The 144,179-nt window shown below is 35.5% G+C and overlaps 1 protein-coding gene and 1 pseudogene across 1 annotated transcript; both read right to left on the bottom strand.

The window, feature by feature from the left end:
* Positions 1-24,848: 24,848 nt before the first annotated feature.
* On the bottom strand, positions 24,849-84,024 carry SCN7A (sodium voltage-gated channel alpha subunit 7). Its single transcript, XM_028125096.2, has 24 exons — positions 83,800-84,024; positions 80,438-80,550; positions 79,994-80,083; positions 78,499-78,627; positions 76,991-77,082; positions 70,938-71,144; positions 68,032-68,101; positions 66,153-66,294; positions 61,723-61,929; positions 55,242-55,344; positions 54,260-54,498; positions 53,011-53,184; positions 51,160-51,516; positions 45,579-46,016; positions 42,442-42,544; positions 40,518-40,672; positions 37,801-37,974; positions 35,404-35,511; positions 32,786-33,064; positions 31,976-32,029; positions 31,049-31,186; positions 29,393-29,497; positions 28,614-28,884; positions 24,849-25,915 (listed from the first exon to the last, which is right to left on the bottom strand). Exons 1-24 carry the CDS (start codon positions 84,019-84,021, stop codon positions 24,849-24,851), a joined length of 5,037 nt encoding a protein of 1,678 aa, XP_027980897.1. The 5' UTR covers positions 84,022-84,024.
* Positions 84,025-140,824: 56,800 nt separating this feature from the next.
* LOC114224930 (DNA primase small subunit pseudogene) lies at positions 140,825-142,216 on the bottom strand (annotated as a pseudogene).
* Positions 142,217-144,179: the final 1,963 nt, after the last annotated feature.

Below are 144,179 nucleotides of genomic sequence, written 5' to 3'. Positions count from 1 at the left end.
GGACATCTTGGCTCTTTACACAGTTTGGCTATTGTGGACATTGCTGCTATAAACATCGGGGTGCACATACCCCTTCGGATCCCTACATTTGTAACTTTGGGGTAAATACCCAGTAGTGCAATTGCTGGCTCGTATGGTAGCTCTCTTTTCAACTTTTTGAGGAACCTCCATACTGTTTTCCAGAGTGGCTGCACAGGCTTGCATTCCCACCAAGAGTGTAGGAGGGTTGTTGGATGACTTTTATATGTGAGGCAGGGAGTGAATGAAAATGAAATCAAAGCGATAAGCAAAAATAAGTCATGGAGGGACCTGTATGACATGCAAAGGAGCTTAGACTTGATCTTGTCAGTGATTGGGTAACTAGTTAGCTGTTAACTTACAAGCGATTTGATTCATGAGTTTCTCTCTGCACAGGGTGATAAAGAATTTATAGTCTAGGGGTGCCTGGGTGGCTCAGTCAGTTAAGTGTCTGACTCTTGATTTCAGCTCAGGATGTGATCTCAGGGTCCTGAGGCCAAGCCCCGAGTCAGACTCCATGCTCAGCGTGGGTCTGCTTGAGATTCTTGAGATTCTCTCTCCCTCTCTCTCTGCTTACTCTTTCTCTCTCTCTCTCTCAAATAGATAGATGATAGATAGATAGATGATAGATAGATAGATACATACATACATACATAGATACATACATACATACATACATACATACATAAAATCTTAATAAGAAAAGAATTCATAGGCTAATTCAAACAAGCACGGGGGAACCCATGACATGGATATTTGCCTACTTAAATTTATTCCTGATTTCCTTATATCTTTCCTTCCCTTATTTTCTTTTAGCTTCATTTCCTTCTTTTCTTATTCTTAAAGCCAAACCATAGCTTCCAAACCATTCCCCTAAATGATGTGGCCCCTGCCTGTCTCCTCCCCTTCATCTTGTGCATTCTCCCATTCACTCACCATATTCAAGCTCATGAGTCTTCTTTCAGATCTTAGAATCCACTAAGTCTGTCGTGAGCTCTATTCTTTTCGTAGGGCTGCCATAACAAAGTACGGCAAACTGGTCACCTTAAAACAATGGAAATGTATTCTCTCACAGTTCAGGAGGCCAGAAGCCTAAAATCAAGGTATTGAGCAGGGTTGATTCTTCTGGAGGCTCTTGAGGGAGAATCTTGTTGCTCCATGTCTTTCTCTTGGCTTCTAGTGGTTGCTGACAACCGCTGGTGTTCCTTGGCCTATAAATGTGTCACCAAGTCTGTCTTCATGTGGCATTTTCCTTGCTTGTGTGTCTGTGTCCCTGTGTGGTATCCAAATTTCCCTCTTCTTATAAAGGCACTTCCTCTTAGAAGCCCATCCCAATCCATCATGTCATCTCAACTTGATTGCATCTACAAAGACCCTATTTCTAATAAAACCCTATTTGACTTTCACAGATACTGGGGTTTGAACATACCCTTTTGCAGGGTACAATCCAACCCACAACACCAGCCTAGAGTCATCCTTAGCCCTTCAGATCCTAGCATGGCTGTCTCCTGGTATTCCCTCAAGTACCAGCCCAAATGTCACCTTCCCAAGTCAAAAGTGATGCCACGCTGAAATGTCCCCTTTCCCTAATGCCACACTCCATGCCTCACATCTTCTATTTCTCAGTCCGTTTTGATTATACCATCCAGCCTGATTTTATTCATGCAGTTTTCACTATCTGAAAGTATTTTGTACAAATATATATTTTTTGGTCTATGTCTTTCCGTAGAATGTAATCTCTGCAAAGAGCAGGGACCCCATCTCTCTTGATTACTACTATAGCCCTAGCACCTGGAAGAGTGTCTGGAATAGAGTGAGCTCTTAAAATCTTGCTTAATGAAATTCATTCTATATTCTATCAGTTATTTGTAGCCATGATAATAATGCATAACGCATAGTCAAAAAAATCTTACTGGCATACACCAATCAGTATTCATTGCCACAGTCAGGAGCTTACTGTGGGTTGGGTAGGTAGCTCTGCTTTCTGAGTTGGGCTTACTCACATGTCTGGAGCTTGGCTGAATGTTAGTAATCTAGACTGATCGGGACTGGCCTCAGCTGGGGCACTTGGGACAGCTCAGCTCTACTGGACAGATCTGTCATCATCCAGCACCTAGCTAATCTAGACATATTTTCACAAAGAAGACAGCAAGTGGAAACATGCAAGATCTCTTGCAGCTTAGGCTCAGATCTAGTATGGAGAACATTTTGCCACATTCTAATGAACAAAGCAAGTCACACGGCCAAACTCAGATTCAAGGGTGGAGAAATGAACTTGTCTCACTCTATAGTGAGATAAACTATAATATCACAAAGCAAAGGGCATGGATAGAGGGAAGAGCAAAAAAGTGGGACCATAAATACAATCTACCACCAGAGTACTTTTGGATGTTACCTTCACTCCATTCTAGAACAAGATAGGGTACAAATAAATATCTATACAAATAGAAGCGGTTTCTTTTTTCTGTTTTAAGACACCAAATAGATTGACACTTCCCTTGTTTTTTACTCAGAAGTACTAAAGTGTAGTAGAGTCTGACTGCATAGACTTGATTCTTATCTCTACCATATAGTACCCTAAGTCATCCATAAAATGGGGACAATAACAATACCCATCCAATGGATTTTTTGTAAGGAAGTAATACAAATAAAATGCTAAACATAGTGCTTGGCTTAAAGTAAGCATTCAGTAAATGATAACCACTATTATTAGCTATTCGTTACCATTGAGGGCAGGAGTAGAATACATAGTCTTCATTACTTTCAGGACTAAAGTGCTCAGGATGGATTTATTTAAAACACTTTTTTCTTAAAATTTGCATGTAAATAATTTGGTTTATAAAAGTTTTCCCCAAGAATCAGTGGCCCCTGGCATATCTATCATTTATACTGTAGATTAAATAAAAGAAAGCCATAATCAGAATTAAGAGTAAGACTAGTGGGGCGCCTGGTTGGCACAGTTAGTTAAGCTGCTGACTCTTGGTTTCGACTCAGGTCGTGATCTCAGGGTTGTGAGATCAAGCCCTGAGTAGGGCTCCACACTCAGCAAAATGTCTGCTTGAGATTGTGTCCCCCTCTCCCTGCCCCTCCTGCTTGTACTCTCTCTCTGAAATAAATAAATCTTTTAAAAAAAGAGTAAACTAGTATGTGCTCTAATAAAGTGAGATATCCTATGATTTATTAAAATTATATATATATTATTAATCTATAATAATCTTCTGATTTGTACTATTTCATGAAATCATTAATCCTACTAGAGTCCAACTTGGGACCCATCTTGTGATTTAAAAAGCATTAGTTCAAAGGCACTCCTTCATTTGGATATATTTGATGGCTCAGCCAAAGAATATTGACTACTTCTGAAGAGAAAGTGTTCCTGAAATCATAATGTAAGTCTGTGGGAATGTGTGAGAAGTCACTAGTCAGAGCATTGTATTCCACTACCTTGGCTGAAGTTGCTCTTTTCCATTATGGGATTACATTACATAAATAAGTAGAAAGGGCGGAAAGGAAGGAAGGAGGGAGGGAGAAATGGGGAGAGCAGGAGGAATTGAGGGAAGCTAAAGGGAAAGAAGACAGTAGGAAGGACGGAAGGAAGGAAGGAAAGAAGGAAGGAAGGAGAGAGGGAAGGAAGGAGGAAGAAAGGAAGCAAGGAAGAAAATTGTGCTATTTTTTATATCTGGAAATGTAATTGGTCCTTTTATTTATTTGTTTGTTTATTATTCATAATTGTCTTTGTTATGTTTGGACAATTCCTCTTCCATGTGAATTTTAGGATCATCAGCTTGCCTGGTTCCAACAATAGCAATAATATTAAAAAGAACATTATTTGGAATTAATTTCAGGAGAATTTATATCTTTTTGATTTTGAGGCTTTTCATCAGCACACCTATCCATTTACTACTTTTTAAAAAAAATAACTTATTAGCTCTTAACAATTTCTCCAAGATGATCTTGTTCATTTTTGAAAGTGACTATTTTAATTTTGTAAAAGTTCCTGTGCTCCTGGAAAAATTGTATATTCTTTATTTGCGGGGTGCAGGTTAAACCAAACTCAATAGTGTCCTTCATATATTCTAAATCTTACTAATATTTCTTTGCATAATGTTTCTCAAAGAAATATATGAAAATATTTATTTCTATGAATATATTAAAATATTTCTTTATATGAATATATAACTTCTCATTACAATTCCGTTGCTTTTTGTATCACCTATTTTAATGCCACCTTATTAGGTTATGTTTTTTCCTTTAATCGCTAGGTAGTGTCCTTCTTCACCTCTTTTTTTTAAAAGATTTTATTAATTAATTAATTAATTTATTTATTTGAGACAGAGTGTATGTGTGAGCAGGCAGGCCGAGGGGCAGAGACACAGAGGGAGAGGGAGAGGGAGAGAATCTCAAGCCGACTCCCCACTGAATGTGGAGCCTAACATGGATCTCACGACCCTGAGATCACGACCTGAGCTGAAACCAAGAGTGGATACCTAACAGACTAAGCCACTCAGTCACCTCCCTTCTTCACCTCTTTTAATGCTTTTTATTATATATTTTATATTGTGTGAGGTTAATATTGCTTCACCCCATTTTTAAATTACATTTATGTTTCTTTTTCTCTTCTTTCAGTCGTACTCTATGATTTCCTTTTATGTGCATATCTCTTGAAGAATACGTATCTAGTACTTGTTTCTTTTATTTATATAGTCTTAAAGCTGCATTTTTTAAGGAAAAACTTTATGGAGTTATTTTTGTTCTTGTGTGTATTTTTTGTGATTTTTATTATTTTAAAAAAAGATTTGTTTTTTTTTTAAGATTTTATTTATTTATTTGACAGAGAGACACAGTGAGAGAGGAACACAAGCAGGGGGAGTGGAAGAGGGAGAAGCAGGTCTCCCGCTGAGCAGGGAGCCCGATGCGGGGCTCGATCCCAGGACCCTGGGATCATGACCTGAGCCGAAGGCAGGCACTTAACAACTGAGCCACCCAGGTGCCCCAAAAGAGATTTGTTTTTGTTTTGTTATTTAATTTTTGCCTTTTGAATTAAATACAAAACATACTAATTTGTCACATATACTCATAGAAGTATGTATACAGATTTACAATACATTTTTGAATTAAAAATTTTCTAAACAGTTTTAGATTTACAGAAAAAGGAAGGTAGTACAGAGTACTATATATCTCGCACCCAGTTTCTCTGATTATTAAAATCTTAATTTAATATGGTACATTTCTTACAATTAAAATGAACTAATATTGATAGATAATTATTAACTAAATCCATAGTTTATTCAGATTTCCTTAGTTTTTACCTAATCTGTTTCTGTTCCAAAATTCCATACAGGGTAGCACACAACATTTCCTTGTCTTGTCTCGTTAGGCTCCTCTTGACTGTGACAGTTTTTCAGGCTTTCCTTGTTTTGGACGACCTTGACAATTTTGAAGAGTACTAATCAGGGATTCCGCAGAATGCTACTCTTTTGGAATTTGTCTGATCTTTTCCCCATGATTAGACTGGGGTTATAGAATTTTTGGAGGAAAATCACAGAGATAAAGTACTTTTTGTACCATCATATCAGGGCTATATCCTATCAGCATGATCAATGACTGTTGATCATGGCCACTATCCGACTGAAGTAGTGCTCTCTTGTTCTCCGCTGTGGAGTCATCCTTTCTTCCCCTCTCCATATTGTATTCTGATGATACCTGTATCTATTTTATTTACTGTGATTACTTATGTATTTGAATTTATTTTTGGCATCTTATTTTTTCCTGTTTATTTTACTCTTGAATTTCTTCTTTTTATTCTCTTATTGCCTTCTATTTATTGATATGTTTTATTTGCTTTAATTTCTTATGACAGTTATTCTTAAATGTTGATAGCATCTTCTTACCCATGTATACATTTTTCTAAGAAAATATTTTATTCATTATATTTAACTTCTTGCCAGAAAAATAGGCTACCTGCAGATTACCATAATTAAAGCCTTAAAGTCTCTTTCCCCAGAATTTTCTTTGCATACATGTATGTCTATATAATTTAGCATAACAAATTATACATTTTTCAAATCAAGCTTATTGATACACAATTTATATCCAATTCTCTATCTTATATGTACAGTTCAATGAGTTTTGCCAAATCTATCGTTGGTTGTGTAACCACAAGCGCAAGACACTGAATTGAATATTTCCATTGCCCAGAAGCTTCTCTTTGGTCCCTTCACCCCATAGCCAGACCCAGGGAACCACTGATGTGCTTTCTAGCACTGTAGTTCTGCCTTTCCTAGAATTTGTTTTAAATGGAGTCATAGAACATGTAACTTTTTATATCTTCTTTCTTTCACTTAGCACAATCATTTTGATTATCAGTAGTTCATTTCCCTTTTTTTCTTTTTCTGAATAATATTCCTTGTATGGATATATCACAGTTTATCCATTCACCAATCAATGGAAATTTAGATTGTTCTGGTTTGAGATTATCATGAAGATACCTGCTATGAACACCCAATAAAAGTTTTATACGGACATTTGTATTCATTTCACTTTCATACACACCCAGGAGTGGTTTTTCTGGGTAACAGATCTGTGCTTTAAGAAGTAGTCAAACTATTTCCCAAAGTGCTTATATCATTTTGCATTCTCACCTGTAATATATGACAGCACCAGCACCTGCCATTGTCATTCTTTAAAACTTTATCCGTTCTAGTGGGTACACACTGGTGTCTCATTGTGGTTTTTATTTGCATTTTGCCTATGTCCAACTATGTTGGGCTTATTCGTTACTTGTATCTCTTCTATGTGTCACTTACACCTTCCTTTTATGAAGATGTGTATCCAATTTTTTTGCCATTTTTTAAATCTGGTTGTTCATTTTCTTCATATTGATATGTAAGATTTCTTTATATATTATGAATAAAATTTCTTTGTCAGGTATATGTATTAAAATATTTTTCCCAGACTATAATGGACTTACATTTTCTTTGCCGTATTTTCAATTAGCAAATGGTTTTAAATTTTATGCAGTCCTACTAATACATTCTTTTTCTGTAATAGTTTTGTTTTTATTCTTGTTTAAGAAATCTTTCATTTACCAAATATTAGAATGGTTTTCTCCTACCTTTTCCTATAGAATTTTAACAGTTTTAGCCCTTATGTGTAGATCTAAGATTTATTTCAAGGTAATTTTTGTTTAAATGGTGGGAAGTATAGCCAATAATTAATGAATTGTTTATTTATTTTTTAAGATTTTATTTATTTATTTGACAGAGAGACACACAGCGAGAGAGGGAACACAAGCAGGGGGGAGTGGGAAAGGGAGAAGCACTCTTCCCGGGGAGCAGGGAGCCCGATGCGGGGCCCGATCCCAGGAGTCTGGGATCACGACCTGAGCCGAAGGCAGACGCTTAACAACTGAGCCACCCAGGCGCCCCCTAATTAATTATTTTTATGTGAATGTGATATCTTACTGCTCTAGCACAGTTGTTGAAAACATTTTCTTTCTCCATTTTATTATCCTGGTAACTTTGTTGAAAATCAATTGATTGGATAGTTGTAGATTTATTTCTGGACTTTATTCTGTTCCAAAGATATATGTATATGCTATACTTACCTCAATACTATACTATCTTGATATAGTAGCTTTCCAAATCAGATGAGGCAACTCATCAAATTTTGTATTCTTTTTCAAAGTTGTTTTGGTTTTTCTATGATCTTTGCATTTTCATATAAATTTGGTAATTGACTTGATGACTTCTACTGTGATGTTGATTGGGATTGTGTTGACTCTACAGATTGAGGAAAAATTGACATCTTAACAATACTAAATTTTCCAGTGCATTAAAGGAGTATTTTTTCCATTCTCAGACATGTTTTACAGTAATCAGAGTATAGATTTTGCACATAGTTTGTTAAACTTATTCTTAAATACTTTACATTTTTATGATCTTGTATATAGTACTAGTTACTGACTAACATCAATATCTCAGTAATTAATTCATATTATAAACATTCTTTAATTTTGTTTAATGACCTTTCATCCTTCTAAATTCTTTGTATGTAATAGCTTTTAAAATTTTTATTAAAAAATCTGTGGGACTGGGCACCTGGGTGGCTCAGTCGTTAAGCGTCTGCCTTTGGCTCAGGTCATGATTCCAGGGTCATGGGATCGAGCCCGGCATCGGGCTCCCTGCTTGGCGGGAGGCGTGTTTCTCCCTTTCCCATTCACCCTGCTTGTTTTCCCTCTTTCGCTGTGTCTCTCTGTTAAATAAATAAATAAAATCTGAAAAAAAAAAAAATCTGTAGGATTTTCAATGTACACAATGTTTTTGTCTGCAAATAAAGATAAGTTTACCACATTCTTCCCTTTTGATTTCTTTGACCCATGGGTTATTTAGGTATGACTTTCAATTTTTTAAAAATTTAGAGGATTTTCCATATACCTTTCATTTATTGGCTTTCAGTTTAATATTGATTGGGTCAGAGAACATAATTTTACAATTTCAGTCCTTTCAAATTTGTTGGGATGTGTTTTATGTCTCAGCTTATTGTGTCTGAGTGCATAATTCATTTGTACTTGAAAAGAATGTGTATTGTGCTATTGTTGGCAGAATGTTCTAAAATGTCAATAAAGTCAGATTGGTTGTTCACACCTGCATGATTATCTCTCTATTTGTTCTATCAATTACTGAAAGAGAAGTGTTAGAATCCGAGTATACTTGTGGATTGCTTATTTTTCCTTTTAGTTTCATTAGTTTTGCTTTACATATTTTGAAATTCTGCTATTGATATTTCTTTTTGACAATTTGACTTCTTTATTACTGAGAAAACATACAACTTTATCTCTGATGCTATCTCTCTTAAATAAAGTTATTTTTCATTTTAATACAACCAGTCCAGTGTTCTTTGGATCAGTGTTTGCATGGTATATTTTATCCCATCTTTGTCCTTTGATCTATTTGTGTCTTCCCATTTAAAGGAGGGTTGGTATTTTTTAAATCCTATTTGACATCTTTGTCATTTAAGTAGAGTGTTGAGACTATTTATAATTTACCCAATTACTGATATAGTTGAGCTGAAATTTACCATCTTGCTATCTTACTATTTGTTTTCTAATTGTCTTATCTTTCTTTTTTGTTTTTTGTTTTTAAGTTTTCTTCCTTTTTAAAAATTATTTTAGTGCTTTTTTTTTAAGATTTATGTATTTGTTTTCGAGAGAGAGAGTGTGCGAGCAGGGGGAGGGGTAGAGAGAGGAGGGGAGCAGACTCCCCACTGAGTGTGGAGCATGAGACACGGGGTTCAATCATAGGACCCCAAGTTCATGACCTGAGCTGAAACCAAGAGTCAGATGCTCAACCGACTGAGCCACCCAGGTGCCCCTATTTTAGTGCTTTTTAAGATGTCACTACCTCCCCTATATTAGCTTATTAGCCTTCTCTTTGTGAGATATAATGTGCATTTATGTGCATATATCTGTGTGAGATATGTATATATATAAATATTTTTAATTGCAATATAGTTAAATACAATATTATATTAATTCCTGGTGTATCATGTAATGATTTGTCATTTATATCCATTACAAAATGCTCACCATGATAAATGTGGTTACCCTCTGTCACTATACAAAGTTACCACAGTATTGTTAACTATTTCCCTATGCTACACTTTACATACCTGTGACTTATTTATTTTACAACTAGAGGTTTGTACCTCTTGATCCCCATTACCTATTTTGCTCATCCCTCCAGCCCTTTCCCCTCTGGCAACCACCAGTTTGTTCTCTGTATTTATGAGTCTCTTTCTGTTTTGTTTTGCTTTGTTTGCTTTGTTTTCTTAGCTTCCACATATAAGTGAAATCATATGTTATTTGTCTATGTCTGCTTATTTCACTTAGCTCTATCCATGTTGTCACAAATGACAAGATTTCATTTTTTGTGGCCAAATAATATTCCATTGCATATCTTGTTCGTGGGAATATAAATTAGTGAAGCCATGATGGAAAAAGGTATGGAGGTTCCTCAAAAAATTAAAAATAGAACTACCCTATGATCCAGTAGTTGTACTTCTCCGTATTTGCCCAAAGAAAACAAACAAACAAAACTAATTTGAAAAGATATTTGCATCCCTATATTTATTGCAGCATTATTTACAATAGCCAAAATATAGAGGCAAACTTTGTGTCCATTGATAAATGTTTTATATTTTTAATGGTTATTCTACAATTTAGAATGTGCTTCTTTAATTTATCACAGTCTAACTTCAAATATTACACCACTTCAAGAACACTGTACAAAACTTTATTTCAATAGACTTCCATTTCTTCAATATTTTCCTTTGTGTTGTAGTCTTATGGAATTTTTCATATAATATATAAACACATTATAAACAATATACATTGCTATTATCTTTGCATTATATCGTTAAATTTTAAAAAAGATATTAAAATGAGAAAATATGTATTTTATATTTATTCATGTTTACAATTTCCAGTGTTCATTATTCCATGGTTTAAATCCACATTTCAATTTGATACCATTTACGTTCTACTCAAAGAACTTCCTTTGACTTTTCTTGTAGTGCAGCACTACTGTTGATACATTTTCTTATCTTTTGGTTTTCTTAAAAAGTATTTATCCTAATTTTGGAAAGATTACACATATGTAAAATTGGTAGACGTTGGCCCACAGGTCGCTGAGGCTCTCGTTTTTGTTTTTTTCCTCTCTTTGTTAAATTTGCATAGTTTTTATTCCTACGTATTCAAGTTCACAGGTCTCTTCTGCAGTTTCTAATTTGTAGCTAAACCCATCCAGTTTTTTTCTTCATTTTGGGTGATTTTATTTTAATCTCTAGAATTCTACTTCCGTTTGAATTTCTTTTATATTTCCAATTTTTCTCCTTATTAACTCATTTGTTCCTTTACATTCTTGTCCATAGTTATACTATTTGGAATAGCTATTTTACCATTATAGTCTGCTTATTTCATATTTTATATTATAACAATCTTTTTCTTATTTCTGCTTAAGAGTCATATTTGCCTGCCTCTTTCCTTGTCTGACAGTGTTGACTGGATGCTGAAAATTGTGAATTTTACATAACTGAGTGCTGCATTTTGTTATATTCCTTAAAAAATAGCACATGTTTAAATTACTTTCAGATTAGCTTAGAAATTTGAGGCTTGTATTGAAGTGTATTTAAATCAGGCCTGAAGCAGGCTGGAATACAGGGCAGGGATCCTGGACCTTAGTTGTCTCAGGACCCCTTCTGTCAGATTTCACAGTCCTGTGCGGCCTATTGCCCACTGTCTAAAAATATTTCGCTCATAGATTTTGTCAAGTTTTCTTGTGGTTTACAGTGAAATGACAATTCCCACAGCAGTTAATCTTTCATAAATGGAAGCATAATATCTTGACTTTGAAATAATCTTAAGTAAATCCCTCTTCTCCAGTGTTTGCAACTCACACTAATGACAGCTTAAACTTTTATTTTTTTCTCTTCCATATCAACATATTTACTTTTCATGCATTAAACCAACAAAGATAAGCAGGAATAACTAAGATATAGAGAACATAGCTACAACAGAGTAATGATGCAAATAAGGCTTCCTATAGACAATCAGCAACAGAGAATCTCCAGGCCTAAATAAATAGCTCTACTTTATAATCTCAGAGAGAAGTTATTCAGATACAGTTAATATTTTATAGGACTTATTGATAACATCATAGCCACTGAGCTGAAACAATATAAAATGAAACAAAACGTACAAAATCATTGTAATCATTGTAATGCTGTCTTACAAATGCCCATAAACGCTTATGATCATAATAATTCATCATACAGTTAGGAGAGTGTACCACATTCCAATCCTTGTTAAAGAACATTTGTGTAAGTCAAGAGGCTGGTATCTGTCATCTATAACTTGGCCATGGGGGCCATCTACCCGCTCCCCACCCACCACAGCAGCAATTAAATTTAGCCAATTGTGTTGATAATTCTGGCTGAGGTGGAATGCCCCAAAACTGCTATATTGTAGGTTTAACACGTAGTCTGTGACTGGGGAGGAGAAGTGCCACCATTTTTTTTTCATCTAAAATAATAAAAAGGTGATGTGGTCATATTGGAGATTAATGGTGGCTGTTCCAGGAAGGTGTTTGGAGCCTCCTGACATTTCTTGTCACTGGTGGTAAGAAAATGGACGAGAGTGGATTCATACTTTATCAGCTGTTCCTTGGGTAGCACATCAGCACTTGACACCGCCTCACAAGCACTTAACCTAATTATAAGGTGGCCTCCTGATAAACTGCTTCTTCCTCTTACCTACTCTGCAGTGGAAGAATGGCTCTGTATTTTCATACTTGTGGCTTTAAAATATTTTATATTTCTCTTTAGCATTGCGATTCTGGTTATTGCTACAATTTACGTGGGTTTTCAGTAGAAAATAAATGCAAGTCAATGCAAGCTAATGCACATGCAGTCAATGCCTTGCAAAGCTTTTAATCACACTTTCTTCCTGTACAGATCAATTGCTAATGAAGGTATCCAATTACTTTCCTCAGAGTGTGTTTGGGAATAGCATTAAGTGAAGAGATCTTGATATGGTCACCTGTTTATAACTGTGCATTATTCATGAGACCTTTCCTGTGTGCCTCAAATGCTGTAGCAGCAGAGATCCCCAACAAACTGTGGCTGGTTTGGCTTGGGTTACACTGCAGTGGAGAATCTTTGTGTCCAACGGAAGAATACAGTGTCTTCTGCAAAAAGCAATGTGAGGACATAGCAATATGTTTAATAATATAAGGTCCAGGAGAAAAGCAGAGAGAGATAATTCTTAGTAACTTTCTGTGATATGAAAGAAAATATATCAACACGTCTACTTTAATCAAACTGATTACACCATTGCCGAGTCTCGCTTGACCTAAATGTGTCCGTGCTTCACCTTGATCTAAAGAAATTTCATTTAGTTGAGAGAACAGATACTTTTCTTCACCAGAACTATTAAGCATGATTGATGGAGCAATTAAACAGAAATACGTATTTAGCAAACAAAGATAGCTCTTTCACAAGCTGAAACAGCATGACGCACCCAGTGATCAAAAAGGCACTCCTACTTCACTGTGCACTATTTTATGAATTTAGAATAGTTTCCTTCCAATTCAGTTGTTGTTTAAGATCTTGGAGAGATTTGTACTGAGCAAAAGTGAGTCATTGCAGAGTTGGAAACTACTGGTCATAATATCCATACAGCTAACAAAGAGTCAGTTATAATGGGATATCATATTAGATTGCTCTTGTCTCGACTGCACTGCAGCCTAACAATTTTTCTAGGCCTAAATGCTAGAGAATGTGGTCTTGCTATAATGACGTGGATTTTTTTTTTTTTTTTTTTTTAAGATCTGGACCTTTGCCTAGAAATGTAAGGAAGAAGTTTGGGACATCACTTCAGTGTGACACATAGGTTCTTTTTTTTTTTTCCTAGTTAAAGGAGACAAAATGTGATCTGACTAATTGATACTACTTTATGCTTATCTGAACCAGGCACTTCTATCTTCTTGCTTATCATTCATTGGTTATTGGCCTTACTTGTTTCGTTACAGATGGCCCATATCTTTACCCAGATTCCAATCGGTGGAAAGAAATTTAAAAGAATAGAATTTAGGGGCACCTGGGTGGCTCAGTCACTAGGCGTCTGCCTTCAGCTCAGTTCATGATCCCAGGGTCCTGGAATCAAGTCCAGCATCTGGCTCCCTGCTCCACGGGAAGCCTGCTTCTCCCTCTCCCACTCCTCCCTGCTTGTGTTCCCTCTCTCGCTGTGTCTCTGTCAAGTAAATAAATAAAATCTAAAAAAAAAAAAAAAGAATAGAAGTTAGTTACATGGCCAACTTTCACTGGAAAAAGAGGTTGTAAAAGCTACTATTCATTCCAGAAGGCTGTGTTTAGCTAATAATTAAGAATGCTATTATCATAGAAGAAGGGGAGAGTAAATTTGGAGGGACTAACTGTCATTTTTTTACATACTTAGAGTCCTCTTAACAGTGAGAAAAGAAACCTTTATCTCATCAAAAGCTTACACTTAGGAATAGTTTATTGAACAGTTTTCATTGAGATGCCTTGAGCTGTCTGCAGTTTGGGGAGGTCACTATCTCTGTTTCAGCTGGATAGTCTGGAAGCTTTGAGAGCAGTAAGATTCAAAATTCTTGGTGATGGATTTCCAAGTGCTCAGGCTGGGTTGTGGCAGCAAAAAGTGATTTTCTGAGCAGGGGATTCAAACAATTGGGACTTGAAGCAAGAGAGGAAGAACTGGGCTGCAACTAGTGAAAGTGTTTGTTTTAATCATGTGCAGACTGTTAGTGTGTGGTGAAAGGCTGGACCAAGTCCTGTGATCATATTTTAGTACCTGTGGTAAATTTACCTACTAATAATTTGAGTTGTAGCATATAATACTTTTAATTATTTTACGTCTTTTTTCGTGGTCTCTTGGGCTAGATTATAATTTTTAGAGGCAAGAGAGTCTATTTTATTTTGTTTTTCTACCTAAGCACACAACCTGGTAACCTGGCTTTTGGCATATATAAGACAGGCTATGATATAAGAATTTTAACACAAAAAGAAAATGAGACTCTATTTTGCATATTTTAAGATATTATTTGATATTAATTCAGATTTTTTACCCTGTATTTTAACCTTTTCCTGCAACTAATAAAACACTGTATGTTAATTATACTTGAACATAAATAAATAAATAATAATAAAACACAAGTATAGCATATAATAAGATTTCTCTCTCTTCCTTCCTTCCTTCCTTCCTTCTTTCCTACCTTCCTTCCTTCCTTCCTTCCCTCCCTCCGTCCCTCCTTCCTTCCTTCTCTTGCTCTCTCTCTTTTCTCTTTTTCTCTTGGCGTAATGAAGAGAAATGAGATGTAAGCTTTCTCTGGTGGAAATTATTATAGGAGATAGGATTTGAATTCTTTCAGTCTCCAAATCTACAAAAGACCAAAAGTTTGGTTGGTATATGGATCAGGGATAAGCTTATTACGGAAAAAAAATCATAGTACAAGGAATAATTTGTGGAGAGTTTAGAAAATGGGCTTATAAAAGGTGTGGGCAAGGTGTAAGGAGAAATCAAGGAATTCTGCTTCTAGGCCTGAAGGGGGTGGTGTAGGCATCATAGTTACTGGAAATTTCTAGAGAATAGATATTAACTGCAAGGAAGGGTCCTTCACAGAAGGTGTGGTCACAGGCAAAGAATGGAAACAAACCTAGTAATCTGCGAAGGAGAAAGCACTTTTTTCTGGTGCTTTTTATTGGCCAATCCCAACCAGAAGCCAGAGGACAAGAGAACCCACTGAAGCAGCTGTTGTGAGTGAGTGTTTAAGAGGAGAGCAAGGAGAAAGAAGGAGAGTGGTTTTGGTGGAACACAGGGTAGATATCCAGGACAGCTGACGGCTCATGGTTACAAATACATGAATTTTTTAAAAGATATATTTATTTGTTTGAGCAGGGGAAGGGCAGAGGGAGAGAGAGAGAGAGAGAATCTTAAGCAGGATCCACGCCTAGTGTGAGCTCCATCTCACGAACCCGAGATCATGACCTGAGCCTAAATCAAGAGTCAGACGCTTAACTGACTGAGCCACGCAGGCACCTCCGAGGAACACATTTTGAGAACCACCGTTCTAAATGAAGATTTATCCATGTAAAAATTGATCATAATTTTTGATGGCCTGATTACATTTTTATTACTATTATTCTTTGTGTTAAACACTGATGCTTGTTAATAACGATAATTCTAAGCAGCGTGATTACTGGCAATATAATTTTACACTACTTCTAATGTTTAGTATTCAGTACTAATTTCATAGTATTTTAGTTATTTTTAGTATTTAGACTAATACTATATTTATATAATTGTCCAATTAAAGTGATGCCTCATTTATGTGATATTGGAAAATGAAATATTCTACATTAATTAACTTTTCCTTTAACAGGTTTGTTTGTTTGTTTGTTTGTTTTTGACGGAGAGAGACACAGCGAGAGAGGGAACACAAGCAGGGGGAGTGGAAGAGGGAGAAGCAGGCTTCCCACCGAGTAGGGAGCCCGATGTGGGGCTGGAGCCCGATGTGGGGCTTGATCCCAGGACCCTGGGATCATGACCTGGGCCGAAGGCAGACGCTTAACAACTGAGCCACCCAGGCGCCCCTCCTTTAACAGTTTTAACAGACCTTTAAAAAATATGTTATGAGACTTTTGGTTGAGACAAGATGTCATAGACCATATTTTCTCTGGTCTTTTCTGCTAAATACAACAGTGCACAAAACTCCACCAAAGAAGGACCCTGGAGGTAGTAAAAAGAAGGCAAGCTGATTTGAGACCCCACAACTGGAGACATAGTGCAGTGAAAGGCATCTTGCATCCTAACACCCCAAAGCAGAAGTCCACCCACCCTTGATCTAAAAACAGAAGGTAGTCCAAGTGGGCTTATTCTTCCCCTGAATCTAAAGAGAGTCCCTCTGGCAACATTAGACAAGCCTGAACTACTGACAAGAATTTCTTGAGGGCCCTACCAAAAATAAGGTGACTGGGGAAGAATTCTCCTTTTCTGCTGTGCCTGAGATGTCCCTTTTCTAGCGAAGCAGGTGGATGGAACTGGCCAAAAGAGACCAATCTGCAAAAGGTGGCCTGATCCAGAAAGTCTCTCTTTGATCCAGAGGCCTGCATGAGACTCTCCTTCCTTGTCCAGAGACACTATAATGGGTGGGTGAGCCAGCAAGGAGGATGTAGCCACAAGTAGCCCACTTCAGAGAGCTTCCTTTTCTCATGAGCTACAAGTAGAGGGATTCACCTCTTTTCCCCCACCATCACTGAGAAAAACCATATTGCCTGACCTGTGGAAACTTCTTCCAGTCCCTTAGGCAGCACCAACAGAAACCAGTTGGGAGTCCAAGCTGAACCAGATAAACCAAGAAGACCAAAATAGCACGACAAAGCCTCTGAAAAATTAAGCCACCAGAGAACCACAGCTCACAAAAATAGATCAAGACCTATGTGCTAAACCTAAATAGTGTGACTACCTGCTAAAATGAAAGACTTAAATAGGATCCAGTATTTCCCACCATGGTAGAAAAATTCCCTGAGTATGATGAAAAAAAAAAATCATTCAGCATACTAAAAACTAAGAAAATCACACCTTGAAGGAGAAAAGACAATTAGCTGACACAATACTGAGATGAATCAGATGTCAGACTTACCTGAAAAGTATTTTAAGGCATCCATTATAACAATGCTTCAACAATCAATTATAAAGTCTCTTGAAACAAATTAAAAAAACAGAAAATCTCTGAAGAAATAGATTTTAGAAGAAAAAACAAATGGATTACTGAACTGGAAATACAATAACATAAATAAAAAACTGAATAGATGGCTTAATAGAATAGAGTGAAGATGACAGGAGAAAATCAGTGAACTTGATATAGAACAATAGAATTCACCCAATCCGAACAATAGAGAGGGAAAAAAATTGACTGGAAAAAAAATGAACAGAGCCTCAGGGACCTATGAGACACTAACAAAAGAGCCATCATTCATGCAACACAATCCCAGAAGGAAAGTAGAAAAGAATAGAAAAGTTATTTGAAGAAGTATTGGCTGAAAAATATCCTAAATTTGGTAAAAGACACAAGCCTGTAATTCCAAGAAGCTGAGTAAACACTAAGCAAGATAAACACAAAGAAATCCAGGCCAAAGATACACCACAGTTAAAATTTTGAAAAATAAACACAAAGAAAAAGTCTTGAAAGCAACTAGAGAGAAATGAGTATTACCTGCAGGGGAATACCAATTCAAACGATAATGGATTTCAAATCTGAAGTCATAGAAACCAGAAGAAAATGGTACCATATTTTTCAAGTGCTGAAATAAAAGAACTGTCAGCCACAAATTCTATATTCTGTGAATCCATACTTGAGGAATGAAAGAGATTTAAAAATATGTTCAGAAAAAGAAAAGCTAAAAGAATTTATTACTAGCAGACATATTCTTTTTTAAAGTTTAGTAATATATTTTGTTTAACCCAAAAATGTACATCAAAATGTATATCAAGAATATTATCATTTCAACACGTAAGTGTAAAAATATTAAAGAGAGATAAAATATCTTATTCTTAAAGATTGGCTAAACAAAATTCTTCAAACAGAAAGGAATTGATAAAATAAAGAATGCTGGAGCATCAGGAAGGAAGAAGGAATAGGCAAAGAGCAGAAATTGGTTACATTCAAAGAACCAGTCATTTCCTCATGAGTTTTAAAACCATATTTGATGATTGGAACAAAAATTATAGCATCATGGTCATCTAGGTGGTTAAGCATCCGACTCTTGATTTCAGCTCAGGTCATGACCTAAGGGTCATGAGATCGATTGAGCCCCATGACAGGCTCCATGCTCAGCATGGAGTCTGCTTGAGATTCTCTCTCTCTCCCTCTGCCACTCCCTCAACTCATGCATGATCTAAATAAATAAATAAATAAATAAATAAAATCTTTATAAAAAAATTATAGCATCATCTGATTCCCATGACAATGATACTTAAAAATAAGGAAGACAAAGGGATATAAATAAGAATGAGGTTTCCACACTTCACTCAAAGTGGTAAAATGTTGACGTTAGTGAATGGTATAATTCATACATAGAGGGACAGATCAGTAATACTCAGAATGACTACTATATACGCATATATATATATATACATATATATACCAAAGATATACAAGAGATACATTCAAAAACAAAATCAAGATGGAATTCTAAAACATATTTGAGCTTTGTGTGGGCAGGCCAGAAAAGAGAAACAGAGAAATCAGAAATAGAGAAATGAGACCAGAAGAAACAAATAGAAAACAAAAAATAAATGGAAACCTTAAGTGCTAACATATTAATAATTACCTTGAATGTGAATGGTCTAAATACATCAATAAAACATGGATTAAAAAATGTGACCCAGCTATATACTGCTTACAAGAAACTCGTTTCAAATCCAATGACATCTGTCTGTTAAAAGTAAGAGGATGAAAAAAAAGAAGACTGTCCTCACCAATGTGGGCAAGCATCATCCGATTCACTGGGGGCCTGAATGGAACAAAAAGATGGAGGGAAAGGTAAGTTCTCTCTCTCTGTCCTTGAGCTAGGACATTCATCTTCTGCCCTTGGACATTGGAGTTCCTGGTTCTTGGGTCTTAAGATTAATTCTAGGTCTTGTGCCCCTCCCCACATTCTTTGGCCCCTGCCTTGGACTAAGAACTATACCATGACTCCCCTTGTTCTCAGGCCTTAGGATCTGGATTGAATTATACCACTGACTTTCCTGATTCTCCAGCTTGCACATGGTATATTGCCACATATCTCAGCTTCTTTAATCCCGTGAAACATTTCCCATAATAATAAATATCCTCTTATAAATCTACAAAAAGGTATCCCTCACTTTTCAAAAACTTGGGTTGCACCACTTTGCTTTTTACAAAAGAGCTACATTAGTACCAGTTATCGCTTACCAAAAGAAATCCAAAGAGGATTTTCACTTTTATGAAAAGAAAAAAGAAAAGAAAAAAATTAAAGGAAAAGTGAAAATAGCGTGTTTTTTTTGTTTGTTTGTTTTTGTTTTTGCCGTAAGCTGTTATACAGGCAGTGAGAGCGGCCCTACCAAGCTCCTTCCCTGGACCTACACTCAGCATCTCAGCATCAAACTGCCACACTTTTTTTTTTTTAATTTTATTATGTTATGTTAATTACCATATATTACCTCATTAGTTTTTGATGTAATGTTCCATGATTCATTGTTTGCGTATAACACCCAGTGTTCCATTCAGTACGTGCCCTCTTTAATACCCATCACCAGGCTAACCCATCCCCCCACCCCCCCTCCCCTCTAGAACCCTCAGTTTGTTTCTCAGAGTCCATAGTCTCTCATGGCTCCTCTCCCCCTCCAATTCCCCGCCTTCATTTTTCTCTTCCTACTATCTTCTTCTTCTTTTTTTTTTTTAACATAAAATGTATTATTTGTTTCAGAGGTACAGGTCTGTGATTCAACAGTCTTACACAATTCACAGTGCTCACCATAGCACAGACCCTCCCCAATGTCTATCACCCAGCCACTCCATGCCTCCCACCCCCCACCACTCCAGCAACCCTCACTTTGTTTCCTGAGATTAAGAATTCCTCCTATCAGTGAGATCATATGATACATGTCTTTCTCTGATTGACTTATTTCACTCAGCATAATACCCTCCAGTTCTATCCATGTCGTTGCAAATGGCAATATTTCATTCCTTTTGATGGTTGTATAATATTCCATTGTGTGTGTATGTAGGTGTATATATATATATATACACCACATCTTTATCCATTCATCTGTCGATGGACATCTTGGCTCTTTCCATAGTTTGGCTATTGTGGACATTGCTGCTATAAACATCAGGGTGCACGTACCCCTTTGGATCCCAACATTTGTATCTTTGGGGTACATACCCAGTAGTTTTACAAATGACATATCAGATAAAGGACTAGTATCCAAAATCTATGAAGAACTTATCAAACTCAACACCCAAAGAACAAATAATCCAATCAAGAAATGGGCAGAAGACATGAACAGACATTTTTCCAAAGAAGACATCCAAATGGCCAACAGACATTCTATGGCTAACATGAAAAAGTGCTCAAACTGCCACACCTTTGAACTGTGTTTGTGAGCATCCGTACTTCATCTTGATATATTTTGTGTATCCATTAGCAAGTTGTTTCCTAAGGTATCAGAAAAGCCTAAGAGGTTTTTTTGGGTTTAGGAATGATAAAATTTTTTTCATGTAAATTCGTAGTAATTACTTCTTCACTTTACGTCATTTCAGCTTATAAAAGGTTTTATAGGAACACTCTGCTATTGGATAGTGGGGGAAACCTGTGTGTTCTATTAGTTTTGTTTCTCTGGAAAACCCTGACTCCTACCTTTTTAAGGATAAAGACAAGCTTATTTATCTCTAAATTGTTGTGTCTAATAGCTAGGAGGTGTTGAACAGAATCTTAGGAAAAGAAAAATGGGAGAGAGAAAGGGAAGATTAATGATGAGATTTTATATGATTGGGAATTCTGAACTTATGGATCATTTCAAGAAGTTACTCTTATGTGATGTAGACTTAGAATCCAGGACTAGGGGTGTTGTGCCTCCTGGATGGTTCATAAACTAACTAGCTGGAATTGAGAGAAAAATCCTTTGAGCTCACAAGTGTTTTTGAAGTCAATGAAGGTAAGAGGTTCACTTACAGACGAGGAGATGAGTAAGTGTCTGACCCTGACAGTGTTAGGTTCTCTAACATCAAAGATGAAAGTCCCCACCTGGAGAGTGAAGACTCAGTCACTCACTGGAGTTCTATATTGACTGTTAGAATTGAGAATGTAGACCTGGAATCTCTGGAAAGAACAGTTAAAGAAGGAGAGGGTTCAAGAACAAAAGGACAAAATAAAGCATGTCTGCGAAAGGATCAGGGTGCTCACAGTAATTCTGCTCTAATTTTCCACCCAATCTCTGGAGTTCATGTTTTTATCTCATCTTTAATTCCCCTTTCTCTTTATAGTGTAGCCGGAAGAACCAAAAGCTCAGAACCTTAAGTATCATCTCTGTATGGACTCCTTTTCTTAAAAATGTCTCTGTGTTGATTACAGTTACCTTCTCTAATTGATAAAATCTTTCTTTTTCTTCCAGGGTCCACTTTACTAACTTCACCTATAATTTTCAAAGCAGACCCATCATTCTTCCCTGAATACATATTGGGATTTACACCAATAGTATAAAAATTACCGTATATTATAATTAGCTGTTTTCCCTCAGTAGTCAGCAAGTTCTCTAGTCTCAGATTTATCTTTGTATTTATGTATTATGTATGAATATCTATACAGGCTCTGGGTTTATATCTAGTATCTAGAATACAATAAATATTGAATGAAAAAACTTCTACAGTTTTATTCCTTGTGTCTTTCCTTTTTCCAGGGGTTGTCTTACTTTTAAAATTCCCTCCACCGAAGGAGAGATTGAGAAAGAGAGAGGGGGAGGGAGAGAGAGAGAGAAAGAGAGGGAACTTATCTCTCTTCAACAACTTAACTCATCTTAAACTTCTTCTGCCTCTAGCTAGGTCATTTATTACTAGACAGTTATACATAGGGGTTAAATATTAAGGCTCTAAAACTAGACCTGGTTTGAGGTTCTGGCCTCATTGCTTACAAGTTCTGTGCTATATAGAAAGAAGCTCTTATAACCCTTCTAAGTTTATTTTGTTCATCTATAAAATGAAAATTATCATTACTTCATGAGTTGTTGTGAATGCTTCGTCCATGCATGACAAATACTTAGAACAAGGCTGGGCATAATAGTCTGTTCAATAAATGGTAGTTATTTCCAGTATCTTTAAAACCATTTTAAAGTATATTCATTATATCTATTAAAGGAGCAGAAAGAAAATTTTTAAAGAAGCAGACTGACAAATCATAGCACACCAATCAGTTTAATTTCAGCATTATCCTCCATAAAGCAAATTCTAATTAATACTGAGATATACCTAATAAACTTATGACTTTGATAGGAGGAGTACTTTGTAAATTTTGTCAACGTGTAAGGGTCTCTGTTAAGCTTACTAAAATTTGTTTTACAATTTTTTAACCCAAAGGAAGCACAGTTTTGCCAGTTTTGAATTTTGAGCCTGAATGAATAAGCTTTAATGTAATTAGGCTCATTTGAAAAAGTTTTTATCATACAAAGTAGGCGACCTGGCTTATCAAAGAAAAAAACCCAAAGCTTACTGTGGTTAACAGGTTGTATTTATTATTTTCTATAGTTTCTAAAAAGTGGAATATATTGTAAGACTCTGTTAAAAATAATTCTTTACACAGTTTTTGGAAGGTTAGTGGCAAATATGGTTTACAAGTAAAAGATAAAATTTTCAAACTAAAATCAATTAATGGTCTTGAATTTACAGAGGCAAGTTAAGGTTAAGTTTAAATATCTGAAGCTGTTTCTACATTAAAACATGTCTAAGAAATAGAAAACTAAGAAATTTAGATAAAGCACCAGTTGTCACCATGTTACCAGAGTTAACACTAGTTCCTCACTGGTCCCCATCACATGATGACGAATGGGAGGAGAAAGGGAAGGAACACTTATAGAAAGAAAGAGAACCCTGAAATTACATTTACTTAAGGGTTTCCCCCAAAGGCATCTTGGTCAAGTTAATACATTTCTGAGGAGCAGAAATAGGTTATACTAGTTAAGGCTCAAGATCATGCATTCATAATAAAATACAGTTACTGACATTTAAGTGATATTGAATGTCATACAACATATTTAAAGTTTGCCATTTAAGTCAACAGTATACATATTTTCTTTCTGAATCCTTTAGGATCTTGTAGGCACATTGAAATCAATCTTCGTACAAAGGGAACAAATATCAGAATCTTGTATTACATGGATGAAAGGGGCTGCATTTTTATGATTATGTCAAAAAACAACTAGTTGTACCTGTCTTTTAAAGATAATTTTAATAGTGAAAATTAATATTTAGGATTTTCAAGTTTTTCAAACACAAAACATTTTACAGAGTGTGTGTGTGATTAGAATAAAAACAGCAAAAAAAAAAACACTTAGAAAGATAACTGAGTAAGTGAAAACTAATTTGTATACACTAATATTACATAACATTACCAACAACAAACTTACATTTTGATCTCCTACTCAGTGTCCTCACAATTTCAGTGGTCATTTTCTTTCTCTAAGTTACAGAGAACCATAAAGAATAGTGAAAAGTATTTCAAAGTGGACACAGTTTCCCAAGTAAGGATCAAGACTCTAAAAATCCCTAGACATAATGGCAACCCTTGACTCTTCTAATTCATATTATGACTTCCATTTGCCAGACCTCAAATGTTCCATTATGGATAAATGGTAAAATATATACCAGTCTTATGATAAGATAATACATGAGTCTACTAACAGTTTCTATATCATTTTAGTAAATGTATACTTTAAAAAAGTATAAATGAGGAAAATAGAGGCCATAATTCTAGTTCTCTCTGTGCTCCTTATTCTCTGAACCCATTCTGTTGAAGAGCTAGAGCTTAGGTAGAACTAGCCAAAGAGATGAAAAACCAGGAATCCAAAACCAATCAAATTATATTAATTCTCAGTAAAAAAATAAAAGAAAACCAAAACCAAAACCAAGGCTCCAGTCAACCAAACATGGTTTGGATCAGCCCAAGAGGATCTGTGGTTGATCTCAAAGGAACTTTCTAAGAACTGCCCTTTTCTCTTCTCCCAGTTGGCATCTGTCTAGGCAAGTTAATGATTTAATGGCCTGTAGCACTGTATTTTTTAACACTATCCCACCTTAAGAAAGTACTTATTGTACTCGCTTATGTGTAACTAAGTCCTATTAATGGTGACTGGAATCCCATAAAGTAGACATAAAATATACGAGGAAGCCCCTTTTGCTACTAATCTCTATTATCACCTCCCCGATCCTTTAGAAGAAACACACCCCATAAAAGCCAGATAGAGAAAACAAGCCATTTGGATTATCAAATGGCAATTTTAAGCCATTTTAACTCACAAAAGTGATTTTAAGGGGTTGCCTTGGTTAGACTGAATATACAACGGTAAAAAGCAAACTTGACATGGAGTCTTGTGAACACAAGCTTAACTTCCATGGATTGTAGACAACTGGTGAGTAAGTAAAATCTTTACTTCTTTGATCTTTGTTTTTGTTTCTGATTCAAACTTCTAACATTTTTAGAAGGTGAAAAGGTGGTGAGTGGGATTAGATTTGGCCTTGAATAGTTGACTTTTCCTCAGCTTTGTCAAAATAGGCATTTCCTGCAGTAGCTTGAACTTCCTTGTCATCATCTATCATACGAATATCTGATGCATTTTTGTCATTTTGCCTCAAGCGGTAACTTTTATAAGCACGTTGAATTATGGTTGCTGAGACTGCCTCTTGTTTTCGTTTCAGGGTAGTTGTGATTGGCTCATATGTGATCCTAAAAGGATTGGCTGATACAAACCCTGATTCCATCTCTGAAACCATTTTCTCCACCCTCAGATCTTTACCCATAACTCGCTTTGTTAAAGCAAGTAAGATGTCAAGGCAATGAATTCTGTCCCCAGCAGCCATGGGAAGATCCATGGCAACAAGCTGGCCCTTGTTCGGTTTTGCCATAAAAAGAGGAGGGTCAAGAGCAGCTGCCAAATCTGAAAGCTTGCTAGAGTCTATATACTGCGTCCTATCAGGATCAAACCGCTTCCATACCTGAAAAAATTTCCTAAAATCATCTTCACTTACTGTCTTGGCATTTTTTTTAGAAGCAATATTTAAAAATTCCATGACAACAACAATGTACATATTTACTATGATCAGCCATGACATGAGTATGTAACTGACAAAATAAATAATTCCAACAAAGGGGTTACCACAGTCTCCTCTAACCTGAGTCCCAGGGTTAATTTTATCAGGATCACAGTCAGACCATTTACTGTTGAAAATGGCATTGAGCATCCCATCCCAGCCAGCAAATATTGTAACTTGGAAAAGACAGAGCATACTGCTGCCAAACGTTTCAAAGTTGGACACATCATTAATTCCAGCTTCCTTTTTAACATAGGCAAAATTGTACATTCCAAAGATGGCATAGATGAACATGACCAGGAAGATGAGAAGACTGATGTTCAATAATGCTGGGAGAGACAACATCAAAGGGAGCAGTAGATCACGGAATACCTTTGGTCCTTTCCCAGGACGCAGGATGTGGATAATCCGTGAGAGTCGTATCAGTTCCATAATGGAAGGTGGCACAAGGTAGTATCCTACCGTCATAGGTAGAAATAGTTCTTGGTGTGGGAGAAGATAAAACAGGCAATAAAATCATTTAAATATGATTGTATTTAGAGGAATATAAATTATTTTAGTTCATTTATTATTTCAATCACTTATTTATTTCAGCTATTTATTTATTGTTTCAAGTATTATTATATCATTTTTTCTATATGTTAAGATCATTTTATTAATCCTTCCCATACAACAGAACATATTGAAAGTGGGGATTAGCCAAATATTAACTGTGGCAATTTTCAGGGTCTCTAGCAAAATTTGGAAGAGAATTACATGTATCATCATCTTAAGAGTACTATTGGTCAAGTACTTCTGGAATCACAGATGGTATAGTTGTATAAAGAAATTTAGTTCAGTCCAGCCTTTATTGGATATCTAATAAAGGTGTCATGCAAATATGCAAAGGTGAATGACCTGACTTTTGTCCCCAAAGACCTTATAATCTAGAGAGTAAAGGTAGATATTTAAAGTAATTATAATGCAAGGTGGGAAGACCTAGTTGATAAAGATAATTACAAAAACGCCTGACATTCGGTGATTCACAGATTATAATTTAATTTAATTAATTTATTTCATAAACAGTATTTGGGCCCTTAGCAGCTTTAAATCGAATTAAGTAAATGAGCCTTGGCCTAGAACATTTTTTGTAGCAGTTGTGGGTAGATGAGGGGACTATGGGAGTGAGAGATATAACTATAGAACAAGGTAAAATTACAGTTACCCTAAAAGTATAGGGCATGTCCTCTGGAAATACTGGAGAAAGTGAGGTTCATTTTGAGTTGAGAAGGTGGGGAGGAAAGAATCCCATGAAGCTTCTAAATGAGATGGTATGTTTGTTGAATCTGGAAGGATCATGTGTCCTATTTCCATTCACTTTGGTCCTTGTCGATGATGACATTCTCTCTGACATTCTATCTTACGTATATCTTCATCGCCACACTGTTTTAGTGAATCTTCTGCTCTCACTCAAATTTTCATTTGTCCTCACAATCTTCCAAATTCCTCCATTATGCCAGAGGTATCCCTATTTAATTGTAGACAATTTTTTCTACAACCTCATCACTACATTTTCTTCACCTCCTTTCTGATCTAAAATCTGACTTTATCTTGAGGACACTATTTCCCTTGGAACATTGTCAACACAGACAGCTCTTTCTTCCTGCTCTGTATTTCTTGAGGTAGAAAAATGGGATGACCAAGCATCTTTCATTCTTTACAATGTGATTTCCAGACACTTTAAGTCAATTTTATAAAGAAAAAAAAAGAATTTTCTGTCCTGACACATCCACACATTGTGGATCATGCCATTGAACTATACTATTTCCTACCATTTCTTGGCTCTATGATCTATTTATTCCTCCTCATTTACACTCATTGGAGACTTAGTACCTGGCTCACTGTGGCTCTTTCCACCCCAGTACCTACCATCAACAGCTCATTGAAAGGCCAGTCTTTATTTCTTTGACTTTCTTAACTGTAATAATCTCCATCATTTGACTTTAGTCATATGCAGCTATGGCCACATTCTGGACCCGGGATTCTTCAACTTCTGAGATTTCAAATTCAAACAGCTTTCTGTCTGACCGTGATTTGCTCTCCTTCGAGATCTCTGATTCAGTAACTCTCACTTTCATCCCAAAGGGCTTTTTAATTCCATATTCCTCTATTTTCTTCCTATCAGCCCCTTCCTGCCTTTATGTACTTTTCTTTCAAGCTTCTTGTGCTCGTCTATCAATAGTTGGACTGCTTCTACTACCAAATGAATAGGTTGAATTTTCTGGACGCACAAGTGGGCAGATAGTTTGCCCACATTTTCACTACTGACTATATAGAATAGTGTCTGGCACAATAAACATTTAAACACTGTCTCTCATGGAGCTTACATTCTAGTATGTGTCTTATGCGGAGGCAGGCAATAAACACACTTCTCCCTGCCTAAAACATTTTTATCCTAGATTCTTTACTTGGCTACCCCCTTATCCAATATGTCTCTATTTAGATTTTCTTCATCCATGCAGTTTCCTCTGACCTCTACTTACTGTTATGTTCCCCTCACTCTTTTGTGCCACTGTAATACCCTGTGCTTCTTCCCTTATCACAACGTTAATAGCACAACATTAAATATGTACTATTTAATCATCTGTATCCCTTACTAGATTGTAAACTATGTGCATACAGGGATTATGCCTACCTTGTTTATTATTGGATTCTTTGCATATAGCATAATGTCTATTCACAAAGGGGATAATCAAATATATTTGTTAAATAAAAGACGGAGATCCCCGGGTAAGAGAAAACTGGTGATAAATTTATTAAAGCCTAACACTCTAGTGTTGTGAAAGTTGTAAACAGTTTGAGAGATTAGAGAAAAAATAATAGGAACCGTGAAAGGTTATATCAGGCTAAGACATAAAAAGCTCCTTCTAGAGCCGTCCTAGAAAATACTGTATGTGCTACACTGAAGGGGTGACCTCTGAAGTAAAGTGTATGTATTAATTCAACAAGTATTTTTGAGTACCTTATAGCTGTGGGGTAAGTGTACATGTATGAATGCAAAAATATAAGCCATTCCAATCGGAATAAGAAGGATCCCTTCTCTGTTTTGCCTATCAAGAGACTATATCTCAGGACACTTTTAGTATAAGAACTTGCCTGAATTCGTATTACTGTAAAAGAAAATCTGGCTAAAAATCTTACCTGTAACAGAGAAAATGACCACCATAAAATCAAAAATGTTCCATCCCATGGTGAAATAGTTACAATGGAAAGCGATGAGCTTCAGTACACATTCTCCAGTGTATAGTATAATAAGAATTAGGTTAATCCAGCAGACAGCAATGTCCATATTTTGACTCTGTTCATCACTTTGTATCATAATGGTTATTGCTTGAAAACAGATAAGAGCTATAATGATGGCATTAAAAACTTCATTTGTTACCAAGTCAAAGATGAATCCTTGGAATTTATTCTGTGGATGAAAAAAAGAAAGGTATAATAGCCTTGTTAATAGGTTATATACACACACATATTGTCTGTATATTTATAATTTCCCTCCTAGCATAAACAGGAAAATACATGAGGGCCTAAGTTTTTACAAAACTATAATTATATTGTATATAGTCAAAACAAACAAAAGACCATCCAAACTTTGTTAAGGAACATATTTTTAAATTTTGTCAAAAGCATTTGTGAAGAATTTCAAAAACACATTTTATTTATTTATTTGACAGAGAGAGACACAGCGAGAGAGGGAACACAAGCAGGGGGAGTGGGAGAGGGAGAAGCAGGCTTCCGGCGGAGCAGGGAGCCCGATGTGGGGCTCGATCCCAGGACCCTGAGATCGTGACCAGAGCCGAAGGCAGTCGCTTAACGACTGAGCTACTCAGGCGTCCCAACACATTTTCATTTTTAAAAGAGAATGTACAAAAGAATTTTTTTTTCTGAAGCTTAAAAAACAAATCGAGATGTTTTCTTACTCCCGGGCGACGGATTGTTTTTTGATAGTCCTCACACAACAGCCTCCTCAGTGCACGGGATTGTTTCTTCTGTTTGACTGTTATAAAGATATTTGAGCCTCCCTGGTAAAGAAATGAAAGAAAAAGATTTCAAATCACATTGAATCTAAATTTTACCTTTCCATTAATAGACATTTTGGAAAGCCTGGTAATTACTGATTTGATCTTTTACAAAGGGCATAAAGGCAATGATCTCAATCACATTTAACCACGTCTTACTTTGTGCACACAAATCCACACTAAACACATGTAGAATATATAGTAATGACTGATATCAATTATCTTTTGGTGCACTTCCTTGTGGGCAGTCGACTCTTTTTTTAACTTTTCAGGCTCTTGAGGCCTACCTCATGTTAAACAGAGATAAAGGAGAAACAGTGGGGGATAAATGGAAAAGTTTACTAAGAAAGTTGAATTTAAAAGCCAAAGGTAAAATTGGTTTGTACCTTCTAATAAGCGAGAAAAAATAGAATTGGTCATTTATGTGTTTTTATAAGTTCATATATTACTTAATTTTCCAAATAATACTTACCAGAAGATATTTTTATACTATTATGCCAACAGCACCTTGTGCTTACATCTTCAAAGCACCTTCTAGAGCTTATTTATCTTTGTGTTCCTAGTGCTAATTTCAATATCTTATACAAAATATATAAAGTGAATAGAGGTAAACAGTTAATGTTTTGTTAATCTAGAAATTAAGAATTATTACTGCCCCAAGTCAGGACTTAGTCACTTAAATTTGACAAGTCACCAATTTGAAGTCCAGAAGCAGATCCTAGGATGTTATCCCATTGGGTTGAAGTCCCAAGAAGCTGAAGCATCCAATCAAATGCATATTTGAACACTGTTCTCCTAATCCCATTTGATTAGCAGAGACTGAGAGTGGTTTGTTTACCAGATTCTGTACATGGCTGAACTTTGATGACATGGCTGAAGATAGAATTTCAAAACACACTATTTTTTTCTTTAATTTTTTAGAAGGCTTTCCTACACCTCTAGAAAAGAGGCCTCTGTGGTTAAAATAAGCAGGCTTAAAGGACTTTTGAGGCCTTTGCATTTGTAGAAGCCCTGAAGGAAATCTTTGGGTGGATATGGCGCCAAATGTTTGGTTCTTTCTCTGAATTGTCTCCTACTTGTTTCAAGCACTCCTATTTAGGCCATATATTTAGGATTTAGGGTTCTCTCTACTTCTAGCTAGAAAGGCTACTATGCTGACAAAGATGTCTATGTTGGTTATGACTCTGAAGCTTTGAACATATCAGAGAGGAAAATGTGAAGCTTATTTTTCTTGAACTTCTTCACATATTTGTGCAGATGTACCACAATATTATTTGTTTGTCAGCATGTCATTTTTTACAAACATATATATAGAAACACTTGTGACTTTTAACCTTTAAACTTGCCCATTTACATTTGAATACAGAAAACAATGTAAAGATGAACATTTTATCAATATTTCTCAATATGCAGGAATATCAACCTATTTTTTTTTAGCTAAGTACTAAATAAAAATGACATTAAGCTGAATCCCAAACCAATTATTTGAAGCAGGACATTTTTATAAATGTGCTTGATTTTCTCAGGCATTAGTGAACAAAGAATATTTGTACTTATCTTTATTTTATGCTTGTTGAAATTAGCAATAATAACACCAATCAGCATACTCAAAGGAAGAAATGATCCGATAATAATAAAGTTGATAAAGTAACAATACATGTAGATGTTGTCTTCGAAATTAGGTTGCCTATTTACCTAAAAGTTAAATTAAAAAATAAGCAAAATAAGATAGGGCATAGCAGATTTTCAGGGCAGATTTCAGGGCAACTATATTGTAATGATAGTTATATGTCATTACACATTTGTCCAACCCATACAATGTACAATACCAAGTGAGCCCTAAGGTAAACTATGGACTTTGGGTGATTATGATGTGTCAGTGTAGATTCATCCTTGGTAAAAGTGTGCCCCATTCTAGTGAGTGGTGTTGATAATAGGCCATGCATGTGTGGGAACAGTAGGTATATGGGAAATCTCTATACCTCCCCCCCACTTTTGTTGTAAACCTAAAACTGCTCTAAAAAGCAAAATCTTTAAAAATAAAAATCAATTAAAAAGTGAAAAAATAAGCAAAATACTGATACACCAACTTTTTAAAACATAAGATTCATAAAACAATTTACAATAGGAAAAACTAACAGTTCTACATGAGGTAATGTTTCCTCTTTGTTTTTGGTGAAGTGATATCATTGCTTTGTTTATGTGGATTTTAAAGTTTACTGCATTGGTTTAAACACTGTTATGAAGTCTGATAATCCTTCAAATGGGCCTACTGGGCTTCAACCACCGTACATAATCCTGGAAGGATTTCATTTTCATTTCATTTGTGAAATATGCAATCTGAAATGTATTTAACTTCTGTCTAGCATAAACATTTACTTTTATCATGTTATTTATCCTGTTATTGTTGGTACCCTGTTCTTGAATTGCGAAAATAACTTTGCTTGAACCTTAACAATGGCTCTAAGATGATATTGTACTTACACCAATAGAATCAACTGCTGAATTCATAATAGTGATCCATCCATTAAATGTTGCCTGTAAAAATGGCATGTATTTAATTCTTATGGAAATCTTAAGCTTCATGGCAAATAAAATGTAAAACTCAATTTGTGATTAATATAGTAAAACATGATTAGTAAAGCTGACCACATTTCAATATGCCATGTAATTGAGACCTTTATCATTTTCATTACTGCATTTATATTGTCTATTAACAAGTATTTAAAATCACTTAGCTTCATTGTAGTAGCTTAACTGTAGTTGATAACAAAATATTGTAAGATAGTATAAATAGAGAGAGAGAGGTAGATAGATAAATGGTAAACAAATACATGCTGCCCAAGTGTCATTTTTACTTTTAACTGCTATATTTGTGCTTTTCTATGGGGGAGGTAAGACAAGAATGAATGATTTATCGCCTCATTTCTGGGTGACTGAGGAGCCAAAGCACTAAGTAGAAACAAAACAGTAGTACCCTGAGCTGGACCAAAAATTGTGACCCTATTATCTCATCAATGATGGTTGAAATAGGTTTCCAGTACCTGCCATCTCCCCTGTCAATCCTACCTTCATCTGTACTTAGAAACTTCTCCTAGCAGAGCAGGGTCTGTGTTTCACTTTTGTCTTTCCAAATAAGCCTAGTGTAGCATGTCCCACAACATGTATCTACTAATAATTGCTAAAATATGTTATAACCAACTCTAGTAATCATCCACATTTTGTCCTTTATGTCCACCTATAATATGAATGAACATATAAAAACATTGACTAAAAAATCAGAAGTGACCTTACCACTTGAAGCAATGAAAGGAACCCATTTCCAACATTATCAAAGTTCAGTTTTGCATTCTCCCATGGCATGGATTCATTAAACATAAGGCTTTCACACTGACTCTTATTCATGACTTCAGATATAGGAAACCTTTCTCCATTTGTTGGGTCAATGCATTCATAGAACTTGCCAGCAAATAAGTGTACTCCCATGATGCTAAAAGCCAGCCAAATCATAAAGCAGACCAGAAACACATTCAAAGCAGGTAAAGTTGTTTTTATCAAAGCTCTCACAACCACCTGGCATTTAAAAAACAAACATGTAAACTTTAGGTAAGAAATGTGAATTCACTTTACTTGGAAATACTAAATGTAATGTCATATAGAAATAACGAAAAAAAGGCCATCACTAAAGATTTAATGGTTCACATGTCACTATTTGAATAACCTAAATAATAAATCTCAATGAAAAAATACACATTAAAAATCCAGATATTCTCAAAATTTTTGTACTAAAATAATCACTAAGAGGCAACAGAGTTGATTAGCAAAATAATTATTTCACTGATTTAACGTGTGTATCAAACTTCCTGTATTGTGCCAGAAACGGGGAAGACATCTGAACATGTATGAATATACATGTACGTATTATCTGGAAAGTATATAAAATGAAAAAGAAATAGGCCTACATCTAAGTCTTGGTGATTCTAACTTTTGGGAGGATTAGCCTACAAAGCAGACACTGAAGTGCAGGGGAAATAAGAGGAAGACCAAGAGATCGTAGATCAATGAAGTCAAGGCAAGAGGCTATGTCAAGAAACACTGAACAGCTGGAGCCTGCAAAATCACAAACCTCCTCACTTCACCACTCTATGTCACAGGTGAGCCACTCCAGAGCAGGAAGTGTGGGGAGGAAGTCTACATCCTCGACTTGAATAACAGTAATAGTCTAGAATCACTGTCTCCATTTCCTCAAATCCCTTCTTTCTTGAATATTATAATCAGAATTTTATTCTCATCACTCCACTATAGCTGTTATGGTAAATGTAAACCAGTTCCTATAGCCAAGAGAAATTTTCACTCTGCTATTTGTCTTTCCCTTAGCATTTACACTTTTGATTCCTTTCCTCCAGCCTCATTTCTTTCTCTTTTTTCTGTGAGGCACCATCGATTCTCTTTGCTACCATTCTATCCTTCCTTCCCTCAGCCATTAGTGGATACATATTCTTTTTGCTGTATTTCCTTGCTGAGATTCCTTAGTTTTCTGGCTTTGAATAAATATTTTAACTCTTAGTTGTGCTTTCAGTAACACTTCATTTTATTTCTAAAACTAAGTCGCAGATTCTTTGTTGGCACTTAAGGTATTTTGAGAGGCTCACTGATACCTCTAAAGAAAAAATGCTATGCTTATCAGAAAATATACGTATGGAAGAATAAAAGAAGTAGATACAGTTGACACAAATATTTCAGTCATCAGATCACCCAAGACTGGAGCTTATTAAATATATAAAGCATTAATTTTGTAATCATGTGACTCCTTATATATTCAATGATATATTTTCAGAAATCATTCAACTACAGAACTTCCAGAGGTTGAGATGAAGCTTAAGATCTGAATCTGTAATAGAACAGAACAGAGAACCCAGAAATAAACGCACGCTTATATGGTCAATTAATCTATGACAAAGGAGGCAAGAATATACAATGTGAAAAGACAGTCTCTTCAATAATGGTGCTGGGAAAAACGAGCAGCCACATGCAGAAGAATGAAATTGGACCCTTTCTTATACCATTAAACAGATAATTTTCTTATTGGATCCTGTCTATATTGACTATGTGGCATTCTGTAATATTAAGCAAATAGGCAGGTTAATGATAATCTATGTAAATGAAAAATGCAAGAAAACATTGATGTGTGATTATGAAATGAAAGGTAAAATTAGATTTTTTCTGCCATTTCTGCACATAGTTGATCACTGTATATTACATAATTATACTGTGTGTGGTGGTCATCAACTCTGTTTTCTTAATTAGGTCAAGCCATAGGGAGCAGATTTCTATTTTAGGCCCAAAAGATTGAACATTAGTTGTTTTATGTGGCTCAACCTATTAGTTTTTCTCACATTGTTCAGAAGAGGTTTTAACATGTTGGTGAGGGAGAAAGGACAAGAATCCATAATTTGTGATGTTTGACTTAAAAAAAACTAATTTATTTTAAAATTCACTTTTATTCAGTATAATTACTTAGTGTGTACAATATTCCTATAATTTTAAACAACTAGGTGATCAAAGTTTCATTTTCTGTCGGTTGTATTTTTACCATTGAGATAATTTTATTAATACTCATAGATATCCATGTGGGCTAGAATGGTATTAGTTTTTGAAACTTTATATTTTCTCCCAACTATTAGGGGTTTTCTTCTTATTCTTATGATTTTTCATATCTTACGAGTAATAAAGACCTAATATCTTAGTAAGTATAACTAATATACCTTTCTTCTATATATTAAAATAGTAGAATATAAGTTTTTTGCATTAATATTAAGGATGCAAATGAGAAGACTATGAAGATTTAATTTGTAGAAATTTAGAAATCTTAAATAAAAATCTACACATTAGCTTAGAAACTTTTTTCTTACCTTCATTCTTTCAAATTGAGATAGAACTCTGAGTGCCCGAATGAATTTAATGGAAATAAGTGGTTTTAATTCCTCCCGAGATTTGCCGATTAAGCTAAGACAAAACACCTAAATATATTTAAGGAAAAAAGAGTTAATAGGGTTTAATTTTAACTTATCAAAAAATCTGCAAAATAAACTTTGTATTTATTACAAAAAAGATAAAAAGTCAAACCTTACCAAGAAATATGCAAAAGATTTAATGTATACTTCCATATATCTTAACAATGACATATAGAAATGTATAAGATAATAACATTGTTTTAAAATTACTTTAAGAAGATAAAACAAATATTTTCTGGTAGTGGGAATATATATTATTGAGATAAACAAAAATTTGTATATTTGACATACTTTATGATCAAGGGTTAATATTTATATCAATTTTTAGTTTGAAATTAGATTAAGAATCAGTTTCATGATTTTTTGCAATCTAGTAATAGTATACTAAGTATTCATAAAAGCAAAATTTGAAATATATTTACATATGAATTCATACATAAATATGGTTAAGTTAATAGAATAGGATTTCAGAGAAGAGGATCAAGGAGGATATGAATATTTTTAAGTCCAAGTACAAATTACAAAAATGTATACAAAGATACGAAGGTGAATGAGACTCAATCTCAGGAAACAAACTGAGGGTTGCTGGAGTAAAGGGAGGTTGGAGGGATGGGTTGGCTGAGTGATGGACATTGGGGAGAGTATGTGCTATGGTGAGCGCTGTGAATTGTGTAAGACTGATGAATCACAGACCTGTACCCCTGAAACAAACAATGCATTATATGTAAATAAATAAATAAATAAATAAATAAAATAAAAATAAAATACTAGAGACTTAAAAAAAAAAGATGCTAAGGTGATTTTTTTTAAAGTACGCATATGCATAAAAATCATTCGGGGTTGGGGCGCCTGGGTGGCTCAGTGGGTAAGCGCCTGGGTGGCTCAGTGGGTAAGTGTTCGACTCTTGGTTTCAGCTCATGTCATTATTTTGGGGTCATGAGGTTGAGCCCCATGTCTTGGGCTCCATGCTCAGTGCATTGTCTGACTGGGCTTCTCTCTTTCCCTCTCCCTCTGCCCCTCCCCCTGCTCTCTCTCTCTCTCTCTCTAAAATAAATAAATAAATAAATAAATAAATAAATAAATAAATAAATAAATCTTAAAAAATCAAACAGGATTAATAAATGTTAATGGAAATTGAGCAAGATGGTAGAGCTATGATTAACTTTTATAATATCTTCATATATTCTGTAATTTCATTGCTTATAGGATAGGAGCCATTTGTTCATTGAACAAAAATTACTGAGTACCTATTATGATACATGAATTGTTCTAGGCACTGGGGATAAGAAGAGAACCATATTGGGAAAACAATTCTTCCCTAAAGGAGCTAACCTTTCAGTGGGGGAAGACAAAGAATCATAATGAATAAACAATGAATATCAATTAATATATAATATTAATAGGTGTTATGGAGATGAAGAAAGCAGAGAAAGGAAAAGGGAGCATTGTAGTGGATGCAGTTTTACATACAGTAGTGCAGAAAGACCTAACTTCAGCATTTTTATTTGAGCAGACGTAAGTGAGGTAAGCCAGCCAAAGTTCCAGGTGGAAGGAAAAATAAGTGCAAAGGCACTAAGATGGAAGTCATCTTGGCATACCTGAAGAACTTCAGGAAGGCCAGTGTCAGTGGAGCAGTGTGTTGACTGGGATGGGGGAAACGGACAGTAGTAGGAGATAAGATTGGATCATGTAGAGACTTAAAGGCGTTGATTGCAGAGAATGTAGCTTTTTACTCTGAGTGAAATGAGGTGTTTATTGGAGGGTTTCAAGAAGAAAAGAGACTTGAGCTGCTTCTATTTTACAAGAGTAGAATGCATGTGGTTGCTCTGTGGAAAACAGAATGAAGGTGTACAGGTGGAAGCTGGGATCTCAGGTTGAAATCTGTTTCAGTGATCCAAATGAGAATTTTTGGCACTTGGATCAGTGTGGCGAGGGTGAAGGTTATGGTAAGTAGTCTAATTTTGAACATATGATTTAAAAATTGAGTCAACAGAATTTAAATATTTGAGGATATTGACGTGCAATAAGCCTGTTCTGTTAGTACTGGGTTCACAGGTGAACTGGGTTCACAGGTGATTGTTAGAATAATCCAGGAATGAAATGTTGAATTTTTAAAATATTAGGATGAGAAGAAAAGGACAATTGTTAAGCATTACATATGAAGATACAGGGGATTTTGGTACCTGAAAATGTACAGAGAGAGGAAGATATAAGTAAATGCAAGAATTAAGTAAGAATCAGAGTAAAGAAGAAAATCAAATAATAAACTTTTAAATTTTTCTTTAAAATACGTACAATAACAACCATGAAGTCTAGCTTGTACCAGCCATTAGTGAAATAGGCTTTAAAACCATATGCCATCCACTTTAGAAGCATTTCCAGAATGAAGATGTAAGTGAAGATCATGTCAGCGTAGTCTAATAAGATTTTAATAGTCTTTCTCTGGTCAATATATATATCCTCAAAAGCCTGTGGATAAAAAATTTAAGGATTAGTATAAATGTAATTTCTAAAAAATCTTTGGCGTAGAGAGGAATGAAATGCCCTCCCTAGTAAGCACTTGGTGAGCAAAGTCATAGGTTATAGTTTAAAGGTTGGTTCAATTTGTTTGGATTTGTTCACATAATCCGTAAGTATCATTTTCTGATCCCATGCCCGTAGCAGACATTATTAATTGGTCCCAGAACTTCTTCTTATACAGACTGAATTTGGCACCACAGTGGTCCAAAAAACTTCTCTCAAATCAGTTAATCACACTAAATATACGAGGTGAAACCTTTACTCACATCTGACTGGTTCTTATCTCTAATTCCATGTTGCCAACTCGCAGATATATGCTAGTTGCTAATAGAGAAGTAGAGATTTTTTCTAAAATGTGTCTTCAGATATCCACACTGCTGTTAAAAGAAAAGTCACAAAGGCTGCTCTGCTGCAGAAATAATCAGGTAAACCAGTGGAAGCACATGACTATGAAATAAAACTATAATCATTTCTCCAAAGCTTCTTAGATTTAATAGGTTAACCTTAATTTTACTGTGGAGGATGCAAAGTCTGACAATGTCATTTAAAGCAATTTTGTGTTTTTATTTTGGCACTGAAAAAAGGCAATAAAGTACCAATAACATCAGGCAGACTTGTATCAAAGTGCATTAAAGGTCAAAAAGTAATCAAGGATTAATATAAGTGCATGCAAATAATGGCGTGATTCTTACAAGTCTAATGCTAAATAAAAGTAAATATAACATGACAGTAAAGTTACTGACTTTCGGTTGAACCAATTATGGAGTAAAAGTGTCTATATAACCAAATCATAAATATCTAAAATGATTATAAAGGACTTTATTACATGTATTTGTTTATTAAATAGTATAGAATGCAAAATAATATAAAAAGATACACAAAAGTCTTCAATTAAAAAAAACATATAAAATGGGCAAAACTAATCTATGGCAGTTGAAGTCCACATACCAGCTACCCATGTGGAATGTGGAAGTAATTGTTAGGGGTCAGAGTATGTGGTTCTGGAGTCCATGTAATGTTCTATTCCTCAAGCTAAGTGACAGTTACACAGGTGCATTCACTTTGTGAAAATTCTTTAGCCTATACACTTAGAATTTCCATGGTTTTCAGTATGTGTGCTAAATATCAATATAAAGTTTATTTAAAAAATGTATGCAGTACAGGGCGCCTGGGTGGCTCAGTTGGTTAAGCGACTGCCTTTGGCTCAGGTCATGATCCTGGAGTCCCGGGATCGAGTCCCACCCACATCGGGCTCCCTGCTCAGCAGGGAGTCTGCTTCTCCCTCTGACCCTCTTCTCTCTCGTGCTCTCTATCTCTCATTCTCTCTCTCTCAAATAAATAAATAAAATCTTCAAAAAAAATCATTAAAAAAAAATGTATGCAGTACAAAGTCTGGTTCCCAGCTGTGACTCCATTTTCTCTGCTCTGTGCATTTCACAATTAACTATTTCTTGTGTATCCTCCTCTGATCTTCAACCAAATATAAGAAAATAATATACATTTTATTTTTCGTTACTTCCTATGTAAAATGTAGCATGCCTCATTCAATATTAAATAAATAAAACAATTTCAAAATACATGAGACTGTGGGAAACATGAATGTTAATAGATATCTAACAGATACACTTTATTCTAGATCTTCCTTTTTTCATTTATCACTACGTCTTGCAATATCAGCACGCATACAGCTTTTGTATTTTTTTTAAAAATCCATTTACTTATTTTGGAGAGAGAGAGTGAGAGAGCAGGGGTAGAGAATCCTGAAGCAGGGTCTCTGCTGAACATGGCGCCTGACCTGGGGCTGGATCCCAGGACCCTGAGATCATGACCTGAGCCAAAACCGAGTTGGCGGCTTAACCCATGGAGCCACCCAGGCACCCCAGCTTTTATATTTTTAAAATAGCTGCACAGTATCCCACTGGGTGATTGCACCATAGTATATTTAAACAATCACTTATTATGGACTGTTTTTGCTTTTCAATCTTTTTCTATTACAAAGAATTCTTCAGTGAATAGCCTTGTAAATGCCTTTAATACATGCTCAGATATTTGTAGGATAAATTTCCTGGAATTAGGGTTGCTGGGTCAATGAGTGAATACATTTTTGGTTCAAAGATTGTTTAAAAGTATAGACAGCACTTCTCTTTCCTGATTGAATTGGTACCAAAGTACTAGCACAGTACAACAGTATGTGTGTGCATATTATTAAACTTTGTCTCATACATAAAACTTTATTAAAGTAAGAATTAGGTATCTAACATTCATTTTTCCTACTGTCATTCATATATTTCAAAATTGTTTTACTTATTTAATATTGGAAGAGGCATATACAGAATTTAAGAAACTGTAATGTATGTCTTCCAAAGGTAAAATCACAGGATATGAACTTCGCTGCTATAAAAAGTTTTCCGGGGAAAACTAACATGATGACTTCAAGTAACAGACTTCAGGTACATTTTTTTTTCCCATAAATGCCTCACATACTTACTTACCAGAGCACCTGTGCTGAGCAGAGTGACAAGGCCAATGAAACACTTAAAACAACCGTTTTCCACTATCTTGCAGCAGGTTTTCCTTATGTTCTGCCAAATTTTTCCTTTCTTGGATGCTCTACTAAGTTGGCCAGGTGAAGATCTTTGTCTATAATCTGTCAAGAATGAAACTGCTAAGAAGAAGAATCTTAAAAATCATGAAAAAGTAAACATCTCAAACTTTCTACCATATTTACGGAATCTAATACAGGTGCTCTCTGACTTATAAACATTTGATTTTTACCTCTGCTGCTGTGACCACTGCAGTCATTGAGGTAAGAAAAGAAAAACTTAACTTGTGAGTAGTTTGGGAACAGTACAAGGAAAGAAATTGTGAAAGGCAGAGATAACTTAGAACATCCCCTACCCTTGTGGGACAGAGTCTGAGAATAGAATTTATCCCCCACCCTTCAAAACAAACAAACAAACAAACAAACACAACATCTTCTACATATCACATTTTGGTATAATGTCTGGAAGTTCATTCTCTGAAGATTCACATGGCATAATAAGCAGTCTCATTTAAGTACACAGATATTTATGAAACATTAAGAAGTATAATATTAGTTAAGTCAGTTAAATTGATGTTAGGTCCTAGGTGGCATGAGAATGGGATTCTGACTGAGACTATCTGAGGAGCTCCCCTGGGTTACAGAGTACTTTGTGGGTAGGATGCATGTGCAAGGGTTGAACTCTACCTTCTGGTTAAGAAAGTTAGCTTATAACACCCCAGACTTGAGAAGACAGTGCTTAACAGGTGAGAAAACGAAGAAACAGGGGTGGGTGGAGTTTAAAGTCAACACATTTCATTTTCGAATTTTACCTACTGTCACTTTATACATCTTTGGTAAAAAAATATATATATATAGGAAATGTTTCCCCCTTTGTGTTGAATGATACAAGTCCTAGAAGTTGAGCTACTGAGAGCAAGTTCTTATTTTGAATAGAGGAATTTGAGCATCTAGCAGTTATCATTCTGATTTCCAATGTCCAGAACCTGTAATTATTTGTTAATCTTGCTAGGAAACTAATTTGCATTATAAGTCATCAAGAGATGTATGTTACATATCTTGTAAGTCAATCAATTGACTGAAGCCTTATACATTTCTTCATATTCATGTGAGATATAAAAATAAATCACCATTACATGATTTGTTTTCCTATGAAAGACAAAGGATGTTTTCATATGAGTATTTTGAATATCGACTGTATCCCATGAAGCATAAAAATACACAATACATGCACACATGCGTGCACATACATGCACATACACTTATTTAATCTTTTTGCCAATCCTGTGAGGTAAGTTTTATTATTATCCTCAGTTTACATATTAGGAAATGAGCCTGAGAGAGGTAAGTAAAAGCTAGTCGATGGTGGGCTAGGATTTGAACTCTGGCTATCTGATTCCAGAACCAATGCTCTTAACAACTGTATTAAACTTCCTAGGAAATAGGCCCTCTCCCTCTTATCCAAATGTTGACTTTTTTATTTACATTCCCTATAAATTTTATCAGGATTCATATGGGCATGTGTGCATGCACCATATATTTGTGTGTGTGTTCCTTAACCAAATTAATAAACCCTCTAAAATTAAAATATATCCAATAGCATTAGTTAGGTTAAGAGAAATTTAGTCTAATTTCAATATAATGATCAAAGGAACTTATTTTTTAAAATATTTTATTTATTTATTTGACAGAGAGACACAGCGAGAGCAGGAACACAAGCAGCGGGAGTGGGAGAGGGAGAAGCAGGCTTCCCACCGAGCAGGGAGCCCGATGTGGGGCTCGATCCCAGGACCCTGGGACCATGACCTGAGCCGAAGGTAGACGCTTAACGACTGAGCCACCCAGGCACCCCGAAGGAACTTATTTATTCTTACCGTTTTTCAGTTGCTTTGGCGTCTCACATTCACAAACCATTTCTTCTTCTTCAGAGATAATGTCAACTGTACTGCATTCAGATGAGCTAGATTGCTTTACCTTCTGAAAAGTAAAGTCCCACCAAAAAAGCTGTGATTAAAGCTTCACTGGAGTTCATTTTATTTTCAGAAATAAGAAAAATTGTGTACAGAAAGACTTTTATCAGATTTAAAGACTTTTCTGGCTAATTTCAGGATTGACTTTAAAATGCATACATATTTCTCTGAGTTGAAGTTTTAAAAATTAATTAAAAATTCATTTAAGCTAAAATATTTAACATTCAGTTCATAAAACCATTCTCCTTAAAGATGTATAGAATACTGCATCTCCAGTACCCAAAAGGATTTGAGTTTCAAAGCTCTCTTGAAGTTATTCACAAGGGTTCCATATATGCCATTTCAGCTAGATGAGCAGTATCAGAATATTACCCCTTGATGTTAAAGATGGGTAGACAAGAGTGCACTTAGTTTGTGTTGTACAATCCAGTCCAGACATGCTTGTGTTTACCATCATAGGATAGGACTGATGTGAAGTTATCCTGAGGTGAAATGAAGAAATGGCACAAGGAATAAGGGTCAGGAATAGACCTGGGAAAGTGGTACCAGCCCTATGGAGAGAGGCTATTTGCAGGGATTGACATTCTTTCTCACTCTGCTCTTGACTGAAGTTCAAGTCTGTATAGGATAAGATAGCCATGATTTTGTATATGTAGTAATAATGCATGTGACATGCATGGCTTTTATTTGAAATGATTTTCTCACAATGCTTTATTTTACTTCATTTTAAAATAAATATACAACATATCATCCTTTAAAACGCCCAAGATCCTAAAGTTAATAAGGAAGATTATTTTATAATTAAAGAGTAAGATAAATGTACTAAAACATGTGGGAAAAAAGTCTTATTTCTTAAAGATTAAGGAAAGATCTAAGTAAAGTATATCAAAAGGAAAATTATAAGGATTGTGTCCTACCAATTGGTCTTATCCACAATAAATGTGAAGGAAATCTAATTAGGAAGTTCTTCTTGCCTTAGACCTTACATGGTCAATTGTCAGTAAGACATTTGGTGTTCAATTAAATAAATATATCCATCAGGAGTTTACTCTTAAACAAATTGCTTTTATTATTTCAATTCCTCATATTTTCTTTATTTCTGATGAGATAAAGTCTCTAGCAAGGTACTGATTTGAAAGTAAACAATAAATAAATGAATATTATATAGCACTTGGACATTCAATAATTGAAAATCATACACCTTATATTTATGTTATTTTAGAATTCTTACATCGACTATTTGATGTCATTTTTCCAAATGTTTTTTAGTATGTATTATTCTAAATTTAAAAATAAATCAATTGGGATTCAAAATTATAAATAATTTTATTAGAAGACTACTTAATAGCATGAGAAAGTGACCATGCTATACTGTTACATTATCAAAAGTTATAAAATCCAGTGTAAAGTTCAATGTTATTTTTATGACTATATAAATTTAGTTATGTTGCAACTAAAAAATGGCTGAAAGTTTAAACACCAAAGGAAGAAGAGAGTGTATCTCAGAATTATCAAATCACATGCGACTTTATATTCTTTGGTTTTTAGTAGATCAGCATCCTAAAGTACTCATGAGTTGTACAATCTTTAAAGTGTCTAAATTAAATATGTAACTAAATATACAGATAACTGAATAAACCTATGAGTAGCTAATCAATAAACAGGAGCATTGATTTGTTGCTGCAGATTATGCAGCATAAATTACAACTCCTGAAACCTCACCATTTACAATTATATTTAGTGTCATCCTTTCTATATATGTGCATATCCCAGACTTCCTAATGAGATTGGCAAGAAGTTTCCCGGAGCATTTCCACATGATGTGCTGTGATAAATAGCAATTTTACCCAGAAATAGATGGTAGTCAAAGTTGTAAGTGAAGATATGTAAGTGTAGCTGGAGAAGAGTTTTCCCTGTTTTCTAGAAATGATATTAATTAAGGGAAAATGAACCTAAAAATATTGGGCATGCTAAGGAGTGAAAGTGTTTCTCTAACACAAAGATAGATGCCTTCACTAGGAGCTGGAAGGATTTTGAATAATTGCAATTCAACTCCTGTTAGGCCAGTTTGAGAAGTTATTGCAGAGCAGCTGCCAATTGGAAGAGATCTGGGCGACAAGACAGTGCCGGAGACTTTTCTGGGGATGTGGAAAGAGACATTGTCTTCCCCCCCCTCAGTGCCTGTGAGTGATCTGAGATGGTTCCCTACTGAGGTACAATGCAAGAAGCTCACAGAGCAGTTGTGATCTCTGTAGATGTAGCTTTCTATTAAATTACACCTCCTACTGAGATATCTTAGTGCTTGCAAATGAAGACACTAAGGTTGATTCCAGTAGGGTGTACATTTTAGAAGCTAAGTTAACAGCCGTATCTATACTTCTTTGGATGTGTTGGGTTTTTTGTTGTTGCTGCTGCTTTGTTTTGTTTTGTCCTGGAATTGATAAAGCTACACACTGCTCAAAATTCAAGCTAGTGGGTTTTCTTTATTCTTTTAGTCCAAGTCAATTATATACGTTATAGTAAATGTTGCAGAAATAAAGTGACAAGAATCCTAGAATTTTAGCAAGTAAGAAAGTATTTTAGCTTTCCTGTAGTCCAGTTTCACATTTCAAAAATGATAATGCCCAGGAGAGTTTAATGATTTCTCTGATAATACACATTGATTTTGAAAACTTAGGTTTCTTCAATATGTTTTCATCATCCCATATTGCCTGCTTATTAATTTACCGAATTTTGCAATTATATTATCTAATTTTACTAAGTGTTTACTATAGACTGGACATTGTTCTATGCACTATGGAACTATTTTTCTCAGTCCTATCCTCCCTAAGAAATAGATTCAATTTTATCGGAATTTATAGAGAAGGAACCTGAAGCTTAGACAGGTAAATTAACCTGATCAGGAGCATACAATCAGGAGCAAGGAGTGCTATAGCTAGGATCGAATGGGTTCTCTAACTCTGCCACTTCAACACTAATTCACTTTCTTACCGATAATGCCTCAAAACAACAATAGCAATCAGAATATTCAAACATCTTACCTCTTTGCTGCTCCCATCACCTGACTTGCTTTGAACCTCCTTATTATCCAGATTTTCTATATCAGATTCTCCTGACGCAATTGGTACAGTTTCTGAGGCACTAGGACTGGGGATAAGTGATTGACTCTCATTTTCAGTCATTGTGTTTTTCTCTGTGCCACTGCTTTTTTCCTTATCCTTGAGGAAATCTTGAGTGTTGCTTAATTCAGAAAGGGTATGGTCAGAAATAGTCTCTTTAACATACATAGCGTTTACATTGTCCATTGTGTCCTTTGAGACATTTTGGTTTTTGCATAATATTTTAGAAAGCACATAGTTTACTCCTCTCTGAATCTTTGCTACTGCACGCTGGAGATTTTTTGCTTCATCGTCCTCTTCAGTTGTTTTAGCCTCGTATGAACTAAATGAGCTCACCAATGCCAGGAACAGGTAAATTATCTAAATGAGGAAGTAGACGAGGTTAAGTTTATCTCACTTTTTGTTTCCTTCTAAACAATAAAACATCTTTTTTAAAAAGCTGATCTGAGATTTGCAAACAGAATTCGAACTACAATGCTATTTAAACTCTACTGTTCTTACAGTGCGTCAGGTGCTGTGCTAAGAGTTTGTACGGCCAGAACTCATCTTAGGTTCACAACATTCTATGACATATCATTTGTTTCTCTTTTATATATGAAAAAGGCAAGGCTTACAGGGGTCAAATATATCAAAGCTCACATAGATTGGACTCAAGTCTGTCTCATTCCAAAGCTTGTTTTTCTTCACTGAGCCAGGCTACCTCTTCCAAGATGAGAAAACAAACTGCCTCTTCAGGTGGCTGACCACTTCAGCACTATCCCGGGAAGACATACAATGACATCTTCACGAGTTCTGCAAACCCACAAGGAATATCACGGGGAGAAAGCTATTCCTGGTTCTGAAGCCTGCATCTAAATTTTCTCACAACGTGTTCGCACAGGGACTGGGTAGGTTAATTCATTCTGTGTAGTAATAAATTTGGTTAGATAAGAAAGAGATGAGTGATGGAAGAATCATTCCTAATAGTTGTAAGTTATTTGAACTCAAGGACAGTGTATATTTTCACCTTTATTATCACTGAAAGATATGATCAAGCCACATTTCGTTTCCAGAGAATCATATTTTATCTTGTTTGTGATTGTAAGACATAGATAATATTCTTGGAGTTTAGAGTTGGAGATTCATATTGATAATTCTTTTAGACTTAAAAAAACAATTTGAGCATCTTGCTTGTTATGGAAGTTTTCTGCCTCCCTTTGGATATCTGAGCTTTTTATGATTTAATTTCTTTTATGTTTTACATATTGTTTTTAACGGGCAAAGTTCAAATGACATGAATTATGTTTAAGAATATATATATAAATAATATGTATATATGCTAAGATAAAATTTACTTACAGATAATATGGGCAGGGGCTCTACGGCCCTTGTACGAATTACATTATTAGCATTTCTATCATTCTTAAGAGGGCAACACCAAATATAATTTTAGGTTGTTGGTTGTTTCTTTTCCTTCCTTTGGTTATTAGGCATGGTGAGAAATAAGGGAAGGATGTTAGGTAAGAATTTCATGACTATAAGCTTCATGTGAGCAAGAATCAAGTTTTCTCTTAAGTAGGCAACTAACACAGTGCTAGGCACAAAATAAGTGATAAATACATATTTGTTGAAAAAATTAATTATAGAATGAATGAAAGAATAGATTTTGTGATAGGATTTGGACCGTAAAAATACGGTCGTATTTTTAAGAGCTTACAATCTAAGATTTCTTATATCTTAGGCACACATACCCCACACACAATACCTGCAGATTTACGTATACAGTAAAAATGTTAAAAGGCTGACAATGAAATTCAAAATCTCTGAACTATGGCATAAAGAAAAATCTTGCAATACTACAAGATGCTACTGTATTGTTCAAGTGTGCACTGAATTAAAAGTAGTCTGTTAAAGGAATAAAAAGGAAAAGAAGAATGTGTAAATCACCAAAACTAAAGAGGACTGACTACTTCTTCTTTGAGCATTAATAATGAAGGAAGGGGGAAACACAAAGATTATATTACATAAGTTTAGAGTAACTCTGTTCTAGTCATAGTGTTTTTATAAAGAGAGTCAAAACATTTTTTTGTTTTTGTGTTAAAAGATAAAAGATAAAATAATGTTTATAAAACAAAACATTTAAATGTCTCCCCTGAAATCTGCCCTCCCCTTTACCTCAAAGATATCTATCTGTTAGGTGAGAATTGAGCAACTCTTATCAAAATAAAGTAGTAGGGAAGAGAAAGAAGATTTAAGACTTATTTAAGTAATTATTTTTCAAGTACTTTTCACGTATTTTGCAAGCATTTTTCAAGTATTTTTAAAGTACAAGTAATAATTCGATTAGTAATCAAGGAGTTTAACATACATGAAGATTCTATTTTAATATTGTTCAAATTATACCTTAACATACATTTAATTTGGGAATATGTAAATATGTTGAGTAACATACGTATTTATCATCAATTTTTTATTTTTAAAAAGCTACTGCATTTTATATTGCTTTCTATTTCTTTTCTTTCTGTGTTTCTATCCCTCAACCAGAAACCACAATTCACTTGGTGGCAACTACTTAAATTGCAGGTAAAAACACTTGGAGGGTTTGCATAACTGAAACTTCTAAATAATGTTTAATTAACAAAATTCTATAGATGTAGGAGTTGTAATTTTCTAGAGTTTAAAGAAAGTGAAACAAACATTTATGAATATTTATAGAGTGCTAGCTATGTTATTTAAGTTACAATAACCATATAAAGCATATATTATTGTTATGTTCATTCTCCTACTAGAGATTGTCAGGCTTAAAGAGGCTAAGTAATATGCACAAAGCCATTTAATTAGTAAATGATAGAACTGGAATTTGAACCCATATTTTCTTCGATCTGAACTCTGTTATTTTCTACAACTTAATACTGCATATAACTATTTCAAAAAGCACTTAAATATTTGCTTTTGTATATGATCATGTTTTAAGGTTTCCACTTAAGGCTGAATCATTGTTGGAATTTTGTTGGGCAAATAAAATAAAGTTAAATCTAAAAAATGCAAAATACCTTCTTTTTACACCAATATTGAGTTTTAGTGTGAAATTACAATGCTATAATGAAATGAGTTGGAAGTAGGGGAAAAGATCTACAGCCTTACAGATTCTCTCCTTGCATTTTTTTTCCCTTGTATTTACTCTAGTGTTATTATCATGATGTTCCATAAGTGGATGCCTGTTGAGGGGAATAAAGTTTAAAAGATTCAGTAAGCCAAGCAATATAATGTCCAATCAATTGGAAATGGAGGCTCGTGTAACTCCATTTTACCCTGAAATCCCTCTGCCTATTGACATCAAGTTTCTGATCAGTAGGAAAGAGAAGAATAAGAAACAGAGTGGAGTTCAAAAACAAAGAAACAGAAGTACAATTATATAACTGCCTCAGCATTTTTGCTTCTTTGTGAAGTGTGTGTGTGTGTGTGTGTGTGTGTGTGTGTGTGTTATTTATGCCAATAGCCATCAACAATGGCCCTTCCTTTTCAGAACAGAAACTTATATTTAATTTGGGAAATCACCCTTATCTCATTATTAGTTGTATGATTTGGGTTTGGGACGATACCAACTCCAGCTCCAGGACAGGGTTCTGAGTAGCTTAACATAATAATATATTAATATATTCTACACTCTGCACAATAAGTAATAAATGTATTCCACACCCTGAGCAATAGAGGTTGGTTTAGAAATAGACATGTGACTCAGAGCTAATAAGATAAGAGGAGAAATTTGCTGTGACTTCTAGGAAAGAAACAAGAATTTCTCTTTTATTAGACTTGCATGATATGAACACATGAAGCTTTACACTGCAGCAGCCATCTTGATAAAACAGAGGCCACTAGGGGCACCTGGGTGGCTCAGTCGTTAAGTGTCTGCCTTCGGCTCAGGTCATGATCTCAGGGTCCTGGGACCGAGCCCCGCATCGCGCTCCTTGCTCTGTGGGAAGTCTGCTTCTCTCTCCCCCTCTCCCCCTACTTGTGTTCCCTCTCTGGCTGTCTCTCTCTGTGAAATAAATAAAATCTTAAAAAAAACATACACACACACACACAAAACCAGAGGCCACTAGCCAGCAAAGGGCATACAGAAGACAAATCTGTGATATGCAAAGATCTGTCTCTAACAACCTTGTTTGAACATATGTGTCATACCACAACTGAAGTGAAATCTATCTCTGACATTTTGAGTTATGCATGCTGATATATATATGTTGATTTTTGTTTCAGCCAGTAAGAATAGGGTTATGTCAGTGGGACTTGAAAGTGTACTGACAGCTACAGAGGCAGAGGTCATTGAAATATTTTTACATGTTGGGCTCTCTTCTAGGCTTGCATGATATAGAGAATAGTCTTGATCCTTTCCTTTGTGGAGCTTAGTTTAATAAGGAAGGTGAGATAAGTACATTAACAATTAAACATAATGTCAGCAGTGCTAAGTGGACAGGGGTTATAACCAAGGTGAAACAGAAGCCACGAGGAAGGGCACCAATAGATACAATGGAGTCTAACCTGTGATTTTTTTTTTCAGTCTTTTGGAAAATGTATTTGATCTCTATGACTTTATGAATACAAACCAAATGTTGAATCCTTTTTTTTCCTGTAAGAGCAGTTTTCTTTTATAAGCCATTCCCTTTTCTTGGAAGAAGTGAAAGCTACTTACTCAATCCATGTAACACCAGTTCAATTACTGGGAATTTAAAAGTGATAGCTTCCTCTTTTAGTTAATGCACAATAGTTTTATAAACCAATGATTTTCAAACTTTGCTGCACAATCTAATCAAGTGAAAACTTTTAAAAAATCCTGATGACCACACTATGTCCACAAAACAATAAAATCAGAATCTCTGGGAATGGATCCAGGGCATTACTATAGTTTTATTAATTCCCCAGGTTATTCCAATGTGCAGCCAAGTTTGACAACCAGTGTTACATTTAAGTGCTTCTTAAAATTTTAATGTGCATACAAATAACCTGGGGTTATTGTTAAAATGTGGCTTCTACTTCTGTAGGTCTGGGATGGGGTCTAAGAGTCTGCATTAATAACTATCTCCCACGTGATGTCAATGCTACTTGAGTAGCAAGGTTATAGAACAGTGCTATCCAACAGAAATATGATGCATGTCACATATGCAACTTTCTAGTAGCCACATTAAGAGCATAAATAAAAACAGGTGAAATAAATTTTACTAACACATTTTCTTTAACTAAATATATCAAAAATGTCATCATTTTAAATTTCATTCAATATAAAAATTACTAATAAAATAATTTACACTCTTTTAGACTCAAATCCAGTGGGTATTTCCACTTGTAGCACATCTCAAATTGAACCACTCATATTTCAAGTGACCAACAGCCGCATGGGCCTAGAGGCCACCATATTGGACAACACAGTTAATAGACCACTGGATCCCATAAATCCACATCATGAAAACACCAGACTACATTGCATCAATTTTTTAAGGAAAATTTAAAAGCATGGATTACTTACCAATAAGTTTCCAATTAAAATGACCATCATGTAAAAAGGAATACAACCAAATTGGCCTGCTACCTTAAAGCAATCCCATAAAGTCTCTATCCACTCTCCACAGAGAATCCGAAACACATTCAGGTAGGAGTGGAAGAAGTCATGCATGTGCCAGCGTGGGAGTCGACAGTCTTTGTCTATGTTGCAGACACATACTTCATAACTCATACCAAACAGCGTCAGGCCAAGAACAGCAGAAAAGAATGTGAAGATGAACAACAGCAGGATCAAGTCTTTCAGGGCCACCAAGGAGTTATTAAGAATCTGCATCAGAATCTTAAATGTCAGCCAGTATTTTGCCAACTTGAAAATTCTCAACTAATAGAGCAATGCCAGAAACAACAAAAATAAGAAAAAAACAACAAAAAACCTGGTCACTATTTATTATGATGTACATTTAAAATTTTTATCAGCATTATGCACATACACATACAGTCTTTAGTGTAATACTCAGTTTTAAGTATTATTAATACTAACCACTGAAAATTAATTTTTATACAATTCTTAATACATCATACATATTCTGTATTTTTTACACTAGATCCATACATATCTTCTTCTGTTGATCTGTCAATTTCCATTCAATATTATCTGATTATAACTACTTTAGTTTTATGTTTTAATATCTGGTAGGCCAACTATCCATTCTTTGTTTTGCTTTTCACAACACATATAAATGATATTGAAAAGAGTCTGTTAAGTCCTATTAAATTCCGTTGAAGGTTCTATTATGTATTTTCCTTTAAAGTAACATATCAAAAACCAAACTCAGCAGTCTAGGTTTAGTCTGAATATTTCTCTTCTTTTCACCAGATTTTTTATTTCTATTGATACAGGATAGGATTACCTTAAAATTCTAGTCACCATATTACAGTGAACTTAATCATCTAAAACTGAAACATCATTTTTATATATGTTATACCTTCCCCAACTTTTTCTAGTATATAGTTGGCTTTCTGGACTCAAGAGTAGGGCTTCACATTTATCCATGTAAAACTGAATCATTTGTATTCAGTCCATACTAGCCTTTCAGATACTTTGATACTATCTTTTATCATATATATATATATATATATATATATATATATATATATATATAGGTATTTACCAGTCTTGTTTCATCCATAAATTTGATAGGTACATCTCATATATGTTTATCTTACTGATTAGAAAAGTCTACAGGTGAGGACTTAAGACAGTGTTCTGAAGAATTATTTGGATGAGATCAAATCTACTTAATTGTACTTGACTCCTGCTACATTCCTTCACTTCTTACCAGAATATATTACTTATCAAGTACTTAACATTTCCATACACACTCTTCTAATAACATTATTTCCTTGGCTAGTTTTCTAATTCTTACTACCACTCTACATTACAAACATATACTAATTCTTAATAATTTTCATAATAATATTCCCCTGGTCTGACTGGTTTTTTATAAAGTTTTCTAACTCTACATTTAGAAATACCTGATTCCAGTTCCTTAGTTATACACTGGCATTCAGCTTCTGGGACTCCACATTATCCTGTTCCAGGGACAGAGCTGACGGTAACCCTGGTCCTGCTTCCTAAAACTAGACCGTGAATTTGCTACATATGTGAATTATTTCCTTTGAGGCTTTGGTCAAATGATAGCATTGGAAAATGCTTATTCTTCCTGGCACTTTCTAAGCTCTTTACATAAAAATTATTTCATTTATTACTCCAAATGTCCCAATGGGATAGGCATTACTATTTTCCCCATGTTGTGTCTGAGGAAGTGGAGATAAATTTTCATAAAATAAAATTTAGATCTTGGATTCTACTTACCACCCTGAATGTTCGAAAAAGAGCCATTCCATGAATATTTGCTAGATAAAGCTCTGCTAAACCATGGAACACAATCAGGCTATCAAAAATGTTCCAACCCACTTGAAAATACCCGTATGGATGCATTGCAATTATTTTCAAAATCATTTCTGTTGTGAAAATTCCAATAAAAACCTAAACAAAAACAAAACACAGATGAGAATATGCTTCCAATTACACTCTCAGAAACCTCATACACAAAAGCTATAACTTTTCACTGACACATTCTTCACAGTTCCTCTGTCCAAGATCTGGTTAGTTTTGGATTCTGTATTATAAGGATAGACTCAAACATTTTTAATTTAACAATCTAACATCAAACATTGTATACAAAATCCTTAATTATTAAATAAAAACTATCCTGAAAGACAACAAAAGAATATTTAAAGAAGAAAATCTTTTCATTTCCTTTCGGGATATGAAATACATGATAAGATATTTAATGTTTTAAAGTGTAAAAGAATTTAAAAAGTACATATGTGAACCAGGAAAAAAAAACAAAGTAAGCCTATGAACACTGTCTCTTGAAAACTATACTGGCAGAAATGACTAAATTGTTGTATTAGTACCAAGTAAATGTATAATTCAAAACGGGTAACAGTTTGGCAATTTATACTAATACCAAGCAACAAACAACAACCACCATAAAAGCAAAGAAAATTAAACATTGTATATTTTCTTGAATGTGACTTATTTTTAAACTCACAGAAATCTGTTTTGCTTTTTGCATTGTATTGATAAAAAAAGGATAAGTTCCCATCTAAGGCAAAGATAGGTGGCTAGAGCAGACAGGGCAGGTACGGTTGTAGTCAGGATTCGGAATTTAGGTGTCAGTGAGGAACTTGTATTTGTTATTTCACCTCTGCCTTGCTCTGATCTATGGAGCTATGGTACCAAGAGAGGATATGTTTGGGAAGGGACAGGAAATAAATAATATTTCCACTTAACCTAACCGCCAAGCAACTGACTAGAATCTCAGACTTAAATGGCAGAATTTTAAACTTTAGCTACAAACCTATCCGATGATAAGAACACCTACAAACAAAGCAGAGCTGGGGGTGGTTGGTTGTGGAAGTATGAACATAATACTTCATCTGATATGCATATAATGCATTTGTAACATACTTGAGTTATAAAATATAATAATGGGGATTATGATTACTGAAGAAAAGTTGAAATCGCAAATGAAAATAGTGTACAAGAGCCTTACCAGGTTTCCAATGCTGAGAATGTTGTTGGTTTCTTCACTCATTGGATAACATTCCAAGGTCAAAAAACCTATGTTTAGAATTATGCATACAGTAAGGGCAAGATCAGTAAATGGGTCCATTATAATCATATGGATGAGCTCTTTCAATTTTAACCAACAGGGAGAACAATTCCAGATCAAGAAAGTTTTAGCAAATCTATACCAACACAATGGGCATCTCTTCCTGGATTTTTCAGGTTCTGAAATGAAGGAATAAAAAAGTTAAATATTAGCAAATTGTTTAAGTTCTAACTGATAAAATATTTGGCTTTTGCATGCAAAGAAATGTTTAAAACTAGACTTCTGATTTGGAATTAGCAAATAGAAATATTTTGTACTAATAAAAATCAGAGCAAAGCAAATTTCCTCTATTTTGTTCATGCTTGCTGAGTTAGGCAAATGAAATAAGACAAACCGTGTATTAGAAGCAAAACATAGGAGTTTCTCTCAAGAAAACAAATATGGAATAAAGTTGAGAGTATTATGATTTATAATTTCCAGATTTTTATGCTTTACAAAGTAATACCTTTTAATATTGCCCATGATAATGAGTTACTGGTTACATATAAAAAAGCAGACAGTACAGAAAGGATCTTAATGTATTACTGTTATATTATCCAACCTCTATTTTTAGTTATAAGTTAATACTTCTTTGTTGCTTTCAATGTTAAAGAAAATTTCTTAGCACTCTTTGGTGAGTGCTAAGAATGTCTAAAATACCAATGTCTAAAATACCATATGTATGGAATTACTCATTTTAATATTCCTTTCTTTCCTTTCCAATGTCTAAAATATCATGTGTATGGAATTGCTCATTTTAATATTCTTATGTTAGTCCTTAAATTTTTGTTATCATCTAAAATTCTAAAGAAATTGCAGGATTCCTTTAAAGTGAATCTTATGAATAGTACCTTTCATAGTGTCTAAAATTTTTTTACTTTACCTTCCTCATGTCTGATAGCAGCAGTGGCATCATCCAACATATTCAAAGAAGAGATCATAGAAGTTGGTGATCTTTTCTTCATTTCTATTTGTGTGGTCTTGGTCTAAAAAGAAATTAGATGAGTCCAGTGCTGGCTTCTTCCCTTTGTAGATACAAGACTAGAACTATAAGAAGGTTTATAACCTTCTTTAAAATGCTGATTCTTTAGCTCCAGAAATCTTTTTGGGTTTCATCTTTTGCTACTCTTTACACTATAGGCAGTATTAAACTGATATAGGATCATTTGTGTAATGAATGTGTATAACTTGCAACTCAACAAAATCATTTCATACTATGAGGTCAACTATAAAAGGAGGAAATCAGAAAATATTGGTTTTATTACTCATATTTGACAAACCATTCAATGTATACTTTAGGATTATTGCAAAATATCCAGTTGGCAAACATGCTACTGAATAATAGTATTTCTCAAACACCTTAAATTTTTCCTTGAGGGTATTTTATAACTTCGAAAAAAACTATCTTGATAAAATCAAAATTATTTGGTTTTGTGATAATGAAATAATCCTGAATAGTATGTAAAAGAATGGATTTAAAGGAGTTGTTATGTAAGATAATTCCATAAAGGAATTACTTCTTTCTGTCATGTCTCTTGAGTAATGGTTTTAAGATATTCTGTTTTGCAGATATGGTTACACAGAGTTCCAAAGAAGTCCTGCATTAGAAACACATTCTTAGGGTTTGATGTAGATATTACAACTTCTATACCATCATAGTTATCACAAATTGAGTTCAGATGTTTCTAGTGACCAAGTATAAAATTTATATTTGAATTTAAACTCTAAGAAACTGACAATAGTGGGACACCTGGGTGGCTCAGTCAGTTAAGTGTCCAACTCTTGATTTTGGCTCAAGTCATGATCTCAGGGTCATTAGATCGAGCCCTGTATTGGGCTCTGCACTGGGTGTGGAGCCTGCTTAAGATTCTCTCTATCCCTCTCCCTCTGCCCCTCCCCCCTCCATGTGTGCGTATGTGTGAGTGTGTGTGCGCATGCGAAAGAAAAAAACTGACAATGGGTAGATAATATTACACCACAGGGTTTCCAACAGATTTTACATTTGGCATACAAGAGAATGATATTTGTATGTTTGTTAACTTGGTAAATAGGTGTGGCTAAATAGGTGAAATAAATAGTAAATAAATTTGAATAGGCAAGGCTGCTCTGGAACAGAGATAAATGGCATGGGGGTGCTGCTTCACCAACACTAAAGGGATTAGTGGTCGAGGCTCAATGATAACTGATACCCAGCACACCCTGGTTGGCAGGTTCTGCTGTGGTCTTTCTGAAGTGGCATAATAGATATCAAGGAATCATCATATTTATCTCATTCAGTATCTGTCAAGTTCCCTCTAACGTCATAAATACTAAAGTCAGAGGAGGTAAAAAACCAACTCTATTCTATACTGATTCCATCATGAAAATGACAGATTCTTCAGGTGTACAGATCTCTGTTCTCTAATTATTATTTTTTTTTATTGAAAAAGTAAGCTAAAAACTCAGGATGTGAGGTTAATTTATTTACCTTAACTAAACTTACTCCAGAAAGTATTTTTTAACTGACTTACAACGTTACCTAAAATATGTTATAATTTATACAATTTCAAATTTCCATGAGTCAAAAACCAACAGAAGCATAATTGTTCTGTTATTAAGGTCTAACAGGGATTTCCCAGGTGTATCTTCATAAAGATGATACTTGGTGATATACTGAATAATACCCTCTACTAGTCCTAATATAAAGGAATTGCCTCTCCTAGAGATGTTTCTAATAATGACAATGTCTGATGGAATCATCCCAAGAAGGAATTTAGTAAAGATGATCATCTGTGTGGAGTGGGTAGAGTGAGGAGAGTGACAATGTTATTGTTGATGTAGTCACATTTAATTCTCTACTTATTTGGCTTGAACTGTGGATATATTTTAGAATATAAAATGAATAAATTACATACCAGTCTAGTAATATAGTTACCTAAATGGAGCTCTTAAAAATATTGAATGAATGCCCACAAGTTGGCCAACTACTAAGGAAAGGACCATTTTATAATGCAAATTAAGAAGATCGTGACTCAGTAATCTCCTGTTTGGAAGTTTAAGAGCTAATAAGGGCATATCCAAAGTTAAAATTAGACTGGAAAAAGGACCTAGGATTCTTGTTCTCACAACTGGTTTAAATTTTCTGTAGAGAGGAGGTATAAATAAGAAAGAATCCAGTCATATTTCTAGCATTTAGCAATGAGTACCTGAAGTATTCATCCTGGACTCAGATTTGTTCTTTCTACTGCAGCTACACTGGCCTTTTTAATCCTGATTCACTCTGTTCCTTCCCCCTACTTGGCATGGACTCATTATTTAGATCTCAGTTCAAGCGTCAGTTTCTCAGAAAACCCTTTTATTACTCAGGAAAATCCTTTATTATAGGCTCTCAAAACATCATGTTTCTCACTTTTATAGCACTTGCCATGGTTTCATTTATTTATTTATTTTTTTAGTAGAGAATAATACAGTGAATCACCAAGTACCCAATATCCAGGCTTAAAAATTAATAACATTATACCCTTCATTTCTCATGTATTACTCACCCTACTTTATTTAAAATATTTCAGGAAAAATATTTCAAATATCATATTATTCTCAGAATAAACTTTGTAAGACACATAATCACAGTAATAGGATCACAATCAGAAAATCAGTAATTCCTTAATATTATCCAATACTCAGACCATGCTCCATTTTCTTTCATTGCTCAGAAACTTTCTATTTTATTTTATTTGCTCCAATCGAATACAAAAAAGATCCCCATACTGTATTTTGTTCACAGGTCTACTGATTATCTTGTGACTTTATTTCTTCTATATGATTTATTTGTTGATGATAATGGATCACTTATAACTGTAGAATTTTCCACATTCTTGATTTGGCAAATTGTGTCCTTTTAGTGTAATTTAATGTGTTCTTCTTTTTCTTATAGCCTCTAGAAAAAGACAGATCTAGAGGCTTACTAGAATTAGCGCAGATTATGGCAAGAATATATTGTATGTGGTGTTTTATGTCTCCTGTTTCATAACATCAGGAAACACATAATGTCTGGTAGTCGGAGAGGTACAATTTTGTGTTTATGATAATTTTATGCTCTATCTCTACATTAGGCCATTAGCTTCATGAAAATAGATACTATATTTGTATTTATTAACATTTTAAAATCTCCAATGCTTAGTATAATGCCTATCATAGAGTATATTGTCAATAACATCTTATTTAATTAGGTAGATGAGCCATAAGGATGCCATTTTAGATGGGCCAATACTTTTGAAAATACTTATATTCCTACAATTGTATAGATATGATTCTCTTCTCGAGGTTTGGACAGCGACTGGCAATTTTTAAGAAAGTTTCATCTGCCACCTGTGTATTTGATGGAATAAAATAGTGAAAAAAGAAATAAAGTGTTGAGAAATCAGATACCAATAATTACAAGTCAAACTTTGCAACTGGAACTCCTCAATAAAGACAAAATTTGAGGATTCATGAAGATGCTTATCATATGTGTGGAACATAGTCGACACTCAATAAATATTATACACTATTATTACTATTATCATTATTATTATTTTAATTGCCCCTAAAAGGGCGATTTAGTCAAAGACCTAAGAGTTTTATGTTGATGGAGTAGTCTCCATTATGTACTGCTGTGCCTTCTTGTGTTTCCTATAATTAGCCATTTACATTTTTTTCAGTTGCTCAGTATACTCTAAGCACTGCCAAATGCTTTACAAGAATTTATTTCACTTGGGGCACCTGGGTGGCTCAGTTGTTAAGCGTCTGCCTTCGGCTCAGGTCATGATCCCAGGGTCCTGGGATCGAGCCCCGCATTGGACTCCCTGCTGCGTGGGAAGCCTGCTTCTCCCTCTCCCACTCCCCCTGCTTGTGTTCCCTCTCTCACTGTGTTTCTCTCTCTGTCAAATAAATAAATAAATAATCTTTAAAAAAAGAATTTATTTCATTTGAATCTCACATCAACCTATGAGACAGATTCTACAATTATATACATCTTGCGGATAAAGAAGACGAAGTTCAGAAAGGTTAACAGACTTGGCAAATATCATACATCTATCAAGTGGCTAAAATAGACTGAAATCTATATTTATCTGACTGCAAAACTGTGCTTTTAGCCAATATGATCTACTGCTTTGCTACAATGTGAGAATATGAAGCATCTAAGTAATCTCTCAGTAATTCCAACATCAGAATTAGAATCTGATTAGTCTTAAATCAGATAAGTCACCTAAAGGGTCCTCAATATGTGCCATTATAAATTCTTCTCTTTCCCGTATTTTCTTAAGTATAAATAAAAAATGGAAAAAAAGTAAATCTTGTGAAATGACCTTCACTCTTACTTCCCCAAAAAAGGTTTTCATGACAAAATATTCTAGTACTCTTCCAGGAAAAGAAATCCTTTACAATTGAAAGATTTTAATTAAAACCAGAAAGTCTTCATGTGATCCAAAGCAGCCAAATGAATGGAGATATTAATAAATTGGGAAAAAATTCAAGTTCTTCCTAAGCAGAGTTAATAGGGCATCTCATCTTGGGATAAGAGAAGTATTGTGTTCTTGGATATATTTGTGTGTAGCCCTTGACATTTGAAATACCACTTCAAAATAAATTACACATTCAACATATCATTCAGACCATAATCATTCCATCAGAAGGACCCCACACTCATTTCTAGAGACAGAAATCTTTTGTAATTTTTTCTGTGACTTACTCATGGGTGGTATAATGGCTATATTCAATAGCTTTTTTTATACATGTTTTCTTCATACTGTCTATAATTGCTTCTTGTTTCAATGGTATGCATGTTATGAACCATGTAGATACAGCATCTATCAACAGATACTAGATGATTGGTATAATCCTACGTCATGTTATTCAGTTCCCACGTTTTTAGTAGAATTACTTTTCTAGAGCTTCTTCATTGATGATGACTTAAAAAAGTTTTATATGTAGGGAAGTTAACTTTTTCCCCCTTTTGACCCAGAAGTTACCTTTGATATTAATGAACATCTTAGCCAGCCTTACTATGCGTTCCACTTAGTGCCTGAGTGTATCTTGGCTCTTTACCTTCCCCATCTCTTTTTATCCTCTTCCATATGACAGGGTCTCAGTATAGCTTCTTTCTATCCTTTGTCTGCTCCCTTAGTCTGTCATTTTTCCATCGAGTTTGCTTCTTTTTTCCAGTGTAAACAATCTTTATGAGCAGGTGTTGAAAATGCAAAATAGTAACAAATCTAGAGTGGAATGGAAAAGGAGGCAGGGCATGGCTCCCTCTCCCAAGTGAAGTCCTGTAACTAGGCCACTCCAGTCAAGGAACACTCAACTTGACTGTGGCCACTTTGGGCCCAGCACCCTCCAAAGACCAAGATCCTAGGCAAGAGGGTTCTTTACAACACAGGGGAAGGGAGCAACACCTGGAACAGGCAGGGGCTGTAACCTACCCTAGGCCACTTGGCTCCTGCCCACCATACACCTCTACAGCTCCAGGTAGGGGTATTAGGAGACTGGGCTAAACCTATTCCTCCCCCAGCTAAGAAGGAAGTATGAGATTGCCAGGTCCTACTGAATATAAGAAAGCTACTTCTGGTTGCTTTCCTGGGTCCTCTTCCTTAATACACTTATGGCACAATTTTGATTTTTTAAAAATAATTTCTACAACTTCTTTAATGTTACTTCTATCAATACTTTTAAGATTCATAGATTGAATCTTTTGCTATGAGGGTAAAAACCTGAAAATAAACTCAAAAAACAACACTAAAATAATTGAAAATTAGAGTAAAACTTTACTAAGTTTTACTAATCATGGATTTAATTATTGCATGGATAAATAATTCCTTACATAAAGATGCATAGTGCATTTCTTCTCGAAAGAGCTAGAAAGACAGTAAGTGCATTTGTTTGCTCTTTTTACAACTTCAGTATTATACTTTAAATCCATGCTTTCAGTACTTCACGATTTCTAAATTATGGAAGGCATTATCACTTTTGAGTTGAATACTGAAATTTTTCAGTTAATTCTGATGTACTATCTGAAGCAAGTTTGGGAATTAATAAACTAAACCTGCATTAAAAGAAGTCAAGTTTGGGAAAACTAGTATATCCATCATTTATCATCAGTAGTAATACACACTTTGGAACAAAAAATTGTCTGTCTTAAAGAAATATTTAAAGATGTTGATCACTCTTAACAGTGCACTGAGGAAATAATGTTGAGTAGCAAAAGTGAGCCCACTTATCAAGATCCCCGTTGATCTTCTTACCATGTACAACACAGATACTGAGCACCAAGTAGAAAGCAATATACTCCGAAGAGAGAAAATAACTCAAATGCTGTGATTCTGTGAAGTACTAAGAAAAATTTATACCTCAGCTGCTTCGTCTCCTTCTTGAAGTGCTTTTAAAGTCTGCTGAAATTTTAGCTCAATCTTCTTAGCTTTTTCGGCAGCTTTCTGCTTTTCTTCTTCATAGGACATAGCAAGTATGCCCAAGAACAAACTTGCTATGTAAAAAGCAAACCAAAAGCTTATCACAACAAAAAATATCATGTAGACCTTCCCAGAAGCATAAAGGATCTAAGGAGAGTTGGAAAACAAGACAAAAGAGGAAAACATTATTTTTCTTCCTGTAATCTCCTATTTTAAAATGAAAAAAATGAACTTTTATTATTAAAATAATTTAGTTGTAAGTGGAATGTAATCACAGGACAGTTTTACTGGCTCTACCTGAAGAAATAAGAGGAAAGTTCTTCAATTTTAGATATATATGTAAGGTACAAAATGCATGATACAAAACCAAAGAAAGAATTCAGTTAGGCATCTGGCTTTTAGGTCTTCACTAACAGAGAAAACATATTGAAAGGAAAACATTGTCATTTCTCAATTAAGAAAGCTGGACAGTCCAAAGTAAAGACTATTTCCTTTAGGGGTGCCTGGGTGGCTCAGTCGTTAAGCGTCTGCCTTCGGCTCAGGTCATGGTCCCAGGATCCTGGGATCGAGCCCCACATCGGGCTCCCTGCTCCGCGGGAAGCCTGCTTCTCCCTCTCCCACTCCCCCTGCCTGTGTTCCCTCTCTCGCTGTGTCTCTCTCTGTCAAATAAATAAAATCTTAAAAAATAAAAATAAAAAAGAGTATTTCCTTTACAGTAAAATCTTTAAATATATGAAGCTTAGCAAAAGTCAGAGAACGAATATTTAGAGATTAGTTTCTTCTTATTATTACTTTATGAAAACATCATAACAAGGTACAAAATTAGATCTATTCAAAGAGGTGGGAAACAGGAAAATTTTTCTGTCAGAATACCTGCTTTGGTGAAGGATATTTAGACAAATCACATGGGAAAGTCATATAATTCACTTATTGCAGTCATTTATGGATAGAAAAAAAACCAAGATTTTAGATTTCAAAACTGAGCACGGACTAGCTTTTATTTCATAATAATTACCTAAGATAGATGAGAGAATTTAAAAATTTTAAAAATTCTAAGTAATTTATACAATCCACTATATAAGTAATATTGGCCACTGATTTATCATTAATTAAAAGTATATAAACAAGGGCGCCTGGGTGGCTCAGATGGTAAGCGTCTGCCTTCAGCTCAGGTCATGATCCCAGGGTCCTGGGATCGAGTCCTGCATCGGGCTCCCTGCCCCTTGGGAGCCTGCTTCTCCCTCTGCCTCTCTCTCTCTCTCTCTCTGTCTCTGTCTCTCATTAATAAATAAATAAAATCTTTAAAAAAATAAATAAAAGTATATAAACAAAATCTAAAAAATACAGATGAGACTAGTGTTAATTTTTAAGTATCCACTTGAATCAATAGATAAGTATTATTTACAGAAAATATTATATTGATACAACAAAGTTAAAAATGTTTACAGATTAGTAAGTTCTAACATTCAATCAAAAATAATTTCTTATTAATATATGTATACTTATCTTGAAAAGTATTTTTAATAAACCTTATTTCCCCAAAGAGTCACCTATTTAGGATCTGGTTAACTATTTTTCCCACTGAACTAGCTATCATCTACAGTAGTACATTCAAGAGTTAGTAATAGATATTATGGGATATACTGCCCGCCATGCACATTAATAAATACTTTGCTTATTATTTCATTAATTCTGGCAGAACATTTATGTGGTATTTACTATTATTTCTTATATGCAGAAGAAAGATGAAAATTAGGCAAAATGACATGTCGAAGATCTCACAACTATGGAGAAAGGCCTGAATCCAAAACTTTTGCTTTTCCTACTATATGAAGCTGGTGGAGGATAAAAGAATACACTTTTATGATGATGGAAAAGTATACACATTCTGGTTCTAGTATATTTTAGTTTAAAATTGGGGTAATTATGGCATCAAAGCCTAGGTTTGTTATGAAAATCAAGTGAAGCAGTGCATGTGAAGATGCACTTAATCTATGGCAAATGCAGTTAAGGCTAACTATTATTAAACATAACATTGTGTTTATGTCCATGAGGACTGGCACTTTGTTTTGTTCATTTCTGTACCCATGGTGTATCAAAGAGTATTTGGATCAAATAAATATTTGATGAATGAGTAGAGAATTGTATTCTCTAAAACATAAGCTACATTCTTTGGGAATAATTGCTGACTTTCCCTAGCCATAGTCAGTTCAGTGTGGGGCAATGCTGAGAGCACAAATCCAATCCAAATCAAAGCAGACCTTCTCTACACTGGTCAATAACAAGAGTACAATACTGATGAAAGTCCTATGTGGACTCCACCAGGGTACTCCCATACTGATTTTTCATTTCACTACTAGTGGGAAAGGATTTCCTTTAGACCAATTCTAACAAGAAAATTAGCTAACATACTTTGAGGGCTGTAACCAAAAAACAAAACATTACATAAAGTGATACAATTTATAAATATTCACTTATATTTTGTTTATTAAAATTTCATTAAGAATTTCTATGTGTTTGATGCTGAGAACTCAAAAATTAAAATGAGATAAAAAAACTTCTTCTCAGGTAGCATATCTCCAGTGGGAGAAATTACTGAACAAGAAATTAAAATAACCACACTTAGGGACGCCTGGGTGGCTCAGTCAGTTAGGCGTCTGACTCTTGATTTCAGCTCAGGTCATGACCTCAGGCTTGTGGGTTCAAGTCTTGTGTGAGCTTCCATGCTGGGCATGGTGCCTCCTCAGGATTCTCTCTCTCACTGTCCTTCCCCTTCTCCTCCCGTGTGCATGCGTGAGTGCATGCTCTCACTTTCTCTCTCTCTCTCTCTTTCAAAAATAAACCAATAAAATAAAATAACTACAATTAGAGACAATTATACAGTGCCATGGTATTCTGGTGTAGGACTTGCCTAGCCATGAAAGGAGCGTTTGGGGAAAAGCTCAAGATTTCTTCTGGGTTTGAGGTATGAATTTGAGGTATGAGACTGAAGATAGAAACTTGAATTTAGGGGACAACATACATTGAAACAAAAAATTATGGGAAAAAGCTCACTTAGGAAACCGCAAAGTTTTTCTATACTTAAATAACGCAGAGAGTGAGTATATATTGGAATATCATTAGAAAATACATCTGGAGAACTATGCAGAAACTAGATCTTAAAGGGCACTATAAACCATGCATTTGGACTTTGAACTTCATCCCATAGGAATGCAGAAACCTCTGAAGGATTTTTAGAAGTAGGATAACATGATAAGATTATTTTAGAAATAAGTCCCTAGTGTTGCGGAGGAGGCATTGATACTTGTCAAAGTTTGCAAAATAACCATATAAATAAATACTCGCCTTATAAAATTAGAAAAATATAGTTTGCATTTTAAAAAGTCATTTTAATATTTTCATGTATTTCTTTTATTAGAAATATAATTGTACTGCATGTCTGTGTAGTTTACTTGATTTTCACTTAATAACATGCCATGAACCTTTGTGCTAAAAGTCCTATCATTATTAATGGCCTGTACAAGTCATTACACACACACACACACACACACACACACACACACACCATGATTTATCTATCTAGTCATAAAAAGTATAGAGCGTTCTCCTTCAACTGTACATACTTTGGAAACTTAAGGTAATTTATTTTATCTAATATACTTTGATATTAACTATGCTGCTAAACTAACATTGCATATTCCACCGTGATGAAACTTCTCTCAGAAAAACCAAATCACCATTCTAATGTGTATTATATCTTTCTGAGAAACTATGGCACATAAATCATCAGTTATGAAGAGAGACTCTCAGAATTTGATTTCAAATCTCACAACGGCAAACTTTCTGTTATAATCAGAGCGTGATTAAATATTACAGGGGAATGAGAAGAAATAGAAGAGTTGAAGTGAAATACACATTGTAGGCATTGAATAAACAATTTCTTAATACATGGTAATCTCACAGGTTCAAATTTTTTGACAGAAGAATTAGTACTTGCCAATGCTCTTTCCTTAGTTAATATCAAATGTGTGATAGCATAGAGCCCGGCAGTGATCTCTAGAAGATACATGTGTTGTAACTTGGGAGAGTTTACCCAACCTCTCTGATCTTAGTGTCTTCACATAAAAAGCATATATAGTTTGGTCTTGCAGGATTGTTTCAAAGATTAAATGAGATATACATCAGGGCACAGACTTGGGCCCAGTGTTAGCATACAGTTTGACATTCAGTAATTCTGATTCCCTTTTCTTCTGTCCTCAAATTCTTCTCCCCATAGAAATTTAATAAACCATGTTACATTCGACCATTATTTTAGAAGGGAGGAGCGTGGCACCATTTTTATGTGCACTGCAGATTCTCTCCGTTCTTACCTGATGATAAAGTGCTTCAGGGTAATCCTGTGTCATTAACCGAAACAGGGCAAGTAAGGCCCAGCCAAAAGTGTCAAAATTTGTGAAGCCATAATCAGGATTTGTGCCAGCTTTCACACACACATATCCTTCAGGACACTGACTAAAGAAAACAAAGGAAAGAAAACCTGCTTACTCTTAGGTAACTTTCAGATTATGGCCAAATCATAAATACAGAATACCCACCCTTTTGAATAGTAAAGAGCTCTTTCTTCCACAGGAATTAGTCTAAACAAAGCCCAGTGAAAAAGCAGCCAATGAGGTAGATTTTAAGTTAATATAAGTGAACAGTGGTAACTAATCTAGAAGGAAAAAGGGCCTCACAAATGGTTTTTTGCCAAGCCTTGTTAAAGATTTCTTTGCTACACAGTATCCAAGTGAAAGCATACGTGATGGGAAATAACAGTCATAAAATGAAGCTGCAGTCCTGGAGAGTTTAATTTTCAAATGCTCTCACCTCAAGCCCTTGGATCCCATTTTTTAAGGGTGAGAAAACACTTATCACATTGATAATTTATAAGCAGCACTTGCACTTTGGTAGAAAGATCAGATTAAAGATTTATCTCATTTCCTTTCGTGGACTCTTCATACTTTTATCTTCTGGGGGCTTGAGTATTGTGATTGGTTATTACAGTGGTGGCCAAATAAATCATGCTTCCCTCTATCCACACTCTTGTGTAGTTTCTGCCAATGTTATTCTGGCCATGTGACTTGTTTTGGACTTTTGTTAATAGTTAACAAACGTGATGCAAAGAGAGGTTTCAAATGTCCTTGTGCATTGAGGCTTGTGAAATTGCTGACCCACAGAATCTGAACAAATACATTTTCTTCCTGTCTTAAGGCACTAACTTTTGGGATTGTTTACCATGCAGCAAGGTATGATGCCTACAGGTGAAACATTGCATGACTTTCTCTTTTGATCTTTGAAATACATCCCTGTGATTCTGATTATCCACGATCAGATAATTCCAACAAACATCTCAGGTCATATTTGAGTTTCGGATGTCCATGAAAAGGGTTAGCTGGAGTGTGATGTGGCAGACACAGTGAGATGGGTTCACAATAACGACTTGAGAACAGAATGGAAGCCCACTGCCGGGCAGCGTAGAACAAGAGACAAAATGTCTAAATCAAATGAATATATAAACTACATTAACTCACGCTCCTCTACCCCCATATGACTTTTGTTAATTTGGGTCCCAGAGCCTAAGAAGGAGCGGAGTCTATAGTGGGCATCAAATCATTTCCATCTGAGGAAAGTCACATAAAGCATTACGGGAATGCTAGTACGGCTGAGAAGCACTGTATTTCTACTTTCTTTTCTCTTCATTTGAAATTATAGGACAGTAAGACTTGAGAGTTTTGTCATACCACTGAAGAATTATTTATAAGTACAATTTTAAGAGCAATAAAAGTTTTATTAATGTAAATTATAGTCATAAAAGATATATAAGCTATAAAAATAAGTGAAATAACAGCGTATCTTTCCTATTTCTTCTCTTCAAAGGCTTCTGGGCCAAGAAAAGTTTATATTATCTTTCTTGATAATTCCCACTAGCTCTGGGGTGCACAGAAAACAAAAAATCAGACCTTTATTAAGTCCCAGCCTTGCCATTTGCTAACCTCATGACCTTGAATAAGTCATGTAAGTAGTCAGTTTATTGCTTTTTCCTATAAAATCAGGGTAATAGTATTCCATGGTGTATGCTTCTCAGCATGGTTTTAATGATAAAATGAGATAATGTAATCAAATGAGAAACATCAGCCAAAGCAATAATCTTTCAATAAATACTATGGATCCATGATACTAGCTTGATACAAGAACACTAACCCCACTTACCCAGCATCTGTTCTGTTACCACAAAGAAGAGCATATCTTTCTCCTTCCAAATAATAAAAGTTTTCTGTTTCTGAAAAAAGGAAAGAAATTATATTCTATTATCTAATTCTGAGTGAAGAGCATATCTGATATCCATTTAGATCTGCATAGAAAATGAACATCTCTCTCGATAGTGAAAAGGGAGGAACATACAGCTCACCCCCTTTTTTTTTTTTATCTACAAGATTATCCCAGCATGTGATGCACAGGCCAAAAGATGTCTGGCAATCCACCTACTTCACTGCCCCAAAAGTGACAAACCCCAGCATAAAAAGAGGAGAATCACTTTCAAAATTAGAGTTCTGGAAAATGAATACTAACCAGCCAGGTATGACCAGAACCCTGAAGGAAAAATTCCCAAGACTAAAGTGTTTGAAAGCTGAGGACCTTTTCTCTTTATTTTGTTTTTTAAGATTATTTATTTATTTATTTATTTGACAGAGAGATAAAGAGAGAGCACAAGTAGTCACAGCGGCAGGCAGAGGGAGAGGGAGAAGCAGGCTCACGGAGCAGGGAGCCCGATGCAAGGCTCGATCCAAGGAGCCTGGGATCATGACCTGAGCCGAAGGCAGACGATTAACCGACTGAGCCACCCAGGCGCCCTGAGGACCTTTTCTTCCAAGGGTTTATTCCTAATGATCTTCCTTAACAGAAGACCATTTTTCTGTCTCTAGGTTTAAATGCCATCCTCCTATTTTCGAAGCTTATTTTTCTCCATTGAGCATCCAGTGCCAGTTACTCACCCTGATGTCACCTAATTCCCACCACAATCCCAACTAATCTGAATCATAGCCCATAGAATTTATTCGGGTATCCTTATCTGCTGTCATTCAAAATGTAAATTGTGTATTTACAGATATGAGCTACCAGGGTTGGGAACATGCATGCTTAGGAGCATTGATTTTAGGTTCTGAATTCAAATCACAGAGATCCAACACATGAGATCAGTCCTGAATGTGTGTGTGTATGTATAAAATTGTATACATATACATATGTACATACACACACACAAAACTGAATTACTCTAGTCTCAAATAATGTCACTTTAACTTGTTACAGAAAATAATTTTAGAAGAAGTTTTAAATTATAGTTAGGAACAATTGATCAGATCTTTTAAGTGGCAGTCAAAACTAAATGAAATTTGACATTACTAGAAGAGGGCACTCCCAAATACTCTTCTAAATTTAAGGACTCTGACATGGCAATTCGGTTAAATAATATTTTACAAATATAATATTTTCAGCAGGTCCTAACAGATTTTAAGAGGAAATGGAATGACTAGAATTGAACAAATTTTAAAGTGGTAATCTTTAAAAAGTGATTTCTTTATAATATAAATTATGCTTTAACTAAGATGAAAAGAACCTGGACTTTGTTTAGCAATACAATGAAGTAGTAAAAATTGTTTATTTTTTATATAATTTGTATATTTTTGTTATAACCAAAGAAACCAAAGAGTATTTCAACTGGAATCTAAGATTTAACGTCTATTTTCTGTTGCCCTCACCACTAGAATCAAGAACATGAAATAGACACATATAATAAGGAAACATTTCACATACTCACATACCAAAAATTTGTATTATTTGCATCATAATGATATTAAGGGGTAAACTAAAGAGTAAAATTCATTAAGATTTGTTTTGGAACTTATTATATCCAAATACAAGTAAAATTAATGTAAGGGGACTACATAAGATTTATCAACAATTTAAATTATTCGTTTAAAATATACTTTTATATTTTTCTAAATACTGTCAGAGGACCTGATAGTAGTATGCTAGAACATTTACTGAATTTCTCTGAACGTCCATTTTTCTGTTTGTAACAGGGGTCATTCACTTCTCTGCAGGATTGTGGTGAAGATATATGATCAGGCATGTGTATTACTTATATATAGATTACTTATATATAGGAGCTAAGCAATATTTATTCTGGCATTATTACTATTTGCCTAAAGTATGTTTATTATTTACCAAAGGATAACTCAAAACATTTAAAATGAACAGCAGTAACTGAACTCCAACAACAGTAGGAATTTCTATAATGTAGTCTATTTTTTATTTATAAGGTCATTTTAAAATTTCTAATGAAAATGCAAATAAGACTTTGGTCATATTTTAAAGGATGAAATTTGCGAAATTTAGCAATTTCAAACTTAGGTTTCCCTTACTGAACTGTCTGAAGATTGGAATTTTGCAATTCTGATAAATGAAACTGATCCAAATCAGCACAGGTTTCCCCCACTATCAGAAAGTAGAGCCTTCCTAATGAAAACTTTTGTGAACGGAAATGGCCTAAAGCAAAGAAGCAATTACCATTAGCTTATAGGGAAAAATTTGTGCGCATCCCCAGGACCCAAACATAACCTCTCTTCAGCTTTTTTGATACGTTAGGACACATCTTGCTAACAGATGCACAAAATAAATTGAGATAAAGCATAGGTGCTCACAGACACAATTCAAAGCTATGGCAGCTTGATGCTGGGAGGCTGGGTGTGGTTCCAGGGGAAGGAGCTTTGGTCCTGCCGCTCTCCCTAATGCTACCTTTATGCATGCTACCTTTATGATGGCTTGCTGCAAAACAAAAGCTGAATGCTATTTTTACTTCTAGCCTTTATCATAAAAGTGAAAATCATCTTCAGATTTCCTTTGGTTAGAGAAAACAGGTACTCCTGTAGGTCTTTAGTAAAAGCTAAGTGGTAACATGTGAAATTTCAAAAAGCAGGGGCTATGTGTACTTGAGTACAGGTACAGCATTTACAAGAAGTTCATTCTGAAGTTGAGTGTTCAACACTTCTGTGAAGGCTGCTTGGTCGCTAAGAAAAATTTTAACTTTTTTGACATAGATGGCAAGTGAGTCTTACCTCGGATATAATATGGATTTTCAGTTCTGTTGTGCAGGGTTGCAGTTTCATTTTCCTGTGGCCATCGCAAACACTTATGCTTCAGGTTGCCCATGAAGAGCCCCATCCCAATTAGAGAAAATACACTCAGAAAAAACAGAGTTAGGGAAATGACACCAGTAAGTTTCTTCAAGCAGTGGATGAGGATCCCTACGAAAGACTTCACACCTAAAAAGAGAAAGGTTTGTTTTTGATAAAGTAAGATATCGTAGTAAAGCAGCTGTTAGCACAATTCCTCCATGGAAATGCATACTGCATTGAGATCAACAGCTTTGTATTTCATAATCTAAATCATCCATTATCTAGATCTAATAAGTAAAATGAGTAAAAAATTAAATAAATAAAAATCTGAACTTTAAGGTTTCTATATTATTGCTAGCTTATTACATCTGTGAAAATAATTCAGGCACAAATTTTAAAATTAATTATTTGTTTTTCTTTACTATAAAGAACAAGGCTTTTTTCTTGGTTACTGCTTTTCATACCAACCACCACTGTTTATAAACATAAGTGTAGAGTTATAAAATAGGTTGCAAATGTTGTTGAACCAAGAAATGGTTTGAAATAACAGTATTCTATACTATTCTTTCATTAACTTTTTAAGAATTCAACTTTTGGAGCTAATTAAATAAAACATGAACAAATTTGAATTAAGAATGAGAATAACACACCATTGTGATATCTATAGACTGTATTTACATTAGAACACTTACTAATTGAGAAATTCAGCCTTAAAACTGGCTTTATTTAAGGAACTCATTTTTCTATTTATTAAATAAAACCTGTTCAAGAAACCCTTATGTACTGCTGGTGGGAATGTAAATTGGTGCAGCCATTGTAGAAAACAGGATAGAGGTTCCTCAAAAAATTAAAAATAGAACTACTATAAAATCCAGTAATTACACTGCTGGGTATTTATCCAAAGAAAGGACGAATCCAGAAATATATATGCACCCCTGTGTTAGTTGCAGCATTATTTACAACAGCCAAGATATGGAAGCAACTTATGTGTCCACTCATAGATGAATGGATAAAGAGATGTCATTTACATATATAATGGGATATGATTCAGCCATAAAAAAGAATAAGATTTTGCCATTTGTGACAACGTGGATGGATCTAGAGTATATTGTGCTAAGTGAAATAAGTCAGACAGAAAGAAAATGCCATAGGGGCGCCTGGGTGGCTCAGTTGTTAAGCGTCTGCCTTCAGCTCAGGTCATGGTCCCAGGGTCCCGGGATCGAGCCCCGCATCGGACTCCGTGCTCCGCAGGAAGCCTGCTTCTCCCTTTCCCATTCCCCCTGCTTGTGTTCCCTCTCTCGCTGTGTCTCTCTCTGTCAAATAAATAAATAAAATCTTCAAAAAAAAAAAGAAAGAAAATGCCATATAATTTCACTTTATATGTGGAATCTAAAAAAATAAACCAAATGAACAAATAAGAAGAGCATAAACGGAGTCATATATACAAAGAACAGACGGGTGGTTGTCAAAGGGGAGGCGGTGGGGGACATGGACAAAATGGGTGAAGGGGAGTGGGAGGTACAGACTTCCAGTTATGGAATGACTAAGTCACGGGATGAAAGGCACAGCATGGGGGGTGCAGTCAGTGGTGTTGTAAGAGCCTTTTATAGTGAGAGTGGTAGCTACACTTGAGGTGAGCGTGGCATAACAGACTGGTAGAATTACCACACTGTACACCTAAAATTAATGTAACATTGTGTGTCAACTGCACTTCAATTTTTTTCAAAAGCTCAATTCTGTAAACAAAGAAACAAAAAACAAAAATAATGTAATTGTACTTCATAGATAAAACCAGTATTAACCTTCCTTCCTCCCTCCCTCCCTCTGTTCCTTACTTTCTCCCTTCCTTTCTTCTCTTGTTTCCTTTGCTCTCTTGTTATTTGTTGGTCTGTTTATATTTAGGATCCTAATAACTGTTCAGCTTAACAATGGATAAGAATGTACTAGCTCTGTGATATTATCAATATTACTATGCTTCTGTTTTATCTTTAAAATGTGGCTAATAATACCTGTTTCATATATTATTGTGAGAACTGGAAGTCTATTTTTTTTTTTTTTTGAGTTTTTAACTTTGTAGGGCCCAAACTCACAATCATGAGATCAAGAACTGTGGTGAGATCAAGAGTCAGAGGTTTAACTGACTGAGCCACCCAGGTGCCCTGAAAATCTATTTTTTAGTGACCTCTTCAGATGATTGGATTTCTTGAGTGTATTAGGATAAGGTAGAAATAAAGTTATTCCTGTGGTTAAAGAAATGTGATATCTAGATTAAATATACAATTTTAATTGCTACCATACGGAAATACTTGTTTATAGCTTATTTTTGCCACTTAGAGTTGTACTATTAATTTTATTTTGCTATATGCAAGCCTTTTTTTAAAGTGTTATATTAGAAATAGAATTTCTGATCATAATATATGTAAGTATTAATACATTTATGTTCAATTTGTTTTTAAGAGATGTTGAACCAATGTATAAACCAAATATATAAATACATAGTCAAGCCTTCACTAAAACTGGGGTGTTTAAAAAAATCTTTGCCAATTTATTAAAAGAAAAATGGGATCACTTTGCTTTAATGTAATTTCTGTGATTACTATAACGAACTTGCCAAAATATGTATTTTTAAAATTTTTTAAATTTTATTATGTTATGTTAATCACCATATATTACATCATTAGTTTTTGATGTAGTGTTCCACGATTCATTGTTTGCATATAACACCCAGTGCTCCATTCAGTACGTGCCCTCTTTAATACCCATCAAAATATGTATATTTTATATGTATTTTTCATTTGGCAACTGTCATGAGGTCTTTGTATATTTTCTTTTTTTAATTGAATTAACATACAGTGTTTATATTAGTTTATTATAATTGTTCAATTTGTGTATTTTGCATTACATATTATTTTTCATGATTTACAGGAAAGGTAACATTCAAATCCTTATCATGGCTTGTCAGGAAACATAAATTCATGCAAAAGGGGAGCAGAGGTGACTTGGATGAATATGCCTGATTTATTTTCATTTTATTTTTAAAGATTTTATTTATTTATTTGACAGAGAGGGAGACAGCGAGAGAGGGAACACAAGCATGGGGAGCTGGAGAGGGAGAAGCAGGTTCCCCGCTGAGCAGGGAGCCTGATGTGGGGCTTGATCCCAGGATGGTGGGATCATGACCTGAGCTGAAGGCAGATGCTGAATTCATCCAAATTAATTTAGGTTTTAATGTTAAAAATCACTAGATTTTTACAATTTTGGCATCTATTTCAAAGTTTTCTGAAACACAAAATATGTTTCTATTTAGGCATGTCTGTTATTACTTCGGATTTATAATATTCGCATTCTGTTTTACACATCACTAACAACAGTTAATTTGAAATTCATTCTGTGTTGAAATGATTTCAGAGTTCACTGTGATTACTTCTGGTATTAAATCTTCCCATTGTTGAATATTTTGTTTTCATACCAGTTATTCAGGAAAGATACATATATAAAATTTCAGAACTCTTGCATGACTGAGAATATCTTCCTATCAGCTTCACATATGGATGACAGACAGGTATAGAATACTGGTGTCATAACCTTCCTGTTTACACTTCCTCCAAACTCTGAAACTACACTGCCTATTCATGTTCAATATTATCAAGAGGTCTAAAAATAACTTTTCCATAGGCAATTTTTCATTGCTTTTTTGCTTATAGGATTTTTATAATACTTTTATTTTTTAGAAGTTTAAAATTAAAAAATGTTATAATGTCTAAGTATATCTTTTAATTTTTTTGTCTACTATAAAAATGAACCTTTTCCATTTGTGAGAAAAATCTCAAGTTAAAATTTTTTTTTAAATTTTTTAGTGTATTTTTGAATAATTTGTCTTTTACATTTATTCTGGTCTCATTTTTAGGGTCACCAACTATCCATAAAATAGAACTTAGGTTTCTTTTTCATTAACCCATCCATTTTTGGTTCTGCTGTATTGATATAGAATTTCCCTCATTTTTCTTTACACAAGTGGTTTTGTTTTACCATACCATAATACTGTACAGATAATACCATATTTTAATGCTTCTATTACCATCAAATAGTCACCAAGGGTATTCTAATTTTTAAAAAGATTTATGTACTTATTTTCGAAAGAAAAAGAGAGAGCAGGAGTGGGAGGGGCAGAGGGAGAGAGAGAATCTCAAATAGACTTCCCGCTGAGTACAGAAACCATGACCCACAGCTCACGACCTGAGCCGAAGCCAAGAGTAGGACTCTTAACTGACTGTGCCACCTAGGTGCCCTGGGTATTATAATTTTTATCACCTTTTTGTCTGATAGGTGTTTTTGTCTATTTTATTATATCATTTTCATCTTTCGCTTGAGTCTAGGTTTTCCTCTGAAGGCACTACAAAAGGGGCGCCTGGGTGGCTCAATCAGTCAAGCATGGACTCTTGGTTTCTGCTCAGGTCATGATCTCAGGGTTGTGGGATCAAGCCCCGTGTGGAGCTCGGTGCAGAGTCTGCATGAGATTCTTTTCCCCTCTGCTCCTCCCTGCCTGTGTCGTCTCTTTAAATAAATAAATAAATAAATAAATAAATTAAATAAATAAATAAATAAAAATCTTGAAGGCACTACAGAAAAGATGACTTCTTATGCTTGCCCCTATTCCTTAGGGCATATTTTTTAAAGAAAGAAGAGGATTATTTTTATTTTCTTTAATAGTATGTTTCCCTTTTGGTACTGCAAAGTACTTTCATATGCTCTAAATTGCTGGTATGTCCATTGATTATTTTCTCCCTTGAGAAAAGAGCAATTTCTATCAGGCTGTGTGTTTCCAACTCCACTAAGACATGTTCTTCTTGTATTAACTTGGATTCACCTGATTTGTTCTATAATCTTCACATCTGAGCCTAAGATAAAGACACAGGTGATACAATTTTATCTTCTAGTAATTTGTGGAGAGTAGTAAGGGAGGTAGAACTGTGGGAATTCCTACCACCGCAACTCTTCCCACTGGCGCTTTCTTCACTGGGTTTGGTGAAGCTGCCATACACAGACCATTGTTGTTATACAGCTTTATTGAGCTATAATTCATAAATCATACAATTCACACATTTAATGTGTACAATTCAGTGCTTTAATATATCCACAGGGCTATGTACCATCCTTCATCCAATCTTTTTACTGTTTTGCCTAGGCTAGACTCCAAGTACATAGTATGTATATATCTGGCCTTCTTCATGGTGTTGTAGTGGACAAAAATTTCCTGTAGATCTCATTTCTGGAATTATCACATTTACCTCTGGGTTTACTGGCCCACCTATTTCATGCTTCTGACTCAGCATCCAAAACACTGAGTGTAGTGCTTTCATATCGGATTGTTTTTAATCCATTCTTAACACAAATTAGAAGATGTTCGTGGGCTTCTCTAGGATACCTTCAGGAATGGGAACTGTAAATTAGTCTTCAGCATCTTCTAGCAGTGTGGTCACAACTCTACCTTATTCAGCAGAACCTCCTTTAACTCTGTGGCATGTGGAATGCACCCTATCCAAGCACTCAGAGCAAAATGGAATTTCTCTTATTTTATATTACTTTGTTCATTTCAACTGGTTTTTAGATGCAGTGAAGAAAAGAAGGTATATTAGGTATCTGTCTAGATTGCTATCTCTCTCAGAAGTCTAAGAACAATTTTATAAGTTCATATTTAAGATGGAAGGATAAATAAGAAAAAATAGAATATAATATATTTTGATTAATCTCTATATTTTATGATTAAGTATTGAACCCATCTCAAATAAATAACAGTCAAATGTGATTATTATTTTTTTTTTTTTGCTTTCCTGGAGTGACTGAAATAAACTTATAGATCAGATAATTCACTGACTTCAAAGATGAAACATTGTTCAATTTAGTATTTCTCCAAGCAGTTACAGGGGAGTTCAAGAGAATACAGGGTAGTACATAAATCAAAATGAAGACAAGAGCTAAATGCCATTTCTTACCTTGGTTTAGGGGAATAATTTTCAAAATTCTCAAATTTCTTGAAATTCTAAATATTGTAATGGAGTCGAGAGCTAAGTATCTTGTTATATGCCTGTGGAATTAAATTAAGAGTTATTTAGAAGTCATACTGAGCCTATGCTACTTATCACTGACTTTTTATACTATTTAAACTTATTTTTAAAACCACATATCCAAACTTTTCCCTTGCTCTCATTGTTCCATTTTGCAAATACTTGCCTTATTGATTGGAAGACAAAGATTTTTACAGGGCAAGGTAGCCAGGTAAATATTAATCCACAAATCATGACAGTTTATAAAAGCTTGACACTGTGATTAGTCATAATTCCATACCAGGTACCCCATATTACGTTCATAAATATTTTGTTCTTTAATCACTGAAGAGGTAGTTAAAATAGGAAAAGTCTATAGTTTTTTAAGGAATGAGATTTAAGTACTTAAGCTTCTGATGATGATCATGATGAGTATGATCATGATGGTAATGACGACGGTGATGATAGCCAAAGGCAGTGTGTATAGTGGTTAAGGGCACAGCCTGTAGCCAGAGTGCTTATGTAGAAATCCAGGCTCCCAAGTTACTAGCAGTGTGACATGGAAAAATTACTGATTCTTCTTGCCTCAGTTTCTTCAAAATTAAAGTGGGGATAATAATTCCTAATTCTGAGGCTTTTGTGGGGATTAAACAAGCTCATACATGTAAAGTGCATAGCTTAGCACCTGGCACACGGGGCTAGTCGTAGCTGTGTTAGCTAAGTATTATCTACCAGCACTGGCAACAGCAAAATAATGGTAGGAATCAAAGTAGTAGTGATAATAATTTCAATGATATTAGCTACTATTTTTTATTGCTTACAACATGGCAGACACTGATTATGTGCTTTATGAAGTCTATTTGTTGTTTTAAAAAATCAACCCCAAACTTAAAAATGAATATCATTTTAAATTATATTCAACAGGAGTTTGGTGCCAGTGATCATTTCCTTAGCCATAAAACTGAGCACACTAAATAGAATCATTGAAAAAATACCCATGTAAATCATGAGAATTTAATGTAACACTCTCGAAAATGTGTGTGGGTGTGTTTAAGATATTTTGTTCTGATATCTAGTGTTTACTGGTCTTAAGCAATGTAGCTAAATAAAATGTAGGTTGGAGACGAAATCAAACATGTTAGGATCTTCTTGTAAGTCTCCAAGAGATTTTCTATGCACTGAAAATAATCACTTACAATCCCAAAATTCAACCTCTGTTGTTTTGCTTTACATAGAAAACAGATAATATCCCATTCCTTTCATTTTTATTGCATATTCTGAGAGCTAGTTCAGTTGGAGCTGCCTGAGAGTCATTATGGCTATGGCTATGATTTATGAAATATTTTTTGTTCACAGAATTTTTGCAAGTAGAAAACTTTGTAAATCTTGATGTTTCTTTATGAAAAGTATTTACTTAGCAAGGTATTAAGCTGTTTGTAATTTGAAGAAATACTCACTCAAACAAAGTTACACTGAAATCGAGCCAGTTCCATGGATCACCAAAGAAATAAAATGGTTCTACCCAGATGCCTCTTGCAATTAGTTTTATAAGTATTTCAAATGTGTAAATTCCAAGCAAAGTATTCCTGCAGAAAATTTTTCATATAAATGTTAAAAATGAGAATAATGTATTGTCAGCTCCGAAATAATAGGTCTATGGTAACCGTTTGGCAACCAACCAACCAACCAACCAATCCACCAACCAACTAGACAACAAAAAGTCTATGCTCCTTGAACCACAGGCTAAGGCTTTTAGGGTGGGCTATGTCTTACAGCATCAACCATGAAATTTGACTATCAATTTTTTTCAACAAGCCCTAGCTAGAGTTATAATCTTTACATATGTATTTTGGTAAATAATGAAAATACAAAATACCAAATTTATTCCACATTAGAAATCACACAATAATTAACTGAATTACAAGAGTATGAAAGAACTAATTTTCTTATATGGATATATAAGAATTTTGTGGTGAATCAGTTTTATATTTACCTTCCAAAATTAACTAGTTTTAAGAATTGAATAAAAGCTTAGGAGGTAGCATCAAGAAAGGCTTCTTCTTGGGGCACCTGGGTGGCTCAGTCGGTTAAGGATCTGTCTTTGGCTCAGGTCAAGATCCTAGGGTCCTGGAATGGAGCCCCACGTCGGGCTCCCTGCTCAGCAGGAAAGTCTACTTCTCCACTTCTCCACTTCTCTGCCCCCAACCCCCGCTCATGCTCACCCTCTCTCTCAAATAAATAAATTAAATTAAAAAAAAAAGAGAAAGGCTTCTTCTCTAGAACTTTTAATGGGCCTTTCCCTCATTGCGTTCTAATGCAAGCCAAACTATTCACATCACTCAAGAAAGAAAAGAGAAATAGAACAGAAAGGAAGCAATAGAAATAACTTTCTTAGAATGGAAAGGAATAAATGTTATTTGAGTTTAAAGCAAATCAGGTGTGGAATGGCAATAGTAAAGAAAATCTGTAAATAGTAAAGAAAATCTTTTTTTTTTGTCAGTGTTCTAACAAAGCTATTTGCCACTCTCCAGGCACTGAAATAATATATTAATCATTACTAATTAACTTTACAATAAAACCTCATTTGTATGATAGATAGACATAAACATATAGCTAAGTGTTCAAACACTTATATCATGTTGACTTAACATGTTGGGAAATAGCAGCATTTAAAGTCCAACTAAGAATAATGAAAGGGCAGAAAAACATTAAAATTTATTAACTGATATATGTGTGTATTTGGTTTTACTTGGAAAATTCATTAGTTGTGCTATATGTATAAAGATTATATTATGCACAATGAGTTTACATTACAATGAATATTATATATTAAAGATAAATAGTAAATTGTAAAATGTTAAATATGTAGTATATAATGTACTATAATGCAGTATGTTAAATATAAGATATAATCATATATGAGATAATGTATAATAAAATTATTTGGCTTACTGTAATATTGGGCCCCATTTTGGCATCTCAGTCACGGACATAAATATGCAGTCAATCAGGACACTAATTAAAATGAATAGTCGGAAAAAGGTAGGTTACAGTCAAGGAATAATGGATAAAAATAATATTGGAAATATGTGTTTCTATAACGTGTTTATATGTATATACATGAGATAAAATAGCTTTTTAAATGTCAAAAAGAATACTATTCATATTCAAAATCAAGGAGGATTAAGATTTGTTAATATTTACTACTGTTGTGTGTACTTGAAAATAATTTTTAAATGTATTTTCAAATATGGAACACTTGGTGCTGTTATAATCCAGTTTCCAATATGACCTAAAATGAGATATCAATTCAAAAGAGAAAAAGACTGCAGCAATATTTGAATAGAATAGTTGCATTCATTATTAGTACAGTCTAAAGCCAATAGAAAAGGATATGGATGTAGCAAAATCTTAATAGCTGTTCTTCTAGTTGAATTGAAAGGAGAAAATGTACACCACGTAGCACTGAATCTGAAGATTGTTCTGCTTTTATTTAATACCATGAAAGTCTGTAAAATGAAAAAAGAACATCAAGTAAAATTACAAGTAGGAACTATAATCTCATCCATTATGCAACATATTGCCAATGATCATTTCAGTTGTGAATTCTAACAGTTACACTTTTCTTATATTTTGATATTGTTTTACAGACTAAGTCAGATGGAAAGATTTCTTCTTTTAAACATTTTCACTGATATTTAGGATTACCTGCCACTTTTTTTTTTTGTCAGTGTTTTAACAAAGCTATTTGCCACTCTCCAGTCCTCAAGTCTTCCTGCAGAACCAATGTAATAGGAAGAAATCATTATCGTAAAGGCTCATGAAGATGCATTTAAAGAAACTCAAATTTAATGAATATAAAAAAAGGTTAATTTATTTCAAAGCAAATAGGGCATGCAATTACAATAGTAAAAATGACCCAATTCACTAAGATATTTTATTAATCACTAGTAAGTATCTATGGTATAAAACCCCACTTGTATGTTATCATTGACATAAACATACCTAAAGCAGAGAGTTACATCATGTAAAACTAATATACTGGGATATAGAAGCATTAAATCCAGAAATAATGAAAGATCAGAAATATCCTAAAACTGAGTTATATATGTCTATGTGTGCATATATATGTGTGTGTATCTATTATAGATACACGTGAAAGTGTCTACATATGTGTGTATGTCTTTGTGTGTGTGTGCATATATATCACATATACACTTTTACTATATATACATATCCATTTGGAAAATTCATTTATGATGGAGTGAGTAAAAATACATTATACATAATTATATTATACCCATATAATATAGTATATAATATATAGTATACAATGTAATATGATACAATATAATATACCAAATGATATATATAAATATAATCTATTACATACTTAAGTATCATATTGTATGTTATATATAATTATATATTAGAGGTATCTATGGTGACTGTATATTGGCATTTATATTTGTGCCTATATATATAAATATATTGGTGAAGACAAATATATATGCATTGATATTTTATGAATACATGTTCTAAATGGAAACCAACTGTGTTATAATTCTCCTCAATAAAACACTTTCCAATATACAATCTGTGGACATTTTGGCATGTATTGTAGTTATTTTCCCTCTTTCAGTTTCAAAAGCAAAGACAAAATAAAAGGGCCCCCCAAAATCTGATTATTTAAAATGTGCTTTCTGTTATTTTCCAGAACAATCTCAAAATTCATACAAGAGGTAATATATGTGTGGGGCACTGGGGTGGTGCAGTTGGTTAAGCATCTGACTCTTGATCTTGGCTCAGGTCCTGATCTCAGGGTTGTGAGATTAAGCCCAGGGTCAGGCTCTGCACTCAGCATGGAGTCTGCTTAAGACTCTCTCTGCTCCTCCCCCACACACTCTTGCACTGTCTCTCTCTCTCTCTGTCTCTCTCTCTCTCTCTCTCTCTCTCTGAAATAAATAAATAAATAATAAAAAAAGAGGTAATATATGTGCAATCAACTAGCTTATGTTGTTGTGAAGGAATGAGTAATTCCAGACACAACAATTTTCCAATTAATGTTTAAGTGCTGAAACTATTTAATTTTAGGATTATTTATTGGTATACCATCCTTAACAGAATAAACTGAATGTAATTCACATTTTTAATACTTTGTGTCATTATTAATAATAACACTTTTTATACAAACTATCCTTATAATTTTTGGCTTGTTTTATTTTTCAAAATCCTTAGTTTTATCTTCAGTAACAAACTTAGATCTGCCTACCATATCTATATACACTAAAAAGAACTTAGAACTCTGCCAGAGTAGAGTTACTTCTAAGGTTATTATGTTAAGTCAACTGTTAGGACTTAAGCATAGCAAAAGTGAAAGCAGAGATAATTGAGATGAAGTTACATTTTCACTAAAATGTTCTGAAGATTTTACAGATGTTTTATAGCTAATGTTACATAATGCCCATGGAAGCTATGAGAGATACTGGAGTCTTTGTTAATATATACATTTACAATGTCAATATTCTTCCACCATGCAAAATATTTGAAAGAGTTGTGTTTATGCAAAATCATCACTTTGCCTTCCATCCAGAGACTTTGGTTCAATTCCATTTTGCCCATTTAGTAATATCACTGAATGCTTTACAAGAATATCAAATTACATTTGTCCACAACAGAACTAATCCTCCTATCCCCCAAGCTTAATCTTTTTTAGAATTATTTCAGTTTTTTTAAGTAGCAAGTACCATTATTCCAGGCTGGAAATTTTGGCATTATTAGTCTGTCTTCAAATCCTGTTGTTTCTTCTCAGGTTTGTTACATTTTTCCCTCCTCTGAAACCTTCCTATAATCCAGGCCTCTTGACTTCAGGCTTGGATTACCCTATTTCCTATATCATCTTTCTGACCCTATTTCTGTTATGTAATATTAATTTAGAAGTCTTCAGATTAAACTTACTTAAACATTGCATTCATCACATCAGTTCTTAGGCCATCACATTAAATCCATGTTGACATCTTCATTTCCTCATTCCTTTATTTCCCACAACTTGCAATAGGGGTTGAGTTCTATCATCACCCTGTTTCTTCCCTATTCCAATTAATATCACGATCTTCCCTTTGCACTGTTAAAATGTGATGTGCTCTCCAAGCTGTAATTCAAATTCTTTTTCTTAAGGAGGACTCTTCCAGCTTTGTCAGCCCACACAGATCTTTGCCTTTATTAAGCATGATTATTCTTATTTTTATCATTTTTGTGCTTGTTTTTGGATTGTTCAAATATTTAGTTGGCTCCTCAAGTCATTCCAGGGATAAGACAGGATGTGAATATATGAATTAGTAAAAATGGTAAATAAAATATAGATTGGTTTTATTTTCCCAACTACTGAACAAGCTTATTCAGTTGAACATTTAAAATTGTTGTACATATTACAAAAATTTTATATTATAGTTATTTTAAAATCAATAACCTTAAGTAGCCAATCATCATGCTCCCATAAAACAAGTTATTTACATTAGGGCATAACAGTATAACCTATTAAAAGTAGAGTAACTCCAAACAAACTAACCCACCAGGCAAGCAATCAGTTTTGATAAAAATCCCAAGTATTTGAGAAATTTCTTATCCAGTTTTCTATAACTTAAAATAACTCTTTGACTTATTCTTCATTCTTTTTAAATCCTATATAAATTACACTTTTTTGCACATCTGAAAAAAATAATGAAAATATAGTCACAATAAGTTCAATTAATCCTTACATTTTTATTCTTATAGTATGGGTCCGCATCTTCCAAGGGCTCCAACAGCATTCCTCGAGGGAGATTCCCATAAACAAATGGAAGCTCTTTTCCAACTTCCAAGTCAGTGTTTGGCTTTAAATCTCTTTGTTTCTCACTGTGCTTTTTAGCAATGTGCTGTTTCATAAGTTCAAGAGACTCTCTGGTGAAGGGGACAAGGCCCTTTGGTTCTGGGGAAGCCATTTCCAATTTTGTACCTGCAAGAAATGTATTTTCTTCAGTTCTATATAAAATTTGGGTATATAAAGATAAATTTTAAATTGCAAATGTTTAGGATATAATTAAAAGAGAACAGCAAACTGAATACATGTATTCAAAGAAAATTCCTCAGTTTTTTAGATATACGAGTTGTTAAACTAGGTTTTGTTGTACTTGATATTATACTTGTTTGTTAAGTTCATGAGTGACCAATCCCACTTCATTTACTCATCCACTGAATTCTCTTTGTTTTACTGAAATCTTCTTTTCAGTTTCTCCCTCATAATAAAAGAGTTCTAAAGCTCTAGAGATTTTGGGGGACCAATCCTAATTATTTCTCTCTCAGCTATATTTAACCATTAACTAAACTTTTCTTCTTTAAACTCATTTTCATTGGCTTTAGGCCCATTCTTCTGTGTCTCCTCTTACAGCTCTGATCACTTCCTTCACTCAGTTCTTTCTCCCCAATTTTAATTTTGATATCCTTTAAAATTCTGCCTTTCTTTTCTGTTATATCCATGTTTTTGGTGAATACATAGGCAAACACTGAATTTCAATTCTGTACATGGATATTTACCAAGTCCATTTCCCAAAACACTCTCTTCCCCTCAATTATCCATGTGACCAATTACACCAATAATAGCAATTTAACAAGTAAAAACAAAATTCATTGTTTTCCTGAATGACTAGAATTGTTCTTTAACCTTTTAGCCATAGTAAAAACAAACACAAATACACAAACTTAATATCTTGAAAATTATTCGTGACATTTTTGTTTGTCATCAATTCCTCTGCACAAAGTAATTTTCTTACAATTATTTCAATTATATATTTAAATATTATCCATTGTTTACATATCTATGTCAAGGTAGACATCTTTATAATTCTATATCTGGATTGTGCTAGTAGTCTCTACAAGTTTCTCTCAGTTCTAAGTCTTTACCTATTTCAAGTCATCCTAAAGGCCAATGAAGTTAGTTTTCATTAAATATAATTTCATGCATCAATTCCCCAGTCATGAACTTTATTTTATTCTCTCACATAAAAATATGTTCTTTTGCTGATTTTCTCCATCCTATTTCCTGTTGAACACACCTCACATATCACACTTTATTGAGGGAAGTCAAAATGCTTTGAATCAATACAATTTATAAATATAAGCTACAGATAACTGATGTTTGCTCTTACATAGAAAATCTTCCTTTAAAACACTTAATAAGCCTTCAAAATTGTATTCCTTACATGGAATTCCTTAAATACATATTAAATAGTTTCTTAATGACTCATGGTTATAGACTAATATAAACAAAAAAAAAATCTTGAACTTTGGAATCAAATAGACCTACATTCAAATCCTAAATTCTGTCATTAATGTACTTAGTGCTCTCAGTAAAATTACTTAATGTTCTTGAACCTGTCAGGCATAAAATTGGGATTCCTTCTCAGGCTAAAGAAAGATAAAATAGAATAATATGGGTGAAAATGCCTCGTACAGTGATTGGCACACAATAGGTGGGAAGTAAATATGAATTTTCAATTCTGGTAACATTTTGTATCTTAGAATAACGGGCCAAAACTAATAGAATAAGATATAGCAGGAATACATGTGAGGTTTTGAAATTTGAACCAAAATAACCTATCTGTACAAGTGCAATAGATAAGTTTTTGCAGAGAAAACTGCCAAGGGATTTTACTTAATAATAATTGCAATATAAATCAATACCGGTTTGTGTCTGTCAAAAAAACCTAATATAACTTTTGTCTGTTTTGAAGGAAGATGGAGGAGGCAGTCTTTATTGTGCTGCATTCCATAACCACACCCAAGAGGCCTGTATGTAAACTGAAGGGTCTTCAAATGGGATCAGAATGTTGATTAAACTCAAATCACACCATCTATAGACCAGTTAAAAGAATGAAGGCTATGTTTGTTGAAAGCAGAAAAGACTCAAGTGGAACATTATTGATTCCAAGTATCTCAATGATTCTCACATAGGAGAGAAATTAGATTCAAGTATTATTAAAAAAAAAGAAAAGATAAACTAGGATCATTGAGCTGAAGCAGAATACATTTGGCTTAAAATAATAAACTATTTTTTAAATAGCTGTCAAGACATAGAATAGGACGATTTGGACATTAATCCTTCCCGGTAACTAGCAATATGAAAGCATGCACTTCTTGACAGTTGGGTAGAATAATTTAAATGGGTCCAAATATTGATTGGTTGCAACCTTATAATTTTAGAACTTTCCGACCTTAAAATCTTTGGAATGAATTTTCAGAGTATCACATGACCTAAAAGTCTGGGCTAACTATTAGCTAAATTGAACCTATGCAGCACTGAATTAACAAAATCAAAAGCATCTTTTTTCTTTTCGGATTACAATAAAAGTGCTTCTTATTTCTTATATTTTTAGGATCCACTGTAACTGCTAACAAATATTATTAAGCTTGTATATGTAAAGGATATTGTCCCTAAAAGTAGATACAAAGGGAGGTTCAAATTTATTGCAAAGACACTGTTATTAATGAAAATATTTTCGAACACTTTCCATTGAAACCTCAAAATTAAATTTGCAAGCCAGCCTTTTTTTTAAGCTTTTTTATTAAAGTAATCTCTATGCCCAACATTGGGCTTGAACTCACAACCCCAAGATCAAGAGCTGCACACTCCACTGACTGAGCCAGCCAGGTGCCCCTGCAAGCCAGTCTTCTTATTCCATTGTACCGATATAATCTTTTTTTTTCCAGTTATCACCTCATACATAGCAAAATAATCTTTGATTCCTTATTCTGTCATCTACTAGCTATGAGACCTTGATAACGTAGCCTGTCATACTTTCTTCATATGTAAACTTTGGGATCCCTTATGTATCTCACAAGGTCATAAATATTAAACCAGACCGTATACAGAAAGCCTGGGCCACAGTACTGACTTTGCCAATGTTAATTCTCTCTCCCAACTCAGTCAGTTATCCCAGAAGCCATCTCTAGTAATGATTTTAAGGTTGAGTGAAACCTGGGGTTTCATTCTGGGTTGTTGGCTAGGTGAATGAATGGACAGTGGGCATTCTCTTCTATGGTATGACAAAGAAAGGCAAGCATTTATCAAATGGAACTGGCTTGCATCCGACTTTTAGATGGCTAAGTGCAGACTTTAAATTATTGATCATTACATCATAATTCAGTGAAAGCATTTCTGTGGGGAATTTATAAAATATGGTCAGGCACTATGCTTTCCAGTGAGTGATCTTAATATAATGCTAAAGCCTGAAAAATATAGGAAGATTAATAGTTAATCTGTCCATTAGAGTGTCTTTCTAAAAAACTGAATAGCTAAAGTAAGCTTTTGGCAAAAATTGTATCAAAGTCAACTCAGACTTGGCTTCTAACAAGTTCCAGTTGTACTGATATTTTATATTGTTGATTAAAAAGCAAGCCAATTCTCTTGGACATCAGTTCAAAGTAGCCCATCCAGCATCAATATGGGGAAAAGAGATGCATTCTTTTGAAAAATATCCTCCTTAAAACAAATTTCAAACATATGAAGATAAGTTAATATTTGTCATAATAATAATGGCAATTTCACTTATAGTTACAATTACTGAGTGACTACCATTTGAGAGGCACTGAACTAGATGTTTTTAGTTCTATGATCTCATAGTCTCACATATCCTTGTGGTCACCATTCTACCAGTGAGGGAGCAGAGATTGATGAGTTTCATGATTTCTCCATCACTGTATAGTTAGTTAGGTGCCAAAGGGAGATGCTAACTCAGGTATGTCTAAATCTAAATTTGGGTATCTTTAAACTATACCACAAAAGTGCTTATAAGCTATAAATTTTCAGACAAGGGTAAACAATGGATACCTCAGTATAGCTACCTTAGAGATATCCAAAAACCAATGGGCTTACTGGGATAATTTGTTTCACTGAGTAACTGACCAGTTGATGTCATGTGAGACTGTCTGGAAATTTTCTTTTTTGTAAATGTTAAAGTCAAATATTTTGTAAAATTTTGTAAAATTGAAGGTGAGCTAGCATAGTGGATGTTAATTTGGAAGGGAGGAGGTGCTGCCTAGCATGGTGATCTTCTACATAGATTTAGGAAATTTGTTACTGTACGAATTATGGTGGGAGACCTCCTACAACAGAAGTGGAAAGAACCAGATAATGTAGATAATGACTTTTCCAGGGTCTCACAGATCTAAGGAATGACGACATGACCTTGCCAAGTCAATCAAATGCATCAGCTCAAGATTTCTAATTTTGATTTAATGACACAAAATAAAAGAGGCAGTAGAGAATCCTTTTTTTGTAAGAGAGGCAGAAATTTCAGCAGAAACTTTCAGCAGTCTTGGGGGTGAGAGTAGCAAAAGAGGCAGTAGCAGTGACCAGTGCTATATTTTTGGTTGTCTGAGCAGAGGCATTCCAATGCCCACTGGCCTGGTTCGACCTTATGATGTTGGCTGTGATCTTGGCTATGATTTAGTATACTCTGCCTATGCCCCCTCCCCCTATTTTCTTTTGTAGATACCCAGATTTAGTATTACTGAGATTAAGTTTTAATCTATCATGTGAATTTATTTTCCCCAGACTAATTTTGTTATTGTCATTAAGCATAATTTGAAATATTAGTATAATATAGAATCTACATAAAGACTAAATAGTTTGCTTCAAACAAGAATGGAAAAATAGAGGTTATTAAATAACTGATACAAGGAAGTTCATGGAAAATGTTTTTTCCCCCATTATTTTCACAATTAGGGTGAGGATTCTCTTTCTGTTAGTTATTTTAAATCAAATTTAGAACTTACTTTCCATAAAGCTTCTGGAGCATGAAAGAGTATGCAAATGAATTTGGTTTTCTTTACAGGCATTTTGAAGTTCAGGCATTCTCTTCCTTCTAGTTATGCTGATGGTGTGGGTTTTGTGTAGTTTGTTTTTCTTTTATCCTGTATTATTTGTGGAGTATATAAGTGGAAATTCAGAATTGGGCAGTGTTCATTATCCTTGTTCCATATACTTCCTATAGCCAAATAAAACTTAGATGGTTCAGTGATTTAAATGAAAAATAAATTAAAAAAAATCTAACCAATGAGGGGTGCCTGGGTGTCTTAAGGGTCTGCCTTTGGCTCAGGTCATGGTCCCAGGGTCTTGGGATCAAGCCCCACATCGGGCTCCCTGCTCGGCAGAGAGCCTGCTTCTCCCTCTCCCACTCCCCCTGCTTGTGTTCCCTCTTTAGCTGTGTCTCTATCTGTCAAATAAATAAATAAAATCTTCAAAAAATCTAAACAACGAAGGTTATAAAAGAAAACTTAAGTGAACATATTTATAATAATTTAAAAAAGGAAGTCCTAATTTAATGAAGAAAACTACGGGCTAGGATTTGAGGAAATAGCACTCTAATAAGCTTTTTTTGGTAGTGTTAATAGTACAACTTTTCTAGAAGGAAATCTGGAGCTAGTTATCTAAATTAAAATGTATATACCTTATCTTAGCAATTTGAGTAATAGAAATTCATTTCATTGGGGGATGGCTGGGTGGCGTAGTCAGTTAAATATCTGCCTTCGGCTCAGGTCATGATCCCAGGGTCCTGGGAAGGAGTCCTGTATCAGGCTCCTTGCTCAGTGGGGAGCCTGCTTCTCTCTCTGCCTGCCCTTCCCCCTGCCTGTGCTCTCTCTCTCTCTGACAAATAAATAAATAAAATCTTTAAACATAAATAAATAAAGCAGTATTCTCTAGAGAACATATTTTAAAAAAAGCAATTTACTTCATTGGTAGACCTCAAACCAATTTCTATGAATAAGATTGCTCAGAGTAGTATTTTGATAGCTAAGAATAAAGCAGTCAACGTAATCTCAGGTGCAGCTACTAAAATATATTTACACACACACACACACATATATATGTCTGGATCATATGACTTACTCTCATACCATATAAGGTATATGGAATATGGAAGAAGTACCAGTTTAGATTAGGGATAGGAGAGGTAATGTTTTGTATTTTTGGGGTTTGATGTGTATCTGAAATATCCAAAATCAAGAATTCAGATATTAATTAGAAATTTGGATCTGGAGCTTAATAAAGACAAAATGTATATGTGTGTGTATATATTCTATGTACACACATAAGTATATGTGTATATATTAGTATACATATACATATATATATACCAAATATGGTCATATAGTTATATAGATACAGAAATAGTTGAAGTCAAAAGAGTACAATAGATTATGTATACTTGCAAATGTGAAATTCTTTATAGAATGAAATTAAAAACAGCCCATTGAAAAGCATCTACCTATCATTTAACATTTGTGATTTTAAAAAGTTTATAAAGCAAGTGATTATATGTATCACTACTAATAAGTGTTTTAAATCAAATGGGTAAAAAATAAGAGATATCATAGTCGAAATATTGAAAGCACTTAAAGAAAAGTGGCACCCATTAGGAAACAATAATAAGATGATTACTGGCTTCTCATCACAAAAATACAGAAACCAGAAGACTGTGTAATAATGTTTTTAAAGTGTTGAAAGAAAAAAAGGTAAGTCTAGAATTCCACATAAAGCAAAAGTATCTTCCAGTAATGAAGACAAAGATATTCTTAGATGTTTCAGATGGAAATTTAGACCTTCAAGAAGAAATGAATAGCAAGAGAATTGGTAAACATGTGGGAAAATATAAAAAATATAAAGCATAATTATATTCAAGAGCATAGACAGAAAAATAAAAACTGTGGCATTTTATATAATAGAACACAGCCCCAGCAATAAAAACAAATGAAGTAATGATAGACATACAGATGAGTAAGTGCCAAACACTACACTGAGTGAAAGAAGGCTTCCAGCAAGTATCACAAACTACATGATCCACTTTATATGAAGTGCTAGAACAGACAAAACTAATCTCTAGGTTTAGAACAGGAATTGAGTGGGAGGGATGATAGAACTTTCTGGGGTGATAATAACGTTCAACAGCCTATTAGGACTTCAGAGCACACAGGTGTATATGTTTGTGATATATATCACAATCTTGGTGCTTGTTACCAAGGTTGGTAAACCTTGGTAACAAGGATTACCAAGGATTGGTAATCCTTGGTATGCCCTTAAAGTTTGTGCATTTTCCTTTGTTTTACCTTTAAAAAGCCCATAAACAGGGGCGCCTGGATGGCTCAGTCAGTTAAGCATCCAACTCTTGATTTCAACTCAGATTGTGATCTCAGGGTTGTGAGAGGGAGCCCTGCATCAGGCTCTGGGATGGGCCTGGAGCCTGCTTAAGATTCTCTCTGTTTCCCCCTGCCCCCTCCCAAATGAATAAATAAGTAAAAATAAGAAAATAAAAAGCCTGTAAACAAATACTGAATTCTAGTTAAATATATGAATTATGAAGTGTTTATGGTGAAGTCTTCTGGTATTTGCAACCTATTTTGAAAAGCAATAAGGAAATATGAAGAACTGAGAGATGGTTTGAGGAATGCATAGATAGATAAATGATAAACTAAATATTATAAAATGACAATTGAAGACTCTAGGTTCTGAATGTATGGGTGTTCATTACACAGTTCTGTCAATTTTTTTTTATGTTTAAAATATTTTTAGAATAAAAATTTGGAAAAAATGTTTGGTTCTGGAGCTAGATTATCTGGATTCAAACCTGGGCTTTAGCATTTTCTAACTATGACCTTGAGCAAAGTACTTAACCTCTCCATTCCTCAGTTTCTTAAACCATAAATGTGAATGGGAAGTGCTTACCTCACAGGGGAATGTGAGCATTGAGAGAGTTAACAAGTAAGTATAAAGCACCTAGAACAGTGTCTGCTGGTTACTACACAATAAATAGTAGCTATTACTATTTTTAATCCTTTAAAGCATGGTAATTTTATTTTTAGCCATCTTTTTAATTGCAATTATGATATTTCATGGAATTTATAAAAATAATAGGCAGAATGTTATTTAATTTCTTTTTTTAAAAAATTTAATTATCTTAGCGGGTAAGGCAGAGAGAGTCTCAAATTGACTCCATGCTGAGCGTGGAGCCTAATGCAGGGCTCGATCTCACGACCCTGAGATCATGACCTGAGCTAAAACCAAGAGTTGCTTAACTGACTGTGCCACTCAGGTGCCCCTTATTTAATTTCTTACTGATAAATCAAAGTAATAATAATATTCAATTATAATAATTCCAACACTATGACATCCTTAAATAATTTTTAAAACTCAAAGAGTTCTGCTTTTTACATTTTCTTCTGCTTTACTTACTTATATCTCTTTTATCATCAGACTTCTAGATTTTATTCCTGCTGCTTACAAGTTACTTGCTTCTATCTGCTTCCTCTTCTAACGATTGCCTCCAGCTTATTAGGTGTAAACATCATTATAATAAGCTAGAGATGGCAACCAACCAAACTTTACAGTTCTGGTTCTTCATAAAACTTCTCCCTCCACCCTATCCCTAAGTGTCATTATTTTCTTATCCTGAGAGATAGCTGGAAGGGTTGAGACTGATGCAGGCTGACTCTTGGATAAATAAGGCAGAACACACATCTCTTAAGATTCCTAGATTCCACTCAGCTTTAGGAGAAGCTGATGCTATTTTTTTTTATCGTAAGTATAATCTAAATCATGTCACAACTATTACCCAATGACTTAATGTCCCAAGGGTATAACTATTTCTATGTAGGTGGACAGGTTGGAAGGCAGCTGGCCGGACAGACTTAATGTAACATAAATAGCCTTCTAGTCCTGTAAGCAGACAAGCTCCAGTCTCCAAAACTGGCTCAGGCTTCATTCCATTTATTGCATAGCTAATTTATGTTTCTGGATTCTTTGTGTATTTGCATCTCTTCACTCCAGTTGGTGATCACTTTGTTTTATCCCAACTATTTTTCTTGCCCCTGGAATTGTTTGCTCTTTCCTGACTTAGATGACTTTTGATTTATAGCTCTGACCTTTACATTCTCTGTAATTGTGTTCTGCCCAGAGTTTAGTCAATTTCGGCTAAGACTCCTCAGTAATGTGTGTCTGACCTAGTACTGACCTACTTTGGGTCCCAGTTCTGGGCTTTTGGGGTTTTGGTGGTTTCAGATTTCATGATTGCTCACTTCTATCCTTCCCTAGTTCCCCTGTCGTAACCCCTCTCAGACCCCTTGGAGCACATTATTGGAATATGTAATCTTGCAGAAAGAACTGTGCTGTTCTTATTTTCATTTATAGTTCTATCTTTTACCCTTTTAATTTCAGATATATTTAAAAATTGAGCTTCGATTTTTCTTTAAAAATTGTTTTTGCATTTTGATATGTCATTTATGGCAGTAAGTTTAACCATGGTGTTTACTTTTGACATAATTTATTTAGCAATCATTTGTGGAATATATACTCATTAGGTGTCAAGCACTGTGCCAGACAGCAGTGCTGGAAATATTAATAAAATATAGTTGTTGAATTTAAGGACAATGGGAGACAGACTTGTAAACAAAGAAGAACCAAGTCATCTTGGTTATATCTGAAAACTAAGCTTGAAGAGCAACAAAGACTGAAATTAAAATCATCTCCAACATGTCAAAATTTCCAATGATCTCAGAAATAATGTCTCTCTTCTTGAGAGAGGAGCAGTCTAATACATTAAGCTTCAGAATGACACAGTCAATATACACAATAGAATTAGAAGTCCATAACCAGGGTCAGATAACAAAGTCTCTCTTTTTGCATCTGATTGCAAATTTAGGAAGAAGAATGAAAAGAAGGAAAACTTAGTGGTAGTTGAAACACCAGGAATGGATGCAGTTGGCTAGGAATAGGATCTCAGTGAGGGTCTCCTGCCTCACCAAGGAATGCCACTATCTATAAAAGTGATAAAGACAGTAGAAAGTGAGGTTGCCAGGAGCACAAAAATAAAGTAAAGTTGATTCTGCCTTAAATATTCCTACTCGAATCTCCTAAGACAACCAAGGTTTTGATCCCTACCAATCAGTCTGTGAAAGGGGTCTAAGCCAACATTCCAAACCACTCAATGTCCCAAATTTCTCCAGATGTTCTCAAAACTTCTACTGCTTTGAGAAATTGACCTCTAGAATTTCTGAATTATCCCTTGTTACTCCAACAAAATGGGCAAGTTGTAAAGGAGCCAGGATCTTCCTAGAATTGTATTCATAGTGAACCCAATCTGTCAGATCCTTGACCAAAAATTTCTGACCAGAGGCCACGTTAGGGCTCAAAAATTGAGAGAAAAGTACCCTTTGTTACTTCCCAGAGGAATGCAAAGGGGTTCTGTCATGCAACCAGATTCTATGACTTGCCTTCAATCCTCAAGTACTTGATGCAACCAGCTCCAAGACCTGACCCTGGTTTCTGTTTAAAAAAATCCAAATTGGCACTCTCCCTGGAGCCTTTGGGGACATTCAGAACTAGCTGAGTTCCATGAGCAACCTCTTAATCTGCGGTGAAACTGCTCGATTTCCTTGAACCTTCATCGTTGCCCACCTTTTGAGGGGTAGAACTAAGCTCAGAGATCCATGAACTATGGCAAAATCTGTGACCAGATGGAAGAGTTCAAAACCAGTTGTCATGGAAGGCCAACCACAGAACTATGGCACCTAGTTTGGCTCTGGGTTAGCTGGAGATGGGCACAGGACCTTGAACAATGTAGCAGACAGGACAGCTGACTAGCTGTGGATTCTGGGGCCTCTGAGAGGACAGAGAAGGTGAGAGGTGAGAGTTGTATGGAAAGAAAATCCTCTTAATGCAGCTGACTTGAATTATACCAGCTGTTGACTGCATATTAGAAATCTCCTGGTGCTGACATTGAAAATCTAGGAAGCAGCAGCCCAACCGAGACAGACAATATGAGAGTATCTCGAGCTTGGTCCCCTTGAGATGAATCTAATGCAGCTTGCCAGACAGAAAGATTCTTTTGGCTGATAGCCAGACTTCATCCACCCACCTTTATAAAGCAAGCAGAGACATCATTACATTTTGGGGGACTGTTTTTTTCTTGTCTGAGCTCCTAACTATGAGAGATGAAGCTATACCAGAATTGCTAAGGCAAATACCTGCTTTAGAACATAACTTCTCCAGAAGATCCACATGTTTTTCACCTCTTTGGGTAGTTTTTTTTTTTTTTTTTTCCCCTCACCTCTAAAACAGTCCTCATTCTCTGGGTGTTTCTTTGACAATGATCTTACCAGATGTTGCCATTTTGCCACAGAGGTCCTGAGGCAAAGCAGCTCTAATGTTTGAAATCAAAGAAATGCAACTGGGACATCTATTTTAGCCTATCGCTTCTAGTTCCATCCAAGATAATGAATCTATCTTTTTGCTTCTATTCGTCCTCTTGTTTCCAATACATCTAATCTCATATTCAAGTAGCATGGCCAAAAGTCACAGTTTTGGAGGACAGTTTGGATTTATGCCTATTGTTGAGAACTATTAATAACATTCTTTTTCTTTTTCAAAATAATCTTTAGCGGGATGATGTACGACGCAGCCATGCACGCAGTGAGCCGATGTTCAGCCTCTTTAGCTGAGGTCCCAGGGAAGAGGCTGTGTGGATAGAGTTCTGTATCGGCAACGGCAGCCGCATCTTCTGAGAGATAATGAAGGACAGGGAAGAAAGAGGATTCCGGAAGTCAATGTTTTTCCTCTCTCCTTAGGTCATTCCCTCTTGCTTCCACATCCCTTAGTTTGATTCCCAAGGTAGAGCCTGCCAATAATGCAGTCAGGCTGGGGAGACAGATTCCACACCTGTAGGAAATGACTGCCCAGGGCAGGCACAGCTCCCTTACTTTTTTCCCACCTCAGGGAATGGGAAACACTGCATCTAAATAATCAAACGTCATGCTTTCTGGGAAGCTGGAGTTGATCCTAGGCTGAGCTAGAGTAGCTCTGCCAAAGAGAATCCTGAGATGTTCCACTGTATACCAGATAATATATATTTATTCTCCTAATGTATTTTCTAAAAGGATTTATAGTAGCTTACAAGGGTGTAGATCGGATAGCAAGACAATATAAATTAAGAAAAATGAAGCAAAAAATAAAAAATAAGGCAGTGGACCCACAGAATAAGGATAATATCTCAAATGCCAATTTCACTCTGACATGGAGCAGGTGGTAAGAGCAAACCGCTCCTCACTTAGTGTCCGAAGTATTTTCTCTATCAGACATGGACAAGGCATCAAGCCTATTGCACCAATGACTTCCAGATAACTTGGAAAAAAAAAAAAAAGCAATGATAGTAATGACAAGGCTGATAAACAAATTAACTAGGGACTGGAAGGTACCGCCTGCATAAGTGAAGGAGACAGAGTTGATGTGATCATCAAACTGAATCCGTGGTGTTGAGAGTGTAGGAAACATACCAGCCTTAGTGAAGTGACCAATTTAGATTGACATCTTTGTTCACTCATACCACTTAAATGTACTTCCCATATATATTAGGCTTATACTTCATCTTTCCCACATTCTGTGATGACTCAAAGCTAAATTTCTCTGGGATAGAGCCTTTTCCCTTAGAGCTCTCTCTCCCCTTTTTTTCTCCAGGGTTTAGAGCTCAAATGATAATGAGAGGCATTGATTTTTTTCTTATGGAGGATACAAAAATAATATGATTGTCTTTTAGGAAGCAGAAAGCTATAAGGCAAGACGACCGAAGCTCATGAAATTCTGAGAGATATGGATAAGATTAAAACAGTCAATCATTTTTACAGTAAAGCTCTAGAAGATATCATTGAAACTCTTCTCAATGGATGCAACCTTGATATGGAAGCAACAGGCATCCTTACACAGTTCTTCTAGGAGTGTAAATAAGCACATTATGTTCTCTGTTTGGCAACAGTTTCTAAAATAAAGTTGCATGTACTCATGGGCCCAGCAATTAACTGGTCCTATGAATATTCTTGTTGAAGTTTGAGAAAGTATGTTTGCAAAGATGTTAATCACACTATACTTTTAGTTTCAAAGACTAGAAACAACCAAATAGTCTATCCTAAGGAACTGATACCATAAATTTCAAAATGTTGCTATCACGGAATGCTATTTAGTAATAATGAAAAATGAGACACCTACGTCTGTGCTTAGACGGCAAGATTCCCAAAATAAATTAGTGAAAAACCTAATGTTGAAACTGGCTGGCATTGTTCACCTTTGACTGAAGTATTTTATAAGAATTACATACATAGTGTTATATCTGCTAGTGAATGCTTAATGATCCCCCCTCTGGAAGGAAGGAAGTTGCTACATCTATGGAGAGGGGTTGAAAAGGTGTCAGGGGGATTTTGTCACCTTCTGGCTAATATTTCTATACTACTTGAACATAATTTACCCTGTATATGTATTACCAAAATCCAAAAATGGAGAGTTTACACACTGAAGGCTTGGGAATAAAGAACAGATTGACCAGAGTGGCACCAATCCACCTGGAATTTTGTAGCTGCCTCTTCCTCTTGACTTGAACTGACTTGGTTTTCTGCTTTTTGATTATTTTTCCACTTTAGCTGCTTGCTTCTTACTTAGTCTTGATGATCTTGTTCCTACTTTTTACCTCTCCTGAGCATACAGTCTATCTTTTTTTAACTTTTATTTATTTATTTATTTTTAATTTTATTTTTTATTGTTATGTTAATCACCATACATTACATCATTAGTTTTTGATGAAGTCTTCCATGATTCATTGTTTGTGCATAACACCCAGTGCTCCATGCAGAACGTGCCCCCTTGAATACCCATCACCAGGCTAACCCATCCCCCCACCCTCCTCCCCTCTAGAACCCTCAGTTTGTTTTTCAGAGTCTATCTTGCCCGAGTTTCTCCTTTGTCTTTGGACCTGGATTCTTCCTGTAGCCCTGTTCTGTTCCCAGGTCAGTCTATTTTGGCTTCAATATACCCACTTAATTCTGGACTCAACTCCCTCTGACAATTTTAGCCAAGTATTCCTAGAATATATCATCCTGCAGAGGAAAACTATAAAGAAGTAACTTTCAAAAACATACATATGCATTGCCACTTTGTTTTGATTAGAGTCCCTAAAAATTATAAGCCAGGAATTCTTCTGGATTCAAAAACTAGGAAAACACCCTTGTAAATAAATGAGTACCACCAAAAATCCCAACAGACATGTCCCAACTGTCCCTCAAATATAAAGATCTCTTTTGAGGACTGAATTCCCCCCCAAAACTTAGTAATCTTGGATTCTAGTAATGGTTCATTAAAATAATCAGGAGCTGAGGTCTTCACAAGTACTTTCTTGCCAGGGAGGAGGAGTGCAGGTCATATACATTCAGAGTGGTACAATTTATACTGAAGAGAAGAAATCTGGACAAAAGTATCATGTGACAAAATCTCAGCCTCTGGTCTCAAATTCACTTACCAGAATTAGCCCAAAGAAAGCTCAGTGGACATTTGAAAACCCTGAGTGGGTACAGGACAGTAAGTCACTGTGTAAAATGGAGTCTCACCAGGGTGAGCCATTATGACTAGCAATGGAGGCAGGGAAGGCTTCCAGGAACATGAAGGAAAGCTGCCTCGGTTTTAACTAAGCCCACTTGAACTTCCCTATGGCAGCCTCATGGTTCACTAGCATGGTTCACTTATTTCTATGGATACGAAAACAACTTCCAAGCTGTGCCTGTCCAGCCCACCAAAACAAGAATACTGGGGAGAGGCCAGAATCTTTACAGAACTAACTGTTCTTGTGACCGTAGTCAGTCAGACCCTTGATCAGAAGAAACTGGCCAGAGTCCATTTAAGAGCTCAGGAAGGAGGAATGAATTCTTGCCCCTGCTAGAGTAATACAAAGGAGAGATTGTTATACATGTAACTTCTATACCCATCGGCAATTCTGAGGCCTTTTTGCCTATGGTTTTAGATGCAATTAGATCTATGGAATACAAAATTTAAAAAAAGAATTCCAAAAATGTCGCATTTACTGGAACCCTGGAGGTCTCTTAGAACTGGCTACTTACCTCTACTTCTGATCATTCTGAAAGAGTTGGTATGCTTTTCCAGGATCTACTCCCATCTCAAAACTACTCTAGCTTTTCAAATGTAGAACCAAACACATAGATATTCAACTTCTTCTCAAATTGAAGAGCGACTTTGAAACGTATTAGGGTGAGACTGGATATGGACCAGAGCCAAAGTTGTAACCTATAATCAGGTGCTTGGACCCTGCAACCTCTGGGAGAACTCAGAGAATTAAAGACTGGTGGATCAGTTGCCTCACTCTGGCATTTGAAGTAGAAGGCAAGAAATATTCTACTCAGCACCATATATTCAACCAGGTACCATGGCCCCCAAGTCAGCATCTTTCGGTTCTAGTTTAAAACCAAATTCTCCGTCCTAATCTTGGACTTTTAAAGTCATAATTTCTCTGGCCCGGGTTGAGGGGGTGTTGATGAGGGGTGCTAGCTTCAGCATTTTGGTCAACCTTTTGTTTGATGTTGATACAGTCAGTCTGGCGCCTGCCTGCCACCACAATGATTGTGGTGTCCACAGCTGTCCACAGAGTGGTTACCTGCAGCTAGCAATAGGCTGAGTCAATCCAGTCAGGAATACTCTGTATATAACAGGGACAACTCTTTGCAAGGCAAAGGAGGGATCTCCCACTGGCATGGAGTACAACTAGAATAAGCCTGATTTATAAATAGCAATGAATGAACAAATCCATGGAAATCATGATCCCAGATGGGCCAAGAGATACAGACCAGCTGAAAAACATCCCTAGAAGCCCTCAGGTGAAAACTTACTCTTCAGCCTTAAAGGTTTCCTCCTTCAGCATTGCAGAGGTGATGACTTAACTTGCCTGGCCTTGGTCAACCCACACTAATAGAAGAGAAAGGGGCTAACTCAGGGAAAAATGAGATCTGTACAAGTTCATATGATGGTGGATGGCTACATTGTTAATAGCTAGTCAGTGTGGGCGAGACTTACAGATATCCTCTCACAGCTGACCAAACTGATACTGGTTAGTAAAAATAGTGGGACCAGAGTCCCAGAAATCAAGAACATCGCTTTTATACTAATGCCCCCACCATAAGCTTTTAAGAGAGGGTCTATGATGCTAGCTATAGGGTTGTCGGTCAGTCTTTGAGTAGCCCCATTGTGGTACAGATCCTATCATGATGAGAGATCGAGGACTGAGACATATTAGCATACTTCTTCCCTAAGTAAGATATTGAGCAAAATATTGCTGTTTCATTCCCAGAGTGCTTTAAAGCTGTATTCATCCTACCTGGGCAAAATTAGTGGAAGTGTATATCAACTACCCTACCAGAGCCTCTCCCACAGGAGGCTGTGAAACAGAATGCCTGGATGTTTGGCTCTACCTTCTGCTCCTTAGTGGAGACTGATAAACTGCAGCAGGTCATGGGGACTGCCTATGTCAGCGGGGGTCTATAGGTCCCTTTTCTTGAGCCTACATCCAATTTCAGGTTTTTCTCCTCTTGTTTTCAAACACATCGATTGGAAAGAAGGGGCTCACAATACCTCTTCCCTGAGTCCAGGATTACAATGAATCCCAGCAGTTAAGAGTAGAATATTGTATAACTAACTTTCTTTTCTCCTACATTAATTAATGGGCCAAATAAATTTAGCAATATCCAATATACTTATGTCCCAAGAAGTAAGACCACATATCTAAAATAAAATTTAAAGCTAAAAAGAGGAAGAGGGTAGAGCTTATTTTGAGAATATTCAGAAGTATTTAAATATGAATTATTAACCATGGCACACAATGTTGTGAAGATGGAGTCTCACAGGTTAGAATATACTTTAAACTGTACAGGTGCCAAGAGATCAGAACCTGGATTTGAATTTCTTTTCCTTTAGTGCACTGTAGTGAGGCTGTCAAAGCCCCTTTCCTTTTTATATAAACATAAAATGAGAGCTAGAATAATGAAGTGGATAAAAACACAAAACAATTCCTTATACAAGCAACAGTTACACATGATATTACATTCACAAAACCTTTCATGTAATCTGTGTTGTTCAGTCCTTACCAGGATATGTAAGCTTTTGATGTGTCATTTACAAATAAGAAGAATAAAATTTAATCAAAAGTTAAATAACTCGTTTCACTTTTGAAAAATGAAAATCAATTTTTATAATTCTAAATCTCAAAGTCTTTATTGAACTTCAGCTCAGTATTGATTAGCCAACCAATCTCAACAAATTACCTATGGGTCTTATCTTCTTGATTTGTAAAACTGGTGGCTGGATTTTAGGAACTTTAATTAGAGCTGGAAAATAGCAGGTATGGTGCGCAAGACTCTGTTTACTACAGGGCCCAGATTCCTTCTATTTTGCCATAAACTACTCTCCTGAGCAATAGCCAGGAAGAAAAGTATCCACAAAAATACCACCCAAACTTCTCATTTCAAGAGAATTTTCTGACCAATATCCAAATTTGACTCCATCATTTCCATTAATAAAGGGAGCAAAACAGTGTGTCATTCCACATATTTTTATCATTTGTCCTGCTTTGACCAATATCCTAAGTATTGGAGGCAACCTATAACAAGAGTCACAATGAATACATCATCACTTCTAGAAGAAAACTTCCAGAAGGTATTCAGTTTACAGGCTAGCCAAGACAAAAACAAAAACAAACCTGTTGATCCAAACAATACCAAAATGCCCAGCCATTTAAACTGGGCACACCATTTCCCATCACATCTATGCCTCTGTTTGTTTGTTTGTTTGTTTTAAATTTTTTAATCTATGCCTCTAATTTTATACTGTTGATTGTCATATGAAAAGCACCAATTTTAAAATCACTAAGTTATTTAAAATAAGAGACAAGATCCCTTCAAAGTATACTCCATCCTGAGTAAGCTTTAATTCCCTCTATTCTATCATTGTGCCATGTAATCGAAACGTCATTGCCATATGGGGTTTCTAGAAATTAGAAACTCTTAATTTCTGCTCTGTTAGTGTAAAGCATCTTGGCTTCAGAAGCTTACCTGGTGGGATGAGAAAACTGACCAGGGACACAGTGCAGAGTAAACATCCGCACACCAATGCTGCCTTTGAAGTAGCTCTCTTAATTCAGGTCCAGAATCTTAAATCTACTGCTCAAGACTTTAAGGGTGTGTATGGGGTGGGGCCGGCTGGGGGTGGGTGGGAAAGGGTGGCAGCAGATGGCGGCTCTCACCATCCTGGGGCTGGGCACACAGCAAGAAAAGGCACTTACTTGCTACCATGTGATGGGTCTCGAACAGCAACTGAGGGAACCCTGAGAAGCAGAGCTCCCTGGAGCCCTTTTCTCCTCCTGGGCTTCTTTTTCTTCTCGGATCTCTCTGGCTTTCCCAGTTCTGGTTGCTTAGGAGGTGTTGCTAGGCTGGCGTCTGCCCTCACCAGCTGATGCTACAGGTCACGACGGCTCGGCGGTGAATGGGCCCCACGGGATTCCCAGCTAGAAACCGGGTCCCTGGGCTGGCTGCCCAGCCACTGGTCCAGAGACCCCTCCTGGCCAGATGCGCAGTGGAGCCGCGCCTGCCACCTTGATGCTGTTTGTGTCTTTCCCACTCCTCCCTCCCAACTCCTGGCCACGCCACCCTCTCCCCCGCCCTCATCCCCAGGGTGGTGAGCGACTTGGCCATCCAGACCGGGCGTGGGCGGGGTGATGGAGACCGAGACCGGCAGCCGCCACCGCTTAGGCCTGACCGGCAGCTGCTCCGCTCGGGTCTCCTCCACAGCTGCTGGAGAAGGGAGGGGGCGCGAGGAGGGGATCCGTGAGGAGGAGGAGCTGATGCAAGAGCCTGAAAAGCTGGAGAGGATAGGAAGAGGGGGTATGCAGCTAAGGGTTTTGGAGAGGTGGGAATAAGAGAGAGAGGAGGGGAGAGGGAGAGAGGAAGGCAGCAAACTCAGGTCTTCACCTCCATTTGCTTTCTCTCTCCCCTTGCCTAGCTGTCCCAGTAGAGCTTGTCTGGGGCAATTGTCAGCCTGCAGCATTCAGATCTGAACATTGCTTAGGGGTGTGTGTGTGTGGGGGGGGTGTTTAGGAACGAATGGGTTGGAGCTATTACAACCTCACTCTGGATTTCTTTCCCACTCTGGTGACTTGAGATACAAAGGGCAGAGGAAAAATCATGCATATTTGGAAAAACTGTGTGCAACAATCAAGTTTGGGGGTGAAGGGAAGAGCTGTTGGACCTTCTTTCCCAAAGGGAGTTTGGAAACTTTGCTACACCACAGAACGCTCATTTTATAATCTTATCTTGTTTGAAAATGGTGAACTAATGAATCATTGAACATTACATCAAAAACTAATGATGTACTATATGTTGGCTAACTGAACATAGTAATAAAAAAAAAGTAAAAACAATTTCTACAACACACCAAGAAAAAATAACAAAAATGAGGAAGAGGAAAAAGAAATTGTGTATATTTGTAAGAGGCTCTAAGTGTATATTCCAAGGCGTGAGACAGAAAGGTAAAGTGGAATGAAACTAACACTGGTTCTGTGCAAACTGTGCCAGGGACCTCATGTTTCATCCATGACTCACAGAAAAGGCCTTGTTACATGTATTTTGTTTGTTTAAATTACACACTTGTTATGAAAGATTTCAAACATATACGAAAATACAAAGAAAGTATAACAAACTCCTTTGTACTCATCACTCCGCCTCAATCACACTGCCTCAACTATTATCAACACATAGCCAATCTTGTTTTATCTATACTTGCCCCCTCACCTTGGATTAGCTTAAAGGTAGTCCAGACATCATAATATTTTATCCAAATTATATTAACATAAGACTCTGAATAAGTTCTTTAAAAATACAACCCCTTCAATACAACCCAATACAATTATCATAACTAAAAATTAACAATTACTTCATAGTGTCAAACATCCACTTGATTTCTTTTTAATAAACTATACAGTGACAAACTGAACATAATAAAAAAATGTATAGATTATCATGTTCTCTTTCCCACACTTCGTGATGGCAGTACAAGTGAATGTTCTAGTGCATAGAAATTTCTTCTGGGGCAATCCAATTTATGCATCCCTTTTCACCCAGGAAAATCTATGCATCTTGCAGTACATTAAAACATAAGAAACATTTAATGAATTTAATATTAAATATTTTAAAGCTTAAATAATATACTTGACATAAACTGCTTTGTATAATGTGTAATGCTGTGCAAGATGCTGTGCAAACCAATAATAGAAACAAGAGACAAATAGAAGGGAAACCAATGATGTTGGATTTATCTTCTGATCTGGGCAATCATTTTTTTGTTTTTCTGGAACAATATGTTGCTAATGTGGGAAACAAAGGCAGAAGAAAATTATTAAACTTCCTTACTACTTGCAGCGCATTGACAAGTCCTTGAAACAGGCAGAGTGACATTCCTCAGGAACTCGGCTGCCTCAATATTAATACTTTGCTATGGGCAAAAGAAAACCCTAGCCTGACTCCCAGGATCCTGTAACTTTAACATATAAAAATTCCTTTGGAAACTTCCTTTATCTTATGTTGGCAATCATCCCCCAAGCATATGACTCTCCAGTATATATCTGAAGGGTCTCATGTCTCAAGTTTTATTAGACAGTAACAAATGACTTTTCCCCAACAACAGGTAGCCCCATCAATGTCCTAGAAACCTTGTTTCCAAAGTTCCTTAGAGACTTACGCTATCCCTAACCCCCTCCCAACTTGAAAGTATATCATGGGCCGCTCCTCATGACCCCAGTGCAGCTCTTCCTGCCCACGGGTCCTGTCCCCATGCTTTCACAAAACCACCTTTTTGTACCAAAGATGTCTCAAGAATTCTTTCTTGGCCATCAGTTTCGAACACTAACATTTTTCCCACATCATCGCCACCACTGTTAGATAATATTACTAAGTTAATCTGACAAATTTTGGCAATCATTATGCTCCTAATAATGAGTTGATGAGATTCTTTTGAATTGCTCAGTAGAGGGAAGCTCTTTGTTTTCCACACTTCTGCCTTAAGAACCTTATAATCATGTTTTCTAAGCTGTGTTTCTTAAGTACATATTCAGAAGGTGGAAACTCTAGACCTGCATGTCCTACCTCATCAAGAAAAAACTGATTTTGGAGAGGATATGGAGAAAGGGGAGCCCTCTTACACTGCTGGTGGGAATGCAAGCTGGTGTAACCACTCTGGAAAACAGTATGGACGTTCCTCAAAAAGTTAAAAATAGAGCCACCCTATGACCCAGCAATTGCACTACTAGGTATTTACTCCAAAGTTATAAATGTAGTGATCTGAAGGGACACTTGCACCCCCATATTTATAGCAGCAATGTCCACAATGGCAAAACTATGGAAAGAGCCCAGATATCCATTGACAGACGAATGGATAAATATATAAATATAAATACACACAACACACACACACACACACACACACACACACACACACACACAATGGAATATTACACAGCCATCAAAAAATGAAATCTTGCCATTTGCAATGACATGGATGGAACTAGAGGGTATTATGCTAAGTGAAACAAGTCAGTCAGAGAAAGACAATTACATGATCTCACTCATATGTGGAATTTAAGAAACAAAACAGAGGATCATAGGGAATGGGAGGGAAAAATAAAATAAGACAAAATCAGAGAGGGAGACAAACCATAAGAAACTCTTAACTATAAGAAACAAAGGGTTGTTGGAAGGGATGAGGGGTGGGGGATGGGGTAATTGGATGATGGGTATTAAGGAGGAGGGCATGTGATGTAATGAGCACTGGGTGTTATATGCAACTGATGAATCACTGAACTCTACCTCTGAGACTAATAATATACTGTATGTTAACTAATTGAATTTAAATAAAACAAAATAAATTTAAAAAAAAAACCCTGCTTCGTCACACTACACTCAAATCTGATAGGCGCCTAGGGGAATTATTTTCCTTGCAGCCTGCTTAAGTGGGGGCTGTTTATTCTAACCTCAAAGATGTCAGCATCAGGAGTGTGGATGGGACTCTTGTTTTTATTCTCACTCCATTTCACCATGTCCAGGTTTGGTAAAACCTTAAACAGTTCTCCCAAAATGCAAACAAATCAAAACTCTTTTTTTGAAGATATGTGTGTCTAGCTGTGTCATCTTTTTCTTCTTCTAGTCCAGCATTCATCTTTTAACTTTATAGGTATTCTTATTTATTAAGGATTTACTTTCTGGTTGACAGTCTTCTCCTCTACCCAGACTCTTTCTATTATTAATAACTTTCCCATCCATTTGTATACCAACAACATTTGGATGAAACATCTAATAGCTTAGCTTCTGATTTCCTCCCTGATAGAGGATCTCTTTCTCCACTCCACCTCAGCTATAATTCCCACACTTTAAATCTTGTCATAGCTAGCAACTGCTTTGTTTTTCTCCATAACACTTATCTAACATGCTAAATATCAATTGCTTATTTGTTTATTTTATGTTTTGTTCTACCAGAATGAAGGCTGCATGACAATTCTTGTTTATCCCCTGCTATGAGGTAGCACTTAGAACACAGGTTGTAATATAGTTGGTACCCAGTAAATTTGCTAAGGGAATGAACACCAAGCATGCCCCTAACCCACTCTGTGCCTCCCAGAAAAATGTAGTGATTCACCATAGAAATAGATCACAGAGCACACGTAATATGAAGAACATGAGAATTGTTGATCTGCTTTCATTCTGCCTAATCTCTGGTACTTATATACTTTAATGCTTTTGTAATATATAGGTGGTAAAATTTCCCCTGGTTGCAGAATTTTGATATGAAGCACAGGCCTCTCTGAAAAGAAAGGGTAAAAACAAGAAAGTCCAATGATATCTATGGGGAATGCCAAGGCACTCAAGGAACTAAAGCACTCAGCATCAAAGAGGAACTTCCCCTACCCCTATTCTAGTATAATAAGGAATAGATGTGGTTTGGGTTTGTTGTCAAAATCCAGGCTTAGATATCGTTCAGAGTGAATACAATATAAATCATATTGCAGAAAATCATTTGAATGATTTCAATCATTTGAATTTTAAAGTTCTTAAGACTTCATATTTTTTTCTTTTTAGCTAATGCTAGTTAGCTTTCCATATGTCATGTGCAATATCATAGGAAAATACCAAAAATCCATTTTGTCTTAGTCAGTTAAGGGTGCTATAACAAAATACTACACACTTGGTGGTTTCTAAACAATAGAAATTGATTTCTCACAGTTTGGGGTGTTGGAAGTCTGAGATGAGAGATCCAGCATAGTCAGGTTCCAGTGAGAACCCTCTTCTAGGGTGCAGACTATTGGTTTCTACTTGTATCTTCACATGGTGAAGAGCTGAGAGAAGAAGCAAGCTCTCTCATGATTCTCATAAGGCCACTAAACCCATTCATAAGGGCTCCACTCTTTGATCTCGTCTAATCCTACTCACTTCCCAAAGGCCCCATCTCCTGTTACCATCACACCGAGGAGTAGAGTGTCAACTTATTAATTTGGGCCCATGCAGGGGAGGGGGCTACAAACAGTTCATCCATAATACTTGCTTGTTTTCTTAAGACTTTATTTTTTAAAATAATCTCTACATCCAACATGGGACTCGAACTTACAACACCAACATGGGACTCAAACTTACAACCCTTACAAGACTCACATGCTCTACTGACTGAAACAGCCAGGCACCCCTATTGTTTCACTCTTTGTCATCCTCACATACCTACCTAAAGATAGTACTGCAAAGCCAGAATCAGTTCCTTTACCACTATTTTTAAATGTATAACATTCTACTTACGATTCTATTTGTATGTTTGAGTTCTTTAAAATTGTTCTAAGAAAACCTCGCCATAGTCTTCCATGCTATCCCAGGTTCCAGAACTGTAAGAATCTGGACAGTGAATAAAATTATAGAGAGTTATTTAACAGTGTCAGAGGAACACAATAAAGGACTTGCTTATTAGGGATTCTCAGAAATGAAAGAATAGACCATTGATGGTTAAAGCTATTTGTCCTCCTCTACAAAACAGTGGAGAATAACATTTTATCAGTTGATACTTTCTAAACTGATTTCAATTTCTTAGCTCCCTGGATGTATATACATACACACCTGGATTACATATGTTTTACATATATAAAAATATACATACATACATATATATGTAATACACATACATATATACATATATATGTAATATGCATACATATGTACACACACACACATATATATAAACTCATAGCCCCAATGTGACTCCTTCCAAAAATCTTCCAAAGATAGGCACAGTTAATAAAAAATATCGGGGCACCTGGGTGGCTCAGTCATTAAGCGTCTGCCTTCGGCTCAGGTCCTAATCCCAGGGTCCTGAGACTGAGCCCTGCGTTGGGCTCCCTGCTCAGTGGGAAGCCTGCTTCTCCCTCCCTTCTAAGTCCCTGCTTTTGTTCCCTCTCTTGCTGTCTCTCTGTCAAATAAATAAATAAAATCTTTAAAAAAATGAAAATAAAGAATATCAGCAAAAATCCATATTAATATTGGAAATCAGGGGCTCCTGGGTGGCTCAGTGGGTTAAGCCTCTGCCTTCGGCTCAGGTCATGATCTCAGGGTCCTGGAATTGAGCCCCTCCTCCAGGAAGACTGCTTCTCCCTCTCCCTCTGCCCCTCCCCCCCATTTGTGCTCTCTCTCTCTCTCTCTCTGTCAAATAAATAAATAAAATCTTTAAAAGTAAACAAATAAATAAATATTGGAAATCAGCAGCGAAAACTGTCAAATATCTCATATGGAAAACATATACTCATATAGTATATGGTGAGTCATTTTGTACCTATACTTTATAGTTTGTCTCGGTCCTAAGAATCAGATTACAAAGATCACAGATATATCTGACGTTTCTGTTCAAAATGTTCCTGATCACAATGCATTCCATTTTGCAATTTTGTATCCAATAATCATGTATCAACTAATTCCTAACCAGGCTTGGCAGAAGCCCAGAATATTTTCAAATGAAAAAATAAAATAGAAAGTAAAGATAATTACAAATTTGTAATTTGTTGTCATTTATCTAGAAATCCCATTATAATTTATGTGCATATATGTGAAATAGTTGAGTATATACATGTCATATGTAAAAGTCAGATTTGACTGCTGTAACAGAAACTTAAAATAACTGTGGCTTAAGCTTGGCAGAAGTTTCTTTCTCTCAAACCTAATAATCCAAGTATAAGCAGTCCAAAATATCCCCAAATGAGGCTCTTTCAATTTTGTTGATTTGCTATCTCTAGTGTATTAAACCCCCATTCACATAATTCAAGATGGCTCACCAATACATCTGTACTCCAGGCAGTAGAAAAAGGGAATAGAAGAAATGGAATTCATGCCCATTCCACTAAATATTACAATCTAGAAGTTTTATTTTACACATTCTTGGGTTCATATCATATTAGCCAGAACTTAACCCCATGGACACAATTATTGGATAGCAAGGAAGGTTAAGGAATGTGATATTCATTCTGGTTTCTATTCAGTGAGTCAAAAGTTGAGGTTTCTATTAATACAGAGAAAGGTAAGAATAAATATTGTGGGATGACCAGCAACTTCTGCCATGCCGTGTCTGTATCTGCAACTGGCATTCTATTCAGACTTCATGTCCCTGCCAAACAGCAAATTAGAAAAAAATGTTATGACTTCTAAAGATTAAAGAACGTACAAATGCATAGCCAAATTCATCAATAAACATTTCTCCCCACCTAAACTACAATTGTTAGGCAAGAAATTCAGATTGAAGGACTAATCGAACAGTTATAGAGTCTAGTTTGTTTCCTCAAATGCATTAGGTTTCACAGTTTTTTTTACATTATTTATTTCTAACACTTTGTTTTTGGTTTGATAAAATGCCAGCTCAAAAACTCTTCTTACAACTTTTCCTTTCCCAGATATTTCAAAACAGGGAGTACAAAAACCAGAAATTGCTAACAGGATCTCCAATGAAACGATGAAACATTTATTTTATTTTTTTTTATTTTTTTTTATTTTTTTATTGTTATGTTAATCACCATATATTACATCATTAGTTTTTGGTGCAGTGTTCCATGATTCATTGTCTGTTCACAACACCCAGTGCTCCATGCAGAACGTGCCCTCCTCAATACCCATCACCAGGCTAACCCATCCCCCTACCCCCCTCCCCTCTAGAACCCTCAGTTTGTTTTTCAGAGTCCATCATCTCTCATGGTTCGTCTCCCCCTCTGACATACTCCCCTTTTCTTCCTCTCCTGTTATCTTCTTCTTTTTCTTTTTTCTTAAAATATGTTGCGTTATTTGTTTCAGAAGTACAGATCTGTGATTCAACAGTCTTGCACAATTCACAGCGCTCACCGTAGCACATACCCTCCCCAATGTCTATCACCCAGCCACCCCATCCCTCCCACCCCCAACCACTCCAGTAACACTCAGTTTCTTTCCTGAGATTAAGAATTCCTCATATCAGTGAGGTCATGTGATACATGTCTTTCTCTGATTGACTTATTTCACTCAGCATAACACCCTCCAGTTCCATCCACGTCGTTGCAAATGGCAAGATCTCATTCCTTTTGATGGCTGCATAATATTCCATTGTGTATATATACCACATCTTCTTTATCCAAACGATGAAACATTTATAACATCAAAATACAACATATGAAGTGAAATGCAGATGGAAAAATTAAATGATTTAGTAAAGCGAAACAAAGAAAGTCTAATCTAGCTGCCTATAAAGAGTGATCCTGGTGAGAGAAACTAATCCTTTCTGCACACAGCTAGAAAATCTCAGGAATTGAAGAGACCTCGTTATCATACAAATGGGCAAGTTTGGGTGCTATAAACAGGAAGTTATTTGAAAATCTTTAGGCCACCAGAGGTCCAACTCTAGCCCACTCTGCTAACTGCCCTCTTCCTCCATCATGGTAGGAGATATGTTCTCAAGGAAATTTGGATTGCAGTGGCTTGAAATCTGGGATACAAAGACACAGAGGAGAATGAAGAGAGGTGCTGGACTGAAAAGAAGAACATGAATAAAAATTTATATTCTCAATGATAAGACTCTCCCCTCTGCTCCTGGTTCTTTCTCTTAACCTATACCCAGAATCCTAGTAGTTCCATTTTATATTTCAGAAGAGACATTCTAAGATCTTCCACTAGAAAACCTGATCTATCCCACAGGATAGACCCATGGATTCTGGCATTTTGGTATCTTCAAGAAAAAAGTTGGCTGATTACTGAATCATCCTAGAATAAAGCCTTCTATTCCACAGGATTTATTCCTTTAACCCTCAAACACATACATAAATGTATAGAGTACCCATTTGGTTACTTAGGGATCACTAAACAAGAATCATTGAACATTTGAGGAATGTCTTTAGCACGGCAGAGAGGAACTGAAACAAATCTACTGAAAGAAGTAATTCTGTGGACTTAGAGACAGAGCAAAGCATAGAAGAAAATTCAAAGACAATATAATTAACATGAGAAATAAGAGTGGCATATCCATGGAACAAGAATAGGGTGCCAAAAATAAAAGAAAGAATAGGATGCCCTACTTTAAAGGAGCAATATGTAAATGACCTCCTGGAATCTTTACCTAGGACAGATGACGATGATGATGATGATGACGGTCATGTAGAAAGAGCTTGAATAATAAAATTGTGGAAGCCACCAAGAATATACAAAGAGATGGAGAGCAGTATAGTTAAGATAAAATTAGAAAAAAAATTCCAAAGGTTCAACCTTCAGCTGAAAGGAATTCCAGAAGAGAGCAGAGAGAATAAGTGAGAGCAAATTGTTAAATAAATAATACAAGCCAATTTCTTTGAATGGAAGGGCCTAAGTCTCCCAAGTGAATGGACCAACAGAAAGCCAATCAGTTGAAATGAAAATAGTTCCTCAATGAAAGAAAATTATCATGAAATATTATAATCTTTGGATAAAGAAATGATTTTAAAACTCCTAGACAGAAAAAAGTGAGTTAAGAGCAAGGGATGGTCAGTAGATCTACTGCCCAAATCTTGAGTGCCATATCATTGTCCAATAGAATTAACCAGGACTCCCTTGAGAAATGGCTGTTTCTAGGACTAGGGCAGGAAATATACAAGATGAATCTGGTGCATCTTGTAGCACCAGAAAATAAAGAAATGCTAAAAACAAACAAACAAACAAAAAACCCACCTCACATTAACGGGGGTGTGTCAAAGCAAAGGGACTTGGAAGCCAACCAAAAGAACTACTAATGACCAAAGCTAGAACAATTTGAGCAACAAAATAAAAAGGCAGTGTTAAATTATAACTCAAAGTATAAAATATCCATGAGTCCATACTGATATAAATAAATGATCGAATAACTTAATAAATGTGGGAGAAGAAACAAATCTCCCATGCAAAAGAATTCTAAATAATTTATGTAGGTAAACCACATTAAAGGAGAGGGAGAATAACTCCTCACTCCTTAAGTGTGGGCTGGGCATAGTGACTTCCTTCCAAAGTGTAAAGTATGAAAACAGGGGAAAAGAGTAACTTTAAAGTGTAGAAACCTAACAAGTATTACCTTGGCCAGGTGATCAAGGTCAACATCAACAGTCATAAATCATGTTGACAGTAGGCACTCTTGATATGACTTGATGAAAATGGCACTTCATATCTGTCATCTTCCTCCCAAAACACATATCCCCGGACTAAGAGAAAAACATCAGGTAAAGTCCAATAGAGGAACAACCTACAATATACCTGACCAGTACTACTTAAAACTGTTAAGAATATCAAAAGAAGGAAGTCTCTGAAATTGCTATATCCAAAAGAAGATTAGGATATGACAACTACATGTAAATATGGTAAGCTGGATGGGATATCAAAACAGAAAAAAAATGACATTATGTTAAAAAACAAAAGAAATCCGAATTATGGACTTTAGTTAATAATTATGTATCAATATTAGTTCATTAATTGTAACAAATGTATCATGCTAAATTAAGATGCAAATAAAAGGGGAAACTGTGTGGAGAGTAGGGGCAGTGGTATGTGGGGACTCTGTATTTTCTTCTCAAAAATGTTCCTTAGTAAATCTAAAACTGCTGTAAATAACAAAGTATTATTTAGGCTGAAAGTATGATGAGCAATGATATTCCCATAATCTCAAAGAACCTAGTCAGAAAATAGGTATTAGTTACAAAGGGAAAAATAGCAACTTTGCAGTGGAGTATCCTGACAGAGGCCAACATAGTGAATTGATCAAAATTAACATCACCAGTTATAAGACATGCTAACATCATGTTCGTTCGGATAAAATGCACTGAGAAGACATCAATACCACTTCTGTGGTGTTTTGTCAAATATGCATAAACTCAATTTAATCAGGAGAACACACAAGACAACCCAAATTGAGGGACAGTTTTACAAAATAACTGGTCGGTACTCTTCAAAGTTGTCAAAGTCACTAAAGGCAAAGAAAGACCAAGGAAATGTCATAGTTTATAGGGACTAAGGAGACACAACAAGTAGATACAATGTGGAATTCTGGATTACATCCTGTAGCAGTAAAATAACATTGGTGGGAAAACTAGAGAAGTTCTAATAGATTCTATAGATTAAGAACAACAATGAGGGATTGGGCTATAAATAGGTTTATTAGTAGCAGCTTTGGAATCTAGAAGGCAGTGGAGTGGTAAATTCAAATTTCTAGAGTAAAATGATCTCCAATCTAGTACTTTACACACAAACCATCAGTTAATAATATAAGAGAAGAATGTAAATGGTTTTCAGGCATTGGACTTCTCAAAATTTATTTTCCATGCCTTTTTTCATCTATGCATTCTTCCTTAAGAAATTATGAGAAATGTGATCTCTCCAAGAAGGAAACAATATAAAAATGCTCCCAGGACCCAAAAAACAGGTTTCAAAACAAAGGGGCATTTCCCAATGATGAGAAGGAATGTGCCAGGGTGAGAGATGCACTGCACGTCCCAGGAGCACCCAGTCCAGATTAGATGAAAAGGTACATTGAAGTACATGGAGGCATTTTGCAGAGATTTTGAAGGGTGTGAAAAACTTAACCAATGGCTAAAATTTTTTTAAAAGTTACTCAAATATTAACTCTGCAAAAAACAAAAGTGCACATATGTAAGGACATACAATTATAGTACTCTCCTTGACCTAGCAGAACCATATTATGAAAGCAACCAATGTGGGCTTAATCAGTGTGATACAGCTACATTGGCAGGATGTTTGCATGGAAAGGGGATGAAAGAGAGGGAAAATGCTAATTTTTCCATAGTAGAAATGTGATACATAATATTTAAAGTTGATTAAACAAAAGAGAGCAGTATCTATATAGTATGTATAAATTTGGTAGAAGATTATATGTGAAAATAGTAGCAGGCTGCCTCAGTCAGTTAAGCATCCAGCTCTTGATTTCGGCTCAGGTCATGATCTCATGGATGGTGAGATGGAGCCCTGCAGTAGGCTTCACGCTCAGCAGGGAGTTTATTTGAAGATTCTCTCCCTCTGCCCGTCCTCCCCTCTCTCAAAAATAAATAAATAAATCTTAAAAAAAAAATACAGCTAAAATGATTTAAAGGGTTACCTACTGGGAAGAAAAGTTAAGATGGGTGGGTTTTGTTTTGGGTCTTTTAAGACTGTTTAACTTTTTACACTATGTTTATGTTTTATATTAATAAAACAAAATTAACTGAAAATAAGTTGATACATAATTTCCAAAGAAGTTATGATAGTATCATGAAGATATAAACAATATCCTTTCTCTCTGCCCATTGCTGTTTTATTTCTTTACCCTATAAACCAACAGACTTGAAATGAGAGATTTCACAAAACAACTATTCATGAGATGAATTTCCGAAAAGATGGCACCTCCATTTTCTCATCTGGGAAAATGAGAGGAACTTTCAAAAAACTACCAATTCTTAATTTGGCTCTTCTCTTGTTATATGAATATTGCATTTAAAGCTATAGCCTGAGAAATTCACCTATACTTTTGTTCAAACTCCACCCCCACATTCAGTGGAGCCTGTCTGCAGACTCCATGTTCTAACCTCCCCTCTGTTGGCAACTCTCTTCCAGAAATAATTGCATCCCTTGCAGAAACAGAATGTAATTGTCTTTCAGGACCCCTGCTCCCCACCCCTGCCCCCAAAATTACGGCTGATAGATAGAACAAATCTTGAATGAACCGTCAACTTGCAATGAAATATTTTAGGAAGGTTCATATCCTGCCAACACTGTCTCAGTTTGTGCAACAAACACCAGCTAAGGTAAATAGTGAATCATCCGAATCCAGCATTCTGAAATGTTTATAAATGGTGAAGAAATCAGTTTTTTTTCCCCCTCAGCATGTTATTCAAAACAGAAAGAATTAACTATCATTTCATTCTGAGTCAGCTTCTGCCCCAACAGTATCTCAAACCATTTTGCCTCTTGCTTTATTTTCCCTTCAGCTGTTTATTCTTCATTTTTTAAATCTTTAAGGAACACTTTGTTGCCTCTTACTGGATAGAGATAGCTACCCCAGCTATAGGCTTTCATATTACTTATTGTAATTAGGTTATTAGTTGTGTCACTCTTTGTTCAATTGTATCTTCTTCCTAGATATATCTACATGTATGTATCTACATTTCCAGAATGTAACACCCGAGGAATCAGAGAAGATACTGTGCTTACCACTGTGGCTCAGTATGACTTTGGAGATTTAAGAATTGTTGCATGTGTTACTGTAAAACAAGATAATAATATATCTATGTCTAAAATCATTAGGACGATTAAACAATGCAATGAATATAAGGCTCTTGACATAGTAATTGCTTAATAAATGTTATATTTTATTGTTATTAAACTTTGTACTACGGATTATTAAGGGACAATTAGAACAATAGTAGAACAATGCAATTTCCAAACATCTCCTTTAGAGTAAAATAAATATAGACAGGTTAAAGGAATAGTGTCATACTGCAATCAAATAGCATTCCTAGTAATTGTGACTACTTAATGCAAAGTGCAATGACGATTTGGACAGGTTGGCCGAAAACAAATTGTGCACAATTAGTAGGAAAGAAAAGATTCCCAAATGTACTAAATGTATTAAAATTATTTGCTATTGCCAGTGATATTTATACTACCTTTTTATGGCTTTTTGTGGGTTTATTTTTTAAAAGATTTTGTTTACTTATTTGAGAGGGTAGGAGGGGCAGAGGGAGAGGGAGAAGCAAACTCCCCACTGAGCAGGGAGCCTGATGAGGGGCTTGATCCCAAGACCCTGAGATCCTGACCTGAGCCAAAAGCAGACACCCAACTGACTGAGCCACCCAGGAGCCCCTACCTTTTTATGCTTTTATTACATTAATTGGCATTCTTTTACTTCCACTCAAAGAACTCCCTTTAACATTTCTTGTGAGGCAAGTATGGGGTGATTAATTCTCTCAGCTTTTCTTTGTTTGGAAAAATCTCTATCCCTCCTTTATTTCTGAAGGAGAGCTTTGATGGTTGTAGAAGTCTCGGTTGACAGTTATTTTCTTTCAACATTTTGGATACGTTATCCTCTCTTCTGTCCTATAAAGCTTCTGTTGAAGAATCTATCAGTAGTCTTATGGGGGTTCCCTTGTATGTAACTTGTCTTTTCTCTTGCTGTTCTTAAAATTTTTTCTTTACTTTTCACTTTTGACAATTTAATTATAATGTGTTTTGGTGTTACCCTATTTGGGTTTAGCCTATTTGGGTTTTGGGGGGCCTAATGGATATGGATGCCCATTTCTCTCCCCAAATTTAAGAAGTTCTCAGCCACAGTTGCTTTAAATATACTTTCTGCCCCATCTCTTTCTTTTGTCATTCTGGAATTCCCATTATGTGAATATTGTTTCTTTCCATTATATGCCATAATTCCTGTAGGCTTTCTTCACTCTTTCTCATTCTTTTTTCTTTTTGTTCCTCTGACTGGGTAAGTTCCAGTGTCCTGTCCTGCAGGTAACTGGTTCTTCTGCATGGTTGATTCCACTTTTAAAACACTCTATTGAATTCTTCAGTTTAGCTATTGCATTTTTAATCTGAGGATTTCTTTTCTTTTCTTTTCTTTTGTGGTTGCTGTTTCCTTGTCAAACTTTTCTTTTGTTCATGCACTGCTTTCTTAATTTCATTTAGTTGTCTGTCTGTGTTTTCTTGTAGCTTACTAAATTTCCTTAAGAGGATTAATCTGAATTCTTTGATACTTCATAGATCTCTTTCTTTAGCGTTGATTATAGCAGCTCATTTGTTTGGTGGTGCTATATTTACCCGATTTTCTGTGATTCTTAATTCCTTATGTTGGTATCTGCACATTTGAGTAATTGGATTCCTCTTCTAAAATTATTAAAGTTATACTTATTAAAGTTTTATACCTATAAAGTTAGGTGTTTCTTTGCATATTTCTGGTCTTGGTACAAGTAGATATTATGTAAGAATATTAAAACATAGTACTGAGCATAATTGGCTTATGTTAACTGCTTAATTAATACCTGATGCTAAATTAGTTTATAATCACTGTTCTTACACATTTTCTATAAAATGTAATATATTGTATAACAGAAAAATTTTTCTACATAGAAGTCATATTTAGCAAAAATGTTTGGGGAAAGCCTGGGTGAAACCAAGAAGTTTGAAGCAGCATTACAGGACTTTTTAATATGACTATTCAAGACTGTCTCTCTCCCTATCTAGGCTTTCTTCTCTATTATGACCAAAATTGAGGTCTTTACTCCTTCCTAAGATGTACTTCTCTTCTTTCTTCCTGATTCTTTTTCTTACCTGCTTACTGGGACCTTGATCAATCACTTTTTATCTTTTTCTCCCATCTTCAAATTCTCCCATTAGAGTAACCTATAGATATGCTACACATTTCACCTACAAAAAAAGACACAAATGCACAAACCTAACACGTTTTGCAATTAGGGGTATCTGGCTGGCTTGGTCAATAGAACATGAGGCTCTTCATCCCAGGGTCATGACTTTGAGCCCAATGTTGGGCATAGAGATTACTTAAATAAATAAACTTAAAGGGCACCTAGGTGTCCAGTTCTTGAAATTGGCTCAGGTCAAGATCTTGGGGTCATAAAATCTAGCCCTGCATCAGGCTCCACACTGAGCATGGAGACTATTTGTGATTCTCTCTCTTCTTCTCCCTCTGCTCCTCCCCGCTCATGCTATCTCTTTCTCTCTAAACAAATAAACAAAGAAACTCAAAAAAAAGTTTTACAGTTAGTTTCATAAGATTTGTGAACCAGTTTGAAGCTCATTTATTAATGGAAAGTAAGCAAACTCCTGGTCGTCTATAGGCTACCATTCTCTTTTCTCTGCCACCTTCTCAAAAGAACAGTTTATACTTGAGGTTTTTGCTTTGTCTCCACTCATTCTTTCATTCTACTCTGGAATTTGGTTTTAGGCTCTTTCTCCCACTTGCTCTTGCCATGGTCACTCAATAAGAGCCGTTTGCTCTTGCCATGGTCACTCAATAAGAGCCTCTTATAGGAATGAAATACCTTGCTCTTGCCATGATCACTCAATAAGAGCCTCTTATATGAATAAAATACCTTGTAGAAGACACACAGGTAGTGGTTAGTGTCTCCATAAATTGCCATATTAGTTTATCTTTCCTTTAATTTATATTTTCACAAATATTTTTCAAAGTTCACACTACAAAAGTTAAAATTGTACATGTTTTAATGCCAATTAACTGATATTGTGTATTATCATGTCTTATAATTCAGTAATTTCATTTTGTTACAATTTTTTCCCTCTCTGGAAAATCATGGTGTTATATTAGGTACTGGAAGTGGGAAAGTACCATATACAATTATAAGAAAAATCACTAAATGCCAGAATCAGTGAACACTTTTCAGTTTCTATTTGGCTAACACCTCTTTTGCATTATTATTTCCTTCTTGAAACTGTAATTTTCCTTGTGCTTGCTGACACCACACTTTTCTGGTTCAATTTCTCTCATTCATCATCTCAAGAGATCTGTTTTTATTCCAGCTCTTTTTCTAATCCAGTGCTATCCAAAGGAAACTTTCTGCAGTGGTGAAAATGTTTTATATCTGCCTGTCTAAAAAAATTGTCATTGGTCCTATGCAGCTATTATTTGAAATACAGCTAGTGAAATTGAGAAACCACATTGTAAAATTTTATTTTATTGCAATAGATTTAAATTCAAGTAGTGACGTGTGGCTAGTGGCTACCATAGTGGACAGTGCAGTGCTAGCAAACAGTGTGATCTTCGAGAAGATATTTTTTTCTCAGTCACTTCATTTGCAAAAATAAAGGGGTCAGAACAATTGGTTTCAATGATACTTTCTACCTCTAAAATTTTTCTTGTGTTTTTTTCTCATAGAAAATGATTTCCTAAAAACATCAATCCCAAAGATTTTCCTTTTCATGCCTTGAAGCAGCTTAAATACGGTTAGTTATTGGCATTTATTCAGACAGCATTTGCACAAAGGAAATGGAAAGCCACAAATTATAGTTTAGTTGCTAAGAGAGATTTTAAAAGTTTTCATCAAGAAAACAAATTGTAACTGTGTGGTGAGGGATGTTAACTAGACTTATTGTAATTATTTCTCAATATATACATATATTGAATAATTATGTTATACACCTAAAACAAATATGTAACGTGTCAATTGTATCTCAATTAAAAGAAATTATAGAAATTATAGTTTGCTGTTGTAAGAGGCATATATATTAGCTGTCTGTTTTAATTGAACTAGTAAGCATTGACTTAAATAAGATAACATAGGAATGATGTTTAATAATTATTCCATTTTAAATAGTTATGAATTAGTACATATTTCTTAAGGAATTTTCCTCAATATATTTTTTCAAAGATCTGCATACGGTGGGCATTTGAGTAAATGTGACTGATTAAAAAAAGTTTCTTATTAAGTTTTTCCTTTAAATACATTATATTTTAAATAAGAAAATGCCCTAGTGCCCCCTGCTGTTCAAATTAAGCCTTATATGCTACACAGTCGACATCCCTCCACCCTATAGCCCCATGGTTTTATTAAGCTTTTTCTTATAGGAAGTACACTGTTGTGCAAAATTTTGGTTCGGATAGATCTATTTTATTGCAACTGTGACTTTGGTGAAATTAATAATTATACATGATATGTTTGAGTTGATTCAGTTGGTGTATCTGAAATAATTCCTGTCTAAAATCAAATTTCAGAGTCTGTGTTGGCTCTCTTTATCTCACTATTTTTCTCTTCCTTTCCCCTACTCCTTTTCTATTCTCTCTCTCTCATTACTCAGTTTATATATACATTTCCACACATTTGTAGTGATGCCCACCTTCATTTAGCTTTCCTTTTTTCTTGTTCAGATTAATTGTAAAGAACAGCAAAAATCAGATGTTATTAGATATTCAGAGCTGACAATGATCTCTAGACAGCATCTAGTTCAACTCTCTCATTGTAGAATTTAAGATATATTTCATAAAGGACATTGAAGATAACAGATGTCAATGATAGAGTGCTAGATGTCCTGCCCACTCAGGCCTTTTCATTCTTAATTCCTCAAAGGCAAGCAGAGGTAGTTTTCATTGTTAATTTTACACACAGACATTTGTAGGATACATACTATGTGCCAGATACTGTGTTAGCCACAAGGCAGACCCCTTTTTTCCCTCATGAAAAATATAGTTTTATAGAGGATACAGATAAATAAATAGAACTTACAGTACAATGTGATAAGTGCATTAAAAGAACAAATAGAAGGTATTATATGGGGGATCAAAAAAAAAAAAACTGTTCCAGATCTAGATGACAAAGATCAAAAACACTTCTCGTCAAAAGTGATGGCTAAGCTTTGACCAATGCAGCAGTTTTGACAACCCCTTAAAGGTCAGTTTGGTTGTAACTACAAGAAATTTGGCCATGAGGTATAAGAGCAAAGAATTTATATTTCTACAGACCGTATTTGTTTAGAAGTAGGGATTGATGTGTAAAGAGAAAAGAAAAATAAAGAACCCACTTATTAAATAATTGAGCCTCCCCTAAACCCAAGCACAGGAAAAAGCAAGGAAAGAAGAGAAACAGATAAGGTGGCAGGAAGGACATAAGAAGGCTTTTAAATCACTTCAGTAAAAAAAAAAAAAAAAATAGCACTACAGTGCTTCAGAGAAAGAATCACATTTGAAATTCCAGACAGAGAATAAGGAATTCATATAAAATCAGTGCTCAAACTTTATTTTAACAAAATAAAGAATACAAGGAAACTTTTAATATATTTTGGCGAAGGATAATTGCAAAAAAGTGACCATTTATATTGGGATCTAGAAAAGAACATTGTAGGGCAGAATTAGTTACAAGATCCAGATCTTGTTTAAGAGAAAAACACTTGTTTTAGAAAATTATATTTTGTATTTTAATGATAATTGAGAATTTGTCTCCTGAGACATGTACAACTGCAGATTTGGAAACTTATACAAATGCTGTAATTGTGACTAAAAGAATTTTCTGCAGATAATCAATTGCAATTGCTTTTTGGCTTCCCCCCTTATAGTCATTAGGAATAAATGTCAGTATTTGTAATGGCACAAAAATTAGTCTTGCTGCACTTGTAATGATTTTCAATAGTCCAAGAGCAAGGAAGAAAAACTAAAAATGCATTTAGAGAGTGAAGATAACGTAAGAAATATATTACTGCTTAGGCAATTCTGTGAGTTTTGGGGACTTTGAGACTAAGAAGATTATGATTATCTGAGAACTCACAATTACATACGAAACATAATATCTTCATTTTACTTAAATGAGTTATTTAAAAATATATACAGTTGAAAATTTTATTGATAATATATATAATACATTCTTAGCTCAATCTCAAACTTATAATATTCATTTCATGGGGGTTAATTATTTATTGAAGTCAGAGGCATAATGGAGTATGTGAATAATGCAGTATATTGTACTTTCCAACAATTTGTTTGAAAATAGCCTAGATTCTCTTTTTAGTGGGGCTCCTCACTCCTCACCCAGTTCCTTCATTTCCTGTCCAACTAAGATCTGGTTATACTTTACTCATTTTGAAACTTCAAAGAATCCTAAATTTCTTACTTGGGTCTCAGTTATTTGGGGGGCAATTCAGCATACGTTCCTCTGACATTTAACATGGTTGAACGACAATGCCTGTACTTAGGTAACTCTAGGCTTCCCGCGTGTAGTCAAGTAACTAGACCATAAATAAATAGGTCCCTGACTCCAGAAGAATGCAGAATACCATTTTTTTAAATTAAAAACATTCCCAATTCTGCAGGTTTGAAGTCCAGTTAAAATGATCATTTAGAGTATTCTTAAAGGTAAAATGAATTTATTAAAAGGCAGCACACAAGGAACAAAGGCATTGAAAATACGGAGCTTTGCCTCGATGATAGTTAGGACAGCCAAGATTCATGGACCCCAAATTATATGCTGAGCTAAAGGCTCTTAAGGGAAGTAAGATTATCATCTGAACATAAGTAGTGAGTCCAGGTAGACTTATACCAGGGTCCATGTTCTTTTTTATTTATTTATTTATTTATTTATTTATTTATTTATTTGACAGAGACAGCAAGAGAGTGAACACAAGAAAGAGGAGTGGGAGAGGGAGAAGCAGGCCCCCCATTGAGCAGGGACCCTGATGCAGGGCTCGATCCCAGGACCCTGGGACCATGACCTGAGCCGAAGGCAGACGCTTAACGACTGAGCCACCCAGGCGCCCCTACCACGCATGGTCCATGTTCTTAATCCCTAGTGGATAATCTCTTAACCCTTAGATTCTAAGCCAATTTATAGTTCTCCAACTTAGGTTTGCATAAAAAATAGCTTATAAAGAACTTACTGCAAAACTAGGAGATGTGGATGGAGTTCAGGGATTTATGTTTTAACATAATTAAAACATATCACAGATCACAAGATTTGATGTACTAAAGTACTGTGCTGTACTGGTTTGGCAGTGATCGTGAATATAATAATGGAGTCATTTTGTACACATGAGTATCAGTCATTTGTTTCCTTTTTTTTTACTTTATTTTTTTATTTTATTATTTTTTTATTATGTTATGTTAATCACCATACATTACATCATTAGTTTTTGATGTAGTGTTCCATGATTCATTGTTTGCGTATAACACCCAGTGCTCCATGCAGAACGTGCCCTCCCCAATACCCATCACCAGGCTAACCCATCCCCCCACCCCCCTCCCCTCTAGAACCCTCAGTTTGTTTCTCAGAGTCCATAGTCTCTCATGGTTCGTCTCCCCCACTGATTTCCCCGCCTTCATTTCTCCCTTACTATCTTCTCTCTTTTTTTTTTTTTTAACATATAATGTATTATTTGTTTCAGAGGTACAGGTCTGTGATTCAACAGTCTCACACAATTCACAGCGCTCAGACATTGGGGAGGGTATGTGCTATGGTGAGTCATTTGTTTTCTATCAGTTGGAGGAGGTAGCTTCTCCACTCAGTACCCTGCCTCTCCTAAGAGCTGCCTCCACACATCACTGCCCAGCACCAGCCAAACTCCTTCCTAGGGATGCTCTGTTTTCTCCCAAATATTCACTTTTCCTAATGTAACTGCTTTGACTAAGCATTGGCATCTTCTTAGAATATTATGCCAAGAGTTGAAAGAACATAATACTCCTCACAGGCCCACTGGGACTGCTGAGGAGAAAGTGTTGAAAAGCAACTCTTTCCAAGCTTTTTACTAAAAGCCAGAAGTGACAAGTTAAATTCTAATCCATCTTCTAAACACGATTAAATGGAGATGCTAAAAGGAATGGAAAGAAGGGAGCAGTCATCTTTTATGGTAATAACATCATTTCCAGTTTCATCATAACTTGGATATAAAAGAAATGTTAGGGTGCCTGGGTGGCTCAGTCGTTAAGCGTCTGCCTTCGGCTCAGGTCATGATCCCAGGGTCCTGGGATCGAGCCCCGCATCAGGTTCTCTGCTCGGCAGGAAGCCTGCTTCTCCCTCTTCCACTCCCCCTGTTTGTGTTCCCTCTCTCGCTGTCTCTGTCAAATAAATAAATAAAATCTTTAAAAAAAATAAATAAAGGAGAAATGTTAAACAACTTGTAAAACTAATGAGCATATTGGTCATTTTTATTCCTTACTTTTAATCACCCGTTCCCTACTTTCGTTCTTTTCTAAATGTATTTCTTTTGTTTATAATGTCTGACAAATACAGAGTGGATGCAAGAGATGTTAACACAACTGATGAAATGCTCTAAGAAGTGTTATGAAAATATGAGACAAATATATACCTAGGTAAAATTATTGGTATTGTTAAAGCTTGCTAGTAACATTGGTCTTATTAATATATTCTGAATTTCAATGTACAGTTTATTTTTCTAATGATAACTTACTTGGGGTTATTAACCTGGTATGCTCTGGTAGGATGTGTGTCCCACGTCTTGAAAATGTGGTAGCTCGGAATTTGCAAAAGCTCAGAGATTCAATCTAACAGTGTTCTTGAGTATCAAACTGAAAACTAGCAAATAATTTTATTCATTAAAAAGGCAACAGTGGAAGTATGGAATATATTTCTAGTGTTCAACAGGCAGACTCAGGTAATATGAGCGTGTCTGGCACCACTCACTTATTGCTACCACAGCTTCTCAAACTCATTTATGTTCCCTAGACCAATTCTTTGGTCCCAGTTGCTGGAGATCTAATAATTTTATGTGGACTTTGTCCCAACTGTTGTAGTACAACCTAATACTAAATTTTGTGAGGCTTGCTCCTCCTACCCCTTCTGACACAAAGAAATTTCCATGCAGCAGGTGGAGGGATTTACCTTTCTGATGGGAGCTGACCCAGCCGGGTGAAACACCTGGAAGTGAAGGCAAAGTAATACTCCATGAGGAAAACTTTGATGAGGTGATAGAGGTCCAGAGAGAACCAGAATAAACTCCCCCTGAACTTCCTCCTGGCTTGGACTATTTGAGATGAGGTAGTTCCAATCTGCTTCTCTGAAAACATCCAGCGCGACACAGCAAGAGCTCATCCTTGTTACAGAGCTTGTGCCTGCCTCAGTAAAGCACTCCTGTATATCTGTTCTCCCTTTTATAGAAATCAGAACCTGAAGCAAAAGCTATTGTCTTATGCCCTGTTGGTGACTGTAGTACCTCAGAACTCAGCTCCCATGGTACTTCAATCACCAATAAAAATCAGGTAAACAAGATTTTACTTCACATTCTATTTTTATGTGATCTTATCTAAGACAATGTGGCTGGCTGAGCAATATTTAATAACACAGTTTTAGTCCTAATGCAAGTTTCAATGGGTAAAGGAGTTTATTCAGTTCCCATTGGAGGAAGGTATGGAAAGCCATATGAAATCTACTTCACCAGGGAAGCCTGAGTTAGGGAATCCAGAAATTCTCCAATATGGAGAGTTGTATCCCCAACACTGTATGCCCAACTCAAGGCTGTCTGAATATTTCTAGAAGGAGATTTGGAAGTGTGGTTGACAGGCACCCCATTTTAAGACTACAAAGACTTCTGAAAGGCAAGGGAAAGGAAAACATAATATAAAAAACTGAAGTTGGGAAAATAAAGAAGCAAAGAGGCAAATGGTTCAGAATTCAGCTAAGAGAAGAAACCCTGGCTTGGAAAAGAGTTTGGAATAAACTGCTTTACTAATGTCATACTACCTTTACATCCTTGCAGATATAATTTGATAACAGCCTATTATCCTTTTTATGTATTATTAGATTCGATTTGCTAATATTTTATTTAGAGATTTTGCATCTATGATTTTGAGAGACATTGGCATATAATTTATCTTTCTTACAATAACCTCATCAGATATTAGATCTGTGGTTATGTTGACCTCATAAAAGTATTCAAGTAGTTTTTCTATTTTCTGAAGGAGTTTATGTATATGTCTAAAAAGTTCACATGTGAAACCATGGCTTTAATGCCATAATCAAGTTCTCAAATAGGTACTGAACTATTCACATTTTCCATTTCTTCCCATACCAAATTTGGAAAATTACTAATTTTAAGAAATTAGTCCATTTCATTTAAATGTTTAACTTATTGGAATAGACTTGTCCATTATACTCTCTCTTACCTTTGTATACCTGCAAGATATGTAACAATATCTCATTTTTAAATTCTTTATTTGATAATTTCCTTTGTTCTTAGTCTTGTTATTTATTTTTTCTAATTTTTAAGTTTTTTGAAAAACTAAATTTGGTTTTATTGACTTCTCTCATTCATTTATTTTCTATTGTTTGTGCACATTATTATTTATTTTCTTTTCTTTTATTTTAGTTTGATTTGTTGATATTTTCCTAGCTTCTTTAGATGGATTCTCCAATGATTAATATTTAAGGTTTCTTCTTTTCCACAATATGCATTTATTTCTATACATTTTACTTAACACTGCTTTAGCTGCATTCTATAAGTTTCTGTTTGCTTTTTTCATTTTCATTTAGCTCAAAATATTACTGATAATTTGTTCAATGGGCTATTTAGAAGTATGTTATTTAATTGCTAAAGAGTTTGGTCAGATAAATATTCTGTATGACTTTTAAACCTTGAACTTTATGGTCCAAGACCCTGAGCTATTTTCTTAAATGTTCCATGTGCTCTTGGGGTAAAATGTATTCTGTTGTTAATGGGTAGAATGTTTTATATGTCAGTTACTTTTGTTAATAATGCTGTTCAAATATTTTATATGTTTCCCAATTTTTTGTTGCCTTCTTTTATGAGTCACTGAAAGAGATTTGGAAAAATATCCTACAATGAGTGTGGATGTGTGTATTTTTCATAGAATTTTCTCAGTATTTGCTAATTTTAAAGATTTTGTTTATTTATTTGGGAGAGAGAGCACATGCTTACAAGCAGGGGGAGGGCCAGAGGCCAGGGAGAAGCAGGTTCCCCACTGAGCAGGGATGATGTGGGGTTCCTTCAATCCCAGGATCCTGGGATCATGACCCGAGCTAAAGGAAGATGCTCAACTGACTGAGCCACCCAGGTGCCTCTGCTCTTTAATTTTAAAGCTAGATTTTGGATATACAAAGATATAATATGGTGATATCTTCCCAGTAGGCTCAACCTTTTCTCATTATGAAATACCATCTTATTTCTACTGAGGCTTCTTGTTTTAAAGTATTTTTGGTTGATTTTAGTAAAGTTACATATTCTTTCTTTTGGTGAATATTGCATGGTATATCTTTTTGTATCCTTTTACTTTCAATGTTTCTTTTTTATTTTTAAGATTTAATTAATTAATTTATTTGAGAGAGAGAGAGTATGAGCTGGGGGAGGAGCAGAGGAGAGGGACAAGCAGACTCCAAGCTGAGTGCGGAGCCCCACATGGGGCTCAATCCCAGGACACTGAGATCATGACCTGAGCCAAAATCAAGAGGCAGACATTTAACTGACTGAGCCATCCAGGCACCCCTTTGTATTTTTCTTATATTTAAGGTATGTTTATTGTAATTAGAAAATAGCTAATTCTATTTTCATCCAGACTGAAAATCTTCATCTCTTAATGTTATCACTGGTATATTTGAATCTCTATCTATTAGCTTATGTTTTTTTTCCCAGTTTTTCTTTCTGTTTGTTTCCTTTTTCTTCTTTCTTGACTTAATAAGAATTAATCAAATACATATTTTAATATTTCTATTTTCCCTTATATTAACTTCCCTATAGATTGTGTTACTATTTTGGAAGGAGGAGGGATGAATTTTCCAGAGATTACACAATGGATCCTTGATTTATTGAGTCTATCTTAAATTAATATTTTACTCTTTTGGGATAGTACAAATGGATGTATAAATTATGGTATATCCAAATTAGTGCTACATAACAATAATCTGGATGAACCTCAGAGTCATAATATTCAGCCAAAAAAGATATATAGAAAAGAAGCACATGTTTTAGAATTCTATTTCTATAAAGTACTACTCCAATCAGAAAAAGTAATTTATGGTGATAAAAATCAGGATAGTGGCACACAATCAGGCAACTGCTCCCGGAGTAGGAGCCCAGAAAGCAGCAGGGCTGCGGTGAGACCCCCCCTCCCCGCCCACCTCCCCTGAGAGGATTGGTGCAGGTGTGCACCACAGGAGTCTGCAGAGTTTGGTGCATGCAAAACTGCTTGACTGCTGTTCCCTGAGGTGCACTGAAGAGTGGGGGCCCTGATCTTTCAGGTCCAGGCTGGAGATCTGGGCGCTGCCATTTTTGTTTTTTGGTTTTTGTTTTTTCACCCTCTAAAGTGGTGAGAAAAGCCTTCAGGGAGCAAAAGCCACAAAGAGCAACCTGAATCAGTTTACACTGAGCCCGCCCCCTGACAAGGGGCAGTGTGAGACTCTGCCCAGAGTCAGTGTAACAGGCCCTTCCCCCAGAAGACCAGCTGGAACATCAGTCAAATCCCAAGTTTATGGATCACTCAGAAATGAAAAACTCCTGCACTAGGGGAAAATACTAGATGGAATTTGAGATATTTTTTTCAAGAGTCTTTTAGTCTTTCAGTTTAAAATTTTCTTTTTCTTTTTCCTTTTCCTTTTTTCCCTTTTCAACTAGTTTCTCATTTTATCAACTCAAGGTTTTTAAGTTTTTTTTAAATTTTCATTTTTACATTTACATTTTATAGATATACAATATGATGCCAAAATTCTCACCAAGATACTAGCCAATAGAATCTAGCAGTACATTAAAAAGATAATTCACCATGACCAGTGGGATTTATTCCTGGGTGCAAGGGTGTTTCAACATTCACAAATCTATCAATATGATACATCACATTAATAAAAGAAAGGACAAGAACCACATGATCCTCTCAATTGATGCAGAAAAAGCATTTGACAAAATACAGCATCCTTTCTTGATTAAAAATCTTCAAAGTGTAGGGACAGAGGGAACATACCTCAATATAATAAAAGCCGTATATGAAAAGCCCACAGTGAATACAATTCTCAATGGAGAAAAAAAGAGAGCTTTTCCCTTAAGATCAGGAACATGACAGGGATGCCTACTCTCCTCACTGTTGTTCAACATAGTACTAGAAGTCCTAGCCTCAGCAATCAGACAACAAAAAGAAATAAAAGGCATTCAAATTGGCAAAGAAGTCAAACTCTCACACTTCACAGATGACAAAATACTTTATGTGGAAAACCCAAAAGACTCCACCCCAAAATTGCTAGAACTCATACAGGAATTCAGCAATGTGGTAGGATATAAAATCAATGCACAGAAATCACTTGTATTTCTATACACTAACAATGAGAAGAAGGAGAAATTAAGGAATAGATCCCATTTACAATTGCACCAAAAACCATAAAATACCTACGAATAACCTAACCAAAGAGGTAAAGGATCTGTACTCTTAAAACTACAGAATACTTATGAAAGAAATTGAGGAAGACACAACAAAATGGAAAAACATTCCATGCTCATGGATTGGAAGAATAAATATTGTTAAAATGTCTATACTCCCCAGAGCAATCTACACATTCAATGCAATCCCCATCAAAATACCATGGACATTTTTCACAGAGCTAGAACAGACAATCCTAAAATTTGTATGGAACCAGAAAAGACCCCGAATAGCCAAAAGAATGTTAAAAAGAAGTCCAAAGCTGGTGGCATCACACTGCTGGATTTCAAGCTCTATAACAAAGCTGTAATCATCAAGACAGTATAGTACTGGCACAAAAACAGACACATAGGTCAATGGAACTTAATAGAGAACCCAGATATGAACCCTCAACTCTATGGTCAACTAATCTTTGACAAAGCAGGAAAGAATATCCAATAGAAAAAGCACAGTCTCTTCAACAAATGGTGCTGGGAAAACTGGACAGCCATGCAAGAGAATGAAACTGGACCATTTTCTTACACAATACACAAAGATAAACTCAAAATGGATGAAAGACCTAAATGTGAGACAGGAATCCATCAAAATCCTAGAGAAGAACACAGGTAGCAACCTCTTTGATCTTGGTCGCAACAACTTCTTGCTAGACATGTTTCCAAAGGCAAGGGAAACAAAAGCAAAAATGAATTATTGGGACTTCATCAAGATAAAAAGCCTCTGCACAGCAAAGAAAATAGTCAACAAAACTAAAGGACAACTTATGGAATGGGAGAAGATATTTGCAAATGACATATCAGAAAAAAGGGCTAGTATCCAAGATCTATAAAGAACTTGTCAAACTCAGCACTCAAAAACAAATAATCCAGTCAAGAAATGGGCAGAAGACATGAACAGACATTTCTCCAAAAAAGACATCCAAATGGCCAACAGACACATGAAAAAGTATTCAACATCGCTCAGCATCAGGGAAATCCAAATCAAAACCTCAATAAAATACCACCTCACACCAGTCAGAATGACTAAAATTAACAAGTCAGGAAATGACAGATGTTGGCAAGGATGCAGAGAAGGGGAACCCTCCTACACTGTTGGTGGGAATGCAAGCTGGTGCAGCCACTCTGGAAAACAGTATGGAGCTTCCTCAAAAAGTTGAAAATAGAGCTACCATACGACCCAGCAATTGCATTACTGGGTATTTACCCCAAGGATACAAATGTAGTGATCTGAAGGGGTACGTGTACCCCAATGTTTATAGCAGCAATGTCCACAATAGCCAAACTATGGAAGGAGCCAAGATGTCCATCAACAGATGAATGGATAAAGAAGATGTGGTATATATATATAATAGAATATTATGCAGCCATCAAAAAACCAAAATCTTGCCATTTGCAATGACGTGGGTGGAACTAGAGGGTATTATGAGGAGCGAAATAAGTCAATCAGAGAAAGACGTGTATCATATGATCTCACTGATATGAGGAATTCTTAATCTCAGGAAACAAACTGAGGGTTGCTGGAGTGGTGGGGGGGTGGGAGGGATGGGGTGGCTGGGTGATAGACATTGGGGAGGACATGTGCTATGGTGAGCACTGTGAATTGTGTACAACGGATGAATCACAGACCTGTACAACTGAAACAAATAATACATTACATGTTAAAAAAAAAAAAGAAGATAGTAGGAAGGGACAAATGAAGGGAGGGTTCAGAGGGGGAGATGAACCATGAGAGACTATGGACTCTGAGAAACAAACTGAGGGTTCTAGAGGGGAGGGGGGTGGGGGGATGGGCTAGCCCGGTGATGGGTATTAAAGAGGGCACATATTGAATGGAACACTGGCTGTTATACACAAACAATAATCATGGTACACTACATCAAAAACTAATGATGTAATGTATGGTGATTAACATAACATAATAAAATAAAATAAAATAAATAGTCCAGATATGAAAACAACCCAAGTGTCCATTTATTGATGAATGCATAAAGAAGATGTGAGATATAAATACATACACACAGTGAAATATTACTCAGCCATTAAAAAAGAATGAAATCTTGCCATTTGCAACAACATGGATGTATCTAGAGGGTACAGGTTGATTGAAATAAGTCAGTCAGAGAAAGGCAAATACCATATCATTTCACTCATATGTGGAATTTATGAAAAAAACAAGTGAATAAAGAAAAAAAGAGACAAACAAAAAAACAGACTCAAATACAGAGAAAAAAACTGGTGGTTGCCAGAGGGAGGTGGGTGGAGTGATGGGTGAAATAGACAAAGGAAATTAATAGTACATTTATTCTGATGAGCACTGAGAAATGTACATAATTGTTGAATCATTATATTATATACCTGAAACTAAAATAACACTATAAAACAAAACATTAAACAGAATATTTTATATCTTCTGCCTTGATTAATGCCTTTTCCTCCAAATTACAATTCAAGTCTGGTCATTTTGCATATATTTTAACAGTAAATTTCAAAATCACACATTCATAGTTCATCAGTACTCTTGGCTCATCTCTAGGGTGGTGATTTTAATTCTAGATAAACCCTGTTTTCACTTCGGGGAAAGATTTTTCAGAGTCAAAAATAAATCCAACACAATTTCTAGTCTCTTCCAGTCTTCCCAGGAATGCAGCTGCTATCTATCCAACTAGTTAGTCAAGCCAGAAAATTACAAGTCATCTGTCACACCTTCTCCTTGAACCTCACACCTATTCTGTCATTATTAGTGGAACTTGTTCACTCTTAAACAGCTTTTAAATCCATAAACTCATCCACCTGTATGCTATCACTACCCTATCCTAGCCACTCTCAGTTCTTCTCAGTATGAATGCAATGGCCTTCTACTGGTCTGTCCATATATCTTTTATTCCAAGCAGTCTCTGAAGAAAAATCCTTTCATAATATAAAACTGATTACATCAGCCCATTTCTCCTAAAGACAAAAACCAAAATGTTTATTAAGCCTCACATGGAAACCCACACACACATAGAAAGACTCACATGGCCCTATATGATCTGACATCTTTCTATCCCATGTCTCCTTTCACTTCAAGCACTCACTGTGCCACACCCCTTCCTTCCCTTCCTAAAACAGGCCAAGCTCCCTCCCTTAATCATCCTTCAGATACCAACAAAAGCTTTGTTGACCATCCTGAGTGGATCAAACTCCCCTACTTTTACAATTATAGCAATTGCAACATTAATAATTTAACATTTCTATGTCTCATTATTCAATGTTTGCCATCTCCCTGAACAAAAGCTAAATGTAGACAGAACCCTAGTTTGTTTTTTTCTTCATGACTATCACAGGCACCTAGCGTAAGATATGACACATAGTTCTAACTCCATTAATAATTTGCTGAATGAATTAATGAATGAAAAAATGATCTGGCAACCTTAAAAAATAATTTTAGTTTCTATTGAATCTTCTTAAAATTTCTAAAAGCTTAGTATCTTACTAGGCATGTTCTTAAAAATCATTTCCCTACTTTATTTCACTTTCAATATTTCTTACACCTTTTGGCCATCTGTTTCTTTTCCGTCTTTCCTCTATTTCCTCCCAAAAGAAATCCTGTGCTCTAGCCAAAGTAAATCTTACCACCCTCTCTTCTCCAGCTTTTCCTTTTACTCATTATTAGAATAAGCATGGGGCTCCTTGGTTAGGAGATATTCCTTATAGAAATAAGTAAGGAAAGGGAAATAATAATGCTAACATCTATTGAGGGCTTTGCAATGTGTGAGGCACTGGTTTCAGCACTTTACATAGATTGGCTTATTTAAACTTCAAAAAAACCCAGTAGATAAGGGCTAAAACAATTCTTATTTTAATGAGGAAAAATGTGAAGCACAAAGGAGTTAGTAATTTGTCAAGACCAGAAGGATGAGAATGGTTGAGCCCCTGTCTGAATCTAGAAAGTCTGAGTCTACTGTCTATGATCTTTATCATTAACCAGTATGCTGTGGTCTCCCCTAAAGCCACAAAATAATTCTCAGTGGTGGTGAGCCTGGAAAAGGCAGTGAAAACGCATGCACTTCCTTTTTTTTTTTGGCTTGTCACACACTCCCTCATGCACGCAGTTTCACATACTCTAGAAAATAGCCAATAGAAATCAGTAGAATAAATTAATGAATGAAGGAATTGATTAACGAATCACTCCATCAGGTGGTAAATGATTTAAGGTGTTGAAGAAACAGTGATTCCCTAAGCAGCATGTGTTGAAGAGAATAATATTTAGGATAGACTATATGGGACAGCTTTGAAAAAAACACTGGTAACTAGATACATAATAATTTACGTGTGAAGTGTGGGGGCTTGGACTAGAGTATAATCATGAAGCTGGTCAGATAGATACCTTTCACAAAATTTTTAAATGTGATGTTCTTTTTCAATTCCTTCTCTGACTGCCATTTACATAACTGTAGAAGGACAGATAAAGCAGATAATAGGAAAGGGGAGGCAATTTACATCTACAAATTGTTTAACTACCTCATAAAACAGATTAAAATAATTACATCATTACTCTCCAAAAAAGGCCAGCTTCTGCCTTAACAGAACTTATTTCCCATTTAATATCCCATAGAAATTACATTGACCTCTTTCATTGTAGTTTTAGTGATAAGGAAGGAAGTTAAACTGTTTCGAAAAAGGCTTTTCTCTTTTTCATCTCTATTATTTTCTCTTTTCTAGACCACATTGAATTTAGACTCAAGTTTCTAAATGCTACTGTAGTAGACAGAATGACATCCTCCTCCGTTGCCAAAGATGTCCATGTCCCAATCCTCAACACCTGTCAGTATGTTGTTACCTTACCTGGCAGAAGGGACTTTGTTGGTGTGATTAAATTAAAGATCTTGTGTTGGGGAGACTACCCCTCCATCTGAGTGGATCCAATGTAATCACAGGGTCCTTATAAGAAGGAGACAAGATGTCAGAATCAGTTTCAAAGACAGAAGAAAGAGCCATGAACCCAAGAATGCAGGAGGACTCCAGATGCTGGAAAAGATGAGGAAACAGATTTTTCTCTAGAGTCTCCAAAAAGAATGCAGTCCCCGGACACCTTGATTTTAGGACTTCTGACCTCCATACCAGAAGATAATGAGTTTGTATTGTTTTAAGCCACTGCGTTTGTGATGTTTGCTACAACAGCAATAGGAATTTAATTCCCCTATGGTATGACCATAACCTTGTTTTTTTTTTTATTGTTGTTGTTTTGTTTTGTTTTAAGGTTGGCAAAGGAGAAAAGAACTAGTATTGATTCACCTAAAAGAGTCAATTATTTTGCTATTGCTGAGGACAGAGAATTAAAGCAATTCTTGGAATATTCTAAAGAAATCCAGTTTTGTTTTGTTTCGTTTTCCCAGATGGTTTAAGTGGCTTCAATGTATCTTAGTTTTTCAAAACTGAATTACCCCTGGAGGAGTAAGAGATTGATAGTGGGAGAAGGCGAAGAGGCAATGTAAACGTAAATACCTGTAGACATTGATTTAGATATGTGCTTAATTCATGAAGTACCAAATATTTTATGCCATTGTTTTGATTATTGGAGGAAAAAAAACAATAGCTCCTGAGAGTTAATGATATAAATCCAAGCATGTAACACTTTGATATACAAACTTCACTACCTAAAAGGCATTCTGGAATTACACTGTTCAAACCAAACTTTTCTAGCAAATTAGAAGCAATGTTTACAATTTCCCCTGTGTTAATTACTCCCTTTTATCCACACCCTAAACTACAATTCATATTTCAAATTATATACTTTCAATAGAATACAGTCTTCTATTAATTTACCCATAACCTAAAATTTAATCTGTTTTGTATCTAATTAATAGATGCTTATCTTTTTTCATTTGCTGTACATCTAATCTGATGTGGAGAACAAAGGCAAAAGAAAAAAAAATTAAATTTCCTTACAACCTACAGCCCATTGACAAGTCCTTGAGACAGGGAGAGTGATCTTCCTCTAGGAACTCAACTACCCTGATGTTAATACTTTGCTAAGGGCTGGGTGGCTAAGTAGCTCAGTCTGCCCTCTGCCTTCGACTCAGGTCATTACCTCAGGGGCCTGGGGTCAGCCCCTAGTTGGGCTCCCTGCTCAAGCGGGAGTCTGTTTCTCCCTCTCCCACTGCCTCTTCCCCGCTCCCTTTGTGCTCTGTCTCTCTCAAATAAATCAATAAAATCTTTAAAAAAAATACTTTGCTAAGGGCAAAAGTTAACCTTCGCTTAACATTAGCCTGACCTCCAGGATCCTGTGAGTCTCCTTTAACATATAAAAATTCCTTTGGAAGCTTCCTTTATCTCTGGCCCACAAGTTGTATGTTGGCAATCATATGGACGACTGATACACATCTGAAGGATCTCATGACTGAGATTTTACTAGACAGCAGTAAATGACTTTTTCCCAACAACAGCTAGCCCCTCACGGTCCTGGAAACCTTGCTTCCAAATTCCTTAGAGACTTACGCTATCCCTAACCCCCTCCCAACTTGAAGTATATAATCAGCCACTCCTCATGACCCCAGTACAGCTCCTTCTGCCCACAGGTCCTGTCCACATGCCTTCATAAAACCATCCTTTTGGCACTGAAAACACCTCAAGAATTCTTTCTTGACCGTTTGCTCTGAACTTCAACATTTTCACATCATCATCCATCTATCTATTGGTCGGAACTTTTCCAAGGCTGATTAAATATATATTTAAATAATAGTGGAAAGGATTCATGTCATGGTATAATTTTATTTTATTTTATTTATTTTTTGGTACATTTCATATTCAAATACAACATGCTTTTTTCCTTAAAAAAAAAAAACACTTTATTCTTTATATATTATTACTGAACCTATGTAGATAAACCAGAAATAACTCCAAACTATCTTCTGACTGTGTTTGTTGAATGCTGTGTGATTAGCAAGTTTGAATCCTCAAATTTAAGAAAACAAACTTTTTAGGTGCCAGACATTTCTCTCACCTCTGTTACAATTACCCAGGGAGAATTCTCACATTCCAAAGTTTTGTTTTCCTTGTAGCTGCAGAGTGCGAACTGACAGGCTGTGTCCTCACTAGATGAGGCCAAGAGAATCTGTATTTCTGCCTGATTGCATGAAAGCAAAGTTCTGACGACTGTCCCAAACCATGGGCTTAGGCAAGAATTTTAGATTCTAGAATCTAAAAGGAGCTATTTAAAATGCTGTAAACAAATGAGGTTTTTCCTCAGGAACTTATTGGCCTGACACCACATTTTTTCAAAGAACGTATCTTTGTGCCTGAATTACATTCTTCTTACAACGGATGAACATTTGAACTCCATGAAAATAATTCTTCCTTTAATGTCCTGTTCTTGCCTTAATCATCACATTGTAGTTGAATTTCATCATATCAAAGAGTTCATTTAAGTGGTGACTACTGTTGACCCTTGTAATTCATTCCAGTCTTCTGCAATTTCACCTTGTCTCATTAGGTTCAGTTCCAGCCTGTTTCATGATCATATTATAATTTGTTAGTCTTCCATTAACTTCATTATAGGCAATTGTTTAAGAAATTCTCTTAAAGATTTGTTAAATGGAGGGGAATTCAACAGATTTTAGAGTTACTCTGCCTTTGGGTATACTCAAGGCAGATAATAACATTCCAGAAACAATGTGGACTCTCTAGTAGCCTCAGGCATGTATTATAATTTTTATGGTTCCTATAGTCAGGAGGTTTGAGTGAGCCTAATTATTAACTCTTCCCATCTTTGGGAACTTAACCAATTAAAGTCAGACAAGAACCCAGGAAGTATTAAAACAGGTTCAGAAATTTTACTAGCAAAACTGGATTAAAGAACATATAGCAGGGTATTTCTAGCTTTATTTTCAGCCTCAAGTCTCTGATCTGTCCCTCACATTGCAGGCAGACAAGCTGGGCCTAAAAGAAGCCTTGCTTCTTCAGTTTATTCCATGGAATTTATAGGAGCAAGCATTTGCTGTGCTTGGACACAACTCACTCCAAAAGGACAAGAGAGAGTGGGTCCATGCTGCCTCAGTTATAATGCTTTGGTCCTAATCTGATGATTATGTGATTCAGGGGATGGTGAACTCTTAATCGGAATGTTCACTTCTTCTACCATTAGGGAGAACTCAATGCTGGAGCAAGGTGGTAAGGGAGGATGGGATGAAGTATTGCTTCCTGGGAAATGGAGTGGAAGTGCCTTCAGAGAAATATGGACACGTAGCAATAGCTTCCTGAACCCTGAAAAACACCTTCATGTGCTGGGTATATGATACCGTGATTCCAAGTATTGCTGTGGAGCTCTTTAGAAGTTGAACTCAGCAGACGTTACTTTAGATCTCAAACTGCCACGTTTTAATTAGAACATTAGGCAGATATCTTAAGTGTCTAAACCTCAGTTTCTCCATCTGGAAAAGGGCAGTGATATCACTACCTACTTCATAGGGTTGATGTGTATGTTAGGTGAGAAATTACACTTAATAAAATAAAATAAAATACTATATAAAATGCCTAATCTGTAGAAAGGCCCCACCAAAGTGATAGTTATAATAGTAATTATAATAATTATTTTATTATTATCTTTACGATCATTCTCCAATGGATATGTTCTTTGTTTTGAAATGAATTTGCTTATATATATTCACATAGAGATCTATGGTCCCTATTCACTCGAACCCAGGGTCAGTAAACACAGCCCATAGGCTAAATTCATCCCCAAATCTCTTTTTTTTCCTTATAAACAAATTTGTATTAGAACACAGCCATACTTATATGAATAAATGTTTATGGCTGCTTTTGAGCAACTAAGGCAGAGTTGAGTAGCTGGGACAGATACCAGACACAATCCAGCTCACAAAACCTAAGGAATTTACTTTTGGGCCCTATCGAGAAAAAATTGGGCAATTACTCCTAACCTCTGTGCAGGAATATGTGAAACATTAAAATGGGCCCAATTTGGATGGTAAGAAGCTCTTATGGCAATTCAAAATTAGATGGAGTATCGATACACTTTGAAAAAGTTATTAAAAATGTTAAATTTCAAAGCCTCTGATTTGGGTTCATGGAGCAGTCAGACTTTGAAAACCTTGCTGGGATGACTTTGAAATAATGCTGTGTTTGGCCCCTTCGACCAGACACAAATAGGCATGCTTTTGTTTCATATTATTGTTTCTTAATAAAACATTTTTAAGCGAATTGGTTCTTTACATCTTCACTAATTTTCTTTCCTCATTTGAGATTGTCATTCTTTTTCTAATAGTTTGAGATAAATACTAATTTCTTTATTTTTCATCTTTCTTCATGAATAATGGAGTATTGTGAGGTCAAACTTTTTTTTCAACCCTGCTCTTTCTAGATCCCCTAGGTTTTGCTGTAAAGTATTCTCCTTTTCATTGTTTTTTAGTTCATAATTTTACTTTTTTGTTCCCTTTGATTCAAGAGTTGGATGTGCCTCTTAATTCCTAAATAATTATGAAACATTTAAAATTCTTTTTCTAGTTTTATTTTATTATGGGAATGTGATCTACAAACATGCTACTTTTGGGATTTAAGATACTCATTTTAGCCAAGTGCATGATTAATTTTTGTAAATGTTCTATAGGTATACAATAAAGATTGTTCTCTATTTGGTGAATTTAAGCTCCCCCTTCCCCTAATTATAGCCCTAGTTATATAATCAAATATATGTATTTTATTATTCATAGCCTCTAGGTCTTCATTTGTTTTTTGTCTATTATCTCAATCCAGTTCTAAAATGGTTATTATTGAAATATACTTGCACTAAAAGGACATAAAAGCACAATATGTCCTCATTAGTGCATATGTAAAATTATCCTTAGATGTGTTATGAACTTTGTTATTTCTAGGTGTTACGGCCAACCTGACTTTCATCACCATCTCATTGTTATTTTCAGCAAATCAGGGTTTCTATCATCTCAAACCTTCCTATTTTTAAAGCTGATAGATGAAAGAGCACTTGCACTGATTGGCTCTGTAAGTATCAGGCAAATTCCTTAGATCTAAGAATGCTTCTCTTGCATGGCTTGTTTTTCAGTACAGCAACTAAAAAACACAAAGCAACATGCCTTTGACTGTAGCTGCTTGGAGTTAGTGCCCAGCCTTTTGCTAGCTGCCTAATCTGAGACTTGTCTACTACTATGATGGCTTAGTTTTCATTTCCAAGATATGATCCTACCACAGGACACTAGATGGAGCTAAAATCTCACTTAATGTTTCTCATAAGGCACACTGATTCGATTTCTCCCCAATCAACTGTGATTTAGGTTGTTTTTTACTGTGCCATTTTCACGATCCTCATATACAGACCACAGTCAAGAGTGGCATTTGTGTTTGTTTGTTTTGCACAATAGTCTGTAATACTTCTTTAAAAAGTTGGCAAAGAGAAAGCAATGCAAGGCATTTCAGTGTATTGCCTGCATTAGTCTGCTCTATGTAAACCAAAAGATAAAAGAAAAAAAAAAAAAAAGACTGTGTAACTATCGAGAAAACATTGTTAAAGGAAATGCAAAGAAAGGAAAATTTTCATAAGTCATGGAAAGCACCAGCCCAATAGCTTGCTTCTTAATGTTTCTCAGAAAATAGAATGTAAACCAGAACAACTCTTATGTTTCGATTGGCTGTAAAGCCAGGCAAAAGAAATCTGATACTTCAAAATCTATTGCACAAATCAAACAAGGAAGAAACAAAACCTTTAAAATTAAAGTATCAGATATATAGAAAGTCCCAGTGTTTTGACAAATACAAGAGTTTTGTTGGAGAATTCAGCTATTTTTCCTAAGCTGTTTCTTTATAGGGGACTAATCCAATTGTTTCTGAGGGAAGAAATTAGGAGCTACAACTCCTAGTTGTAAAAGATACTCTACTAGGCCCTAATATTGTAATATAGTAACTCATATCTTTTGAATTGAAGTTTTCTTAGGCATAGATACCCAGTTTAAAATGATTTTTAAAATGATTTTTAAAAATGTAGCCTGACTAATGAAAATATTAGTAAGCAAAATTAGGAAGTAACTGAATGAATACATACTTCAGGTATAATTAAGGGTCAAAGATTTAAGGACAAAGATCTCATTCACCTAGAATAGTCACTCCAGAAATATGGAGGCTGTATCCATTAGGGTGAGATTAAAATCTCAGGCATATTACTCTCACTTACCTCTATCTACAGCAATTGGTAGAGCTGAGTATTCATATTGGAAATCTTAGAATTATCACTGTATAATATTAAATTTTATAAATTTACCTGCAATCCACTTATTCCTCCCATTATTGCCCCTTCAAGGAAACTTGACACTCTCCTTCGGTGTTCTCAGGAGTATTTTCAACATAATTATTTCTCAAGAAAAGGAAATTTGCTTTGAGCATTAAGATACATACATGGTCCTGCCATATTTATTGAATGGCTTTTAAGTGTTTGATTTTAGACTGAAGATATCCACACTGGTTTGGGGGGAATTGTTATCTTCAGAAGTCTTTCTGTAAATCATTCTTCTTGAGAACTTAACCTTTTCAGGACTTACCCAGGTTTTCACTAAACTGTTTGAAAACTTCCACATAGGGAGCTAGAAAGGTCTTCTTATAATCTCTGATTCTATATTTGATATCAGATTCAGTTTTCATTCTCCTATTTTTCTTCTTAATTAGTGTTTTGAAATGTTACCCAATTTGTGGCAGATGGAGATTGTGTTTAGAACAGCAAATGGATCAAACTGATCTACTTTCTGTAAATCAATATGTACAGAAATGCAACCTATTTTAGTGTGAATATTAAGAGAGCTCTTCAGTAAAAGATGGATTCTTTGCTAACACTGATATCCAGCCATGGAAAACAGGGTCGGGATGTGATCTCCCACTCAAGCCTGGGTCCACATTTGTCATTTTTTATGTTATTCTGATATCTGCTCGCTACCGTCTTGAAATGCTCCCAATGCTGAAGTGAACTGTGATGCTTTTGGAAGATTTGTTGAAGTTCCTCATGAATTGTCTCAAGGGCAAGGGGTAAAATCTTATCCTAGCTTTCTTTATTTTCAAGAATATATTGATCAACCAAGGCATATTTTTCGACGTATTTTAAAATTATGTTTATACCAAAGGTGAATTCTTTCATTTAGGTGAACTTTGCTTTTAACATCTTCACCACCCTTCACAAGACTAACAGTCAAGTATCCCAGAATGTACTGCGGAGGACAATTTCCTGATTTATCATAGACCCAACAAGGAACACCCCTCCTTCCAGAACACACCTAGAGATGATGCTTAAATCCAAAGCCCTCCTTCAATGCTCAGTCGATGATGCATAATGGCCATCATCCTGAGGGTCCGGGTCTCAGAACATATGTCTACCGAACCAGAACATCTAACACACTGTCATAGCCTGCGATATCAATGTCAAACCTGAGTTCTTTATCCTGAGCCAGGGAAGCCCCGGGCTTCACTGTATTATGCTGATTGGGTCTGTGGGAACATACCGCGCACTTCGCGCATCTCTTTTCCAGATCACTTTGGGTGTTGAAGGACTGGTAGCAAATGTAAATGTCATCTTCTAGAATGAATGAAAACTCACCGTGTGAAAGCCCCCCCCCCCTTTTTTTTTATCACTCCGCCATCGTTTAGCCGGCACAGGTAGTAAAGCTGAAGCAGCTGGGGCAGCTCAGGGGGTCAAACGTCTCCCCCTGCGTAGAGCGCGGGACTCAACGCCGCACGATCACCACCACGGGAATTGGCGCGAACAGCACAGCCTGAGCCTGCGCCACAGCGCGGTGCGGGCTGGCGCTCTCTGCAGGAGCCGCTGGAAATTGTAGCTCCCACTTGGGGGCTGGTTTGGGCACCCCAGGGGCTCCCGCCGTCTGGGCCCATCATCTCTGGGTTCACTGCTCAGCTGGACGCGAGGAGGCTGCGCGCATTTCAGAAAGAGGAACTTCTGTGGAAAGGTGAGCTTTTGAGACGACTGAGAATGAACACGCAGAGGAAGAGATACAAAGTACCAGGGCAAGAGAACAGGAGGAGAGGTTCTATGCTCTCTCCAGGAGCACGGCTCTGCCCCCGGCTCCACGTGTTCACCAACCTGGAAGCTCCCAGAGCGATTTTTAATTCATTGCACATTGCGCGCTGCAAAAACCTGTGTGTCCCTGACGAAAAGAATGAGGTTGGAAACACAGTGGCAAGTATCAAGCCTATTTGCCTGCCCTGCTTAGGTGTTACTGCTGCCAGGAGTCTGAGCTCCGTAGAGTATGAATTAACCTTAGATGGAGTTCAAAACTTGCTTATTAGTCTGCAAATCTTAGGGGGCAAAATGGTTCAGAAATTTGCCAGAATAAGACGTGATTTCTCTCCGAGTAAAACTGCATTTGATTCTTTCAGAACTAGTAATCTAAATTTCAAAATAGTGAGAAAAAGAAACTGGTCAATTGGTATTTGACCCTCCTGTTCATTGCCTATTTGGCACAATGCAAAAAGTTAGTATTACATTTTTTTTTTTTTTGGAGAGGATCTGGTTTAAGAATATTTTTCCCTATCCTCAGATCGTAAGTATATTCTCCTATATCTTCTTTAAGAAATTAAGGTTTATTTTTTCTTTATTAGACTGGAATGCATTTTTTTTAAGTCTAGTGAAGAAAAGAACTTGCTGTGGGAGAAAGCCATGGAAGGTCTCAGGGACCCCAGGAAAATAAAATGTATTAAAATATTTACCACGCCTTTCAGGAAGACAGAGATATTGTTGAATTGAAAGAGAAAGAAAGAAAGAAAGAAAAGAAAGAAAGAAAGAAAGAAAGAAAGAAAGAAAGAAAGAAAGAGAAAGAAAGAAAGAAAGAAAGAAAGAAAGAAAGAAAGAAAGAAAGAAAGAAAGAAAGAAAGAAGAGGAGGGAGGAAGGAAGAAAGAAAGGAAAGAGGAAAGAAAAAAAGAAAAACAGTAAGGGGTAGAGTAGTGACTGGACCAAAAAAAAAAAAAAATGAAGAACGAATGAATTCAAAACCATCAAAAGAAATTGGATCTGTCAAGAGCAGGGCAGGAAAGAAAAATGAAAAAAACAAAAGTTATTATAAATAAAGAAATACAAAGAAACTTGGAAAAAATATTTGTTATTAATCAGCTCTGGCTGTGAAAATAGAATACCGTAGACTGGGTGCCTTAACAGATATTTATTTCTCACATTTCTGGAGGTTGGTAAGTCCAAGATCAAGATTCAGTTTTCTGTTAAGGGCTCTCTTCCTGGCTTCCAGAAGGCTTTTCACGGTATTCTTACATGGTGGAGAGAGGAAGCATGCTCTCTGGTGCCTCTTAGAAGCGCACTAATCACAACATGGGGGTCACACCTTCATGATTTCTTTGAAATCTGTTTATCTCCCCAAGTCTCCATCTCCAGTTGCCATCACATTGGGCATTAGGGCTTCAACATATGAATTCTGGAGGGACATAATTCAGTCCATACCATTCCACTCCTGGCTATACAACATTAATGCCATTCTCATTTACAAAATGCACGCATGCCATTCCAGCAGCCCCTAAAGTCTTTCCAGCGTCAATTCTAAAGTCAAAGTCCAAAGTCTCATATAAATATCAAAATCAGACATGAGTGAGACTCAAGGTATGATTCATCAGAAGCAAAATTCCTTTCCAGCTATGAACTTGTATGAAATATTTAAGGGCAAAAATCAAGCACATTAGCAATGGGATGAAGGGAATAAGAATAGTGATCACGAAAGAAAGGCAAAAATAAGAAGAGGACAGGTGGTGATGTATGATGGCAATGTGCTTTTTAATTTAAAAGTGTAATGAACAATTCTTTCAAACTGAGCTCCGATAGAAAATCAAAACAAT

The sequence above is a fragment of the Eumetopias jubatus genome, unplaced genomic scaffold (assembly GCF_037043125.1).
Source record: "Eumetopias jubatus isolate StellerSeaLion01/CBP00866 unplaced genomic scaffold, mEumJub1_p1.0 scaffold_3, whole genome shotgun sequence".
Taxonomy (NCBI): Eukaryota; Metazoa; Chordata; class Mammalia; order Carnivora; family Otariidae; genus Eumetopias; species Eumetopias jubatus.
The sequence above is the reverse complement of the archived record's forward strand: the minus strand, read 5'-3'. Positions and strand labels throughout refer to the sequence as shown.

Excerpts from the sequence above, each read along its gene's own strand:
- SCN7A (XM_028125096.2), bottom strand. The coding sequence starts at position 84,021 with ATGGCTTCCCCAGAACCAAAGGGCCTTGTCCCCTTCACCAGAGAGTCT. Across the intron at positions 80,084-80,437 it reads ATTAAGATTTTGCTACATCC|CTTTTTCCGACTATTCATTT; the intron begins ATATCCTTTTCT and ends ACTGTAACCTAC. Across the intron at positions 46,017-51,159 it reads TTTTAATTGGAAACTTATTG|ATAATTTACCTGTTCCTGGC; the intron begins GTAAGTAATCCA and ends TTCCTCATTTAG.